Source organism: Phaenicophaeus curvirostris, chromosome 22 (assembly GCF_032191515.1).
Source record: "Phaenicophaeus curvirostris isolate KB17595 chromosome 22, BPBGC_Pcur_1.0, whole genome shotgun sequence".
Taxonomy (NCBI): Eukaryota; Metazoa; Chordata; class Aves; order Cuculiformes; family Cuculidae; genus Phaenicophaeus; species Phaenicophaeus curvirostris.
In genome coordinates this window covers 2,169,931-2,272,046 of record NC_091413.1, presented here as the reverse complement: position 1 = coordinate 2,272,046, position 102,116 = coordinate 2,169,931, and the positions used below count along the sequence as shown (strand labels likewise).

Genomic DNA, 102,116 nt, shown 5'->3' with positions numbered 1-102,116 from the left:
CGGCCCCGCTTTATTCCTCGTTTCCCATCGGAACGGCCGCGGCCCCGGGGCCCGGGAGGAGCAGAGCCATCCCGCAGCCTCCAGCCGGCCCGGGAGGGCGAGGGAGCCGGCGAGGAGCGGAGGAGAGGGAGAGGGAGGAGGAGGAGGAGGAGAAGGAGGAGGAAAACTTTTGCTTCCCATGTGCCGCGGCGCAGGGGGCGGGAGGGGGGCACGGCCGCTCTCGGCTCGTCCCACCGCCCCCTCCCAGCTCCGGCCGGGAGAAAGAGCCCAGAGCCACGAGAAGCGCTGGGTGCCCCCTGCCCGGGGCCGCGCCGGGGGGGAACGGCGGCTCCGGGGAGCGGGGACGGGGATGGAGAGAGGGGATGGGAGAGGGGATGGGGGAGAGGGATGGAGAGAGGGGATGGGGAGAGGGGGTGGGGGAGAGAGGGATGGGGGAGAGAGGGATGGAGAGAGGGATGAGGGGCAGTGGGGATGGGGAGAGAGGGGATGGGGGAGAGGGATGGGGAGAGGGGACAGAGGGGATTGGGAGAGAGGCATGGGAAAAGTGGGGATGGGGACAGTGGGGATGGGACAGAGAGGATGGGGAAAATGGGGATGGGGACAGAAGGGTGAGGAGAGGGGATGGGGGAGAGAGAGGATGGGAGAGAGAGGGGATGGGGACAGAGGGGATAGGGGAGCAGGGGTGGGGACAAAGCGGATGGGGACAGAGGGGACAGAGGGGATGGGGAAAATGGGGATGGGAAAAGTGGGGATGGGGACAGGGGATGGAACAGAGGGGACAGAGGGGACGGGGACAGAGAGGAGGGAGCAGAGGGAATGGGGACAGAGGGGATGGGGGAGCAGGGATGGGGAAAGTGGGGATGGAACAGAGGGGATGGGAGCAGAGGGGATGGGGGAGCAGGGATGGGACAGAGAGGATGGGGACAGAGGGGATGGGGGTCAGGGATGGGGAAAGTGGGGATGGGGGCAGCAGGGATGGGGCAAGTTCTGTATTTCAAGGGAATAAGCAACAATCATCATTAATTCTTCAGCAGCAATTCCCCTCCAAGAATCATGCACGGGTTTATAAGTGTTAATCAAATGGGCTTTACGGCACTGCTGGGAAATAGCTGAATGGCATTCCTCTGTCTCCCTAGTCTGCAGATGGGGAAACTGAGGCACGGCTTTCCTTTAAGGTTATGATTTATCCAATATAACTAAGTATTTTTTTTCTATCCCATACGTATTTTTAAGTGGGTTGGGTGTGCTGTTTGAGGTGTCTGCCAGAACAAGGATGAGACCCAGCCTACTGGAAGCCGGGTGATTTGGCTGACAGTCCTGGCTCTGAGCACGGCTTCCAGAAACCATTATATACTTCCCTTAATGAATTAACTGATTATTCCAGATTTACTGCTTAGCTCTTTCTGAAAACCAAAATGATGTGATGCTGCTTTTGTCTGCCGCGGATCGTGTGTGTGTAGGACCAGGAATAATCATGCTGGTGCACGCATCCTCGGTTGAGGAGACGATGATCCACCTCTGCTGCATAGACAGTGCATCAGGCAGCCTTACTGTCCAACTACTTCTTTATGTTAACGTCCTGGGGGCTGTTGAATGCTTGAGCATCTCATCAGGCTGTTTGTCAGGAGCTGGAATTCCTTTTGTCTGCATCCTGAGGTCTGAGGAGGCAGCTCGTGGGATGAGGAGTCTCAGTTTTGCCTCTGTTCAGCACATTCTTTGTTGTTTTCTCCTGCTCTCATTAATTACTTCCTCATGTGCTGGTTCCTGCCTGGGAAACACTGAGAATTTCGGAGATTTTGGCAGGGAGGACTCTAGAAAAGGTTAAAACCTGACTTACGGAATGTTTATCTGAGAAAGAGTTGATTGACAAAGTTTATGCAATCTAGCACTCTACTCTTCCACCGCTGTAAGAAACTCAGTTACAGATTTAGCTCCCTGTTTCTGCACCAGCTCTAGGGCTGGATGAATAGCACAACCCCAGCAAAGTGCCAGAGGGTTTGCTCCTCGGTTGTGCTCCACCAGTATTTATGTTATGTGGTTTGCTGGTGAAATCCAGTCAACTGAGAGCTGACCCACTTCCCCTGCAGTCAGTGATAAAATCCTCCGCTCCAGACATCTCCTTCCACATCAAAAAAAAAAATAAGAGCGCGTGGCTTTGGCTACTCCAACGTTTTCCAGTTTTCAGGAAAAGCTAAAGAACTGCAGGAGCCCAAAGGGATCAGGGTATCCCGGCAGACCACTCGTAATAAACAGCCAAACTCAGCAAGCTTGAAATATGGGAATAGAACAGCAGTGAGATAGGATTCCTTTTCCTAGGGATCCAGTGGGAGGTGTCCCTGCCCATGGCAGGGGGGAACTGGATGGGCTTGGAGGTCCCTTCCAACCCAAATCGTTCTGTGATGCTATGATTTGTATTTAATATTTTAGCTTATGCCTGGGATAGCCTGGGATAGATGAGAAGTTCTTTTTGGCAAAGATTTCTACGCACCAGACAAAAAAGGGATATCTCGATGATTTTGCAAGGCTATTTGCCCACTATTCGCTTTTGCGCTTTCCTCTTTTAACCCTGTGTTTTTCCTGAAGAGGGGTTGTCACCTCAGCCAGCTCAGCGGGGGCTTCCTTGAGCAGATTCCCACAACATCCCACAGCTGGCAGTCTGCACCCATTGCCAGGAGGATTTTCGATTGAGGGGAGAAGAGGAGCACCCTGAGCGAAACAAATTGACCATAAGTGACAGCTCTCTTCAAATCGAACTCCAAATGCTTTGTGCCTCAGGGATTATCTGATCATCTCCGTTTGCTTCCTCTAATCCAATGGGTGATCACATCTGACCGTGGCTTTAAAATAATAATCTGAGCAAAACAAGCAATTCCCATGGGAAAGCTCAAACTGCATGTGCTTGTAAAGAAAATGCCACTTTTTCCCTCGCAGAGCAAGCTGTGAGTATTAACCATCTGCACCAATATTGCAGTCCTGGAAAGCTCCATCTTTTTAATCAGAGCTTTGGATTTCATAGCAGGCATTTAATCGGCTGTGAGAGTGTTTCGAGCCAGGTTACGTAAATGCTGTCAAGAAACCAAACGTCTGAAAAAGATGCATGTAAGAAACGTGTTCGTAGGAGACAGAGGAGAGGCTTCGTTGTTTAGGGGTTGTGTGTTCACAAGAGGTTTTTAAAAACCTGCTGAGCAAATTGGCATCACCCACAACCCGTTGAAACAGGCTGTGCAGGACACTGTGTCCTACAGCCTCGGTGGGTCCTGCAAGCACCTTCCAGGGAAACCCCCTCTAGGAATCTAGTGCGTAAATGTTGGAGGGTGTAGGCTGAGCAGGAGAGGAGCTCGAGGCAGGAGCCAGGTGTCTGAGAAATGAAGGGCACACATGTTTCAAAAATAAAGTTTCCTCAGGTAAGCGTATGTGCATGAGTTTGCGGCATTAGAGGTGGCTGCGTGTCATGTACCTCCTGGAGGTGCCTGTCCTACCACACACAGAAATTCCCAATTAATTTCTTGCAGGAGTGAAAATGCCCTGAATTGAACAATTCCTAAGGGCAGCTCTCATCTCAGTCTCTCCAAGGTTAAGGGCTGGGAAAGCTGAACTGTTCCTTCCTTCCCATAACGAGAAGTGACAGCCTCTAATTAGGATCCATTAGAGGGTGCCCCAGGGAACTGGTGGGACCATTTTTCAGAGTGCATTGTTGAAATTATTTTTTGTCTCAGAATGGCATGTTGGCTCAGCTGTCCTGGTTGTCTTCCCCAAGCCTACGTGTGTACTTTGAGTCATCTCGCTGCTGTGCCAGGCCTAAAAGTAAATGCATGAGATCTCAAGAAATCTTGGTGCTCCACAGCCCTGTCAGACCTCATCATCTACAGGAGTATTCTATAAAAATTGGAGCTCAAGGAGATCATAGAATCACTGGATGGTTTGGGTGGGAAGGGACCTCAAAGCAGGGACACCTCCCACTGGATCAGGGGCTCCAAGCCCCATCCAACCTGGCCTTGAACCCCTCCAGGGATGGAGCAGCCACCACTGCTCTGGGCAACCTGAGCCAGGGCCTCCCCACCCTCACGACAGCAAATTTCTTTCTAGATCTACGCTTACATCCGCAACCACTAGAAGATGTGTCAAAACCACCAGCAGGCGGACACCAGTAGGAAACCACTATCCCTCTCTGAGGTCTGTTGGTAACTCCCAGACCACAGATCATCTCTTAAGGTACAATCAGGGTACAGAGAAGATAAGCTAGCACCTTGTGGCCCTGGAGAATCATGCCCTACCCCGGTTTGACGTACAGCAGAGTTCCTAGTCCTTCAGTAGGAGCACAGCTGGCCAGTCGAAAGGCCAGAGAAGCATCTTGCACCAAGACCACCAGAAATGCTCCAAAATGCGCTCAGGGACCTCAAATAATTTTGAACCCATCTGACTGAAATCCCTCCTGATGACTTTGAATTTAGTCCAGAATCCAGGCTGGAAGGAATCTGTCCTCCATGCAGCTGGGATCTCAAATTGGTGACTCACATGCAAGATCAACCACTTTGGATTGTGGCAGATACCCCTCAATGATTTCTTGTAAGACAACTCAGATCCAGCTCCTCCAATAGAGAAGCAATGAGAATTGGATTCAAAGGGGATGAAGCAAAACAAGAAGTATCACAGTCCACTTAGAGCCCTGTGACTCCATCACCTGTTTGTTTTCTGCATCTGCAACACACATGAAGCTGTGTAAAAGCGAGCTGGTGCCCTTTAAGTCTGTGCAAAGTCTTTACTGCCTTAGGAAGGTACAGACATTTTTATTAGAGCCAGGGAACATTCCAACTCCCCAAGGTAATAAAGATGCAGTTTGCCAGAAAACAATAGCAGACCAGCAAAAGGGGTTTTGTTTGTTTAGGTGCTGCGAATCTTGTGCTCCTGCCTCTCTCTCTGGGGTCCCAGCATCAGCCCCACGTCTTTCCCCCCATGGGACAAGGACACTTTGTGTTCCTGCTGCATCTGACCCAAGCCTCCAGAGCTTCACATCTTTGGGACTCAGCTGAGGGTGTAAGGAGCCTGTCCCCAAGGGCTTGTGAGCCTCCAGTCCTGCACTGAAGGACCTGGGGATTCCTCCCCCGTGCTCTGCTCAGCCCCAGAGCATCAGGCAGCCAAGGCCGTGGTGGTGCAGGCTCCTCTTCTTCCCCTGTATCCTTTTGTCCTTGTATCAGGTTACAAGGAGAGGTGCCAGAAGTGTTCGCACTGTCAATTCCAAAGGAGCATTAGTGGAAAAAGCTGGTTGAACTGGAGCGAAGCCAGCGAGTGGAGCCCTGCCCGTCCATGAGGCAGGGGGAGAGAAGGGGAGACTTTTGTTGAGCAGTGGGAGAAGAGCTTGACAGGATTAACCACAGCCTGCTGGGCTCAGCCGCAGATAAGAGCCTTCCTCATCTTAAGAGTGAAGGAATTTGTCTCCAAGATTTCAGCGTCCCTCTATTCCTCATGGGCTCTGCTCTAGCTGGACAGAAATAGTGCCAGAGAGAGAGAGAACGCTGGCAGTAGCACAACAATATTTCTTCCTCCATGACCACTGAGTTTGATGAAGTTCAGTGTTAACCATTGATGAATGGCATCTGTAGAGCAGAGTTTCAAGCTCACTGTGTTCATATTCACGAGCTGTAACCGTCTGCTGAAGGGCTCTAGACATGAGTACGACCAAGACAGCGCAGTCTGCAGTTCTTTACAGCACCTCTGTGGCACTGGGGTTTGTTTCTTTCTTTCTGTAAGTAACCCAGTCCTACAAACTACAACAAAAGATTGTTCCCTGGACTTATCTTATAGGATGTATTTCAGAAAGTCTGCATCAGCCACACCATTGTGGATTGTCCTGTCGTCGGGAGGCAGGATTCTGTAGACAGAGTTTCTTTGCTGCGGGACGTGCCATTTCACTGTGCTCTGTGGGAGCATTGCTGGGAAGAATAGAGAGGACTTTTTAATTGTATTTCCCATATGGAAATTGTATAATTTAATTGTATTTCCCATAGCAGTTGGCTTAGCCAAGAGTGGAACCTAATGAGGCAGCCCACTTCTCACAGAAACAGATAACGATGAAGGGAGAAGCCAGCAGCACGGAGCTAACTCAGCAGCAGGTGACCTCCAGATCCTCCTCCAGGATTATCCACAGCATCATGCAGCATCCTGGGATGACAGAGAGATGTGAACTATTCTACTTCATGGCATCACTCCAGGAGAAGCTTCATGACTGCACGAGAATTCTCTTGGAATCACGCAGCCTCATCAGATCGACACAGGGCTTTTCTGGTTCACTTTAGGTTTGGGTTTATGCTATCCAGATGTCCACGATACCTTTTGAGCATCAAGCTAGAAAGATCACTTGTGAGCAACTTAAGCTGGCGTCCCTGCCTGTTGGGTGTCAGCCAGAGAGATTTCAGTCTGGTTTTTAATACCCCTGAAAGCCAAGAGCTTACGTCATCTCTGCTTTGCCATTGTCTCTTAACTATGGCCATCAGCAGATAGGATACGGATTTAAAGTGAGATTTTCTAAATTGCTTAATCAGGGTTAGCTTTAAATAGAACAGACTTTCCTGAATTGTGGATCTGAGAGAAAATGAGAACATCATCCAGAGAGATACCTCCTTGATTCTGAGGTCCACACCTATCTGCAGAACAGTGACAAGAGGATCTCGTCTACAATTCAAACTGTCTATCTGGGCATCCTTCTGAGATGTTTGTCTTCAGCAGCCTCCTTCCACGTACACCTCTCCAGCTGGCGTGCAATGGATATGTTTAATCGTAAGAATTCAACAGGGAGAACAACATGCAGCTATAAAAATGGAAAACAGCTCCTGTTCAATATTAACCTGTCAAAAATTCTCCCCGTGGCCAACAATCAAGTTGACACTAAGCTAATTATGGAAAGACCTCAAAATACAGAAAATTGTTACCTGCCTGTATTTCCAGCTCTGTGTCTGACCAGCCCAGAAGTCTTAAACTGCTGTTGCTCATTTGCCTCCCTGCACACATACCAGAGGCCGCATTTGGGAGATAAAATCTGCAGAAGTGCCTGTTAGTCTCATAGATCTTGTGGCTGTACGCACAAACAGCCAATTTGGCATGCAGGCACTCAGCTCTCGCACAAAAATGCACGAAAATGGATGTTCTAGCCAGCACTGCCTGCAAACCCAACCTCGAGGAGCAATTATAGTCACATAAACTCAGTTCCTTACATAATGCCGGGTAGCGAGCCGCATGGAAAGTGACTCTCCCGGCCCTGTTTATTTGATTTAGACATGAAAGGAGCCCCTTCAGGGCAAACTCATGCAAGCCCCTCTTCTCCACATGACAGCAGTGTTGATGGGTAGAGCAGTGCCTGTTAGAGTCAGCGCTGCTGTGCTGTCACACACCCTGCAGAACACAGCAAGGGGCAGTTATGCTGATACTCAAGCTTTTTATCTCTGAAACCCTGCCAGTTACTCCCTCTCTTTCTTTATTTGCCTGCTCTTCGGTTACCATTGGCACAACATAGAATCATAGAATGGCTTGGGTGGGAAGGGACCATCAAGATCATCCAATCCTAACCCCCTGCCAGGCGCAGGGGCACCTGCCACTGGATCAGGGTGCTCAAAGCCCCATCTAACCTGGCCCTGAACACTTCCAGGGAGGGGGCAGCCAGGACAAGATAAGATTCTTGACTCCTGCGTTGGATAGAATTCCTTGACCTTAGTTCCTAGTCAGCACTGGCATCTGCAGCCCCTTTACAGGGTGCTTTGGCCTCAAGTCTCCAGATGTGATTCCAAAGCCCTGGCTGCTCAGGAAAACACTTAAAAGTAAATGGTTGCTAATATTTTCCTGATCCAACAGCTATTTGAGTCACACAGGGCAGTAAAGTACTTATTCAAATGCTGCCTGCACAGTCACTGCATTACAATGAGCGTGTCTGTAATAGCTGAAAAGGAAATAACTGGACAACATTGAAGGGGAAAAGAAGGGGAAAAGGCAAGAATCTGTATGTGTGATAACCCCCTCAAACAAGAGGCCTTCAGTTATTAAGACTGTTGCGTGGTTTCTCCCTGCGCAGAAATAGGAAAGGAGACTGGATCCCAGCTTTGGGATGTAAACCAGCTGGTGCAAGACATTCCAGATCAGCTGGCTCCCTTCTCTGAAGCAGCGACGCTGATGGGAGGTCAAGCCTGCTGCCCTGTGCTCAGGATGAGATGCACAGAACCTCCACACACACCCCTCTCCCACCAGGATTTCTGTAGCACCGAGAGATCCCGCTCTCTGGAGACAGATTTATGAGTCAAGAAGATCCTAGACCTAGAAATGCAGACTGTACTTGGACTGGCGCGGGTTGGGAAGGTTTCAGTTTGCAGCTATCCACCTGTAGTAATGGTATGAATCCATGAGTAGCCAAACAAGCAGCTGAAATAGGCTGCAAACTAACTTGGAACCCAAAGCAGATTAAACCAAAGCAGTGAAGCAGGCTGAGGAACTTCCAAGAAAGCAAGCAGCAGCAGGATCTCTGCTTCATAAAGAAGCCACAGCCTCAAACGAGCAGGAACTAGGAACGGGATTATAGTTTGAATTCATCTTGAACTATATTTCTGTTTCTTCTGACCATGGGTATCTGAGCAGCCTCTTGTTCCCATGTGCCTTCAGTGCTAGAGCACAGGGCAGCAGACTTGATCTTCTGTTAGTGTCACTCCTTCAGAGAAGTAAGCCAGCTGATCTGGAATGTCCTTTAGGGAAAAGACGGAGGTGACCTGGGTAAAAATGACTTTACTGTGCCTAAGACAGCTCCTTCAGGCAGCAAGGCTGGGTTTGTCCAAGTTAACCTCACCAATTGTCTCTAGACTGCTACCTGCAGCACTGAGCTCAGTTTTCCTTGCACGTATTTGTGATTAACCTGATCCCTGCTCTTTCTCTGTTGGTCATTAACACTGCACTTGGGACAAAAATGCAGGAAGTCTGCAGTCTGGCACAGCTCAGTGCTGCTGTTCTCTGCAGATCTGAGGACAGCGGGCTTTCTCATCGCTGCCACGCACTCCTTTTAGCAACCCATTCAGTAACAGGTCTCAGGATTACCTGCCAAAAATGGGGAGAATTTACCTGACCGTGTCTACAGCAAGTTACACGTGTCTATCCAGCATTTCTGGAGGGCTACCCAGCGTTCTGCCTTGTTTACTGACATTGCTGCTGTTTCTGATGGGAGCGCCCGGTGCTTCTAGCACTGTCGCTCCCAGCAGGGCAGTGGGATTGGATCCTTTTGCAAAGTTGATGCAGTCAAGTGTGAAGGATAAGAAGGTGGACCCCCCTCTCATCTCATTTTACACACAGAACCGAGACAGGGGCTGTTTCTCATAGGACTCCGGGGAACTGGATGAAATTCAGAAGCAGAGAACAGTGCTTTTCTGGACACCACGATCACACAGCTGCAGCCCCCAGGCTGAATACGTAACGTCATTATATTTATTTGCCATTTGCCTTATTGATGGCAGGCTCCACTCAGCGTATGCTTTGCAGAAATTTGTTAGCGAGTGTTTTAAAGTTCCCTCCTGAGATTTCAGATTGATGTATGAAGATCCAGGCTGTCTCTAGTCCTTTTTATCACGCTGCCTGGGCTGCAGAAAAAAAAAAAAGCAAGATGGCAAAGGATTGTCAGCTAAGTGAGTCAGCAGGCTGTGCAAACACACGAAGATGGCTCAGAGGAAAAACTCCACTGAAGTCAGGATTTATCAGATTTACCCACTGTAGGTCACACAAAGCTGGACCCACGCCTTGCCTGTTGTTTATCAGTTACCTTATTGGTTGCAGATGGTATCTAAAAGATAAACACAGGCATTTTAACAGATATATCAGTTATAAAGTTGTCATAGCAGCCTTGCCACCACTCCTGGCTCATTTTAAATCTCCTGTTGTTTAGACCAGCCAGTGGCTCAAGACATCAGGAACCAGTACATTTGTTAGAAACTGAAGGCTTCATGGAATCACAGAGGTTGGAAAAGGCCTCTAAATTCATCCAGTCCCAGCACCGCCCCAGCACCACTGTGCCTGCTAAACCATGCCCCAAAGTGCCACATCTACAGGGTTTTTTAACACCTCCAGGGATGGAGACTCCACCACTGCCCTGGGCAGCCTCTGCCAGGGCTTCACCACTCTTTGGGTAAAGAATTTTTTTCTAATATCCAATCAAAACTTCCCCTGAGGGTTTGCAATAATTTGCATTAACATGGAACCGTATTTTTTTCCAGTAAGAAATGTGGATTAAAAAAATCAGGGTCATTGTTCTCCAGTGCTAAAAATATGTCAGAGAGGAATAGAAAGGAATTCCCCTTGGGTGTGGATTCCATTAGGCTGCAGCTCCATTTGTTTCAGAGAAGAGACCTAGATGTGGAACTGAACTTCCTCCAAGTTAATTTCCAAAGCTGGGTACTGGATGTAGGTCACTTTCTGTCTTGTTCTGAGACTCAGTTGAGCTTGAATTACCGTTCAGTTTTCACGGAAGAGTGGAAGACATGCTTATCCTTTCTGTTCTGTCCAGATCTTGCTCTGAAAGCAATGCCAGAAGGTGTAATCGTAACATCTGTGCACGCTGGCACCCGGTGAGCTCGGGAAGCTGCCACTGCCAGCCCTTCCTTTTAAAAAGACACTTCTCTGAACCAGTCTTCCCACATACAAATTCCTGTATTCAGTATGCAAAATGGGCACTGCAGGACACAGCTGCTGAGGAAAGTCTCTCTCTGCGTATGGCACGAAGACACATTTTGGACTACCTGTTTCCCCCCATGAGCCAATATTTCTTCCTACTTTCTGTTCCATCACTTTCAAAGAACACCTCTTGACTTCTGGTGCTGGTGGTGCCGTCACGTAGGCATCTACTTTCATTTACGTGGCCATGTCAGTAAGCTATAAATGGTTAAGGTGAGTTCCTTTGCTAAAAAAGGCTGGTTTAAAGGGCTAAATCCATATAGCCTGGCTGCCCCTGGAGAGGTCTTGTCTGCTGGAGAAGGTGCCCAGAGCAGAAGCCTAAGAAATGGGCTACGCCTAATTATGGGTAACAGCGGCATCCAGTGGGCAGAGAAAGATTCCCATTAAAATATTTGGACAGGGACATGTTAGAGCAGCCGTTTCTCCCCCATATCCAGAGCTGACCTTCCCTGCTCCAGCCCGCTGCAGTCCTACCCTCTTGTTTTAGGGCTCTAAATAACATTCCTGATGGGCTAGCAGCAAAAAGAATGGCACATATGATTCCTTTTATGAGCTTGCTGCCACATTCTTGTTGGGAATGCAGGGTCTTCCGCTGACAAGTTCTACCCTGTGGTCTTATCACACTGCAGGCTTCCTGGGTTTGGCACATAGTGCTCGGTTTTACTGCTGTGAACATTGTTTTTCACTATCAATGCAGGCCAGTCTTTTAACCCTTGGTCCACTCTGCCAGTCTGCATTAATGAAGATTAAATGTAGCCCAAAGTTCTAATTTGTTAGAGCTGTGTTTGACGTGCCAGTGATGAACAGAACGTTGAGTGTTTCCAAGGTGTCCCTGGCCTCGGTAGGGGTGAAGTCGGCCGGGTGTGTCCTACCCAGACACAAGAGATCCACATCAACAGCGAGACAACACAAACTCCTAGAGTTGCCTGTTTGAAGAGAAAGTAGATTTATATCTTTAGATTCATGCGTTCTGGTCTACACATGGTGGCATTTCAGCCACTGATGACCCTATGCAGGCAATATCCTGGCTTGTTCTCCTGGAATAAAGACACCCCTGGCAGAAGAAGGCTGTTGGGCAGCCGGCAGCGGCTTTTGGAGCCCTCCTGGCCACCTGCCCAGCAGAGCACAGCATCTCACAAGGACCAGTTCAGTTGTGTCCAGTTCTGGAATCCTTGTGTCCAGTTCTGGAATCCTCAACAGAAGATGGAACTGCTGGAACAGGTCCAGAGGAGGCTGCAAGGATGATCCAAGAGCAGGAGCACCTCCCGTACGAGGACAGGCTGAGAGAGTTGGGCTTGTTCTGCCTAGAGGAGACTCTTGAGATCTTATAGGGACCTTCCAGTACCTGAAGGGGCTACAAGAAAGCTGGAGATGGAGCCCCATCCCTGGAGCGGTTCAAGGCCAGGCTGGATAAGGCTTGGAGCCCCTGATCCAGTGGGAGGATGGCAGGGGGTGGAACTGGATGAGCTTTGAGGGCCCTTCCAACCCAAACTACTCAGTGATTCTATGAAAATGCAGCTCTCAAGTTAACATAAGTTATCTAACTAAGTTATCCAAGTCCTAAGTTACCTAACCAAGATATCCTAGGTTATCTAACAAAGTTAACTGAAAAACACCCCAGAAAATCGAACACCCAGAGGCTTCAAAAGAAGCAAAACCGAGCACGGCGTGTAGAGGCGGGGCAAGTCCTTTCTGAGGCAGCACCGGGGCAGGAGGGGGACGGGGACCGACCCCTCCGGCCTCGCCCCGCAGCCCCCTCTGGGGACACCGCCCCCCCCCGCCATGCCCCGCGCAGGCCCCGCGGGCCGCGCCGCGCAGCACCCTGGGAGTTGTAGTCCACGGCCCCGCCGCGGGGCAGCGGGCGTGTCCGGCGCGGGAACTACAACTCCCAGCGTGCCCCGCGGCTCCACCACGGCGCCGGGCGCGGCGGCCCCGGGGCGGCGCTGCAGAAGCCGCGGGGCGCCCGGCCCGGCTCCTCGGCCGCTGCCCCGGCGGTGAGAGGGGCGGTGAGAGGGGCGGCTCGGGGGGCGCGGGGAGCGGGCAGGGGGCTGCGGGGGGCTGGGCACCGCTTACTGGAAGCCTAGAGGACAGGAGGCGGCTCCGGGCGGCGGGGGGTTTGAGGGGGGGGGGGGCTCCATCCCGCCGGGGTGCGGGCCTCGTGCCCTGTAAGGCGGAGGTGAGGGGTGGGAGAGGGACTGCTGCCCCGTAGGGCTGAGATGTGGGGTGGAAGAGGGGCTGCTGTCCCGTAGGGCTGAGATGTGGGGCGGGAGAGGGGCTGCTGTCCCGTAGGGCTGAGATGTGGGTCGGGAGAGGGGCTGCTGCCCCGTAGGGCTGAGATGTGGGGTGGGAGAGGGGCTGCTGCCCCGCAGGGCTGAGATGTGGGGTGGGAGAGGGGCTGCTGCCCCGTAGAACGGAGATGTGGGGTGGAAGAGGGGCTGCTGTCCCGTAGGGCTGAGATGTGGGGCAGGAGAGGGGCTGCTGTCCCGTAGGGCTGAGATGTGGGGCAGGAGAGGGGCTGCTGCCCTGTAGGGCTGAGATGTGGGGCAGGAGAGGGGCTGCTGCCCCGTAGGGCTGAGATGTGGGGCAGGAGAGGGGCTGCTGTCCCGTAGAACGGAGATGAGGGGTGGGAGAGGGGCCAGTGTCCCACACAGTGAAGGTCTGGGGTGGGAGAGGGGCCACTGTCCCGCAGTGCTGAGATCTGGGGCAGGAGAAGGGCCAGTGTCTCATACGGTGAGGGTTTGGGTCAGGAGAGGGGCTGCTGTTCCATAGGGTGGAGTTCTGGGGTGGCAGAGAGGCTGCTGTTCCATATGGCAAATGTCTGGGGTGGGAGAGGGACCTTATATCCTGCAGGGTGAAAGTCTGGGGTGGGAGAGGGGCTGCTGTTGTGTATGGTGAAGATCTGGAGTTAGAGAGGGGCCAGACTCCCATATGGTGAAGGTCTGGGGAAGGAGAGGGGCCGCTGTTCTGTAGGGCAGAAGTCTGGAGCAGGAGAATGGTCCACAGTCCTGTACAGTGGAGGTTTGGAGTGGGAGAGGAGCTGCCAGCTGCAGGCGTGGTGGATGACCAAGTGGCTTCTTGTCTTTTCTCTGTTCTCCCTTAGGCCGCTGTGGTAGCTCTGCTGCTCCAGCTTCTCCTCCCAGAATGAGCAAGGGAAGGAGACAAACGTGGCCTTTGGCTAACGACAGCGACTTTCTGGAGGTCTGGCTGAGCCTTGCTCTCTCCCAGCATTGACAGGTACGTGCCTGGTTCTTTCCCTTTTTCTTCCTTGGGGTACACTGGGAATAGGTCTGCTCTTCGTGGCTGCGTTTAGCCAGAGCTGAGTCCATGGTAGAGTACGTCTGCTTGTTCCTCCATTTTTATTTCTTTTCCTCTGCACAGCAAGTGCAGGCTGCCCTGGAGGGTGTGAATGTACAGCTGCTTTCCCGTTCGGAAACAGGTACTGCTGGTAAGTCCTTCTTTGTTGAGGTGATAGGTGAGAGCTGAAACATGGGCAGTGGTTCCTAGTGGCATTTTGTATCACTTGAGCAGGTACCGTGTGCTGAATGTGACTCAGGGCTGAAGCACATGTGGCTGTTTCTCTCCTGTGTTTCTGTGATATTTGCAGTCTTCCTGAACTGAGAGTCATGAAATCAAGGGCCAAGCATTAACCTAGAGAAGGTGGTACAGCTGCATTGAAAGTGCTGCACGTGTTTGTTCTGATTTCTCTGCAGACGTTTAACTTCAGAACTGAATTTCTGAATGTAACAAAGTCTAATTTCTTAGAGGTAGCTCTGTCTCACCTTCATGGAGGTCACTTGAGCCCAGCTTTACTACTCAACCTTCTCTCTTTTTGGCTGAGAGCCTCATTACGTCCTCTGCACTCCTCTGTTGCTGTAGGAGGCGTTTATTTGGCTCATATGGGATGTCATTGTTATTTCTCCTCTGTTTAACAGCTCCTTGGTTCCCTAAAACTATTTCCTATGAAGAAAAATGCAGTTGTTCATCCTTCTCTGTACTTCCTCTGTACTTGATTACCTGTTGAATTTTTCATCTGTGGTTTCAGGATGAGTGAATTGTCAAGGGATGCAGTTACTGTAATTTACCCACATTGTTAAGATTGGAATGATGTTGTGTGTCATGTTGCTAACAGAAATCAGGAAGAGAAATCTTCAGTAACCTTGGCAGACTAGGGAATTCTTGCCCTGTTTTGAACTCTGCTTTCTGCTCTGAGTTATAGCTGTATAGGTTTGTGTCTGGGGCAGCTAACTTCCATTGGGTGGACAGTGGTTCTCTGCGAACTCTCTCTGCAAAGAATTGTTCTTCCTTAAGGCAGCCAGTTAACAAGGTGGTAGATTGGTGTCTCACTGTAGTCCTGGCTCTGTCGCTTTTCTGTCTTCAGGACTTCTTGCCTGTTTTCCATACTGATCCTGTCTGTTTCTGTGGTGGAAGGACAAGAGTTAATTTAGGACTGACAAGCATGTCTGCACCGTAACAGTTACTTTGCTGTCATTTAATAGTGACACCACTGGTTCTGTTTTCTTGAATGATTATTTTCTTTTTAGGCTTCAAAGGTAAATTTGTTTCCCATCCCTTTCTCTTTGCACAGCGAACCCCTCTGAGTCACTGATAGGAGAAGAATCGTCACAGTTGTCTGCTATTTTGCTGTTTGGGTTGGCTTAATTATCTCCTTATTAGTATATTGCTGTATAGCTTCATGCGTTTTGACATTTATTTTAAATGCATGTTTGAAGCTCTGTGACTGTGAAGATCCTGTGCCAAATTAGTGTTATTTTCTTGCTTTGGTCTGCAGTGGCTGCTAATCCACTGCTGTTTGGAAGAATTTGGAGTCCATGCAAAACCTCTTCCCACTTTGACAAATGTCTTGGAAGTTGCCAGAACTGTGGAAATACTGCAAGTGTAGTCGTTGCAATTGTCTACATCCATTTTTATTTGGGAAAGGGAATGTTCATGGCATTCTAAGCTACCTTGATCAACAAGCGCGTGGCTGCAGGACCACCATGGGCTCTCCAGGGCTGTGACAGTTGTCTCGGAAATGAGCTTGCCTTGAATCCATGTGTGTTAGTATTGATTGCTTGCAAAGATCAATCTTGGTTGCCTATGGCTTCACTGAAGTTCAAGGCTTTCTCCAACTTGAGAATTGAGCTCTCCTGGGTCACATTATCCGTGCCTGCCTGTTCCCATCGAATCTGTTTGCCTTGCTCACCATCTCTGATACAGAACTGCTCCTGGGCTCTGGGTCACGCTGAATGTGACCACACCACTTGCGACAGTACCGATCATGCCCTTTGATTTTGAGTTGCTGTTTTCCAGGGATCCAGGAATAGAATGCGAAGTCCTATGAGCGGGCCATTTGTCCTTGTTATTTTTCAAGGATTCTGATTCATGGCTCATCAAGGGCATTTATGGAGGGGCCAGGGTGTTGTGTGCTCAGAAGCAGACCAGTGCAACTTCCAGTACACTTTCGCTAGGAGCTCTGACTGGAGAGACATCATTTGGTATGATCTTCACCTACAGGAAAGCAGGGGAGGAATAGGATGAGGGGAAGTGGTTTTAAACTGAAAGAGGGGAGATTTAGATGAGATCTCAGGAAGAAATGCTTTGCTGTAAGGGTGGGGAGAGAAGCCTTGGCTGCCCCGTCTCTGGAGGTGTTCAAAGCCAAGTTGGATGGGGCTTGGAGCCCCCTCATGCAGTGCGAGCTGTCCCTGCCCATGGCAGGAGGGTTGAAACTGGATGACCTTTAAAGTCCCTTCTGACCCAAACCATGATGCTATAATTATTCTTTTCTTAGGCAAAGACTGAGAAAGTGAAGTCTCTTGTTTCTTGAGAGACTTACAGAATTTAAATATTTCTGTTCCCTCTGTAACGAGAGCTGTAGTGATGTTTGAAATTTCTGAGAATACGGAACAAGTCCTGTGGCATTTAGACAAGCTGTGTGTGGAAAGTGGCATCAGTGAAGTTGTGCTTGGTGGCAGGACAGTAAGTGTCTTGATCTTGGACCTTGATCCGCATTCCTTGACGTGACCCCAAGGAATGTGAGGATGCATGCTGGATCATGGGTTGATAGGGTTTTGTTCTCCCTTGTGGAGCAGGCTGTGGAGAACAGAACTTGGTGCTAGGATATGTGAGCTTTGTTCCTGGCTCTGCCACCAGTTCCATACGTAACTATGGCTCCATTTCCCCTCTGTAAAGTGTTCTTGCATTCTTTAAAGTACTTGGCTGTCCAGAGCTGAAAGATAACGTCTGTACTTCTAAACTGTACAAACTCATAGGTGAATTGATGTACGCGCTGACCCTCAAACCTTTGTTAAGTACCAGGGAGGAAAGCAACCGCTAACTCAATTCATTCTGCTCCTACACAGCTGATGTCTCTCTAGCCAAAGGCACGTCAGGATAGATTAGACTTAAACCTTTTGATCTGCTTTCAGAGCACAGATGGGGGAAGTTCCAGGCTGAAAACTGACAGGAGTGCCGTGCTGACCGTTCTGAAAGCCCAAGGGGGGATCTGAAAGTCAGTGGGATGAGCTATCAAGGCTTATCAGAGATTCAGCAGGTTTTATGCTCTATGCCAGCATTTGAGGTAGCTACTTCTCATTTTGAAAAGTTGGAGGGAATTCTGTTCCTAACTGGGATGATTTGTAATCCTATTGTATCACAGCTGCTGAGGGTACCAGAGGCTGAACACCTATGAACAGTCGTATCACAGAACCACAGTGCTGTGTTTTCTCCAACCACGTGTCTGCCAGCAGGACTTCAGTGTTTATTCCTCTTGATTTTTTTACTTCTGCAGTAATGTTAGTCTTCTGATTTTGAATGACTTGTGGGGAAACTTACTGCCTTTCTGGGCAGACAAGAATCTGTGTTTGTTTTCCTTATGCCACAGAGCTCTTCCATGGAGGGTATGGGAAGTTAAAATATCATTCTCCCATTTTTCCTCTGTAAGGTGAAAAAGATCTTAATTTGAACTTGGAAAAATTTGCCTTTTTGGAACAACATCACCTGGTTGTTGTGTGTGTTTGTTTTTACTGTAATGCAATGCAAATTTAACTCTGAAATCTGCTGTTGAGGAAAAAGTGGATTCTCATTGGCCCCAGCTACTGAGCTTTCCAAGGCTTGGGGCAGCAATCTGCAAACTGTCAGGTCCAATTAAAGCAAGCGGCTGGAGCTGTTTTTCTCCCTCCTGGGAAGAAAATAGTTCATCAAAAGCCAGAAGGAAATTTCATCGGGTTCATGAGCAATTATCTTGTGGGATGTAATAAGAGAGAGATCCACTAGATGCCCAATGTGAACTTTCATTTCTAATCACTCTTAATTCTCCAGTGGGCAGATGAGCGTCGATCTCACCTGTTTAAAGCCTGAAGTTTTTGTGTTCAGTAGAAGCCGGTAGAGGGAACTTGTTCTTTTGTAGAGTTTGACTGATGTTGACTTATAAATCTGAATTTTGAACATCCCTGACCTGGCAAAAAAAGTATTCCCCCTTTCTGTGTGATGTGGGTTAACCTTAGTAGGCAACAAAGCACCACACAGCTGCTTGGTCACTTCCACCCCAGTGGGGTAGGGAGGAGAACTGGGAAGGTAAAGTTGAGAAAGCAGTTCTTCATCGGGTCTAACTGCTAAATGGGAGGGCAAACACCATTACTCCAATCAGCCCTTTTTCCTCTTCCTTACCCCCAGCTTTTATTGCTGAGCACGATGTCGTATCGGATATCCCTTTGGTCAGCTGCGGTCAGCTGTCCTGGCTGTGTTCCCTCCCAAATTCTTGTTTCCCCTCAGCCTACTTGCTAGCAGGGCAGCATGAGAAACAGAAGAGGCTTTGGCACTGTGTAGGCACTGATCGGAGATCACTAAAACGTCATTGTTATCAACACTCGTTTGGTCACCAACTGGAAACAGAGCACCATACCTGCTACTCTGAAGAAAATAAACCGAAACCAGTACGCTGTGGTATACCAGCCTGTTTATTTTTCACTTTACTGGTGGTGTTTCCCAAAGGTTATGTTTGCATTTGTATGGTTTAAAGCAAATATTGACCTGCTGTGCAATCCAGTTTATTTCGTGGGTCAGGTCCATTAGTTACCACAGAGCTGATTCGTTGAAAATACTTTGCTCTATCTTTTTCCCTGGTAGATCATGTGACTGATAGTGTCAGTTCCCATTTAACGTATTTTATTACTTGTCACTGACAAAAATCCCTTTTCAGTCCCTAGAACTTGGTTTGGCCAGTTTTCTCTGCTGTGGGGATCTTGTTTTTTGTCCAGTGATCTCTTATGCTCTTCCATTGTTAAGCAGAGCCCACCTGTGATTGTTTCATGTGGCTCTGTTGGTTTTTGCATCCACTGAAGCTATTAGGTTTTGCCATTCTCGCACATAATGAGCCCGAAAATATCAGATGTGTAACTTCTTTATGAATTCTTCCATCATTATGATCTGTTCTGAGATTGTTTGCCATTTTTTTAGGAAACCAGAACACTCGGGACAAGCTTCTCGGAAGCGCTTGCACAAAACTTGTGTTATTGACTATTAATAAATCTGCTGACGCTTCTTTTAGGCTTGTGTCCTTTAAGAAGGTGACAGAATAGATATTCAACCAGCATCATAACCACTGAGAGTATCACTCCTGCAGCTTGAAAGGGAAGGCAGCGTTCTGCTCTTACCATAACGGCTCAGTGCTAGAATACAGTCAGTGCTAGAACACAGTCAGTGTAAACCGAATGTAAAATTCAGGTCAGGCAAAACAGATCAATGGGCTGGCATTTGTAAAGGACAAGTGTTGATTGCAGGGATAAAATACACTCAATGGAACCATCTCTAAGCCGAGTGCCTGGCTAGTTATTTTTAGCATTTCCTCGCGCTGTGTCCCAGGATGCGTGCCTGCTCTTACACAGCGAAGCTGAAATGACAAGATATTAGTCCCTGAGCAAAGGCACATTAATCACCTGCTTTGTTCTGTTTATGTAAGACAGTTACATATACTTTGAGAGCAGGTGAGGCATGGGCCGTGGAAATGGTTTAATCTCATGCAGGCTTATTCTTATTGATTGTTTTTAATGGAGGCAGCTACCCCATTTCTATCTATTTTTTTCTGCTGAGAGTAGTTTGTCAGTAAGAATGGCTTCCGCTCTCTGCTATTGATATTTAACCCACAGAATCATCATCTGCCCTTCTCTGCCCTCTGTGCCAGAAAGGTTTGGGTGGGAAGGGACCTCAAAGCCCATCCAATTCCACCCCCTGCCATGGGCAGGGACACCTCCCATGGGATCAGGGGCTCTGAGCCCCATCCAACCTGGCCTTGAACCCCTCCAGGGATGGGGCAGCCACCCCTGCTCTGGGCAACCTGGGCCAGGGCCTCCCCACCCTCACAGCAAAATATTCCTTTCTAAGATCTCATCTCGATCTCCCCTCTTTCAGCCTCACTCTCAGAGGCCTGATCTGACAGTGCTTTCTTTGTATGAGCAAGGGCTGTGGAATGAGATCTGGGTAACAATAAACAACTGAATGGGCCTGACCTTTCCACATCAAGAAGTAAGACTCGTATTTATGCTGTTCTATGGTGTAGTATTAAAGCCCAGTGTTTGTGAATTAATAATTTATTGAAACTACCATTGTGACAGGAAAAAAATAAAAAAAGCTTCATCATGCATTAAAATTCATTTTTAGTCCTCATAGTAGAGGTATTTTTCTGTTTTAGTAGGGTTTTACATACAGGTAATAGAAGGAACTTTTACCAGGGAGCTTCTCAGAAGAGACCTGTTGGGAAGGCAATGTTTTTGCTTGAGTAGCAGGGAAGCTGGATGAAACTACCTGAGTCCAGGAGTAGATGATAAACCTGTTGTGAAGAAACAGGGGAAAATTAGAATGGGTATCTTCGTGGGAGGACTTATGGGCCTAATACAAGTGGACTGCATGGGAAGCCAAAGGTCAGAGTAGACAAGTAGAGGGATTTGCAAGCAGTAGAGCTGGGTATTGAACTGGTGTGAATTGGAGTTGAGATAGTAAGATGCTGTGAGATGGGCAAATGTTTCCAGACAGGGCCCCTCCTAGTAACTGGAGATTGAGTGTATGGAGTTCAGGTGTGTGGAGAGCCAGGGAGGCTGCTTTGGGGTCTGGAATTGCCATTCTGTTGGTGAGAGCATGTTCAGGTGTTTGCTGCGGTGCTCTCCTGGGGGCTTACTGTCTGCTGAGGAGAAAGAAAAGTAAAGGTAAGTCTAAATTTGAGCTTATTGTCGTGAAAAGTAGCTTTGATAATTAACTGAACAGCTTTAAACCTTGATTAGAGGTATTTGGTCCTAGTTGTTGTCTGTTATTGAAGAACACAGAAGTATTTGTATCTCTTTTGCAGGTGGGGAAAGTGGAGCTGAGAACAATATTGAATTGTGTAGATAAGTATCGGCCAGGCATTGAGCTATTCAGCTCGTGTTGGGTTCAGAAAAACACTGCTGTGTCAGGAGGGGGGTAAAACCCAGCTGAGCCTTATTTCTCTAAGGGGTAGGGCAGAAGCAGCTGGGTTTTAGCAGGTTATATAAAAATAAATCTTGACACTTTACAGTAGTGGAAGTTGATCAGTCGTGTTTATTTGTGTGATTTGACATTTGACTTCTTTTAATAGCACTGTTTCTCCTTTCTTCCAGTTAAGTATTACTGGGATTTGCTAACTCATGGATTACACCTGGGATGGTCTTCCCTGTGTCCCAGCAGATGAGGCTAGGACTCAGGAATATGCCTGTGTCTTATGATGGATTCTTTGTTCATAGTTACTTAAAACTCCCATGGGAAACTGATGTTTTCTCTGTGAATTACTGCTGGCAGCTATACCTACCCTTCCGTGGAATAATTATGACCCAGCCAGCATCGAGGGAGGAGTATTTGCTTCAGTGAGTGAAACATTTCTACTTAGGAAGTAAATAATACTGATCCCTGGCCAGATTCAGACTGCGTGAGTGTTGTAATTCATCATAAGGATTCTGAATGGTTCTTTACTCTTGTTATGCATCACCCCTGTAGATTAGATAGGAATACAGAATGCATTTGGTGCCTTCTTGTGTGGAAAATGAAGTATCCACATTAAGAAGATGGCAGTCAGTGGTGAGCAGAGGATTGCACAAAGGTCCTTGCAGCACAGGCAGCTCCATTAATGGGTATTTGGTGTCGCAAGGGTGCAGTTGAACCGCAGTGTCTTCCTCACACTGTAAGAGAGTCCATGTGCAGCTCCTTTGTGAGTCATAGTGAAGGGAAGCTTGATGCCTGTGGCAGCACTAAAAGTCTGCGCCCATCTGGATCCAGCTTATTATGGGCTACTGATGAGATGGATTTTTGTCCTTGCATCTCAGTACCTGTCACACTGTCAGAGATTGCTGCCTGTTGGCGGTTCTGCGACAAGACATCTGATGTTGGCGTGCCCTATTGCATCTGTACGCAAACTCACAGTGCGGTGAAACGATGCGTTTCTACAAAGTGTCTTCATGTAGCTTGTGTAGCCGGCAGTTTGAAGAAGGGTTCTCTGTAGCATCCCTGCCAGAAAAGTAGTGGAATGGCACACAGAGAAAGCATGGGTTTGCCCGTGTGTAGGTCATGCATTTGCAGGCCCAAGGCAGTTCTGACCTTAGGTTGGTGCTCTGTGGTTTGACTGCTCTCTTGAGCACGTGTCACCACATATTATAATATGCTTGCCTGTGTTCCTCTTTTCAGGTGGGAAGGGATCATCCTCTTTATACTGCAGTGACTTAAATTTTGTGGGTTTGTGGCACAGCCTGAAATATACTTGCATGGTGAATAATTTTGGAACTGGCACTGCCTTCCTTGAAATACCGAGAGTTCTGAAGCCTGCCGTGCTTCATTCATGGGGAGAGGGAAAAGGCCTACTGAAATAGCATGAAACTCTTAAGGCTAGGGAGTGGTACCCCATCCTAATCTAAAAAAACCTTTGATGTTTGCTGTTTCCATCTGTAAAGCATTCAATTCCTTTCCCCACTTTTATTACTTCCCTCCACACTGCACCAGTTTACTTGCATGAAACAGGACAGGTTGTTGGTCCTTTTAAGCAATAATTGAACTGTGCTTCTCTTGTACCTTCGTGTTGTTGGATGTTTCTGTGTGCTTTCTCTGCCATGGGTTTGACCATCTTGACTGGTTGTCAGCAGCCTTTTAGAAAAGCAGTTCTAACTCTTTGTTAAAGCAATAAAGTGTCCATTTCATTCATTTCTTATCTGGAGGAGGAGAAGAGCATACAAACCTCATTAGGCTCTGCTTTCTAAAAAGGATACTCTATCTTTTTGTTGATTTCTGTTGTCATAAAGATGATAAACACTGTTGTGCCTTAAACTCAGCAATGTTACATCCACCTCCACAAAGGAAATCTAAATGGAAGTGTTGCCTGAGGCATCTTTTAGCAATGATTGGAGCGAAAGATGACACGAAGCTCACAAGGACGTTTGGTTTTGCTGTTGCTGACAGGCATTTGCATGTCATAGTGATGCATAGCAGGAAGAGTCTGAAATGAGAGAGATGCTTAAGTTGAACAGAAATCAGGCTTTTTCTGTGTGCTGGAAACTTGATTTTGCATCAAACTACTCCTCTGTACATTTAAAAAGATTTTTGGCTGTAGGAAGAGTGTATTTTTAGGCCTTGGTGGTTTCAATTGCTTTATTGGTGGGTGGCAGTGTTAACAAAACGTCATGGGGCACAAAGCTGCTCCTATTGCCGTGTCTGAGTAACATCACATTAGCTTGTCAGCTGGTTGTCAGCCTGGTTTGAACTGGCTCTGTGTCACGGCAGTTAGAGCAGATCCCAAAAGCACAGCAAATCTTGCCATTTGGCCCCTGGCGTTCTGTTGGGGTGGGTTTCCAGATTTTGAAGAAAATTTTGGATGTTATGGATAGCTTGAGATAATAAAGAGGGGGACCCAGTGATGTCCAAAGATGGAACTGGATGATCTTTAAAGTCCTTTCCAACCCAAACCATTCCACGATTCTATGATCTACACAGCAGGTCAGGCTTCTTTTGTAGCTAGGTCATTCTGGGGAAGATGTGATGCGTTGAGAGGCATCACATAACTGTGTGTTGTCTTATTAGGTGCGCTGAACATGCTGCTGATGATGCTGAGCGTGTTGCTGCTGATACTGCCTGTCTCCAAGACCCCTCACGTGGAAGAGTTGTAGGAGTTGCTGTGCAGATCGATGGACGCGGATCCCTATGCCAGCATGCAGGTTGGGATGCGGGTAGTTCGTGGAGTGGACTGGAAGTGGGGCAACCAGGACAGCGGTGAAGGGAACGTTGGGACTGTGGTTGAGATTGGTCGGACAGGCAGCCCAACCACTCCAGATAAGACTGTGGTCGTGCAGTGGGATCAAGGCAACAGAACCAATTATCGGACTGGATTCCAAGGGGCTTACGACCTTCTTCTGTACGATAACGCACAAATAGGTAAGTGTAACCTGGACAAGAAGCACAAACTCTAGTGCTGTACGTCCATCTCCTTTAGCGTACCTAACACCTGCCTCACGTGCCAACTGGAAAGGTAAGCCTTTTGCAGCTGCTTGAGAAATTCATGGCAATGAAATTCCTGTTTGCCTCTTTGCAAAGGCTTTTCTTTCTTCTTTCTATTTTACTGTGAGTCTTAACAGATTTGCTGATTTTGTTGTTCTGTGAGATTCTGGCCTGACTTTTAGGATGAGGTTCCCCTAAGTCAGGAAATGGATACTTCATGTTACACATATCACTTCTTATTATATTATGGCATCATCTTCAATACACACAGTTCATGATTATTATTTTTTTGCTTTAAAACATACACTGATGTGCTTTCAAGAGCCTAGTCAACCTGTTTTCTCTGGATTTTGTGTGGATCCTCTGGAGCAGCTCCAGCAAATCCATGTCTTTCCTGTGCTGATGCTTCCCTGATAAATTACTCAGGTACCTTAAAGCTTAGGAATGCTCTCAGTGATCCTGCTTTCCTTCTTTATAAGCTCTGAACAGGATGGAAGAAGATTTGCATGACAGTATTGTGCTAATATCCTCTCCACTTTGGGTCAGATTTCCTGCACAGCTCTCTCTTTTTCCTTTGCTTTTGTTCTCCTAGGTGTCCGTCACCCTAACATCATCTGTGACTGTTGCAAGAAGCGTGGTATACGAGGAATGCGGTGGAAATGCAAAATGTGTTTTGACTATGACTTGTGCACGCAGTGTTACATGAACAACAAGCACGATCTGTCTCACTCCTTCGAGCGCTATGAAACAGCACACTCGCAACCGTAAGTGATGCTGTAGGGGAAGGCTGGTTAACCATGCTGAGATTTATAGGTCATTATAATTCTATATTCTGTCCTTCTGTAACAGTGGTCTCCAAAATGGGGTGTGGGGCATTCAAATTGGTCTGTTGAGGTGCAGGAATAGCATAACAGAACTGCATTTGTATATATCTGTATAGTTTATAAAGAAATAAATGTGCATATATTGGGCAGTGCTCAAATTCTTCTAGTGATAGGGTTTCATGATCAAAAAAAGTTTTATTCTAAAGAAAAGTGTGGGGCTGGGTCTGGCACTTGTATGGATTTGTGCGGATTTGGGTTTTCCTGGGGTTTTGTTACTACTCACTGTTGTTTGAATGGTTGTGAAATGCTGAGTAAGCCTCCTTTAGCAATAAAGGTTCTCTCACCACTGTTCTCTGACAGGGAATATGTCTCTTCTGGTTCTTCATGATGAGCCTCAAGCACAACAGTTTGTTGCTTTCATGACCCAGGTGAAGTGCTGTGCAGAGCCTGCTGGAGTGGGAATTAGTCAGAAAGCTTATGAGGGCGTGGATGGAGTGACAGCCTACTAAATTTGACAGCATCCCATAATTTCAGTTTTGCATGATGAAGTGGGGGATACTTATATATCATGATTGCAGTCCTTGGCTTGCCATCCATGGGATCAAATGCAGAACCATGGAATGGAGCTGCGTTGTGGAGCTGTCACATCAACTCTTTGACCAAAGACCAAGAGCTGGGAGTTGCCAGTCCCGCCCTGGTCTCCTTTCCTATAAGAGCATTGTCATGCATCAAGTCCTGCAACTGCTCCCGCTGCTGATCCTTTGGCAGAGGGAGCAAAGGCCTCTAGTGGGACAGTTTTGGAGATGGCAGTTGCGATGGCCTCGCACAGCAAATTGCCTGCACTGCCATTGCCAAACCCACCACGTGGCTCCATGCAGCTGAACCTGGGCAAGGTCAGCACAGAGCTGTGAGTAGCAGGTCGCTAATCCTAGGATTTAAGAGGCCTTAAGCCCAGACAGACGCTGCTGAGGGTTCCCGATCAATTTTCTAAAGAGGCTTTGGAAAGACCTTTACCTGAAGGCTATTTCAGGTCTTATGACCAGAATTTGAACTTCTGGTGGCAGGACCTGCTTTTTTTTTTTCACTTTGCTCTTTGAAATAGTGTCTTCGTGACCTCTGCCAGCTGCTTTCATCCTTGGTTTAGAAGGATGGACAGCTAGGTTTCACCAAAGGCCTTTTTTTTTTTCGCAATCTTGTATCTGTTTGATGAATATGTACTTGGTAACTGGGGGATAAATCAATGTGTAAGCAAGATAGCAAAGCAAAACTTGTTGGGTTTATGTTAGGGCTGGAATAGCCGGATGCACTCAGAGTTCTGCAAATAATCAAGTCTGGGATAATCATACAAAGTATCAGTAGCAGATATTCAAGTGCAAAGGCAGGAATAGTATTTTGCATGCATTGCCTTCTCAGGGATGAGGCTGAATTGAATTTCAGTGGTGCATTTCATCCAGGCTATTTTCTAGACTTCACTTGCCAATAAATCACAACCTTAACAATTTTTCAGCAGTCCTATTTTTTTTACTGGGAAACAATGGAATTGGAGCAGCCAGTAAAGTACACTGGAAAATGTTTTGTGTAATCAAGCATAAGAAATACAAATATTTTCTCACGTTGTGTTTTATATTGTAGTCAAACCTGAGTCTGTGATTATTTTCAGGCATAATTCTTAACCCAGCTCTCTCTACTCGAGTTACCAGTTGGATTCCTAAATCAGGTTACACAAACAAGTGCAGGCTATCATTTAGGTTTGCATGTGTGGTGCAGACCCATTCAAGGCAGCTCTAATAATCCAGCCTTCCATCTGTGACTGCTTATATTGTAATCCTGAACTAATATAGCAGCTGAGTGACAACTGCTGGGCGTCTGATTACCAGGCAATAAAGGAGATGCAGGTTTATTTACTGTAGTGACCTCCTGAACGTGTGTTATTTACCCAATGTCAGTTTAAGCTGCTAGACTAAGAAATTTTGGTGAGTAATGTTTTGAATCAAATCTGACTTGTGATGATGTTTGTCTCCTAACTCTTTTTTAAATGCTTGTTAAGTAGTAATGAATTTATTGATATGAATTTATTTATGAATATGCTACTAAAGAATTATTATAATTTAAATACCACCATGATTTACAGGATAAAAGACCTAACTATGCCTCCTTAAAAACCCACGTACGCTGCAGAACAGTAGGGTGTATCCCCACACTAGGGCTTCCCTTATGTAGTTTGGAATATTCCAACCGATTTGTGGAATAAAGATTAAATTTGAGTGATGTGTTTTAACTTTTATCTCTTCTGAAGTTACATGATCAAAACTGTAAGCAAGCAGAATCTTCACTAACGCATCCTTAGCCTGTGTTTTGAACTCCTGGTCATGCTTAAAGGATGATAACAAGACATTTCACTTTGCAGGCTCACCAGTGCTGGTGTCGTTCTGCCATTAAGGGCTGCATACACACATCTCCAAGAGCACAGCTGAGATAACCTTCTCTCTGCATTGTAGTGCTGAGTCTTAGGTGCACATACACATTTCAGTTCACGTTGAGTAGCCTCAGTTTGAAATCTTGCCTGTTGTGGCTTTCCAAACCCCAGTCTGATATGAGGTAGGTTTGCAGGTCGGCAAAACAGGTAGGAAACGTTTAACGTTGCGGTCTGGGATACAAACACACAGCTGGTTTTGTGCAGAACTGTGCTGTGGCAAGGAAGGATAGGATTCACAGTGGAAACTCTTGGTCAGGACAGTTCCTGAAATAGGTTTCTGTGATCCTGATCCCTCTCTTACTTGTGTCCCTGTCTTAGTCTGGTTCATGCTTGAGCAATCAGCATCCACCTGCCATCTGTCAGAATTTCTTCCCTTTATCCTTTGCTGGAAGTGCTTCAGGAAAAGCTTTGCTGGGGAGGATTAGAGAATCCAGAATTTCTTGTATCATTGAAGCCAGTTTTATCTGTAGATTCTGTAATATCTTGGTGTTGGCTTTTCTTGAGGCAGCCTGTGTAGATCTTTATACATCCTAGAAGGAGGGTGGGTTTGTACCCGCAGTGAGCTGAGATTCTCGTTTACAGCTGTCCCTTTCTAAAGAGATTAACACAATATTGATGGCCTGCTGCCTTGCAGGTTACCATCCTTTCTGCTTTCCAGTCCTGTGAATTGTGCTTGTTTCTCCAGATAAGAATTCTCTGCGGTGGAGAAGTCTGTCTTGCAAAATGCGTTAACTCTGCCAGGTACGAAGGGGCTCTGCCTTCTGCCAGGCATCAGATCACTACTGAAATTAAAACACTCTGTGTTCACATTTCTCCAGATCAATTGTTTTGGGTCTCAAATCTCTGTCTGTAAAGCACGGATGATGCTATTTTTCTGGCTGTTTGGAGCGTAGCTGTCAAGGATGTGAAAGGCTGCGTAGGCACCTTAGCACAATTTGAGCACAGGCAGAATATCCACAGGGCATGCTGGAGAGAGGCATTGCTTCCCTCTGTACAGTACGTGATCCCAAGTGTTTTCTGGATGCTGTAGTAATCTAATATAATTGGAATTTGTAGGGCAGCAATGGCTGCAGACTTTGGCTCTCATAATTAAAATTGCTATTAAAGGCAATATTGCAGTGATTAAATTTATCCCTAAGGTATTTTTGGCACACACTAATTACTTTGATTGTTATCCTGCATTTGGAGTGAAACATGTTGAATTAGATTAAAACCAATTATGTTTAGACTTAGGACATCTGGTTCTTACATCGTTCTTCAGCATTGCTGGTCAGTAGTATGGTTCAAGACAAGGTCAAAATTATTGTGAGGCCAGGGAAAGAAGATAGTTGTAGTGTGTTGCCTTGAGGTTTTTGGTACAGTGGAAGATGGATTTTCTTACACTTCCTTCTTCAAGGAAGCTCAGCTTTCTGTATGCGTCAGCTTTGCTTTCCTGGTCTCTGGCCACAAATTTCACTGAAAGCGAGAGGTTAATGCGAGAGCTGTTAAGATGGGAAGTGACTGCTGTTATGTGATTGCACAGAAAGGGGAATTATGCTAGGAATATAATGAAGGGGGGTATTTTGCTGTTTAAACATCTTGCTTAAGCTTAGCTGGGTGCTTTATTTTACTGTCACTGAGAATATGTGCATTGAGACTCCTCCCTTGAGAGAGGAGGGTTTGCGGGAGAGAAATGTGCTTTTAAGACTTTGTCTCAGGCCTCGAGTAAGATGTCTTTGATAAATCATTAGTAAAGCATTTGGCAAAATGCAGTGAAAATAGCGTGTCGTAACTAGGCTGTTTGAGATGTTTCCATGCTGTTTCTTGAAGCCAGTTTATAGTGCAATAAAATAAATACTGATTGGGGTTTCTTTTCAGCTGAGCCTTTTCTAAGCCCCCTTCCATGATCTTCACTTCTGTAACAACTACCAGCCTCGATGGTGTGGAAAACAGACAAAATCTCAGCTGTTCTAAACAGTCCTTGTGTCCGTCATGTTGAGCTACAATCAGGATAATGAACATTCAGTGATTATAAGAACATGTCTAAATAATCTCTCCCTCTTTTTAAACACATTACGTTGTAAAGCACCAATGGGAGATCTCTTAACAAGTTAAGAAAGGTAAAAGACTTAGGCTTTTGATGGTTAAGTAAACAGTAAGTTCAAGCATAAGCTTTTTATCCTTCGGAGTCTCCACCTTCTCTCTGTAGGTAGTAGATGGAAAATAAACACAGCATTCTGAGGTCAGCCCTCCCCTCCGTATTGCTTCCCCTCCCTTTCCCCTGTGCAACAGCTGCTGAACTTGGGTTTGCGCTGTCTGCTCAGGTCGCTGCCAAGAGCCTGTCAGGAGGAGGTGCGCCGTCACGGGCATGGATTGTGGCACTTCCGCAGTCACCTAGAAAACTGGATTGTACCCTGGGCGAGCAACACAAACGGGTCCATAAGGATTTTGGTGGCTTGGTGTCTGATGAGAAAGCTTTCTGCTAGGGAGCACAGACTAGGAACAACACGCACAAACCCAGCAGAGGCTGCTGTAAGATTATGGGAATTGGAAGCTGCTTTAACAGGACAGCAGACCCCCTGTTCACTATCACGTAGGTACTTTTCTCTTTTTCTCTTAAGATGGGTCGGAGCTTGTGCCCTCAATGCGGATTGAAGGGCAAGTAGAAAGGTCTGTGGTAGCCTGGAAACTGAGTAGCCACAACCCTGCTGGTCTAATCTGCTCTGCCTTTCAGCAAGGGAAGCAGGCTGTGTGGTCTGCAGCTTAGGGTATGAAAGGTGCTGAACTCCATGTGACTGTGAGCTAGGAGACTGCCTGAGCCATTAACACTTTCATGCAGTGTTCTCCCTAGTAATGCCCATAAACATCGTCTTGAACTGGGATAGGAGGGCAGCTGAAAGTCTGTTTCAGTCACGCTGAAATCGGAGTTGACCCTCAGTGTGCTGCCTTGCCCTGGTATAGTTTGTGATTTGTGTATCTCGTCAATCCTGTGGGGAATTTTTACCTCTTTGGAGCTACTAGGCTTTATTTTTGCCCGCACAGCCCCCTCAAGGCTCTTGAAGTTATGAAGGAAAGACCATCTCTTTTCCTTCATGGCCAAACGTGCTGTGTGTGAGTGAGTGAATGTAATTGTTCTGAATCTTTGTGTTTGTGTGTGTTCGGTTTCCTGAGTCAGTGAGATGACATTCTGGTGTCTCCAACAGGAGAGAGAGACCCCACGACAGGCTGGCTGCTTGTGTGTAGATGTGTGTTCGTCTCCACAGACTGGCACTAAAGCCTGCCTGCTCTTCGTGTGCCCATAACGGCCTCTATTCCTCATCCCACAATTGTGAGAAACACAGAACTCTTCTTAGAGCTCGCCATGGATCTCACAGTTTTTGATAAGACCTAGGTTTCAAACTTTCTTTTAGTGCAGTGAATTATCCACCAGTTGTCTTTCTGCCCTCAGTGGAGCAGTGCTTAAGTGTTCTGACCTTCCTGCGGAGACCAGCTTTTAGGATCAAAGACCCTGTTCAACTATTTTATTCTTCTCTCTCACTCCTTACACGCTCTGAAGAACTCAAGCTGTGTTTTTCTGTATGTAATGTGCTACACTGAGTACTCATATGACTGACCTCGGTTGGAACAAAGGGCTATAAAGCATCGAGAGTAGCAATAAATGAATTGCTTTTCTAAAATTTTGTTTTTCCAGAGTCCTAATGAGTCCTCGACAGAATTTGACTCGCATTACCTTAAAAGGGACTTTCCAGGGGGCTAAAGTGGTCCGTGGGCCCGACTGGGAGTGGGGTAACCAGGACGGTAAGCTGCTTTGGAGATACCCTTTAAAACATCCTTCTAGATTTTATTTTGTTGCCAAATTGCTGTGCTGTGCAGTAGCTTCCAGGGGAGCTGTTCGGATGATGCAGGTTGCTGTTCTTCAGACTATTAAATAGTGTCTAATTCACTGATACCAGTTTCTGTGTAGTGCTGCAGGATTAAGGGAACTTTACTGTCCCTTTCTATTCCAGAGCCTTGTACACACTGTGATATTTGTAGCTTCTTTTACCCCTTAAAAATCAATTTCTAAGTCCAAAGGTTTCCAGTGTTGCAGCTCTGGGTTCAGGGGAGGGCACAGATACTTGCAGGATCTGAGAGCAAAAGAAGCTTACGCTCAGTGCAGCTTATCCATCCTTTTGAGATCAGATGAACATTTACATGTCTGAGACTTGTGTTGCTTGCAATGATTGTGACCTGAAAGCAATTATGTGTGTAAGACAAGGGAGAAGAAAAAGAAGGCCAGGCACTTGGCTGCTCTCTGCTGAGCACTGCCTTGTCCTTGATGGAGCTGCCCAATCCGTAGCCATTTGCTCTTCTGAGCTCTGCTTTCTGGTAGCACTAACACACCAGTGTTATTTCCATTTAAGGAGGTAGCTGGTAAGTAGTGGTAATAAATAACCTCGCAAACATTATAATAGTGTCCTGGTAAGTTTGTGTTCATCATGTGGCCTTGTGTGTCTAGTAAGGGCAGGAACAACTAGCTCAGAAATCGAATTGCATAGTCTTGCTGTTACTGCCCTGTGTCTTTTAGGGTTCCTGCTGCCTCAAGCCCTTTGCAGAAATTAGCATTGGTCAACTTCGCAGATTTTGCAGTCAAAGTTTGTTGGGGAGAGGTTAAAGACCTTGAGCTTTTAACAGTGCTGTGTTTTTATCTTGCCACAGTGTGGTGCCGTGACACCGTATCTCTGAACTGGGCAACCTTGCTGTGCACCACCAGCAGTGGCTGCTTCTGCACAGAATTCAGCTTTTCTGTGTTTGTATTCCAAAGTAAATGGCTGGGTGGCTTTCAGCAAGATTAATATAGGGATTCTCACCTAGTTGGTCAAACCAAGTCATCTTTAATTTCCCTAATTAAAAAGGTGACCGAGATCTCTTGTCCCTTCAGGTGAATCATGCCAGCTCTAAGGAGGTTGTGTGAGCTGCTGGATGTTTGTGCATCTCTTGTGTTTTCCTTCTTTCTTGTGCATGAAGAGTGCTTGACTAGAGGGCATTGCTGAGGCAGCAGTGTGCTCTCAGGGAAGCCGAGCTGTGTGCTTCAGTCCAACATGTAAAGCTGGCCCCACAGAAATCCTTCCAGGCGGCAACCTCTCTACCACAATTTCATCTGCCCCAGTTACTGACATCTGTGCCTGCTACTTTCTGGTAAAGAGTTTGAGGACTGACAAGTTTCTTCCTTGTTTTTCACTCAATTAAGATTAAAATGTCATTAAATTGTAAATCAGTGAACATCCCGGTGTCAGCTGAGCTTCTTTGTGTTGGTCTCACTGAAAATGCAAGCTGGACACCTTTTTCCCCTCTTTTTCCATCAGGTGGTGAGGGTAAAACGGGCCGTGTGGTTGATATCCGTGGCTGGGATGTAGAGACAGGACGCAGTGTCGCCAGCGTCATGTGGTCTGATGGTACCACAAATGTCTACAGAGTGGGACACAAGGGAAAAGTGGACCTGAAATGTACTGTGGAGGCGTCTGGTGGCTTTTACTACAAAGAGCATCTCCCAAAATTAGGTACGTAGAGACATCTTCTCAGGAAGGCTAGGGCTGAAGCATTCCACAAAGCTGCCTATAGAAGAGAACTTATTTTAAGTGCTGTGTGGGTATGTCTGCTGAACAACAGTTGTGGGGGCCTGAATTGCTAAGAACAGCTGCTGATGTCTGACATGACATGAGAGGCGATGTTCAAAGGCGATCTCCTCCCTGCAGAGGGACAAGATTGTGTCTTTTTAGAACTGCCTCATGTTTATCTCCTATTGGTATCCAGTTAGGGCTAAATTCTCTCAATCTCTTCGTAGTGCTGCCCTGTGGAGTGTGTAGGACATACTCTGCAACAGGGAAAGGGTTTTATGCAATTGCCTATGTTAATTTGCAACCCTTCTTACAAAGCAAAATGAGGCTCAAAGCACGTTATTGCATCCTGCATGTATGTGGCTCCTGTCATCCTTCTCTTTAGGAAAACCAGCTGAACTGCAGAGGAAAGAAAGCACGGACAGGCATCCATTCCAGCACGGGGACAAAGTGAAATGCCTGCTGGACATCGACATCTTGCGGGAGATGCAGGAGGGCCATGGTGGCTGGAATCCGAAAATGGCTGAGGTATGCTTCTGCTTCTCTGTTCTCTCGGTAACGTACCGGTCACTCTCTTGGACTACACAAGCAGGTAGTGGCTAGGAAGTTACCAGAATAGCTTACCTTCTATATTTATATTGTGTTGACTGAATCACAAATACAAGCTCTTTAGTGATGAAACGCTGGAGTAGGACTTTTTTTGAGGCTCAGATCAATCTGTGTTATTTAAGAATTGCCTTGTGGAGCCCTGCATAATTTATAAGAACCTGTGATGGGTCAAAAGAGTTCCTCAAAAGTCTTGGAATCCAGTGCAAAAACCTAATGGCTAGTTTGTTTGTTTTTAAATGAGCCATGGCTCTTTTCCTTGGAGTTTTGGATCCATTCCCTATTTGGCTTCTTTTTTATGGCGCATTACTGCTATTGAAAGTTACGTGTTTTGTCAACAATGGGCTCCATCCATGGCCAGAGCTAAAATTTCTTGGCCTATGTGATGTTCTTGGAGCTTGGCCTGTTGTCTTTAGTTTGAAGAGCTATCAGCCTGTTGTCACCTGTTCTCTAATAAACCTCAGAGAGCAGAGGAAATAAAGATAGAAATGGCACCTGTTACTGTAGCGTAGCATCTCGGGGGGTATCATGGAGGTAAGGCTTCAGGGGCTTGGGAACATCTGGCATGGGCTTACATTCACACAAGATGATAGCAGCCAAATGGATGTTTAGATTAAAAGGTCCTATCTCAGTCTGTCCTGAAGGTGAGTGGTCTTTTTGACATCGAACTTTAGCCAAGACAAATGATGTCATTTCAGTTTCAACATTGTTTTTGAATGTGGCCGTGTGGCTAACATGATCTGCTAGGTTGTTAAACCTCTGCACTTCTGCATTCCTGTTGCTGGTAAGTGCAGGTGTAGAGAGGCACATTAAACAGAAACAGTAACTTCCCATCATCTCAGAAATTGGTGCTTTTTGTCCCCCTCAAAACTATCAGCTGCTCAGGACCTGCCTGAATGAACAGATATAGAAAGCTGCCCTACACAACTGTACTGTGTTTTCTGTAGCTGCTTCAGAGCGTGCCCTGCTGGTGTTATACAGCAGAACAGTGCTGTAATCTCTGCCCACCTTTGTCATTTGGAAAGAGGATGGTGACTTGTGCTGCATTTCCAAGGATTTTCATGCTTGTTATTCCTATCACCCTCCTCTTCCAATGTGCTGCTACTTTAGGGGAGCTTTAAACAGCCTTTCCCCTCTTTCGCAATAAAACAATGACTGTGTCTCGCTGAAAGGAGGTTTGGGAGCACTGTTAGTCCGTGAATTGGAAATGCTGTGTAATTCAGCCATCTATGCCTTGGATGCCTGCTTTCCCCACTATTAAGCAATGTGATTTATTTAGGGGGTTTCCCCTACTTTTTTTTTTCCCCCATCAAAAGTTCATTGGCCAGACAGGGACTGTGCACAGAATCACGGACAGAGGGGACGTGAGGGTCCAGTTCAACAGTGAAACCCGCTGGACTTTCCATCCTGGAGCTCTGACTAAGGTAGGTGCTGATAGGTGAGCTTGGCCAGAACTAGAAATGCTGCAGGAACAGCTGTCAATTTAGCTGCTCTTTTAGGACACAGTGTGTTTCAAGCAGGTGCTGAAGAAACACGCTGCTGTTCTAAAAGCTGTAGTTGGAGGCAGAATTTCGTGCAAGCCATCAGAGCTAAGACAAATGGTTGCAGGCAGCGGGAGCTGGGCTACTAGGCTGTCCAGTTTTATGAACCTTTGCATTTCAAGTGTTATATGTTCTCAAGGTAAATTCCATTTCTTAATTTCAGCTTCTTTTGATAAGAGTGGTAGCAGCAGAGCTACCATAGCATTTCCTTCTGCAGCTACCTTTCATCTGTGATCAACCTTCTTCCACACCATTTCCATTTGATTTTGTTTTCTTCCTTGTTCTTGTGTCTTTATGTTATTCTCCTTTTTGCATCTTGCTTTGTCTCGCTTCTCTCTGATTCTTCAGCATGACCTGAGTCTTTGATCTGGCTTTTCTAATTTTGTGTCTGCATTTCTAAAGTTTCTATCTCTGGCCTTCCCCAGAGATTTGAGAACTTGCAATGTGGATGATGAAGCAGGGCTAATAGGGAAGGAGCTGCTGAAAGCCTACAGAATTTTTAAAGAGCTGAACGAGGTCACAATGCTAAAATCTCCAATACCAATGTAAAAAGCAGTGTCAAACTGTTTTAATCTCCAATTCCAATGGAAAAAGCAGTGTCAAACTGTTTTGCACAGAATTAGTCTGCTTTGAAAACTGTGTTTTGACAGTGCTCTCTTCTTAGCTCAGTGAGCAGAGGGAGCATCTGGCAGATTACCAGGAGAGAGAGACTCTGGTTTCCCTTCTCTGTTTTAAATAACAAACAGATTTAACTTCTTAAAGTGAATTAAAATCTGCACTGCCCAGCTGGGTATAGTGAAGAGATGGACCAAGGGGTGTATGTACCATATGTACTTTATACTGATATTAATTATAAATGCATTGAAGAAAGAAAAGAAAAATGTTCTGTCCCAAATTATTTCCCTACTTGAATGTGCACTTGGCTTAAAACAGAAACGCCCCAGCCCTTGGACTACGTTTATTTTGCAGCCCAGTGATTACAGATTTCTTGGTCATCGTACTTAAGTTTTGTTATGCCTTGGGTTTGGGTTGATGGGGTTCTTGTTCGGACGGGGTTTCTGAGGGCGGGGGGTGGGATGGAGGGGCTAACCACTATTTATTTTTTTTCTGGCTTCGTCCCCCAAAAGCTTATGACTTTCTTTTTCTTGTAGCTCAACACCTTTTGGGTTGGTGATGTTGTCCGGGTGATAGATGATATGGAAACAGTGAAGCGATTCCAAGCTGGTCATGGGGAGTGGACAGATGAAATGGCACCTGTGAGTGCGCGCCAAATCCAGGACAGTCCAGTAATTTCCTGAGGTTTCCCAGGCAATCAGTAATAGTGACTGGGCTTGCATTGCCCTCCAGTGGTCCTGCTGGTCAGTGAGTGCCACAGACCTTTCCGGGACTGATGAGGCCTTGCAGAATAAACATTGCTCTGTGCTATTGGCTATCGGTGATACAATCCTATTGCAGCACCCAGAGTGGGTAGATGGAGAAAATCTGACAAAGGATTTGGCTAAGTCAGAAAAGAGATTTCTCTAACCAATGTAAACGAGTCCTCTTACACCCTCCTTAATTCTCTAGAAGGAGGCAGGAAAGTGTCCAAGTGGAAGGATGGTCTGATCAGACCTGTATGGCTAAAAAGCAGAATACAGGTGTCCTCCAGGAGCATTTAAGTGCACAGAGGAGACCTTTCCTGCTCCCAGTTTTATCAGTTCTCTCAGGGTTCCTTAGACCATATTTGGTTGTTGCACCACCAGACATTTGTAATGTGCCTGGGGAATCCTTCTGATGTAAAACCAGTAATAAAGGAACTACACAGAACCCTCTGGTGTCCTTGAAGCAAGAGCTGTCTGCAAATGTGTCACTGTTTGGTGCTTCTTTTCACACAGCAGGAGTGCCACCTGCGAAACTGCTCTTAGAAGCATTGCACTGGTTCTGAGATGCAAAGCATCCTGTCTCTTACCTTTTAATAATCGTTTCTCTCTTTCCCTTGCAGACCCTGGGGCACATCGGCAAAGTGATCAAGGTCTATGGGGATGGAGATTTGCGAGTGTCGGTTGGAGGGCAATCCTGGACGTTCAACCCAGCTTGCCTGACAGCCTATCAGAGAGATGAGGAAGCAAACCTCATGACAACGGAGAATGCAAAGGAATCAAAAAGTGAGTTAGCAAGATCTTGAGATGTCTGAGCTGTCAGAGTTGGGAAATGGTTGCTCTGGTGTAACAGCAGCAATGCTTTTTAGACAGTATTAAACTCCAGCTGCCTGTTCTTCCCCTGACAGAGCTCTAAAACCAAGCTGTGCCTTAGTGGGGAAGCAAAGCTGGCCTTAGCAAGCAAATACTGAGTTTAGAACTCAGTAATGCTAGCTGTAGCGCTGCCTTGGGTTAAGTGCTTCTGCCTTGATCTGTCTCAATATCCTGTTCTGTCCTGCTGTGTCTCCTGTAGGAGGATACTAATTCTTGAATGCTTGTGAAGTAGGTTGGATGGGGCTTTGAGTAACCTGATCCCATGGGAGGTGTCCCTGCCCATGGCAGGGGGGTTGGAACTGGATGAGCCTTGAGGTCCCTTCCAATCCAAACCATTTCATTATTCTGTATTCCCAGATCCTTGTGTGGAAGTGTTGTCAAATCAACAGTAATTTTGCCCAGTCCATGATGAAATTGGATTTAGGATCCCATGATGTGTAGAGGGGGTTTTATCTGTTTTGCACATCTGCTCATAAATTTTTTTTATAGGCTCCCCATGCTCATTTCCTTTAGATGTCAGGATCATGCAGGAGAGAGGGCAGACCTGCCACGACTTTTGTTTTCCTCTGTAGACGGGTGTTAAACTGTTGCCTTAAGTTAGATTTCAGGGAGAACTTGCATACGAGCCCAAGCTTTTTAACTTTGCTCTGTCTGGAGAGCTGTAATATCTCTGTCCTCCCTAGCACTTGAAAGTCTAAGACCATCTGAAAGAACTTGTGTTTCTTCCCTACAGTGTCCTTTCCAAATCCACGCGTTCCTCTTCAGATTATTTGCCTGTTAGTAGTGATTTTTCTGCTTTGGTCTTCTGTAGCATGGTCTTGTCTCTTTTAGGTTCTCAAAACATCAGACCTGTGAAGCAGAAGTTCTACATAAGCCACAAATTTGTAAAGCTCTTTGTATGAGCTCAGTATTAGAGCTACAGCAGGCCCAAATGGTGGTTTTACAGCTGTACTGTGCCAACTGAACACACACATCCACACATTTCTTGGCCCTCTTAACCTATGGCTGTTTCTCATTCCTACCAGGTACTTTGGTTACTGTATTGGAGAAACTGCTGTCCCAGAAGACAGAGTCAGAGCACGCAGGCTGCCTGGTCATTTGTGCAGCGCTCAACAACGCGGCTAAAGTTCGGGAGATCCTTCAAAAGTACCCAGATAAGGCAAGTTTTGAAGGCATCCTGAATGGTTCCTTTTTGCTGCTCTTCAAAATACTGTCAAAATTTTTGTAGTCAAGAAAAGGATGGGAGATAAGTAATAGGTATTTTTTTTTTTCAAACATAGTATTAGTTCCTAACAGCTGGAAGATTATTTTGCTACAATTTAGGGTGGAATTTATATGTTAAATGTGCATATTTTATGGCTGTATGTTGTGACATTAAGTCTGAACTAGAGTTAAGTCCTTTCAGCACATTTCCAAAGCTGGCTTTTCCTGAATTTCCCCTGTGGACGCCACACCTGTAGAATTAGGAGGAGAGGTACGTATCTATGTGAAGACCGTAGATGAAGTCTGTGTATCTATCCTCTGTTTAAAAAGAAGATCACGGGTTGTGTCTGGCTGAATGTGTCTGTCCTTAGGTGACCTTACAAAATGGTTTTGTTGGAGTCGGGAAGGAGGAAAGCTGCCCAGATCCTGATACTGTGCATGTCTGTGCAGTGTCTTATCTCATGTCTGACTGGAGCAAGGAACCGGGCTTGACTTGTTGCTGAACATTTTATGTGCTTGCAGAGTTCCAAACTGTTAAGAATACATCTACTCAGATCGCTGCTCTTTCCAGCTGTTTGAAGGTTCAGGCTCCTTCAGTGATAGGTTACAGGGTTTATAAACAGGTTAAAAAAAGGAGAACGAGAGAACAAAGTATTTCAGCAGTGGCCTTGGAAACTGTTGGTAACAAAAGATAAGTTTTCTTGAGGCTGTTTGCATGGCTGGCAGGAGTAGTTGGGTACATGGACCAGGAAAACTAGGATCAGTTCTGAAGGAACCCCTGTGAAGCTGATTTAATGGTTAGTTGTCTGGTATTTGTTATAGTTCTTTATTTACAATGTTAACGGGGCCTCTGAAGGTGGGAGGAATAGACAGACGCCTGCAATTGTCAAATTTTTCTCAGATAAGAAGGTGCCAAGAATCAGGAATCCATTACGTTCTTAGTTATTTTTATTAATTTCTATTTTATATTCTATTTCTGTTCTAATATTTATAATAATAAATTAGTTCTTTCTGTTGGAGTGTTCTGTACAGCAAGGGGAGGCTGGATTTGAGGCTCACTCAGTAGTGCAAGTTGAAATTGCTTGCCAAGACCTTTCCAGCTTATCAGCATTCTTTCTGTGTAAATGGAAGAATAACACAGTGGTCTCTAATGCCTCCTTGCCTAAATGACTCACTTTTTATTCTGAGTGGAGGGGAGTCTTGCCTGTCCTGCTCTCCTGGCTGCTGCGCAGAACCAGCTGCAGGGAAAAAAGCCTTTGTTCTCCTAGCCGGTCTGCTGAGGTTTTATGAGCTCCTTCATCTCTTCTCCTCAGCCTCCCGTTGATTTCAGTGGCTTCTTTTCCTTTTTGTCCGTGCCTTTCCTACAACCTCGTTTTGTTCTTCTGACCTTTTAATTGTCAAAACATCTCAACGCTGTGATATGCCCTCTAGCCATTGTACCCAGTGAAGTACCTGGAGTAACATAGAACAACGGGAACTTGGCGTCTTGGAAGACTTATGAAAAACTGATTTGATCTCCTCACACATTTTCCTATTGGGAAAGGAATTGTTGGCAGAGATGTCAAGAAAGATTCCGCTTGCAGGCATAGAGGGATTTGGCATCAGAGCTGTAATTAGAGACCTGGCTTCCAGCTCTGTTCGCTCTCTTCTCCCTTCTTGAATAAATTGTGCTGTCCTCTTCCCCTTCAGAAATATTCTGGGACAAGGTCGGCCTTGTAGTTGACGCACATAAAGTAGAGCCAGTGGGGCACGGATTCTGATTGGCATTTCTGAGCCTGCAGCTGTTCTGCAGCCCAGCAACTTCACCCTGCTGGGCCCTCTCTAGAGCGAAGTGAAGGCCTGAACATGAGGCAAGTCTTTCCTAATCAAGCTGTTTGCCGTGTTTCTGCCCTTTCTGTAGGTCGACGCAAAGAACCAGGGCAGAACGGCCCTGCAGATCGCCTCTTATCAGGGGCACCTGGATGTTGTGAAGATTTTGCTGCAGGCACACGCCAATGTCAACCTGAGGGATGAAGAGGGGGATACAGCACTGCACTACGCAGCTTTTGGGTAGGATATCTATCCATCTTCTAATACAAGACCTAAAGGGCTGCAAAAGGATGTATTTAGATATAAATGGGCGGTGAAGGATGTGTGGCTGATGGATGTGGCTTTTCTCTGATTTTTACCATGTTAGGAATCAGCCTTTGAGCTTCACGGCCATGGGTGCATTTCTTAGCCCACTAATTTAACCTCCACAGCTGGGTCCATTTTCATGCAAGAAGTATTTTGAGGGGATTTTAAACAAGGGATAAGAAAGCTTTTCTGATGAGATTTTTTTCAGGGGAGTGTTGGGTAGTTTGGTTGGTTGGGATTAGTTTGGTTGGTTGGTTTCTGTAAGTGCATATGATTTCCAGAGCAAGACAAAAGGTTGAATTGTGTTGTCAGTTACTAGGGAAGAATTCATCATTAAGAGTGGGAATTTTCTGTTGACATAGAGCAAAGAGAGAGCAGGTGCTACGTTACAATTTTTTGGTTTTGTTCCTCTGTTTTTAAATACTAAAAGGAGGTGGGATGAGGTCAAGAGGATACAAAACTCGAGAAGTTCTGTTGCCTTGCAAGGAAGAAGAATTTACCGTCTGTACAGGGTTGAATTTAATCTGTCTTACTCTTTGCTTTTAAATTAGAAACCAAGCTGAGGTTGCCCGTGTGCTTATTGCTAAAGGAGCCAGTGCAGACCTGTTAAATAATGCGAAGTGCACAGCGTTGTACGTTGCCGTCAGCCAAGGATTCACAGAGGTGGTGCGGACCCTCTGCGAGCTGAACTGTGATGTCAACCTCCCAGTAAGTTTGGAGTTTCTGGGATTTGGGTGGCTTTTGTGGGTTTGTTTTTTTTGAGGTGGAGAGGTGCTGCTTTGTTTTACAGCATTTGTTGCTTTGTAGAATTCGAAGGTTGTTCTCTTAAATTGCACTACTGTGCTTGCACAGAGGGAGCGTTCCTCTAACTTCAGTGGTCTGGAACATCAGGTTTGGGTCTGCCCTGTCATCATCTGTCCAGTAGCGCGCTCTCTGCTGCACTGGACTCGCTCTCCAGTGAGAGCTGGCCTGATGGATGGTGGTGAAACATTCCTGTTGCCAGCAATAAGGAGTGATGAGACTTTTTTAAGGGCTGGTATTTAGGAACTTAAAGGGCAGCAATAGTGAAAGGGACCCAGCCCATTTTTAGGCTGTGCTTGTATGGTGGTGGGACTGGCCTTTGCTGGGTCAGTCTCTCAAACCTGGTTAGGAGTGTTAGCGCCTCTCAGCTCAGCAGCTGGTTTCAAGCGCTGGTTTCACAAAGGCTGTGGAACTGCTATGGATGCCAGTGATGTCTGGATGCTTGGCCTGGAGTTGGTGTGACCTGTTGACCCTATATATCTTCTTGTCTTGAACTGTCCCTCAGGGTGAGCCGTTTCATGTGACACTCTGAGGTAGTTAACCTATATTCTGTTTTGGTGCCCTTGACAGGATTCCCAGGGAGACACCCCCCTGCATTATGCTATCACTGAAGATTACAAAGTTGTTATTGAGATTCTTACTGATGTACCCAACATAGACTTCACTGTCCAGAATTGCCAAGGCTTCAACCTGCTCCACTTTTCTGCTCTAAAAGGCAACAAATTGTAAGTGACTTTACTGCTTTTAAAGGTGATAACTGATGCTTGCTGTCTTAATAATAAGAAGGCATCAGATGTAGTTCTAGACAGCTTAGGAAGGAAGTGGTTGGTTATGCATTTCTTGGGTTTAGATATGGCTAGGTCTAGCTGTTGCCCTCCTTCTCACCTTCATGAATTCACAGGAAACTGCTGCCTGCTTTCCCCATCCCATCTTTCTCATACCTCCTTACCTTGACTACAAAATCTGTCTGCTCCTGGCTAGCCTCTGTAAGTGTTTGGGTTCACACATGGAAGGACAGGAGGAAGGTCTGCAGTAAACACTACTTTCAAAAGACTGTGTCTAACTGAAAGCCTCTGGAATTCTTCCAAGAATAAATCTACTTATTATTTTCATAGCAATGTGAGTTTACCCTGCTTTAGTACATGATAACTGTAGGGGTTTGTTTTATTCTTGTAACTCAATCTGAGAGACAGAGGGACTGCTCTGCATCCTGAGTGCAGCTTGTGGTGCTGCTTGTGAAATCATAAACATTCATAACTACCGAGCAGGAGAGGCAGCCCTGTCTCTCCTGCGTTGTTTTCATTCGTGAAAAGTAACTCTTCCATCTCTGTTAACCTCTGACACTCTAGAGCCATACAAAAGATTCTAGCAAGAGCTCGGCAGCTGGTTGACTCCAAAAAGGAAGATGGCTTCACCGCCCTGCACCTTGCTGCTCTCAATAATCACAAAGAAGTGGCAGAAATTCTCATCAAAGAGGTAAGGAATGAAACAAAACCAGCAACAACAAAAATTCCCGTCTGTTCCACTCCCAAACCCCTGCATTTCCTAAACACTGTGATAGAACCATAAAACGGTTTGAGTTGGAAGGGACCTTAAAGCCCATCCAGTTCCAACCCTCCTGCCATGGGCAGGGACGACTTCTGTGGGATCAGGTTGCTCATAGACTCATCCAACCTGGCCTTGAATGCTTACAGAGGTGGAGTTTCCCCAGCCAGAGGGGAGATTTAGGTGAGATATTAGGAAGAAATGTTTTCCAGTGAGGGTGCTGAAGCGCTGGTGCAGCTTGCCCAGAGAAGTCATGGATGCCCCATCCCTGGAGATGCTCAAGGTGTTTTTGTCAGTGCTCCTGGGTTTTGTTTCTTGGTTTTGGTCACTTGCTGCCTGGGTTTTCCCAGCTTTACAAAGGGGATCCAAACAGCTAGAACAAGACTTTAGAGGATTTACAAATGAGTGCCATAGAGGAGTGTGTCTGTGATTGCTGTATTTCTGGTCTGGTGTAACCACTGTGTTAGCAGAGCCTTATCTTTAGAGGCTCCCTGTCTGTAACCCTTGCTGCTGCCTTTCCCTCCAGCTGCAGAGGGCAGATTGATTCAGATTCAAACAGGTTTTTCTCCTCCTTGCTTTGAAGAGGAGAAATCAAAGCACAACAGGTGGCAGGGAATCAATATTGCTTTAGAGGAGCTCATCCATGACTGTTTGCTTGGAGCAGTTCCAGGGTTTGGTTATGTCAAGGAAGTGATGAGTTGTCATATCCAAGTCGTCACCAGGAAAACGTTATCTGTGTCTTGGTTGGGAACTTGGCTTCCAGTCCTCCCATTCTTGATATTTGAGGTGTGTGGGCCATGTGGCCAAGATACAGAGGGCTGGATCATGTAGTTCTGTTTCGTCTCTCTGTCCTGTTGTCCTGATGAAGATGGCTTGAGACTTGGGGCACTGCAGCTGCAGCATTCTTCTTCAGCCAAACTTGGCAGCAACTCACTCTGGATGCAATTCTTCTCTTCAAGGGTCGCTGTGATGTCAACCTCAAGAACAACCGTAACCAGACACCGCTGCACCTTGCTGTCATCCAGGGACACGTAGAGATGGTGCAGCTGCTGGTCAGTGAAGGGAGCGATGTCAATGCTGAAGATGAAGATGGGGATACAGCCATGCACATCGCCTTGGAACGGCAGCAGCTCATGTCTGTCATGATGGAGAAGCGTGAAGGGGAGATGGGGCTGTCCCTCCTTTCCAAGGTGAGCTGGGAGTAGGAGGAATTCCAGCACCAAGGGAAGGAAAACGTTCGATGTTAGAATGATAGGAGATAGTGGGATCTAAGGGTACAAAGGAAGGCAGGGAAATTGTGTAAAGCCGGTCCAGTTGAGGAGTGTGGAAACAAGTCTTGCTTGTGGGAAAGCAAGAATACATCCTCTGAGGCCTCTGAGGATGCGTTTGAATTTATAGCTTGAAATTTCACATAGTCAGACAGCAATTCATACTGTCTCCCCTGATACTTTTATTAGCTTTGCATGCTTCTTTCTTGACATGGGAAAGGTCATGAATCCAGTTGCAGAGCCAAGAGTCTTGAGTTTAATTCGTGCCCAAGAACCACAGCAATTCATTTCTGTCTGATGGCATGAAAAATATGAGGATAGCTAACCACAAACACCCAGTTATCTGCAGATGTAGAGCAGAATGCAAGAGGTGAGAGGTATCAGGTTGAAAGATAAAGGCTATGATGTTAGAAAGCTGAACTGGATTTCACTCTGTTAGTCTGTATTCACGGGTATATAAGGAACAGAGATATTGAACTAGTCCCTCAAAGTGTTCTGCCATCCAGATAAATACCAGATTTGCAGGGCAAACCGAGAGTGCAGGCAGTGGTTATGCTTCATGGTTGGCATGACAAGGATTCTATTGTAGGGACAATTTAGTACAGTGGAAAATCTGGCGTGTGTTTGTTTTATTGTGATTTGAAATCAAAGAGTCATAGAATGGTTTGAATTGGAAGGGACCATGAAGGTCATCTAGTCCAGCCCGCTGCATTGAGCAGGAAGGATCAGAATAAATTGTATCTAGATGCCACAGACTCCTTCATGTCTAGTTTTACTTGCCCTGATCTACCTGCCCTGGACTTTTGAGGCAGTGGAAAATTTGTGTTGATTTCAGATTAGCTTGGATAATTTGCACAAAAACTTTGCTTTTTGAATAGCTGCCACTTAGCGCTCTATACACCATCTGTACAGGTATGGTGTGGGGCCTGCAGTGTCCCTCCTTGTCACTATCTGAAGACATGAATGCCTGTTACTATGATTAGAAATTATTAGCACCAGTTAGGACCAGTCTTATGCACTCTTGTTCCCGGAATGCAGGATTTTCATCTGCTGTTTACAAGCTGGAGGATCTTTTTATGTTTTCATTGCACTTTCAAATATGAAGTATAAGGATTAAGACTTTGTTTAGAACTTGGTACAGATCAAAGCCACGTAACAGGAACTTTTTCTGTTAACAGAGTGTTTTTCAACATCTTTTAGCTGCAGGCTTCTGGATTTCTTGGAAACGTAGAGCTGAATGTTGGAACCGCAATTGCATGTTACTTAGCGCAAGAAGGAGCGGATATTAATTATGCAAACCATCGGGGAAAGTCTCCTTTAGACCTCATTACAGATGGAAGGATTGTCCAGATCATCAAGGACTTCTCACAGAAATTCAGGTAAACCACATCCTCTGTAAAGGAGCTATAACGTACTTCCTCACAAAATCAGTGCACTGTGGTGTCACTGCAGGCAGCTGCTGTTCCAGGGGGGATGAAGCACCTTTGAAACGCTTTGGATGTCAGTCTGAGCACCTCCAGTTTCATCTGGAGTTGGTGGATGACCCCATGTTTCTGGAGGGGTTTGTTAGGGGTGCATACGGCCATTTGAAAGAGTTGGGAAACGCAGATTCGTACTGCTTGGTGCAAACTCACCCTCTTGACTTAGGGCAGGCCCTGAGGCAGCCTGAGAGGACTGGCCACTGAAGCCAAGAGCAATTCTGGGTTCTCTTTTACTTTCTTTGGATTCTGGAGTTACAGATATTTCAAGTCTAAACACAAGTCTAAGCCACAACAAAAGAGTGGGCAGCAGAATCTGCAGGATTTAATTTACTCCAGAGCTAGATAAATGCTTGGTTTTCAACTGATAAGAGAAATAGCTGAGAAAATGCCAAAGGGAGAGCGGCAGGTCAAAGATGGCTTTATCTCGGGCTCAGAGAAACATTTGTTTAGATTTTGACTCTGCAAACATGAAAGACAAATTCTGTTTGATCTGAGGGCACAGATCCTGTTACCAGGGAGGTGGAACCATGCAGCAGCCACCATAACTGGCTAATGTGACTGAAATCAAGAACTCTAGAAGAGGAAGAGTATCTGGGGTTTATATACCTTTATTATGAAGCTACTGCCACTTTGGTAGGAGGCTGGATAGCAGCTTCCTCCAAGAAACTTACTGACTATATATGAAAAGACCAAAAAGCACCCCTTCTCAATACTCTGAGTGGGCCAGGGAGTTTTTGGCAGCACTGAAAACATTTGCTGGGAAATGACCATCCTTGCCCCTTCGGTTCAGTCATTAATCGTCCTGGCAAGTTAGATCCAGTTAGAATCCTGGCTCCTAGGGGCTAAGTTGGTCCCATCAGAGCAATCAAGGTTCACAAGTTTAGGCTACCTGAGCATCTGCTGCCCACTCTGTGGAGTGTTTGCCAGGGGTCGGTACAATTTTATCTGGTTGCTGAAGGACGACCTGGAGTATGGGACTCAAGTTCTATTATGTATTCGTCATTGCAGGGAACAACAGGTTTCTTCTGATAGCTCAACTATCACCTGCAGCCTTCGCCGTGTGCACACCACCCCCAACACAATGACCAACCTTAGTGTCTCCAGTGTGGCTGTCCCCACAGAGTGCCTGGTCTGCTCAGAGCTGGCCTTGCTCATCCATTTCTTCCCGTGCCAGCACAGCATTGTGTGTGAAGGTAACTCCATTCTGGTGGGTTTTTTTCACCTTTTTAAAACACTTTTTCTTTCCTGTTCCACCAGCTTCTGTAGCTGGACTCACATAAGTCAAGCTCTGTTTAGACACAAACCTATGGTACTATTTGTGTCCTGAGACAACCCTGGGATGATTTCAGCACCACCATCTTAGATAAGATGTCCAAAGCTCTTTATGAAAAGCACGGAATGTTCCGACCACCTGCTGGTTAGGACCCCAGGCAGTTTTGCTTGAGCTTATAGATGTCCTGGGTAATTCAGAAGGAAAGCCAGATGTTTCAGTTCTAGCTGGCAGTGATTTATCCATCAAAATCCTCCTGGGAAGGATTTCCCTCTTCTCTGGCATTTGTAACTGGCTTGCATTTCATTTGTTCTAAGGGCAGCCTGTTCAAACATGTCAGCAAGTTTGTTATCTCGCGAGGAACTCAGAATCTGACCGCAGGGAACTTGCTAAGGACTGTGTGCCACAGCTGCATGTTTTTCCCTCAGAGAAAAGGGCTGTTTTGATTTGCAGTGCAGCAGTTACAGTAACACAGATAACTGAGGACTTAAAGATGTTCTATTTGCTAGTAGCATAGCAAAGACTAAACCAAGAGACTAGGACACAGCTCAAAAAGAAGGTTATTTCCTCATTTCTGTGCAGAAACCACTTCTTAACCATCTAGGAAGATCTCAGCTTGTTCAAAGCTGTTGTTCTTGACTCTGTGTTCTTACTAAATATTCTGGCATCAGTCGGCTTAATCGTAATCTCCTCTTGTATCATTCATGGCAGAATGCTCCAGGAGAATGAAGAAGTGCATCAAATGTCAAGTGACGATAACCAAAAAACTAAAACAAGGTATGTTTGCTGTTGCTGCCACTAAGAGCTGTGGTCAGCATTAGTCTGAGCAGTGCCAGTGATCTTTAGTAGAATATGCAAAAGGAAAGGAGCTGATTTTTTTTGTTTTTTGGGGGGAATTTGGAGGGGTTATATGTGTGTGCCTGCTGCATTGTCTGCCTTTAGATAGGAACAGGTAGGTGCTCTAAGGTGTCACGCGCCATGCTCAAGGTGCGTAGACAGGACATTTGAAGACGCTTGTCTTGTGCCTATTTTATGTATTGAAAGCTAATATCAGGTTATCTGTGTGTCAGTTCTAACTATTTTCACAGGCAGTGATTTAACAGTGAAAACTTGTGAGAAAGGAGAAATTACATCTTGTGAAAGCCTTGCTTTTCCTTTGGCTGAAATTACAGTGTCTATGCAGGGCTGGCATTAGCCAGCTATCCAGGAATCCTTGAGATTCATGTCTTTGAAAAAGCTCTTTAGCCTGATTCCAAACAGATTGTCTTCTGTTCGCGTTCTCTGTGTCTGAAATGGGCTACATTATGCAAGTCAGCAAGCTAGGGCAGGTTTGCACTTGCTTTGGAATTACTGCAGGTTGCCCTTTGAAGCTTTTTCCATAGCGATTGTGAGGGCTGATGTCTTTCTAGCTGCGATCACTCTTACGGCATGTGCACGTGAAAATGAATTGCACGTGCTGCTGCTCATGGCTTAGCATTGTGAGCACCTTCGTCGGAGTCAGGCTATAGTCTTGTGACTTGAGGCCAGGACAGAAGAACCAAGAATCTGTCCCGAGGCATTGGACACAAACAGCTGGCAAAGGCATGAATCCTCTTTGGAACTCCATAATGCAAAGGATAGCAAGTTTACCTGACAGCAGGCAGGAACATTTGTCTTTGCTACAGACTGGCAACAAAATAGTGATGAGAATTCCAAATGAGACATTTGCATGCAGCTTTCCACTGGAGGAGGAACGTCAAGGGCTCTTGAGAATACCAGCAGTGCTTCCTCATCAGTGATGTCTTCAGTGTTTACCTTTAGCAAGTTCCCCATCCCCAGACTTGCTTCACCTTTATGAATTTGAAATCACTTCTTGCGCCACTTAAGTGCAACTATTTCCAGAGTAGATGGGGAAAGGGACATCTAGAGTGAAGTGTAAAGCTGCCCAATCAGAGATTGAGGAGCAGAAGATGAACAGTGTCTGTATTAAGCTGAAACCAGGAATAGTCTATTTACCTAAGCTGGTAGTCGCCCAGGATTTGGGATCCTCTCATTTCATAGAGTGGCTTAATTACTCTATTTTATTTAGCTTCATCTATGCAAAAGTCAACCTAAGTGATGTCAAAAAGGTTTCTTCTTGTTTTAGCATTTGTGTCCTGAAAGACTTAACCAGAAATTTGAATCCTGCATGTGAACAGGAGATTGAGAGGATGCAGGATGGATAGCGCTGTGCGGACTGCCAGGCTAGTGTGGCAGAGCTTCCTAACCAGCATTGAATGTTTTTACTTGAAGGTAGCAGCAGCGTATTTCAGAACACCAAGGCAGGACATCTCAGGCAACATTTTGAGACCAAATTCAAACAAAACCACACACAGCCCCAAACCAGCTGAGCTAAATCGAGGAAAGCAACACTGGCTAGTCTGCAAAAAGCATCACCTCAGGCTTTTCGTTTGAGGAATCCCTGGATAAGGCTCAGTGAAGAGAGTTTAGTCTGAATTAATTGCTACTCTTGAGGAGCAGAGTCTGACTAAAGAGGCACTACATGAGGCAGAGCACAGTAGTGACTTAACTCTCTTCCTGCTCTCCACCCCTGCAGACAGCACCGAGGTGGAGTGCAGCCCAAGCTCTGAATCCACTGATCAGAAGAAGCTCATGGAGGAGCTGCAGAACCGCTACCGGCAGATGGAAGAGCGCATCACCTGCCCCATTTGCATCGATAACCAAATCAAACTGATCTTCCAGTGTGGACATGGCTCCTGCCCAGACTGCAGCACAGCCCTTACCGTCTGCCCCATCTGCCGGCAGGCTATCCGGGAGAGGATTCCGATCTTTGTCTAAGGATGCGCTTGCTTCCTTTCCCATTCCCACCTCCCCCCTTCACTTCCTTTTTGTTTGCATTTTAGGTGAGAAGCGCTAGTCAGGCTGGTGTGTTTGGCTACCTGCAAAGCCATCCTGAGAGAGAGGGGAGCAAATCACTGATGTGACTTGGGTGGAGGTGGAGGGAGTCCCCTCCCTGCGCAGTGTCCTAAGGGCAAGGAGCGGTTCGTGAGGGCCGTGCTGCTGATCCAGTAGAGAACACTGACCCGTCTACTGAAGGCAAAGAGACTTTCAGACCCAGAGACAAATAGATTTCCATGTGCGGATGTTTTCAACAGCATCCAGCTCCAGTGACTGCATCGTGTCTAGTGCCCTGCGGTGTCAGGTTTGCAGCCTTGCGTTGCTCCAAGAGGAGATGCTGCAGGAGGATGTACCTTATACTGCAGCGGGCAACGGCAAAGCATATGCTTCCACTTCATGTGAGGAGATACTGGAGGAGATCAGCCATGGCATCAGCTCTCCCAGACGCCCATCAGTGGCAGGGAAGGGGTGTCCTAAGACAGCATGCTCTCCAAACTAGTGTTGACGGGCTCCACTTGGACAGACAGAGACAAATCTGGATGTAATGAGATCCTAAAGACAGAGCGTGTGCCTTAGAGATAAAGTAGTGAACACTGATTGGAGAAAATATGTTGTTACAAGTATTTCTAACCTCTAAGTGACACTCTTCGTCCATATATATTTTTTTTTGGCACAACCGTGTGTTCAGAGACTCCTGAGCTTTCTATCCATAATGCCAAAGGCAGGTGTTAAATACTCCAATCAAAGTGTAAAGAAAATAAATAGTAATAATTAAGATGTGAGAGAAAGGGATTTCATTTTTGGTTTTGTTTTGCAGCAAAACTTAATAAAATAAAATATATATTTTCCTGAGCATTAAAATGAATGTACAAAGAGTAGCTGAAATATGGATCAGCTGTATTGTGTTTTCCAACTGTCTGACTGAAGAAATGTTATCCACTGAGTCCATCCTGTAATGTAACTGTCAATGGAAGTGGCAACCGTAGGGCTAGCATGCCACGCGTGGCTCTTCGTAGACAGACGTGTTTGCGTGTGTGTTGTAATATTTAACGACACGATTATACACGAGCATAATACTGTTTGTTACATGTTGCAAGCAATATTTAAAGCGAACAAAAAGACTGTGTTCCTCTGCTATCTTTGTTTGTTAGCAAAGAGGTGGCAAATCTTTTAAATGATTTTTTTAGCTGTGTGGAGTCGTGGAGTATGTGGTAATTAGAGGAGTGTTTATTACTTCATGATCCCTTGGTGTTGTGAGGAAGGCTTCTGTCACAGCCCCCAGCTGCCACAGAGAATCTTTGTCAAGGTATTCACTCAAGGCTGTTACAGTTTCAGTGGACTTCTTTTGAGCCATGAAAATGTATCGGATTTAACCCCTGAATTATGTGGTTGGGTTGATTTAACACCCAAATAACCTACAGATGAATCTCTGAATAGACTCCAGTAAAAATCTGAGATGCAAATACTCATTTACTTATTTCCTACGAGTTCATAGCAGTGTAAATTCCTTTGGAATAAACGAGGCATTGCCCCAAAACGTTTGCTGTATTGTGGTAGGGCAGCAGGAGAAAAGCACTGGACAAAGGCTGTTTACAAATTACAAGACTGAGCCATCTTCAGAGGGAGAGAGCTGCTTTACCTGCTCTTTGGTGCAAGAGAATAACCTTCCCCTCTATACCCCACCTCTGTGCCGAGTGCTTTTTGAAATACAGTTCTTTAAAAAGGCTCTACATCAAATCCAACACCATCTACTAAAGGTGGAACTGGTTGATGCCTTATCGTGTTGGCCAGGTTGGACGGGGCCTTGAGCAGCTGGATCCAGTGGGAGGTGTCCAGCACCAGGGGGGTGGGACTGGATGGACTTTAAGGTCCCTTCCAACCCAAACTGTTCTCTGATTCTGTGTGTTAACTGCTGGCACCTGGGAAGAGGGGACAGAAGTGGCAAACTGCTCGATGGCTCTCATGTTATTTCTTATGCCTAAGGTGTCGAGTTGTTCAGGAGAAAATCAACAGGGAGAATCTGCTTCATTTGTGTTACAATTTCTTTGGATACAAAACGAAGAGAGGCTTCCAAGTGAGTATTCTCCCTAAAGGAAAAAAATCGTCGGAAGACTGCAGCCTTCAATTTCCAAGCTGCGCAGCTGTTACAGAAAATGGAGCTCCTTTGGGGTTTTTTCCTGAGTAATGAAAAGAGAAAAGGTCCCTTCAATTTTATGTTTAAATTTTATAAAATGCATTTCCATTTTGAGATTTCCTGATCTTGTTTTTATCTCTGAAATTCATTGTGTGGCCAAGTTAGAGATGGAATTTTACATTATAATATTCCTGCTTAAGAGCTACAGAAACAGTTTGTAAACAGAGCTTTCAGACTGGGAGTATAGTACTTCATTTCCCTGTTCTCACTGTGATTGCTTATGAGGAGCAAGAGTTGAGCTGTTAAGCACCATTTTGACCGTTTTATTTTCCTAGTGAGAAGAGGGAATTGCTGCACCACAAGAGAAGAACCAAGATGGTCAGTGGAGCCTCTGGAACGAGAGATAATGGAAGGGAAGCGGATGCCCATATGTGCCAGGTACATGTTTGGCGAGCTCAGCTCCGTGGGATTCTGAGGCTTCGAAGAAGAGAGGAAGGTTCTCCTGGTTTATCTTTCCTGGTGAGCTTGCTTGCACGGAGGGCCAGGATCGGAGAGTGACGCGTGGCCGATGGAGTGCCATGCTGGGTGGGATGGGAAGCTTTGTGTACTTGCTAATTCATCTAGTTTGTGTCTAATCTGGCCTGTACTCTCAGATAGGTTCTCTGCTGCAATCTAGGCTTGAATCTGAAGTATGAGAAGAAAAAAGTATTAGCAGGAGAAGAGCCGAGAGCCTAGACTAAGATGAGGAGCCACATTAAATTTAGCTAAATTATGAGAGAGGGAACGTGGGGGAAGATGTTCCTCTCCTTTCCCCTTTTCCTACCAGTTGGTGTTCCTGGTTCTAGGAACAGCAGGGGGCTGAAGAGAGGCGTGGAGATGTCAGAGCAGTACGCAAATGCTCTTTTAAAGACGGAAGGTAAATATTGTCATTGTTTAATTGGTGTGGGCAGCGTGTAACATTCTGTTTGATGTTTATTACCAGTTGCTCTCCCACGAATGAGACCAATGGGCCTTCTACAAATGAACCAGGGAGCTCCTGGTTTTCACTGGGGCTTCTGCCATCTCCTGAAATGCGGTTCTGTACCTCACAGCCGTGTTCAGCAGTGTTTTTGAAAGGAAACAATCTTGCTGAGTCTTTCTGGTGTAAAAATTAAAGTATAATAGGGCAGCACAGCGTATCTCATACACAGAAGCAGGGTCTCTAAATCACTTCCTTTTGGAAATGTGGCCAAAAGTCCATGATTTACAGACAGCATGAGACTGAGGGAGTAGAGAGAGGGAGGTTGCTTGTTGGAGAGGAGAGTCAGGAAAAGAACCTGTCTCTTTGATTATGATCCCAATAGTCCTCCCAGGATTTCAGGAGGATTGTTCCATCCACAGAGATTACAGATTATTAGTACAGCCTACCAAAGAGCAACAACAAAATATCCCCACCCAGGGAAGTAATTCTTACTCCTTTATGGACACACTTTATTTAATCTGTGTGCTGAGAAAAAGTCCTCACTCATTTCATTCCTGAAATTCTCCTCCCTGCGTGGCCATGACTGGACTACAGACCTTCTGACTAGGGTCAAGACCCTGCCTCCAGTAACACAAGGTCAGGCCAGTGCAGGCACTTCTGTGAGCTGCAGCTCCAAAAATTGACAGTTAAGCAAAATATTCCATTTTCTTTGCCAGCTGGAGCAAGCCCTTGTTTTCAGCTCATTTGCTATTCAGCGGACCATGGATTTTTCTAGGAACATCAGCAGATGCTGATCACGAGGGGCTGCATGATAGAAAGTGGGAAAATGCTTGGGGACTAAAGAACAGTCTTATTCTCCCCCTCCCTGGGGAATGTTGCTCCCTGCTGTGGCAGATACGATTCTTTTTAGTCCGTGACCCACTGTAAAGTACAAGTTTTAACTGCTGTGTTCCCACAGGAACCATGCAAGAATGTTGGGTTGGCCCTTGCCAAAGTTGAGATGAAGGGATAAATGTGTAAGTGATTTTTAAAATCAGAGCTATATGAAGATTTGCTAATTCTTTTCACATGGGCCACCGAGAAGCCAACAAGTGGTAAATCACATTCAGATGTGTGCTCTCCCCTCCCCTGCCTGTGGCCTGGAGTTGGTCTGGTGCCCTAGAGATGAAATGTTGATGCTTTGAGCCATCAGATCTGATCAGATGCCTTTTTTTACCTCCTTCCCTCCTTCCTTTCTTCTTTCTTTCCCTCCTTCCTTCCTCCTTTCCCCACCTCCGGGTAGTACTTCCATCTCACAACAGGGGAAGCTAAAGAGAGCAGTTTGTTCCGAGACTGAATAATATGCACTTAATCCATGAATAAGAGGTTTCATGAGAGAGGAGATTAATTTTGGATAGTCAGACAGCTGCAGTTCTAGCCCTAATGGGTGTTCTCCATGTAGCAGCTCTTAGTGTGAGTTTAGCTATGTTGTAATAGATGGTTCTTGTGTCAAACGAGGCGGTGCCAACACGCTTCCCGCTGCACCAGGGCTAACTTTCCTTTGAAATGAGGCAAATGTAGCAGAGAGAGCAATTAAGAAATAGTGCTTAAAGCGCCATTTAATGTTAACCATGCTGAATAATCAGGAGGAGAGAAATGCTAAGAATAATCCATGGAAATGAGAGAGTATTTGTCTTTGAGCTAAACTTGCCCTTGGGAATGGCACCATATGTCGTGCATTGTGTGGCAGCCCTGCAATTAAGACTGAAAAGAGCAAAGCAAGACCGAGGTGATCTAACAAGGAAAATTGATTGTGTTGTGCAAAGGATCCAATCCTTTATGTTCTCCATAGTCTCTAGTTGACCATTGTGAGGTTTATGCAACATTCATTCCTCTCTGACAGCTGCTTTCTCATGTGACAGTTACTGCACGCAGAGGTCTCGGCATATGCTTGCTTACAAAATCCCAGCTCCCTGCAAATGAGCAGCAGCGAGCAGGACCTGGATAACAGCGTGAAGGCAAAGCAGAGTCAGTTCTGTCCCCTGCCGTCCGCTCCGATTCCCCATGACACCATATGGATTCCCTCAAAGTGTAATGTGTTCCGTTGCTTTTAGACACTGTGCAGAAACTGCAGCCAGGAATGTTTCTCTCTCCAAATATAGTCAGGATGACAGTTCTCGCCTGTAGTCCAAACCAAATATCCGCACTTGAGAACCCGAGACCTCTCGAATTCAGCAGAACTCTGAAGTCACAGCAGCAGCAGCTCTCTGCGCCTGTATAAAAGCTGTCCTTTCAGGGGCTCGGGCTGTGCCATAAAGCATGGGGAATATTGGAAAAGACAGAGAGAAAGCTTCAGAGTTCTGGCTGACTCCTTGCTCTGGGCACAGAGCAGAACTGGCTCCCAGAGGGAGTCTGAGGAGTCGTCTGAAGCATTCGAAAGAGGCTTAAGTTGTGACAAGTGCTGCAGTTATGAGGCCACTGATGGCTGCGTCTGAGAGTCCTTTAAACACAAGTATCTCTTGGGAAAGCCATGATGTTCTTAACCCAGGGCAGGGAAGAGGGATGAAAAGTCAACAGATGTGCACTCTGGTTCTAATAATCCTTAAAATATCTACAGAAGAGAGCTGTGCTTGAAATTTAACAACCTAAGTATAAAGCTGAAATTTCGCTCTTTACCAGCAGCAGCACTGAGGATCTTGCCCCACCAAGGGCACAGTGACTTTATCAGAAGCATTGTTAGTCTGCACAGCATTAAATTCCTGTGTCTCCCTTAGCTCCGCAAGTCACATCTGTAAGTTCTGAAAACCTCAGCATAAGAGCTTTCCTCATCTGATTCTCATTGCCCCAGTAACTGAGATTTGTCTTGGCCTTACTGCTGAGCTGGTTTCTGAGCAAATACTTGGCTTCAATTTTGAAAGCTCTGAAAGCGTCCTGCAGCCAGTGGTGTGGTAAAGCTGGAGGCACAGGCACTGCATTTCGATGTGGATGAGCTCTGTGTTTCCAGCTTACGGGGGGAAAGCAAACTACGTGCTCTCCAACAAACCCAGCGCTGTCACTTCTCATCCATCAAGGCATAACCTGCTCGCTACCTTGACAGGGAAGCAGGATTCAAAATGTCACAGAGGTCACAAATCATTTCTGCAGCTAAAGATTCCTGTTCACCCACCGCATGTGGTGCAAAAGTAAATATACAGAATAGGCTCTGTTTGCATTCAGACACTGCAGTAACTGGTGGACAAGGGCTTGCCTGCGTTAACCTTAAGTGGCTGCATGAATAATTATGAAAACAATAAGATCCTCAAGCGTGCACTTTTGCTAAAGCTCTAGGTGCTGGCATGGGAGAGGTCTGAGCCAGATGTAGTTTACAGAAAGGCTAATAATCTTTACCTTGTGACAAAGAAAATTCTTCATGCTCTCAGGCTATGTGATTGTGTGAGTTCTCAAGCTGTGCTTTAAAACTCAGGTTCGTACAGCCATCTTCAGAAAGAGAAAGGCACTGACTGAGTGCCAGGAAGCTTTTCATGCTCCTGCTCTGCCAGACTCTGTACTTGACCTCAGGCAAGTGTTTTCTTCTGCACAGCAGGGTCTTAACCTGCGAGGTGCAGATAACTGCACCACTTCCCTACCTTCCAGGCTGATGGGAGAATAAATGCTCTGAGTGACTGAGATGCTCGGATGCTCTGGCAAGTGGAAATGACCTACGTAACCATGTATAGGTTAAAATCTTTTTCAAACACTGCTGACTGCCCAGCCACACGAAAGATGGATGCTCTCAATGCTGTTATGCAGTTCTGTGACTGAAACTCAGTGTTCTTCCAGCACTGTGTTTGCGAGCAGTGTTTTTCTTTGGAGCCAGTACTGCTTTACTGGAGAAGAGTCCTTGGCTGAAGTTTTTCAGTCCCATTCCAAGGCAGGTTTTGACTTCAAGGCTTCCCTTCTCAATCAGTCTTTCTGCAGATGTGTTCTCATCTACAGACTCTGACAGAAACTTCTTCAGGGCACTTCAGACGCTGATAAGTTTAGGAGTGTGGTGTTACCAGTTCCTCACTTCATACCGCGGTCTACGGCTGAAACCACAAATGGAGGTGCCTTTGACCACTCTTTGGAGCTCCAAACAAAGCACTTTTTCTGAGTGCTCATGCACGGGCGTGTTTCACTCTGCCAGCCTTGCTACCGAGGTAGAGGGGTAACTGTCCCTAGAAAGCAGCTACCGGCTGAGAGGAGCCAGTGTCTCAGACCGCTGCAGTCGGCTGCTCTGGCCCACAGGAGTTCGGTCCCTGTACCCTTGCTTTCTGCTCTTTCTCTTCCTCCTGCTTCCAGCTTTCCTTTTGTAATCCTTTCCATAACTTCCTTCCATGCTGCTCCTTATTCTGTCCCTCTCCTGGTATCTGTTGGACTCAATGATCCAGTGGGTCTCATCCAACCTGGTGATTCTATGATTCTGTGATCTTCACAACTGCTGCACTTCAGCGACTCTCTACAGAAAGCATCTTTTTTCTCCAGGGGGAAGCTTGGTGAAAATTGAGAAAGAAAATTTTCGTGATCTTCTGAGTTCTTTAGAAGCTCATGGCCAGCTTTAGTCTGAAAATACATGACACTTATAAAATGCCACAGGCTTGAGTATGAGCTATGGAAAAAAGGATTCAAATGAAACCATTCTGCATTATTTAAAAGTGCGAGAAGTTTCTGAAACCTTTCAAATGCTTTGGATATCCCCTAGGATTGTTTTATACTGGCTGGCCGCAAAACTACCCCCTCCCTGCCTTTTGCTTGTGAAACTGGGAGATTGCAGAGTTCCTTTGCCTCTGTCTGGTCAGAACTGTTTAGCCAAGGAGCCAGCCCTTTGTGACCAGGCAGCAAAGTGCAGCTCTTTATTAAAACCTGAGGATTTCTGAGTAAGCTTCTTAGGAAGTCCTAAAGTGACTTCATGTCTGCAGCCTGGAGATGTCTTAAAGGACTCAACAGCTTTAGGCAAAGTGACCACTTCTCCACGTCAGCCTTTCTGATGTGCCGAAGGTCCCCAGAGCAGCGCGATTCTGAAAATACTTGTCCTCGCATCGCAGAATCACTAGGTTAGAAAAGACCTTCGAGATCACCTAGCGCAACCGTATCTGTCCACTACTGATACCCCTTAGTGGGCAGCTCCCAAGGACAAGAGACATTGCAGGTCCCTGGCTTGGTGTCATGGAAGAGGGAGTTGATGTTTACTTTTATCTGAGTTTGTAAACTCCCTGAGCAGCATTTCCAAAGCAGAGGAGCCCTGCCTGCTGCCTCCCAGCATCTCATTTTTCATCCTGCTCCTGAAGGCAGCCCCTGATGAATGACAGCTCTTCCAGCATTAAGCATCCCCGATGAAACATTCCAAGGGCATGATGCTGCCTTCTGCATTCCATGTTTCTGCCCCCTCCCCCTATTTTTTCACTACATAAAGCTGACAACTGCAGAGCTGTCCTCTGAGGATACAGTCAGTTAAAGAATAGAGTTCATGTCTGTCCCAGCTTGTTTCACTTTGCTGCTTTTCCCCCGCCAGCCCAATTTTCAGCTGTGGTAATATGAGACCGCTTGGCAGAGGCTGAGAGAATCTTTGGCACATTGGAAAGAGGCTTAATGTAAAGTCTACATTTTTATTTTTTTTTATTATTTTTTTAGGGCCTTTTTGAAGCCCTAGCGGTTCTGCACAGCTTTGGCAGTAACTGCAGAGCTGCTCACAAATGCTCCGAGTGGAACTGTGAGCACTAGGATTACCCATGCTGTAAGAGAATGTCTTAGCATCTATTGCATCTCTCTCTAAAAAAGCATTGAAGACCGACATGGATCAAGTAGAACAACCCTCTGCAGATGGAAGGAAGAGCTTCCTCCCAGTGGACAAGAGAAGGAGCGGTGGCTGTGGGACTGTTGTGGGATTTTTATGCGTATTCCCCGTGGTGGCTTTGCTGGCAGCTGTGGGGGATCCAGCTGGAGTGGCCGTTCAGAAGAGTCAGGTAGGAGAAAGGGTTTGAGTCTCAAATGCTTGAAAGGGGAGTGGGGGCATCAAATCTATGTGCATGCGAGTTCTTTTTAGGAGATGGATAAATTCAAGAAGCAATCTAAATCATATATAAATAACTGTTAAGGCAGCGAGATCTGTTTATGGCTGTTTGAGTCCCTTTTTGCAGAGGATCCTGAAGGTGATTATGCAGCTGAGTAAAATCAGATTATTAGAGACACGTATGCAGCTTGCAGACAACCAGACAGTGAATGCACAGATGATTTGGGTTGTTTCCCTTCAGAGCTCTGGCTTTTCTTCCAGGCAGCTCTGCTGTCCCAGCCTAGTGTGATGTGGCATGCATATATTCGGATTTCCCTAGCAGAAGCTTTCCGAGGAGCTCCAGAGGCTCGTGGTGTGCGAGATCTACGCCGGGAGTTAACTGGCCCTGCAGGAACTTTAGCCGATACTCGCTTTGTCAAGGTCTGTCCATTAGCAAGAGTTCCTGGGACAGGCTGGTTGGGGACAACTGTAGTGAGGCTCTAGGGCTCTCAAAAACTGTAGCTTTTAGCTTAGTTATTAATTTTATAAAACACAGTCTTCTCTAAGTGCTCGTGTCCTCTCCTGCTGTTTGTGTTTATGAAAACCCTTGTTTGCCTCGCATGCTCAGGGATCTTACTAACAGGTACTGAATCAGAGTTGAGATACGGTTTGGTTTATGGAAGGGGAGCTGCGTGCCAGGAGAGAAAGAGAGGAATGAATTACATTCATTGCTTATTGCAACTCTGTGAAGTAAATTAACAGAGATCTGACTCCACAGGATGAATAAAGCAGAGCTGGGTTGTTGACCAGTGTTTGTTGCAGTTGTTGACGGGGAGAATCGAAGCACGTGTCCTTCCTGTACCTCCCAAGCTGTTTGAGACCTTTACTCCCAGTCGAATGGGTTTCCTCCTGGGAGCAGCTGACCTCTTCTCCAGTTCTGGGTATTCCTGTGGTCCTGGTTCTTTGGCATAATCAGACAGATCCTTGGATCCAGATTATACTGGGAAATTTTTAACTAGGTCATCCCATTTCTGTTGGAATCCTCTATCTGAGCTGCAGCGTATGTGTGGTACCCCACCCTTTCTCATTCATTTTGCAGCACATTCTTAATTAAAAGCCTCCTGGTGCAAGGAGGTCAAGGGCTGAGCAGAACACCTGAGCAAGAGAACTCAGCCCTCAGCCCCTTCTAGATGTCATGACTGAGTCGGATGCAGGTTTCAGTGATTGCTGTTGGGCATCAGTCACCTTTTACTTTGTGGTGTATTTTGAGGAGAAGCTTCCTAGGGAATCCTACATTGTGTAGAACGTGCTGGGAGAGGCTGCACAAGCTCCTGCTGCTGCAGCTTCTGTAGCATCGAGGTGCTGAGGGGCAGCGTTTAGTGATTGATATGAATGGTTGGACTCGATGATCCAGTGGGTCCTTTCCAACCTGGTGATTCTATGATTCTCTGATTGCTGCTGTGCGCACCGCTTAGCAAGTGTCTTGGTGCCTCCCGAGCAAAGACTTCAGTGCCTTAGCCCTGAAAAGGGGAGGTAGAGCAGGGAGACTTCCAGAGAGCCATGGCGAGTCCCATCCTTTTACCTCCACTCCTCAGGACTAAAAGGCTTTTATAGTTTACGTCAGACCTGTCATCACATTCGATGTCTACTGTGTGATGGCTGAGATGCACTCCAGGGTTTCCAGGGCTTTTATTTACTTTGAAGGCATTTCAGATCCACAGTGCAGCTTTATAGAGAGCTCTGCACAAAGGGCTGCCTGTTTTACTCATTTGTTCAGTATTTAATTTCTTCTGTGGTGACGCTGGAGAGCAATAGCAAAGTGAAAAGGAAATGAGAACTTTCCAGGAAGAGCTGCAGAGTCGCTGTGGCCAGAGTCTACCGAGGCCTCGTTCCTGCTGCTCTCCAAGAGGCGAGCAGAGTGGCTGCGCTTCTGGAATTCTGCAGCAGCTCCAGGGAGCCTGCAGTGCTGCTCCCTTTCGCTGCGTTCTGATCCAAGATATGCCCCGAGAGCTCACAGTGCAGCCCCTGCCCTGCTCTGCTCTGAACTGCTGCCCTGCTCCTGGCAGCTGGACACCCAGACGGGAGCAGCAGTTGTGTCTCCAACCTCCAAACGTCCCATGTCTGAGAGTTTTTCTTATACACTCTTCAATCCTGCTCTCCCTCGTGTCCCTTTCAACCTCTTGTTTTATCTTTTAAGGAAGATGCCACATCACCTGCTCTCCGTGGAGCGAGTGCCTCTGCTTTGCACAGTCCAGCCTTCCCACCTCGGCCGCCGGCACGGAGGAAACGCTACACGATCACCCCCGGGCACCTGAAATGGGATCACTTCAACCTGACGTACAAGTATGGACTCGCACTGGCCCTGAGAGTTCGCATTTTCAAAGCGACACTGGGGTCTGAGTTTTTCCTGCCACGGGTGTAGATGTTGACCACATGGACATTGCTAAATCCATTGGCTAGTGAACAGGTAGCTGCTAAAGCTGCTCCAAAGTAGGAGGATTTCTACAAACACTCCACCTCTCCTTAGCTGGGCATCGTGTAGCACACACGGCTGCTTGCTGAGGCTTCTTAGAGTTAAACAAACTGTTCGGGGGCTTCCCAGAACTAGGGGCTTCCCTCAGAAGGCAGTGAATTCAATATTAATTCTGTCACGAACCTAAGCCATCACAGAGGAAAATCCCTGTTGAAAGGCTCTGTGATTTCAGGATGACAGAGCTCTGTTAGTGCTTTCGGGAATCTCTTTCTGTTGCCTTTAGGAAAGGATCCAGACTCGTAGGTTGTTAACAAATAAGCAATGAAGTGCGCTTGGCAATTCTAGGGTGAGGGAGTGTTAACCCAAACATTTTCAGACATTTCTGCCAAGGAAAGTGCTGTCCAGATCCCTGATTCCCAGCTGGGTTTTACCCCTTCTCAGCCCCAGCAGTGCCACGGAGGCCCAGGTTTGATAGGACGGAGCTATGTAAACGGGCAGTGCTGGTGCTGCTTTCAACAAGCAGCCTGTCCAGACATAAGCTGATGGAGTCCTTTGGATTTTCACCCTGAACTGCTTCTCGTTGCTGTCTGGCTCTACTGCTGCTGCTGGCACGAGGCAGTGTCAGTCACGTTGGTGTTTAACCACGGAGCTGCTCTCTTCCTTACGCTGGCAGGGACTGAGCAGCCCCCGAAGCTGCAAGCGACTCCTGTTCTGAACCCATTAGAATGAATGGAAAGACTCCGTTCTCTGATGTAGCACTGAGAGCCTTCAGCCGATGTTTGAGAAGGGAAGAGTGTTTTCCTGAAGTTGTTCTGTGTTCCTACAGAATCCTGTCCTTCCCAAGGAACCTCATAAATGCCAGGGACACGCGCAAGGGTCTGGCGGCTGCGTTCCGAATGTGGAGTGAAGTTTCGCCGTTCAGCTTCAGAGAAGTGCCACGTCACGTAGAGAGCGACTTGAAAATAGGTAAGAGAGCACGGGCTCCTGTGCTGACAGACACTGCTGTGCATGTCCTTCCATTGTAAACTGGGAGCTCGGAGGCAGAAGATACTTCTGCTTTCTGTGTGCTCTCGGTAGGGCTTCTCGGACAAGGATTGGGGCATCATTTCCTTTTAATCACTTCGAGAAACTACTTTTAGTTGCTCTAAGAAGACATTAGTATCATGATTAACACGTTCTGTGGATCTTGCAGTCAAGAAAGCTTTAGGTGTTTGGTGATAATTAACCCTCAGAGTGTGCCAGCCTGTGTATGGTTTCAGTCTCCCTCCTGTTGATGCTGTCAAGCACCATCTTTTCTCTGTCCTCCCTCTCCTTCCCTTCCTTCTGCCCCTCTGTCCCTGCACCGTAGTTGCTTCCCAAGTTTCTCCGGCCTAGAAGAACATCAGTGCTGAGGCGTTATCTGCTGGATCTCAACTCCAGCTGTAAATTCTTCCTGGGATTTATGGTTTGTGTGAAGTAACAACTTCCTGTGCAGATGGCAACAACACTGAGATAACCAGCACATTTACCATTGTTTCGCAACGTGCTCTTCACTCATGTGTTGCATGACGCCGCTCGCAAGCACATGATTTGCTTTCCCCGTGTCTGGCTGTCACGTGTGAGCTCCAGGTGGCCCGATTCCAGCAGACACGGGACAGGGCGATGCTACCGTGCCGCTAGCAAAAAGACGGCAAGGATCTATGACTAAAGGCTCTCTGATTATTTACATTTAGAATGGAACGATTCCATCCTGGGGTTATCATCCCACTGTCCAGTTGCTCCCCCACCACAAAGTTTCCATGTGATGTTGCAAAAAGAGCTCGTCATTCCTTGTGGAAAAGTAGACTCATTCGTGTCCATCGGAAACAGCTCTGAACCCAGGGTCTGAGTATATTTTGTACCACGCAGCCATCATTCCTGACAGCCGCTTTGCATTTATTTTCCCTTTTGTGGTTCTGTAGGTTGGAAAATGTGCGGGATACCGTTCAGACCCGTAGCAATCCCGAGTTTAGAGCTGTGTGTGTCCTGGAGGGGCTGCGACGTGATACACTAAATCTGCTGCTGCTCCTCCACAGGCTTCTACTCTATCAACCACACGGACTGCCTGGAGTCTCTCATCCACCACTGCTTCGATGGAACCACAGGGGAACTCGCCCACGCCTTCTTCCCACCCAACGGGGAGATCCATTTTGATGACCATGAATACTGGATATTGGGAAACACGCGGTTCAGCTGGAAGAAAGGTAAGACGTCTCGGGGAGCACTGAATGAAAGCCTGTAGGATTTGGATTTCAGTCCTTGTTCGGGGCTTTACCCAAGCACCTACAGAGAAGGTGAGACCACACCCTCCCGCTGATAAAGTGTTTCCTCTGGATTTACACCAGGATTATCAAAAGGGCTTCAGGCCGCAATGCCGACTGGTTTTCCATTTCTCTTCCAGGCGTTTGGCTCACGGATCTGGTACACGTAGCTGCCCATGAGATCGGCCACGCCTTAGGACTCATGCACTCGCTGAACCCCAACGCTCTCATGCACATCAACGCCACTTTGACTGGGAAAAAGACCATCTCGCAAGACGAAGTGTGGGGGATTCACCGGCTTTACGGTAGGGCAGCCAGGGTCGTGCTCTGGGCTCTTCTCTTTGAAGAACGTTTGCCTAAAGCGAAGCTCTCGGCTGTCAGACAGGGCAGTTGTAGCCGTAGAGAGCCCCAGGTTTTGCGTTTATACACAAGGGAAGGGAAAAGCTCAGATGCAAAGGAAGGAGGAAGGCAAACAGCTGTTAATGACTCATTTGGCTGGACTTGGGTCTATCAATACAAGATGACAAAACCCTCCACAAACCAAACAGGCTGGGGCAAAATCCTCAAGCCCCAGCACCTTTGTCTGCTACTCTTCAAACCGTACCTAGACTGAGAAATAGCGACTTCCTTGCATCACTGCTGCTGCTGCTTGGAGGCAGCTCAGTACCTGCCCCACTGCTCATACAATAACACCTCCTGCTTCTGGTTTCAGGTCTTTCCTGCCCCAGTTCTACCATTTATATCAAAAAATCTAATTGAGGTGAAATGTCAATTTGGTTTTTTGGAAGGAACGTTCCACCCTGGTCCTTCTAATGCCTGGTCTCCTTCCGTTTCAGGCTGCAAAGATAGATTATTCATGTGCCCATCATGGGCACGAAAAGGTTTCTGCGAGAAACGGAGGAGGCTGATGAAAAAGCACTGTCCATCTACCTGCGACTTCTGCTACGGTAGCCAGCGGCTTCTGCGATTCTTGGGGGGGGGTTGCAGAGGGAGGAGGTAGAAGTGAAGTGGTGTTTGCTGCAGGGATAGGCAGGATCTGAATTCCGCACCAGGGATCGGTGGATGCATAGACACGAAACAGGAAAGTTGGTTTTTGTCCGTCTCTGACCATTTCCGTGCCACAAAACTGTTACCAATCTATCCAAGAACTGCTCAGAGGAGCCATTTCTAAATTGATTCTTTCAAGGTTTGCATAATTCTGTGAGCATGTTTTGGAGTGACTAAAGCTTGAGAATGAGATAAGCTAACTTGCACCTTTTCTCTCTCTCTCACCTCTGCTGGAAAGAATTCCCGTTTCCAACGGTGCCCCCTACTCTGCCCCCACCCAGGACCAAAACCAAAACTGTTTCTGAAGGCAGGAACGTCACCTTCCGCTGCGGACAGAAGATCATTCATAAAAAAGGCAAAGTTTAGTAAGTGTTCTGTCATTTCTTCCACTCCTTCAGGGGGCTTCGCAGCTCACAGACCAAAAAGGATGAGGAAGGATGATAAAACAGCGTAAATAAGAATGCAGTCTGGGTTCTGGAGCATGTCAGTGTCTCGTTTGGCACCCAGAGCAGGAAAAAGGGGGGCTGATGGCGAGAGGGAGTGTGCAAATCCTGTTCATAGCAGTGCAGAGCTTTTAGTTTGAAAGCGGAGCGCTCAGAAAGGAGCAAGCCAAGGTGAAAATGGATAAAATCCAATTTGAATATATAGTACAGAGAATTCTCACCCCTGCAACAAATTCCCTGGCCCACTTACTGCAGGTTTTTACAGAGTGATGTTTACCCTTTGACCTAACAGCATATTAGCTCTTACTGCTGTACAACCGTGTGAGTTCTGGGAGTACCTAAAACCGAGATGCACACACTGCATGGAGTTTAATTCTCTTGTTTTTCTCGTGACAGCTGGTATAAAGATAAGGAGCTGCTGGAGTACTCCTACCCGGGTTACTTATCCTTAAATGAAGATCACATGAGCATCATTGCAAATGCAATTAATGAAGGAACTTACACTTGTATAGTAAAGAAAAAAGGAAGAATCTTGACTACTTATTCCTGGAGAATCAGGCTGAAGCACTAACAAGGCCCTGGAACGAGCACTTCAGTTACTGCTGGTTCTGTTTCCAATTCAAAACGTTTCTTTGGCATTTGATATTTAATCTCCAGTTGTGCAATTGAACTTTGAAATCAGCTGCTTGCAGACCTTGGGCAAAAGAGACTCTGAGACTTGGTTACTGGAATGTAAAACTTCTCCAAATCAGTTTTAATGATAAAGAATTGAACCCGTAGGTGCTGTACAGAGAATTAAAGACTTTTTTTAAATAGTAAAGTGTCAGATGTTGCAGTTAAGCCGTGCAGATCACTGCAGGCTGCTGAAAAACACAAACACAGCTCATCAAACAGGGATGAACAGAGTGCTGGCTCGGCTCCGTGGCACTGGAGGCAGAGGTGCTGTGGAAGGACAAGGACCCGCTCCCTGCTGTAAGTGCTTTGCTGTCGCTCTGTTCGATCTGGTGCATGGCACAAGAAGAACTTTTTAATAAGTACAAGACCCGATATTGCTTTATTTGTCAGGAGGAAAAGGTAGGGTCACAACAAACCCTTTCCACAGTGCGACATGTTCAGTTTGAGCATCCATAGAACAACTTTTTACCCGCAACCGCTTTCCCATGTCTGTGTTTATTACGTGTGTGTAATCGTATCCCAAGAGAGCATTTACCTCCACCAGGAGCTCCTCAGAACTTGTCCCTCAGGTGTCTGGTCAGGAAGCCACCGGATTCCTTCAGTACCAATGAGGTAATTTCCATCACTGTCCTCGAAGTCACCAAGCCCCATCCACCAGGAAACCAGCGTGAGTATCGGGGGGCACGGGCTGGTGCACTCGCGCTCTGGAGCGCTCGCTTGCTCTGTTAGGAATCCCTGACAGTCGTTACGCTTAGCACGATCCTTACCCAGTGTTAAAGCTGCCCCCCTTCCTCTTTGCTGAGGTTCGTCCTGTTCCAATTGTCCTCTTAACCTCTTGAAACAAGTTTGTTCCTACCTAAAAGCACAAAACTGCGAGGCATCTCCCACGCGGCGGCAGAGGTCGGCAGGCTGGGCTGATTTCTGAATTGGAGCCGAGTTCTTCTCTGGGCGAGGGCAGCACAAGCACAAGGGCAAAGAAAGGAACTGAGAGTGGCTGGTGCAGCTGCAGCGACTGTAATTGTGCTCGCAGACTTTTAGCACAAGCTCTGCACAGATTTCCTGCGCCGCTGTGTTCTTAGAACAGGTCACAGAAAAACGGCTTCTCCATGGGCTGTAGCAAAAAAACCTGCTTTACGCTGGGTTATTGGGCTCCACCTCAGAGTCTTGCTAAAATCATTGCTACATCAGTGACGACGAGCAACAGAGCTGCTTCTCCCTCAGTACGAGGCAGAGAACAGCTCTGCATTCCTCCACAGAAAACAAACCCAACCCAACCGTGCTGTTCTCAAAACGTACCACGTTAGGACATCGCAATTCCAGCTCCACGGCCTTTACCCAGAAAACCCTTAAAATGCACTGAAACTGATGGAATGTTTATAATTTGAGTTAAGCCTTTTACTGGACTGGTGCCCGGTTCTGGCTGCATGAATACCCCACGATTTTCCAAATCCTCCCGTTCCCAGAAAAGAACGATCACATTCCATACACCGGAGCCTCAGAAGGCTGCGCTATTCCAACACGACTCCTCTGGTCTTTCATCTTATCAGAAAAGGATTGGAATATGGCGTTACACAATCAGTAAGGAGAGAAGAAGGGCATATTTAAAAGAACTTTCTATAGAAAATAAAGTTTCCAGTCTCCATATTAAATCTGTTTGATTTATAAAACAATAGAGCACTTCTTTTGCACAAATGCCATCATAAATACACACACCTAGCACATCAAACGGCAAGTACGGCAGCTCGGAGTGCACCCAAAAACATTATGAATATTGAGCCAACACAGCCTTGCAAAGGCAAGTGAGAGGAAAGGAACCCAGAACTGCCATAGTTTTGTGCCCTAACGGTGTTCAGATGCATACAATTTACTTACAATAAAAAAAGGAGGTTACTGGCCCAGGCTGACAATTTGCAGTAACGGCGTCAGCACAGATCTGGGGGGAAAAAATTTTCCACTTTCGAAGTCTTAATGCGACCAACATCCAGGTATGCTGCATGTGAAGAAATGAATCCTTCATGCTGGTAAGCAATTAAAAATGTATTTTTTAATTCTACAAATTTACAAGGAAAAAAGAAAAAAAAAAACCCAAATCAAAACAACCCCCCCCAAAAAAATCCTAGAAGTAAACCAGAAACTGTTCCAGGATTTTACTTCAAGTGAAATTTTGCAATGATCCCTGGTTTTTCAGGTAAACTCCAGTCCTCTAATGGAATGCTGCAGTTTTACCCCACGCCCAGCAAAAGCTTTGACTCTGTGACAAGATTTGAGTTTTGCCCTGTGAAAAACATCAAGTCTGATGTAAAGAACAGAACTGGGGCACTCAGAAACCCACTCACATGAACGGTTCTCTCTTCCTTTTGTGCCCTCCTTTCACGTTGTGTTTAGAACTTGAGGCTGAAGCCGGGTCCTGCAGCAGACGCTCCTTGATTTGTGGTGGTCAGATGAAAACCTGTGTCCTTCAGATCATCGTCACCCTGGGAAGACCAACCACAGGTCACTGATCAGCGTCTGTGCAGAGCATTTCTCTCTCCAACACAACAAGCTGAACAGCAACAAATATCAAAAGTATCTCTAAGAGATGAGAAACAGGTTCAATTTAGTGACCATAGCTAAGGTCGATGCAGTATTATTTCAGATAGTGGGTTATTTGTGATCTTTAAACACTGCTATTTCAAGTCACCTTTCCTAAAGGCATCTCGAGCGCGTTGCTCGCTGCACACCCACTTCTGACTGGCGCACATGACGCGAAAAACATTTGTGAACGTGCTGTATAAATAAGTGTAAACTACATTCATTCAGCATCTGACAAAACACACGCTGCATGCCCTCCGTGTCAATCTTCATGCCCAGAAAAATCGAGGCTAAATAAACTTGTAAGGCTACTTCATCTGTGCTGTGCTTACAGGCCCATCTTTTTCACCCAACTCATTTTCAGAATGGGCAGCACATCCCCCACAGATAAAGATAAAGCCTTGCCTCTCCTGGATTCTCCTCCAAAGACGGGGAAAAGCAGAGTTTTTCTATCCACAAGACCTGCAGAATTTACCAGGCTTGGGATTTATTTTTCAAAAATCAATTTACAGCTCTGAAAGCTCAGTTAACATAAAAAAAAACCAGCGAAACACTGTGCATGTTCAAAAGAAAAATTGCTCTGTGCTGGGATAAAAGCAGGCGCCGCATCTTCCTCCTTTGAGAAGGAAGAGAGGGAAACCTGGGCTTCTATAGGGTCTTTTTCAGGCAAGGACAAGCGACTCTGAGCACCCCAAGCCCCACAAGGCAAATAAAATGTGTCTTGCTCTGCTCTGCCTACCAGCTGACTGTATCCCAGGCCTCCCTCGGGCGGTCGGGGGCTGGTGCCGCGTTTCACCCTCTGCTGTTCGCTTTTTGCTGGCCAGGTAGGAAACATGGAGGGGTCAATAGGAAGGGGAGTCTCTCGGAAATACTCGTGCTTCAAACCATCTTCGGCAGTGATTCTTCTGGCTGGGTAGTATGTCAAAAAGCTGAGAAGAATTTGGGAAGACAATGAAATAGGAAAGAAGTGAGACAGAGGGACAGAAAGAAAAACTTTAGCTCCAAAGGTATGAATTCTTCAGAAATGTGATTTAGAATGTTCTGATTTTTAACAATCATGTAGAAAATCTATGGAAAAAACAAGATCTCCGTTTCCCTTATTCTTTAACCTGATCTCTAGAATGTTCTGCTCTCTTCCCCTTAAATATTGTAATTTAATTAACAAGATCTTGTGGCAGCCTGCATGACAGCTGACTCGCCACATAATTAAAATGACAGAAATTAACTAGACCTACTACTGAAATTTTTTTTTTGTTCTTCTAGGATACAGATGTGCAAGAATAATCCTGGATGGAGGTTTAACAGCAGGTGTTCCGAGCATGGAACACTGCAGAAAGCTGTTGTGAGAGCAAGGAATATCACAGCCAAACTTCAAATGCATCAGCAGGTTCTGACAAGGTTAATGCACTGAAAGCCCACATTGCACCACAAATCATTTCTCCCTCACTTTCATAGCACATGAACACGTTTTCCCAAGGATCCTTAGGAGCTGGCACTTACTTATTCATCAAATCAAAGCCCTGGTCAGAGAGGAGGGCTCCAAATCGCTTGCGTAGATTGTTATAGGGATACTCTGTGAATGTCATCTTCTTCACTGCTGGCAGCTCGTTGTAACCAGGCCAGATTTTTTCACTTGGAGTACCCAGATCCTGTAAATTAAAATATCTCCTTAATAAACTCATTGCAGAGTGCAACCCTTCTGCTTCTTCATTATGTGGCTAGAGGAGCTGATGAGTGTTGAGAGCAAACCGACAAAACGCACATCCTGGCTTTAGCCAACAAGAAGTACAGAGTAAAGAGTCTGAATTGAGGCTGAATCTCTGCCAAAGAACAACGAGCACTTCTAATTGCTTACTGCTCTCATGTACCCATCCCTAAACCCAGCCAGTTCGAATCCAAAGGTGTGAAAAACATTACCTTAAAAACTTTGTTAATCTGGTCGATTTCTGATTTCCCCGGAAAGAGCGGTTTCTGTGTTAGCAGCTCTCCAAATATGCATCCCACTGACCACATGTCTATCGCCGTTGAGTATTCCTGAAAGAGGGAATATACGACGCCTTTAAAATTAGTACAATACTTGCCCCACGTTGTTGTTGTTGGGAGGGGTCGTTGCTGTTTTGGTTTGGGGCTTTGGTGGTTGTTTTAAGGATTCTACCCCTCTGGACAGAACTCGGAGAGTCCTTCCAGTGCCCAAGGCACCACTTTTTGACAGTTAAAATTACTGTGAATTACAGGATGAGTAATACCCATCTACACAAATACCACAGGATAAAACATGAGTCTCCACAATGCTGCTGCTCTTTTTCCCTCACAAACAGAGCACAACGAGCATCCTAACGTGCACTCTTTCACTGAAGCCCTGCAGAACCCTGATTTAATCCAGATTTCAATTATCAACAGGTAGGGAACGCTGCTAGAATGTTGCCAGCTCTGGAGTGTCACGAAGTTTAGACTATGCTTAAAAAATAACACTAAAAAATCCAGCTGCTCTTCTGCCTGTGGAAGGTGGGACCTTTTTAGCTGTGTTATTCGGAAAAATAATACTGAAGATTCAGGATTTCCACCCCAAAATCAATATAAAAAATCAAGCATGCTCGAACCGTGTTCCTAAATCATAAAATAAAGTCAGTCTGAAGAGTCATTCCTTGCCATTTGTTTTAGCACCCAGAGGAACGAGGAGAAACTCACCTTAGCTCCGAGCAAGAGCTCTGGAGCCCGGTACCAAAGTGTCACAACCACCGGCGTGTACGGCTTCAGGGGAGAGCCGTATTCTCGGGCGAGTCCAAAATCTCCAACCTAAAGGAAAACTGGTAGTTAGCAGGATTTCCAGCACAGACCATGCCCTTTGCTAACAGTGCCAGTGTGTGTTGGCCATGCTGGCTATTGCACGGCTTTCAGCCTCCAAAAACAGCCACAGACACACTGTTTCTCTTGGGCCTTTCTTGTCTTTTTCCAGCGATGGGGAAATGCATTTTCCCCTCCCTAAGGCCAAGTCACAGTTCCTGTTATTGATCACCTTGACAGAAAGCTTATATGGCAAGGGAAACAAAACCAAAAAACAAGAGATGTTGACTTCAACTTTGCAAGCAAGAAAAGAATTCAAAGTGCAGTTTTCCTGAGAAAGGGAAAGGCTCAACAACAGCAAAGGCTGCAAGATGTCAGTTGTGGCACCAGCCAACTGGCAGCTGAAATTCAGAAGTAAAAACTGAAATGTCCTGATCTTATCGGTACTGCTTTTCTCTTAGATTTTTGTAAGTGACACTGTCGTGCACGTGGTAGGGCATCACCAGGAACTTAATGCTGTTCAGACTTCAAATCACGCTACAGAGAACTCAGTATTCCCTAGACCGTGCCCGATGGTCACATCCTCACACAAACCTTACAGTTGTGGCAAGTCAGCCTCTTTGCTTTACTATTAAAATCCATTATTTCACAACTGTTTGATGAGCCACACCTCATACCTCTTATAAATCAACACAAAACATCCCACCCTGCTTTTGTCACAGATGAATCAAACCAATTCCACATTATGAGCTTTTTCCCAAGTGCAGCGTATTTCATGTAATTCTTACTTTTAAAATGCCCGAATGACTGAGCAACAGGTTGGAGGTTTTCAGGTCTCGGTGAAGTATCCAGTTGTCGTGAAGATGCTTGACTCCTCGCAGTAACTGGATCATCAAGGTTTTCACCTCACCTGAAATAATAAAGAGAAGCCAAATGTGTTTGGGAGAATAAATCTATAATTTTTGTTGTCTAGAGAAGAGGGAGGACTGCGGTGGGGAGGAGAAGAGGTCAAATTAAAAGCACAGCAATGATTGCACCACAAAAATATCCCAGAACAAGAACACGTAAACTCATAGAGCTGCCAATAAAGCAAAATTAATTTGGAAAGCTGGGCTGCATCAGAAATTAATGCCTCTCAGAAACATGGGAAGTGGCCAAAATTAAAACCCAGTGTTCTTTTCCTGTTTAGCTCAGGGGAAACTCCCTCAATTTCCCATCTGAGCCTCCCCTTCACCCTAAGGATGCATCACTTAACTATCACTATGAATATCAGCACTCCCAGCCTACGATCTTATCTGAACTTGTATCGGTGAAATCAGACCAACTAGAAAGAAGCAAAACCATCTCTGTCCCAAAGAACACGCGTAGGACGTTGCACCCGCACAGGTCACCGGGCAAAGCTGCTTCTCTCGTGTCAGCACAGCCCAGAGACACCAAGGTTTGTGTCAGTTTTGAGAATGATGGGAGAACACTGGCAAACAGTACCTGGTAGAAACGGTTGCTTCATTGTTTCCATCAGACTCTTGAGGTCATGTTCGACGTAGTTCATCACAATATAGATTTTGTCCATATTACTGCCCACAACAATTTCCTAAAACACAGAAACAAGGGATCAAAACAAGCACACAGTATTTAAAAAGAACACAAAAACGAATTTTAGAGATTCACTGGCAAGAGGATATGTAGTTTTATGGGTAATATATAACTACCTACAGAAGCCAGCTCTGCTATGAATGCTAATGTTTTTATAAGGGCATTTTAAAAGCCAAGAGGCAATATTTCAAAAACAAAAATACAGCAGATTCTTGTCTTACTCTGACAGTGACTATATTTAGGTGTTGTGCTTTCAGAATAGTATTTATTTCTCTCAGAGAAGTAATAGGAAAGCCTTCTTTTTCCTTTTCCATTTTCAGTCGCTTCAGAGCCACAATTTCATCTGCAAAGAAAACAAAATTATTAACTGCAGATTTCCGATCAAATCACTAATAAAATACACGTTAAGAGACCCCCAGTGTTGTCACTAATTCAATTTATTGGAATGAAATGGTTACACAAGACATTATGTCGAACCAAGAAGCAAAGTCAGTCTCACATTAGCAAAGGAAAAACAGAAACCACCACCACCACAAGATTGCCAAGTTTGAAGAATAAAACCCAAACCAGGAATCCAAAAGCTGCATCGTGCATTTTAGTGCATTCCAATATAACTCATGTGGAAAGAAACTAAAGAAAAAGTGTATTTAGCTCTAAACTCCCTGCCAGAGTGAGGAAGACAAGACAGCAGACAGAAAGGCCACCAATGCAGTTCACCTCTGTGGAAATCAAGGTGCTACACAAAACATTACTGAAGTAAATTAATGAATACACCCAGTTTTTACATATTATGGAGAGTAACAGTTATGTCAGTTTGGGAGCAGCCCTCAAGGCAGAGAAGGAAAAGGAAAACAAGCTCATGGAGTTGTCCAGTAAACAAGAACTCAGAGAAACCGCGATGCCAGCTGTGTCCTTACACTCCCCAAAGGAGACCAATGGTCATTTTATTCTAAAATCAACAGAGGAACCAAGGCATCCAGCATTTAAACACATCACCAGAATCACAGCTCGTCGGTTGGAACCTGAGAATAAGCCTGATTTCTGCCTAAGTCTGCTCTGGAACACAGTTTTTTTTCTACAACAATCTACGGCAGAAAATAGTCACTGTCGCACCGAGCGCTGCTTTGTGAATCCTCTAAGAGGCAGCTGTGCTCACAGGACATTCTGAAACCTCCCAACCCGGCACCTATCCACAGATCTCAGGCCAGAAAGAACCATCTTTTGAGCCAGAAACAGAAGCCACGCTGCTCTACACCATCGAAGCCAAGAGAGAGGTCACTTCTGAACTCCAAGTACTCCATGTAAAGCCCTTCACACACACACAGAATCACACAGAATAACCAGGTTGGAAGAGACCCACCGGATCATCGAGTCCAACCGTTCCCATCAAACACTAAACCATGTCCCTCAGCACCTCATCCACCCGTGCCTTAAACACCTCCAGGGAAGGTGACTCAATCACCTCCCTGGGCAGCCTGTTCCAGTGCCCAATGACCCTTTCTGTGAAGAATTTTTTCCTAACGTCTAGCCTAAACCTCCCCTGGCGGAGCTTGAGGCCATTCCCTCTTGTCCTGTCCCCTGTCACTTGGAAGAAGAGGCCAGCACCCTCCTCTCTACAACGTCCTTTCAGGTAGTTGTAGAGAGCAATGAGGTCTCCCCTCAGCCTCCTCTTCTCCAGGCTAAACACCCCCAGCTCTCTCAGCCGCTCCTCATAAGGCCTGTTCTCCAGCCCCCTCACCAGCTTTGTTGCTCTTCTCTGGACTCGCTCCAGGGCCTCAACATCCTTCTTGTGGTGAGGGGCCCAGAACTGAACACAGTATTCGAGGAGCGGTCTCACCAGTGCCGAGTACAGAGGGAGGATAACCTCCCTGGACCTGCTGGTCACGCCGTTTCTGATCCAAGCCAAGATGCCATTGGCCTTCTTGGCCACCTGGGCACACTGCTGGCTCATATTCAGTCGGCTGTCAACCAACACCCCCAGGTCCCTCTCCTCCAGGCAGCTTTCTAGACAGACTTCTCCTAGTCTGTACCACTGCATAGGGTTGTTGTGCCCCAAGTGCAGGATTATATCAAGTCCTCAGCCGGTTAAAAATCACAGATTATTCTTGGTAAGGAAGAAAGTATTTCAGACAGATGTTGTTCATCAATGAGAAATGCAGAACCATAATTTGCCCTAAACACCATAATAACTGGAGGCCACTTTTACTAACCAGTCTTCTTGTCCTTTGCTCTGTACACGACCCCGTACGTTCCTTCTTCAATCCTGTTCAAACACTGAAACTCCTCCACGCTACGACATCCCTGAAAAAACAGACAGACGGACATTTACTCCTCCAGCTTCTGGGGGAGGGGTTTGCTTAGTTTTCTTTAATAAGACACAAGGTAAACTTCAGCAACTTTGCAGGAAGTTAAAATTTACCACATGATTACTTCATATGAAAAAGGCACCTCTGGGGTTTATTTTCACTCAGATCTCTAAAGGAATTCTGGACAGTTTGTGTTTTAGTTGATTAATAAAATTATTTCGTTAACTTTTTACTCATTCCCTTTGGTTCAGAATAAATTGAAATTTCTGTCACAATGGCAAAGACAGCAACTCGGCACCTTAGACTGATACCTTTCACTTACCTCAATCAACAAAAATATGCTTGCTCTTCCTATTTCTACACTTTGCTGTTGGCTACAAGAATAACCACCTGTCAGTTTCTATTCACAGCGACAGAACTTGGTTTTAGATAGCAATACCAAGATATCCGAGTATCAAAAGTATTATTACATTCTTATTTAATGAGTAATCTCATTTTTGCTTCATGCACATTTGAGTCAATTTATAGGCAGAACATGCCTCGCTATCTCACACACAAATACGCCTTTACGATGGTAACAAAGCAGCTGGGGAAATCCATCTGCCGTATTCTCAAGCATTCTAGAGGTGATCCCCTACCTGAAGCGCAGGAAGATACTTCGGAAGCTCTTGCTTCAGTTCAATGGGGGAGGAAGCTGGTGAGTCAGGAACATAGTCTCCTTCTGACATTGCGTTGGAATGAGGGGTGTCTTCCCCTACTTCCTCCTCTTCTACTTCGCTTCCCGCTGAATCTCGGTCAAACCTCGACTCTGTAACTTCAAAAGTCAGAATCAGTCGGGGAAAGAGGAAGCCATTTGGAACAATTACATTCAGCTTTAGAGAAATAAGGGCAGTGAAACACTGATCACTATATCTGATAGGTGAGCAGCTTAGTTACTGTAACAAAGATAAGAAAAAGCCCAATTTCTCCTCTTTGCAGTTCTTTTCAAGAACTCGATTACAGGCAGGGACACATCATTTCCAGTGTTAAATACAGTATGGCAGAAAAATAAGTTTTTACACAAACAGAATGAGGGAGAAAATTGCCACAGTGTATCTCATTCTGATTGCAAAGCTTTTTTGATGACAAGACAGTACAAGAGAGCCAAAATGAAAGAGAAGGGCACATTATCTCATTAGACTGAGCTCTGATATCCTCTAAACATCCATCTTGGAACAGATTTCAAGGAATTTCCAATTCTGACATGAGAATGGCCCCAAAATGCCAAACACACGATGCTTTAGAAGGAAGCCAAAATGGCAGTGTGAAATACATTTAAATTATTTTTAAATATTTGCAGAAATAGACTTATTTGGCTACAAAAATTCAGCCAAACGCTTCTTTAAATATTCAGTATTTGCATTGTACCAACTGGGATGTGGTTTCCATTCTCCCGTTCCTCCTCTTCACTCATCTCTTCCTCGCTCACCTCTTCTGCAAAACAGAATCAAGTTCAAGTGAATAAATCAACGCTTCCATAGTTCCTCGTAAGACAGCGCACTGTGAAACACTTCTCTAACTCGCCAGACCTTCACTACCTGGTTAGTGACCTCATATTTCTGTGTCACTTGGAAAGCAAATGCTTCCCCTAACTCAGCAGAACTGCACCTTTCAGCTTCCAACAAGGAAGATAATTCTTAACAGTTATCTGGGAAATCAGAGACTAGGGCAGCTGAATAAATTAAATCAGGAAACTTATGAATATTTGCTTATTAACTGTAATTAATTTTTAAAGAAAAATACCCAGCCATCGGAGCACACATTTGTGCCTTTTCTGTACTAATTAATTACAAGAAAGGCTGTAAGTAGACTTCTTAACTGAAATTTTATGCTCATTTACTTTTATCAGCATGAAAAAAATTATGATATTTGCAATTGAAAAGAATTCAAAATGACAGAGACATTTGTATTTCACCCCCTCCCCCCAGGTAAGTGCAGAATTGTTCTCTACAGAGTGTTTGTTATGTACAGAACTACGTCAGCAGTTCACCTTACACCATGTAGGAAGACAAAAATGACCCTCTTTCTAATCCGGCTTCTTAGATGAATAATCAGCATTACCTCTATATAAAAGGATAGAATATGACTTGTACTTGTTTTTTTTCTTTTTAGTTATCTTGACCTGTGAGGTCTCAGCCTATCCTAGACTAAAAGAAAAGGAAAATGTTCAAATAAAACACTACAGAACGAGAAACAAAGAACATAACAGGCCATTCTCGGGCCTGCTTTACGTTACTCACCAGCCGACTGCTCAGACACTTCCTCAGAATTGCTTCCCGTCTCCTCTTCCTCCTCCTCTTCCTCCCCCTCTTCCTCAGAACCTTCACTACTAGACTCTTCCTCCTCCTCTTCCGAGCCTGATCCAGATTCTATCCAGGAATAATCAAACACATAACTGAGTAGGCACATGCTCTAAAAACAGCGTTTCCTCCACAGACAACCACACAATTAATGGCATGTACTAAATTGCATTTAATTACCTGACGAAGACTCTGCCGAGCTGGTTTTTCTCTCACTGTCACTGATGTCTTGCAAGTCCGAAAGAGGATCTCTCTCTTCTGGTTTCTCTTCTTTTACTGCTGAGACCATAAAAAATAAAAACAGGGTGCTGACTGAATATCACTTATTAGAAGTGTAAAACTCTGAATACCCAGATAACGGTGATGCTTGCTCTGGCCATTAAACTGGTGCTGAACGCCGTATACTGAAAATACAGAGCACTCAAAAAATTCAGACTCTGCTCAGAAGGCAAACAGCTTTTCTGAACTGCAGTGGTGCAAGATAAACAACCCCAAACCCAAAAACCCGACCTTTTGGTTTTTAAGCATGATACACATGCCTAAGCCCCTCTAAGTGTAATTACTAAATAAATAAAGAAATAAATTAAAAGCAACATGGTAATGAGTGTCACCACAGCAGGGTCTCACTAGGGGTGTGCTCCCAGCACTCAGTATTCTAACACAATTCACCTGGAGCACCAGGAAATCACAGGTGTGAGTAACTGTGATGGATCAGACAGCAGCTTCCAAAGACACTGCCCGCCTCCACCTGGGGTTCCAGCTGACTGTACTTGGCAATCAGTTTACTTGAAATTGTTACGCTTCTTTTTACAGCTACACTCCCTAACAAGGCAGACGCAGAGCTTTCTTCTTTAACCAAAGACCCTTCCATGTCAGCTAGGCAAGCTCTCTACCCACACTCATTTTCTGACTTAGAAAACAAAATTCACTATCTGACCAAAATACTACCTTAAGCATTTATTTTCTTCTACAAGATGAGAAGACGCTTAAAGTATATTGATCTCTGGAAGGTATTAGCTTAGTTCCTAACAAGAAATCCAGCTGGATCTAGTGTAAACAATCCCTTTTTAACCTGCAAGGGAATTAAACTATTAAATGTTAAAAATTCAGCCAGTTGCTTCTTTTGTCACTGAATGAAGTTGCTTACTTTGAAACTTTTAAAGTTACTACTCCTATTAAAAAGGAAAGACTTCTTTATTTGTCACTTGCACAATTACCTGCAAAACCAGCACTGCTTTAGAAACCAGTACATATTCACGAGTATTGCAGGGCGATGCCACCACGGCTGCAGCAGACAACGCTTTCGTAGGGTACCAGGGATATACGTTTACTACTATAAATTAAACACAACCCCAGAACAGCTCCTCCTGGCCCCCAGGCAAAGACATCACAAAGTGGCAAATGCTACCTGGTTTCCTGCTATCTGCTTGCTCAACCTTGTCTCTTTGCTGTCGTAATGGGCTGCGACTCCAGGGTCTCATTTTTACTTTGTCTCCATATTCTTCCCTCACTGTTCTATGGTGTGCAGAAACTAGTGAAAACAAAACCGGAAGAAATAGTTACATCTCCCTGCCCTAGTCGGAACACTCCTGTCTGCCACAGCCACCGGCTTCGCGAACTTCTCATTCTTCCCTATAGACTGAAGGGTAACAGGGAGGAGTGGAAATGGAACCCAGCTACACCTAGGAGATAAAGGATTTACCTCATGCACAATAAAATATGGGTTTGTATGACCTGGAGAAAGGTGCTGCCGTACTTGGGAAACGGAAGCAAGATGCCCTGTATACCACACAGTAAACACCCTGAAACTAAGGCGTCCAAGCCAGAGAAAGAAGTGGACAGATCAGCAAGACATGTAAAGGAATAAAACCAGCTAAGGCTTAGAAGGAGCTCATAGAACATTTAGAGCAATAAAAATACCTAAAATGGAAGGCTAGAAAGACTGAGCAATGTCAGCATAAATATCAAGCACAAAAAGGAGCTGTTAGGTATGAGCTGAGCTAGAAAGAGTAAATAAATACAGCTGCCTCTGCTACTCTTTGTTACTTGATCACAGGAATGGGCCCCGATTTTTATCCCTGAAACAGTGATCCTCTAACCAAGAACCATCTGAACTTAGACTGCAGGCACCTGATATGCTACGCAAAGTGGGTTCGTGGGTAGAAGTTAACTTAAATTTCTCGGTTATCAGATCTTCCCCACTTGACTCCCACTACAGCTTTTCGTGTGGCTGGAGCGCTCACATAGTCTCGCTCCCTCCCTTTGCAATCTATTTCTTTAAATCCTTACAATATTTAATATAGAGATTTGCAAAATCTCTGTCAAATCTCTATCAACTTGGGTTAGACTCAGACAAAGAGTTCAGAAGTGACTGGGATCATGACAGAGACAAACACAGAACAGTGCCAAAACATAAATCTTACTTCTATAGGAAGCCAATGGAGGGAAAGAAAGACTTCCTGATTAATCAATATACCGTGATATTAAGGCATATGACACTGGTTTATTTCCCCACATAGAACCTCACTGATATTTTTTCCCCCCTCCCATGCAGAAGCGTCCTCCGCTTTAATTTTTCTCAATTCTAGCACCAACCTAAGTAAAAAATACTTTCTACACCTCTATTCCTCCACTGTGTCAGCAGACAGCAAGCCCAAACATCATCTATACCGAGACAGTTACCTTCTCTTCTGGCTTCTCGTTCCTTACGTCTCTCTTCAGCTCGCCTTTCTCGTTCCTTTTGCTCCCTTTGTTCTTTTTGCTGCTCTCTGATTTTTCTCTCCCGTTCTCGCTCAAGTTGCTCCAGACGATCTCTGGAAGAGAATTATTTCTTGTTATGTTGCAGTTCACTACAAATCCAGCTTATGAAATAAAGGAAACCCGTTTTGCTGTAACAGCCTACAGGGCCATTCAGCTTCATTAGCAACAATATCACTCTGTATATCAATGAAAAACAGAGAGCTTTTCAGATGATCCGTTAAAAAGAGCGTTTCAAAGAAAAAGAACACGAGTTCTAAAACACAGGGCCACCTTATCTGCACCCTCAGCAGGATTTAAGCAGAAATTAAGCAAGTTCAGTCAATAAATTCCCTGATACTATGCCAATCTGGTTTGAGGGGGTTTTCTTTATAGTACAACACCGGCAATGAATTCACCTAAAAATATCCATTCTAATGAAGCCACTTACAAAGGTAATTAAAGCCAAGAATACATTTTCATCAGACAACACATTCACATGAAGATGGCACTGGCATAAGACCTTACAAGCTTTTGCTCTTAAGTTTTTTGTCACATCAGAACAATGAAAGGTTAGAGATAGATTCAGAGGAGGAAGCTGTTCATCTCTGTTGGTTTGTCACAGGGGAGGGAGGGATGGATGTACCTCTCCCTCCTGGAATGCTCCCTTGCCATTTCTCTCCGTTTCTGTCTTTCCCACTCACGACGGGCTTTATCCTGCTCTTCTCTATGTCTCTTCCTACGCTCATGTTCCCGTTCTTTCTCTTTCACTCTGGCATGTTTCCCTAAACAAACAAAAACGAATTTTGGAGTGTTACTCTTCAAAATATGTAGCGCCTCTATTTTTAAATAGCAAAACTAGAAAGGACAATACTAATGGTAACCTATTTTCATGTTCTCTGCTATTTTCTTAATGGAAAAATCCTGATCTAAAAGAGTGTTGGAAAATAAAATGATTATAAAATCTTGCATTAAAAAAAGAAAAAGGCCGTTAGTAACAGGAAAATAATGTGAATGTTACTAGAGAGGTTATTTCCTTTACAGTCAGGTACAAAGGGCTCAGAGACACTCACTTAGTGAAACCAGAAAGAAACTTAACAGACTTCAAAGAGTAGAAGCAGACTCTGTCTCTGTCCCAAAGTGGTTACTGCCCTCTCAAACACAGATGCAGCCTCATCACTCCCATTAGGGCATCAAACACAATCAAAGAAATAACATAGATCTCAATTCCTTTGTCTCATCCACCTGTCTCTCTTTAGGTTGTTGTTAACTACTCCCTACACAGTGCCTGCCCAGCTTCAGTTGGGAAGCTACCAGAAACCTCATCCCAGCGTAGTCATAACAACCTTCTGCCGAATGACTGCGATGTCTACGTTTCTCTTTCCTCTTCTCATCTTTTCTATGATGGGCTTTTTCCTTCCGTGACATTTGCTGGGGTGGTTTTATAGCTAAGGAATCATCTTCTTCGCCTCTGAAACACACAAAAAATTATTGAACCCAGGATGGTTAAATGTGCTGTCAAAAAGAAGTCAGTACTTCATAAAGATACCTTGGCACATTCTACGAACAGGAGATGGCACATCTGCAGGCTACAGAAGTTAAACTTTTCCCCTTCAGATCTTTTTGAACCCCTGCCTCATACTTTTATATGTTACTTAACTCTTCTAAAGTAGCAAAGTCATTCTCTCATTCTTACCTATCTTCCATGGAGTCTTCCCTTCTGTAAGGTGAGTTTCTGATGGTTATTTCCATGCGATGATCTCTCAACTCCCCCTCTTCAAGAGAATCCCGCTTTGAATCTCTATCATCTGACTGTGACAAATGCAAGAGGACAAAACCAAGAAGCAATTAATTTTTATGCAGCAAAATGAAAAAAATAATCTATATAGTATCCAACTCTTCCATTCACAGCTCAAAAGGCACCGTCAGATGGTCACACCAGTAAAGTGCACTGACTTATGCAACAGAGATTTCATAGTTGTATGCAGCCAAATGCAGTTTGATTGCAATACCTCAGCTTCTACAAATTCAATGTAGTTAGACAAAATTAAACAATAATTAAAGAAGACCGCATTAACTACTGTGGTTTTGTTTCAAAAAAGAATGTTATTCTGTACATAGCTGCATAAAAAAATACCAATATCCAAGTTATTAAAAAACAATTATTTAAACACATTCTCTTTAAAATCCTTGAAAGATTTTTACTCAAACTGCAACTTACAGTTTACCACATGATTTTTGCTACCTTTTCTAACCAACAACTACAAAAAAACCACAGCGTTCTACGTAGGGCTGATGAAATCCTACCAAAGCATCGATTTGATCAAACTTTATAACTGGAGATCACAGACAAAACATGCATAAGTACATAGAAGAGTTCCACTGACAGGGCAAGAAGCCTGGTTTTCATCAGAAAGAAGGATATAGACACTGAATCTACTCGGGTTTTGTTAGAAGTGCTTCTGTGCCAAAGGATGACTTACATTTTTCATACGTTTTATTTCTGCCTTCTCTTCTTGCTCCTTCCTTCTTTTTTTTTCCTGAAGAATCTCATCTAAAGTCTTCACTTTCCAAGAATCCTTTTCATCACCCATTTGAGTTAAAAAAACCCACTCTGAAAAAGAAGAGGGTTTTAACAAAACCTACACAAACCACACAGACGTGTCTATTTTACACTGATTATTTTTACATGCAAACACTCCAAGACACCACCCTCAGGTAAAGCCAAGTGGGATATCACAGAATGGCGTGAACTGGAATGGATCTCAAAGCCCATCCAGTCCCACCCCTGCCATGGGCAGGGACACCTCCCACTGGATCAGGGGCTCCAAGCCCCATCCAACCTGGCCTTGAACCCCTCCAGGGATGGAGCAGCCACCACTGCACTGGGCAACCTTGGCCAGGGCCTCTCCACTCTCATAATTAAGAAGTTCCTCCTTATGTCCAGTCTAAACGTGCCCCCTCCAGTTCACACCCATCGACCCCAGTCCTATCACTACAAGCCTTTGTAAACAGTCCCTCTCCAACTTCCCTGGAGCCCCTTCAGGAACTGGAAGGTAGCTATAAGGTCTCCCTGGAGCCTCTTCTTCTCCAGGCTGAACAACCCAAACTCTCTCAGCCTGTCAATCCCCCCTCTTTCAGCTTAAAACCATTTCCCCATTCCTGTGTCTCCACTCCCTGATCAAGAGCCCCTCCCCCGCGTTCCTGGACCCCTTTCAGTACTGGAAGCTGCTCTAAGGCCTCCCCGGAGCCCCAGCTCTCCCAGCCCGGCCTGACAGCAGAGCCGCTCCGGCCCTCGGATCCCGCCCGCGGCCTCCTCCGGGCGCGCCCCAACAGCCGCAGCTCCTTCCTTCGTTGGGGACTCCAGAACCAGACCCAAGGCAGCCTGGCGGCCCGTTTTTCCCTCAGAGAAGGGCCCCCCCGGCCTCCCTCCCCGCCTGTTCCCCCGCAGCCCCCTCACCGCTCCCGGGCCTGGGACGGGCAGCGCGGGGCTAACGCGCCACTTCCGCCCGCGCGCCCATGACGTCACGCGGGACGCGCCGGAAGTGGGCGCCGTGGCGGGAAGGGCGGGGCCGCCGTGCTGGGAAGAGAGGGGAGGAGGGAGGGGACACTTCAGGGCCTCATGCCTCTTATAGTGGAGAATTTCTTCCTTATGTCCAGTCTAAACGCGCCCGTCTCCAGTTTATCCCCATTGCCCCCAGTCCTGTCACTCCAAGCCTTGTGAACAGTCCCTCCCCAGCTTTCCTGGAGCCCCTTCAGGTACTGGAAGGTCACTATAAGGTCTCCTCAGACCCTTCTCTGCTCCAGGCTGAGCAACCCCAACTCTTAAAACAACAACCTATTAAATATTTCAATATTATGTATAGTTTTTGTGATTTTAGATCTCTGAGTCCCTACCCAGCCCCACCTGGCCTCCCGCTTTCGTGAGGAGTGCAAGAGCACAATGGGGTTTGGAAGCTCCGCACTTTGAAGCTCAGGGAAGAAATTTTTCCTGCTGTTTAATGTGAACCTGCCAAGGTGCAGTCCTTCTTTAAACAAAACGAACTCACCAGAACCTCCAAAAGGAGAAACTGCCTCCTTTCTTTAGGACAATGCTGATAGTTTCATCCAAAAAGTCACATTTTATTGTCATTTGTGTGAATAAAGCACGATCTGGCCATTTAACCAATTTACACAATGAGAACAAAGGAGAATTCCCAGGAGTTCACTGTGAGAAGGTCAATTCCACAAAGAGGAGGTCCATCGGCGCAGTCCCAACTGAACACCGTTGACATTAAAAGGGGTAAGGACGTCATGAGGGGAAGAATGGGAAGTGACACCCCCGGCTTTCCCCAGGGAGAAGCAACAAAAAACAATAAGAAAGCATCAAATGATCTGTTTGCACCCTGCACACAGGTGGAAGGTGGTTAATAAACAGCCAACCTGCACCCGTTCAACAATAAATAAAGAAAACTGCCACAAACACCTCCAAAAGAAGAAACTGCTTCCATTCTTTAGGACCATCCTAAATTACATAATAATTACATAGAAAAAGTCACATCTTATCGTCATTCACATGAATAAAAGTTCAATTCTAATGGCCACTTAAACAAGTCACATAACAGCAACAGAACAAATCCAGAAAAAAGAGAGAATTCACAGGAATTCAGTTCCACAAAAGGAAAATCAGTTCCAGCTGCGTAGTCCCAACTGAAGACTCTTGTCTTTAAAGGAGTGAGGGCGCTCGACTGTGACTTTTGGTTGCAACATACTACATGACAGGAAAAATCATTATACCCAGCTGCTTTATTGTCCAATGCTCATTTTCTCTGGGAAATGATGTCATTTCAGAAACACATTCACTGTAACACAGTGCAAGTCTGTGTTCTTCAGCAAGTACATGTTATTTCAGGAATTCACATTTTAAGGAAGACTGTGCTGTTCTGTACGAAGACATACTTGTCAAACAAATAATCTGCCGGGCTTTCACTCGCAGAGCTTGTCTTGATCGGTGCCCAAGGATCAGGGCTGTGGGAAACACAAGTGAGAGAAACCCTGGAGTGGTTCGAGGACTTCCCAGAAGAAATTGGGCAGTGGTGCTGCCATCAGACAAAGTAATTGGGAGGCAAATAGCTGGGGAGTAAGCGAAGACTCCCAACACTGAAAAAAATGATCCTTGTTTACACAACAGGAACAACAGCAAAGGAGAATTACTGGTAAGACTAGAGGAAGAAAAGTAAAGAAGTTGGTTTGTTTAAGCTAACAAAAGCCAAGACAACTCCATAGAAAAGTGCATAAGATCAACACTGTGAAAACAAACCCAGTGAAACAGGATTGTCATGCTGCCACAGAACAGGTCAGGTAAAACCAGCCATGAACAGGCTTAGACATGTGTTAGAAATAACAAATTTCAAAATCCTCCCAGCAGTTTAGGTCACAGAAAGGTTTCCAGCAACAGGAAAGGCAAAAGCCTGCTAGCTTTTAAAATGAAGTTCTGTCAGTTGGTGAAGGGGTTTACATGAGAATGGAGCAAGGCAATTAGAAAGCCAGTTACATTTCTGTCTTCCATCAAGAGTAGAAATATGACACAAACCAGGCTGCTTTCTGCTAAATACATTGACATTTTTGAAAGCAAACCTACCAAAAATAAAGAACCACAGAACTCCACATAGTCCACAGTTTTTGTAAAAGGGATAAGATGACAAAGAAACAGAAAAAGCACATATCACATATGCACTGATGAAAAAACTGACATTTCCCTTGCCAAATCTTCGGGGAATGTGCCCCAGGCAACTGGTCACATACAGGAATGTAACCTGAAGTAAGACAAAAGAAGCACACGCTATTTAAACAGAAGGCAGGCTTCTTCGGAGAAACTCTCCTGGAACGCATCTTTGCACTCTGCAGAAACAGTTCACTAGAGCTAATGGAATGCCTCACCTGGAAAGGTGAGCAAGAGCTGACATTTCACTGGAACTCCACTGGCAACTTCCTATTAGGAATTATTTTTATCATCAAGACCACTTTATCCATGTTCCTAATGCCACGCTACCCTCTTCCAGAGGAGTGGTAGTTATAAAAATCAGCTCATTTCAATTTTTAGTTTAATTTTGTTACCAAAAAGTCCATTTAAATGTGTTTGTTGCTACTGTGCTTTTTTGCCAAAACTGATTATCAATACTTAAGAAAATTTTTAAAGGAAAGTTAACTTTTAATCATTGATCTACCACGAAACAGAAATTTCCTTCAGAAAAGAAAACTTCCTAAGAGCAGCAGAAATAAAGATTAGCCTCAGTCTATGGTTAGTATTCCTCCCTTTAGTGACCTGTCTTCCACGTCACATATAGACCCGAGATTCTTTACGTAATGGTAGAAACACTTAGCACATCGGTCAGAATTATAACCCTGAGTTTCTAAAAGGCAGCATTTTGCTGCACTCTTAGAAATAATACCAAAAAAAATCGATTTATTTCTTTGTAACAGAAATACAAAATAAAATGCAAGAAATGAAAATACTAAAAAGGTTTCTTATAGAAATATGAGACCCTGCTTGCTTCATCACCAAAACTGATCAGTGTTTTTTTACCCCTAGGCAACTGATAATACTTAATTCATTACTCTATTTCTACAGCATATGGATATGCGTGTGTGCTTCCATTTCATTATTGTCAATGCACAACCAGGATGCAATATTTCCAGGTTAAATTTTAGTCAAAAAAGTCACTTTTCATTCCTAGCTTTGTAATAAGAAGTTGCCACTATGGGGCATGGACCCATTTCCATAGTTTGCTTCAACTAAATGTACACCAGAAGCCATTGGTGGGAGAGGAGAGGGCTCCTTCTTCCAGCTCTGCAACGCATGCAGATGATGGGGGATGCAGGTCATAGAGCAACAAACTAGGAGTTCCAGTGATGCACCAATTTTATCCCACTGCAAGCAAGTGGCATACAGTGAGGGGTCCATATTTTCACATTCTTTTGATGGGGAGGGAGAAAGGAATCGTATTCCCACAGGACACTGAACTTCTGTTTCTAATATAGGCTTGTGTGTTACTTGCAGTCGAGTTAAAACAACAAAGTCATGTTTACCACGTTATATGACACAGGGTCCTCTTTTTCGTAATCCAGTTTCTCTGTAAATCAAGGCTCACTGGATTCTTCCCATTGTTTTCTCTCTGCTTCAAGTCCCAGGCTTGACCTGCCAAGAACTCAAAGGAACCAAATCAGCATCAACAGTTGAAGAAATAACCACTTTCAGGAGTTCCTTTGAGGAAAAATGGCCATTTTAACCATAGGGTTCCAAATCCTTGGCTATGAGCGGCTCGGTATCCTCAGCCGTGGCTTGTGCGGACTGCGGGGCTGCAGCTGCCAGGCTGTGGATGGTCTCTTGCTGATGCTGCTTTGCCTTGTTGTACAGCAGAACTCCAATCGTCACTAGAACAGTCCCGATGGCCGAGAGGCTTGTGATTTTGTTACCAAACACAATAATACTTAGCCAGATTGACAGCGCGTGCTTCACAGTACTAGCAACACTGGAAAGGAATAGAAAAATTAAGGCCAAAGAAAGCTTCCTCATATCCTACGCATAACCATGCTTTAACGTTGCCCAGAGCAGTGGTGGCTGCTCCATCCCTGGAGGGGTTCAAGGCCAGGTTGGATGGGGCTTGGAGCCCCTGATCCAGTGGGAGGTGTCCCTGCCCATTGAAAGGGTGGGACTGAATAGACTTTGAGGTCCCTTCCAGCCCAAATCATTCCACGATTCTATGACTTCTCTTTATTCTGCTTGCTTTTCAAACATCAACTCAGATTCCACTTTTCCTCCCACACCAGATTATTGGCACTAGTATCTTTACACTCATCTTAATTTTAGAGCTAGTATGAATAATTCACCTCAGGTTTTTGTTCTCATTCCTTTTAAGTAAGCAGTGCAGTATTAGCAATTCACTTCTGGCTAACACAGACCCCCAGAAGACTAGCATACTAGCAACCTGTCATTTGTGACCGTGCTGCTGATCTCAAGCAGAAATACTGAACAAGAGAATGAAACAGCATTCCTGGTGTGAAAATGCAGTTTTACCTGAAAGTTACAGGGGAAATCTTTCCCATCAAGGCATAGGCTGTAACACTTTGTAGGTGGAACAAGACTCCATCTATTAAGAGAAGAATGACAATATCTTGGTTGTAGCTGAAGCTTCTCCCACTTTTCCCAATCACAGGCACATCCTAAACAAAAAAAGAGGATTTGAAGAGTTCAGGTTATAATCAAATCTACCTCTTGCAAACATAAGATTAAATGCATTTCAGGGTGATTTTAGGAAGAATGAAAAGTAAAAATTAAGATTAACCTTAACCTTAATTGCACATTCTGCTTACAGGTCAAAAAGTAAACATAAATCCACATTAGTGTACTCGAATTACCATGAAAAATATCCAAGCTGGAATGAGCATAACCACTGCAGCAGCACTTGTATAGAACTGGAGCTCTGGGGCTCTGCAGAGCAAAAACAATGATTAAAAGCTGAAGAAAGCTGCATCATTACCACATTTACAGGTATCAAAAAGTAATAAAAACCATCTACCAAGCTTCAGGGACTACAAACCCAGCAGTCTCTTGCAAAGAGAGTGTTTTGCTTTGTGTGTTGCCCGAGACAGGCCAAAGATAAAAGGCCCACATTCTCAGGTTCCAAACTGGCATTTTGTCTCATGGTAAGATACCCAGACAGCTACATGTATATTCTATCACAAGATTTTATTCCTAGCAAGTGAGTTCTGAAGTTGGTTCCTGCAGGCCTATTCATATTAAGGGATGTTTTATGATTGCAGAAGAAGGACTAAGGGCTTATTTCTGTGAAAAGATGACTCATTTTGGGTATGCTGAGGGTTTTACCCAATTATGAGACTCCAGACTATCACCATGGGATGTGATCATGGTGGAGTTTTCTTTCCCTGATAAAATGATTTAGGTTAAAGCTGTCTGTAAATAGTCTGAGAAAAAAAAATCTTGGTACAACATAGTCATAAACAAGTGGTTTTCTTACGCAGATCAGATTTCATCGATAATCAAACATGAAATATTTTTAATACTTACGAAAATCTGTACTTATCTCCACTGAGCAGTTTTTTGGAAAAGACATTTTGCAAACTAGAAAAAAGAAAAACAACACCATTTATCTGTATTTTAGCTGGGACAAATAAATCAATCCACAGCCAGCTCTTTCCCTTCAATGGGTAGATGTTTTCTACGCATGATGCAAGGACAGACAGGAGTTTGTTCTCACTCCTTTAGACTAATGGAGTGGTACTATCTTTTAATCTCATTAATGCTAGCAGACGTGATAGAAAAACTGTATCTTGTGTTAAAAATAAATGTTAAATACCAGCATTTAAGTGCAGTGTACAAACTCAACTACAAGCAACAATTCTCTTCAATCTACCACCAAACAGAATTCCTTTATTCCACACATGGAATTATGGCAACGCCTTACCAGTCCATGATGTTAGTGGATAGAGCTGCTGAGAAACCGAGGATGTTGAAGCTGATTTCAGTAGCTGTACACAGAGCTAGCCCACCCATGACAGGGATTAGGGAGAGATTAACCAGCAGTCCTGCAGATTAAGAGAAGTGAAATCTGAGTTTAATTCCTGTACTTCCAACTACATGTGTCACACACTAGAGCTTCTGGAAGTTTGAATTCCACCTTCACTTCTTCAGTTGAAAGAAAGAGCAACTCGTTTGGCTGGATTTGAAAGGACGGAGATTCTAAAGTGAGAGCTCTGACAGTAGTGAGAGCTCTGGCAGTGAAGTACTCACCAGTGTATTCCCCCAATATCATCCGAGACATGATAACAGTAAAAATAGGAGCAGAGCTTTTAACAGTTTCTGCAAATGAAACTGCCACGTTTTTCAAGCTGACAAGCCCCAAGACCACTGTTGCGAATCTGTAATAGAAGAATACATTAAATTAAGCAGAAAATCAAATAATGCTTTAAGAGCAACACTTAGACCTCTTGCATTAAAAAAAAAACCAAACTGCATTATAATTTCTCTAGATATATGAATTTGGGCTGCAGTACCTAAGAACTAATTTGAATCCTGTTATACTTTATCACTGTTGCTGCGTACAGGAAACCAAATCACATATTCTTATCCTTCCCTAGACCACAAACTGAAACTATCGCAGTAAAATTTATTTCTTTTTAATACGGAAATATTTACTTTTAGAAAGATAAATGTTAATAGCCTGTATCACTTTTGAGGCAAATTGCTGGAAAAGGTGAGGGAACAAAGCAACATTGTAATAAATATTAGTGGCTAAACATCAGCCTCAAAAACAGAACAGGAATAAAGTAAATGGAAAGAGAAGTGTGTTCTAAAAGAAGCTAAATGTCATGGGAAGCCAAGCTAAAAAATTGACATGTTGAAAAAGGAAGGCAGCATTTAGCAATAAGAACTGAAAATAAAATTTTCCTGTGATTTCGGGGGAGGAAATGCAAATACTCCAACACTTTCCAATCAAGAATGAAGAGAGCCATGAAAATACAGTTTCCATTCATAACAGCGCCAAGAAGCAACCAGACAGGTCACTGAAAATATTTAACCATTTACCTCATTAATCCAACAAACAGCATTATCATGATGAAATTGGGTGGGTAGGAGATGCGTGTTTTGTGTTGGTACAAGCAGCATGGAACAAACATTTTTATACAGCCAATGAAGGTGGTTGAAAGCATCTGAACAGCACCTAGAGAGAGATGAGAGGGGGAAAAATCAAAATCAGGAGATGATGGGAATATGACAAATCAAGCAATGTAAGAAAATTTCTTAGACAAACTTATGCGTTGCACATTTTGCAGCTGAGCAGCATGGCAACGACTGTCTATATTTTATAAATGCTCACAAAAGCCCTTGACCTCTGTGCCTACCAGCACAGCAGCAGAAAAATCCCAGGTAGCGTACACCTATAAAATCTGGGTCACAGATAAAGTGCCCTTTTTACCTCCTTAAAAAAAAAAACAGGAATAAGCAGTTTATTGGATAACAGAGACCACCCAAAGGCAGCTTTTGAACTTCTACATACAACCAAAATCAAGCTTTTAGTTTTTAAAAACCCACACTACCATCCAACACAGAAAACAAAAAAATTACATTTTTCTTCCCAGCTCTTAGTCCTGAGACACCATCTTATGCTCCTCTAAGAGCAAAGTTCCATCCTGCCTTTCAGCAAGAGGAGGAAAGCACAAAGTCAGAAGCAGAGATGACAGCTTTTGAGTTCCCAGCCCCAAGATCTGCCCCCACAACTCCTAACAAGGAGTTTTTCTCTTCAGTTGAGCCATTTTGTCCCCCAGTTTTAGACAGGAAGATCTGGCATCACCAAATATCTCACTGGAATTGAAATGCCAAAGGAAGGCAGGGTTACCTAACATGCTGGGCTCTCCTTCCAGTAACGACAGAATGTATTTGTTAAGAAAAAGAGTGCAAAAGCTGAAGAAAAACCACAAAGTGAGGTAGATGAGAGCATGAGAATTCCAGATGCCCAAGTCTGATTCGATGACTGTGGTCTCCGTGATCGTTATTTTCAGGACGTTCTCCTCTGGTACGCTGTCACTCCTAGCAATTACAAACTTTTCACTCCTGTTAGCAAAGAGCGACCCCAAATCAAACAGTGATTTTCCCTTTGGCTTTTCTTCAAGGAGGGGAGGATTAGGTTCCTCTGGTGCCTGAGCACTTGCCACAGCTGACATGCTGACAATAAGAAGCTAATATTTGGCCTTAATAAAATCAACATTGACTCAGAACAGCACTTGGACGAAACAGAACTATCATGTGATTAGTCTTTCATCTCCCATGGCCTGAAGAGGCGGACTTGGTCCTCCAAATAGCATCTTGCATAAAAACAAACTTCACGTGCTTCTTCACGGGGTCTGCTCCATTCTTTCTGCCTAAGAATGAAAAAAAGAGAAGGAAAAAAATCATGTAGCTCTGAACGTAACATTTTAAATACCTAACACAGTAACGACACCACGTGTCACCCGCAGCTTATGAAAGATAAAAAGGCCACTGTAGCTTGTCTTTCAGACTGGATTTTGCACTCCCACTATCATGGTATCGAGATTAAGCACTAGGAACTTACCCGAGACAGATTTTTTTTATTCTAAAAATGGCACACACACAAAAGATTTCACATTTTTAAGTTCTTTCTCCTCTAAAGCATATCATTGCAGTCTTTTCAATTCTAATTAGCTCCTCTTCAAGATTCTACAGTTTCTTTGATCTCGGTCTTCTTTCATCTACTCAACAGAAAAATACCACCCAGGAGCCCATATCCGTGGTACTAATTAACCTGATATCAACTCGAGTCAAAGCAAGCAATCAATGATCAAGGTCTCTAGCTTCCACTAATCACAAACACAGTTATCCCAGTACATATGAGATCTAGGCAAGCAAAGTAGGAAAACACATTCCAAATAGACTTGTTCTCTATTTAATTAATTGTGAATAATGCAACATCACCTATTTTGCCACGCAGTACAGTTAAAGTTTGTAAATCAATTAGTACTTGCAATAATTCAAGCCTATTTAAAAGATCTGACAGAAAAAGGCATTAAATCTGTGACAGTAAAACAGTTTCAAGTTTATTGCTGTCTATTTTGCAGTCTGTGTTCTCTGAGGAAAAGAAAACAGGATGAATCAATGAGAACAAGACCTCTTCTACCCCTCAGTGAATGCACATGAGGGGAAATGACATTTGAAATACTTTTATCCAGAAGCACGTCTGCTGGATAGAAAAGAAGGTGGACTTACACAGTTGAAAAGTAACTCCTATATCTTGGCAAAGCTGTCTGAAATGAGATCAGAACCCTATAGCACATCAAACAACAGCAGCACAAGAAATCCTCAATGGCAAGAGCTGTACCGAGAGCTACTGCACCTGCCCTGGTCAGCGTATGAAAAGGTGAACAGGACACAATATTTTCTTCATGCATTTAATGCCCAATGCGGCATCTCAAAATAAAACAAAGAGAGGTGCTAAGGAATTAAATACAATATATCCTGTTTCGATATCCTACAGCAGCTCCTCTACACTGAAAATTTCCATTCCTCATGCCCCCTGTTTCTGTTACTCAGCCACACACAGATGGTCGCCATCCCTTTTCCCATTTCACCAGGAACTCATTCCAGCAGCACACCAGGACGCAAGCCCCTCTGACAACACCGTTAAACCCTGCACTCATGTTAACCCAGTTTAGGCAAAACTATCCATGCTAAAGAGAGAGAATTTGTTACCAAAAAAACAGATTCTTGACTCCTCCTCCTTTTTCAGGTCTTAAAAAATACCCCTCTACATTCAAAACAGTCAGTAATCACAACTTGGTCAATACCTCTGTTTATACTACTCAATTAAAAATAAAACCAATCCAGCACAGCAGAGCTCGCACCCTCAGCAGCACCACAATATCACATTTGATATCAGTGATTCCCGATGGCAGGAAGCCGAATAGCAAATAAGAACAAAATTACTCCCCTAATTACTGACCTGCTGTCTTAAATCAACTGGAAAGTCTTAAATGGACTGAAAGAGTTCTCCATCTGGAACTAATTCCTCCCTTAAGACCAACCCGCAGCTGATGTTTACCAATAGATGAGAACGTGGCAGTGGTTGGCAGAGCCTCTCTCTTGGACTGCACACAAACATTCAATCTTCCAGCTCACAGAAGCAAGCAGCATGCACTACATTTCACGCTCTTCCTTGTATCTTCTCCAGCTTTTAAGTACATTAGCTAAAGAATCTTGTATTAAAGGTGGGAGAGTTACAGAGTACAGACTTTGAGAGTCTAAGACAAATTCTGACTTGGAAGAAGCAGCTGATCATCAATTCAACAACTCCTCAGCTTCTTAGCCTTCGGGACATCCTACTCACCATGCTGCCTGCACTCAAATCCTTCTCCCCTTATGCTCAGAATAGTTCAAAATGTAATTAAAAACAAAAGTAAAAGACAAGAGATAAAACCCAACTTTGATATTAAATTGTTTTGATGGGATTGTCACAAACACATGTCAAAAATCCTCATTAATTGTATTCCCTTAAACTTCCTTTCATGACAAACTGCATTTTTAATCCTATTTTTTAAGAAATTGTCAAAAATAAAAAAGCCAAAAATACAGCTAGAGTTCCGCATAACCAGAGTCCTTCCTTAGGACTGAAAGAACAGAATTCTTTAAAGAATACGTACAGCAACAAGAGACAAAGCAGCCACCTGTAAGAGGAAAACCAGTGTATTCTAAACATTCAATATACTGTACCAAGACAAGATGTATCGTGAAAACAAAGCGAGCAGCACTTCCAGCGCTACAGAATCTGTGTTTTTAACTACACACTGCAGCCCTGAAAACACACAGTTTTCCACAGAGTGTTCTAAATATTTTTTATGATTGAAATACATGCATGGGCAAGAGTCGAACAAGTACTACAACAAATGATACCTTTCACTCAAAAGTTCTATTTCTTAGCAGTGCAGCAAGCTCTGACAGTCCCCGCTGCACGCCCCACAGCAGCAGTCCCGCACCACACCTGCTGCCCCAGGCTGGGAGTGCCGTGGCTTTGGAACCAACACCATCAAACAGCCAAGATAACAAACCGCTACAACTACGTTTCTGACTATCTGTATATAAAACCAGTTAGTTCCATAGAATTGCAGAATGGTTTGGGTTACAAGAGACCTCAAAGCCCACCCAGTGCCACCCCTGCCATGGGCAGGGACACCTCCCACTGGATCAGGGGCTCCAAGCCCCATCCAGCCTGGCCTTGAGCCCCTCCAGGGATGGGGCAGCCACAACTTCTCTGGGCAACCTGGGCCAGGGCCTCCCCACCCTCACAGGGAAACGTTTCTTCCTAAGATCTCATCTCAGTCTCTCCTCTTTCAGCTTAAACCCCTTTCCCCTCGTCCTGTCGCTGCCCTCCCTGACCCAGAGCCCCTCCCCAGCTTTCCTGGAGCTGCTTTCAGGTCTCCCCAGAGCCTTCTCTCCTCCAGGCTGAACAGCCCCAGCTCTCCCCGCCTGTCCTTGCTCAGGAGATGCTCCAGCCCCTCCACCGCCTCCGTGGCCTCCTCTAGACCGGCTCCATCTCCTTTCTGTGCCGCGTTTCTTCCCGCATCGCGCACAAAGCACCCTACAAGGTCAGCTTTTCGCTTCGCACAAACACACAAAGGCTCCAACCCGCTGGAGGCGCTGAGGCACGGGCCGGGCTGCCGGGCTGCACCTCCCTCAGCCCCGGAGGCGATCCCACCCCCGCCCCGGGGGGCTGCCGGGCGCTCTCAGCACCCCCTTTCCCCACCCGGCCCCCCACCCCTTCCCGGGGGGCACAGACCCTCCCTCCTCGGGGGCGGCGGCTCCGGGGAGCGCCTCCCGACCAGCCCCTCCATCGCGCCGGGCGGGCCCGGGGACGGCGCGAGCGCGGGGGAGGGGAGAGGGGGGCGGAGAAGCGACACTTGGGGTATCCCGGGCCCGCAGGCGCCGTTACCGGAGGCCACGGAGGGCGGCGAGCAGGGTCAGCGCCGCGGCGACCGCGCGAGGCCCCGCCCCCCACACTGGGGGCGTGGCCAGATCAGACCACGCCCCCTCCCGCCGCACACCCCCCCCCCCCTTATATACGGGCTGGTGCCTTTATGGTCACGCCCCCTTGTGGGCGTGGACTGTGTCTCACTGGTGTGGGCGTGGTTTAAGTTGGCCCCGCCCCCTTGAGCACTGACTCCGCCCCTCCCCGCAGCGGCACCTGCTGCCCTGTCTGCCTCTTCCCGCAGGGTTTCCCCCTTCCTAGAATGGTTTGGGTTAGAAGGGACCTCAAAGCCCATCAAGTCCCATCCAGTCCCATTCAACCCGGCCTTGGACCCCTCCAGGGATGGGGCAGCCACCACCGCTCTGAGCCAGGGCCTCCCCACCCGCACAGGAAAACATTTCTTCCTGCGATCTCACCTCAATCTCCCCTCTCTCAGCTCAAAACCGTCATCCTCATCCTCTCCCTGTGCTCCCTGACAAAGCCCTTTCCTATTCCCTGCCTCCTGCAGGTTGGTCCCCTCCTTCCAGTTTATGGGTATAAAGTGGAGAGGGGCAGCTTTAGACTAGGCATAAGGAAGAAATTCTTCACTACAAGAGCAGTGAGGCACTGGAACAGGTTACCCAGAGCAGTGGTGGCTGCCCCATCCCTGGAGACGTTCAAGGCCAGGTTGGATGGCCCTTGGACAGCCTGGTCCAGTGAGAGGCATCCCTGCCCATTGCAGGGGTTTGGAACTCGATGGGCTTTAAGGTCCCTTCGAACCAAAACTATTCTATGATTCCTGCAGTTTTCTTCCCTCCTTTCTGCAGGTTTTACCCTCTCCTGCAACCTCTTCACCTTCTATCACTACAGGGCAGCAAAGCGATTTTTGCCAGTGTGGTGCAGTTTCTGGCTTTCTAATTTAGGCTGCCTGGGATGAATGGAAAAATCATATCCCACTCCCATCTTTTGCACATTACTGCAAAGTGTGAACTTGTCTTTACAGTTCTCCCAAACTCACCTGGATACAGGGTACCAGGATAAAGGTTTCATCAGAAGATGAAAATGTAGCACCATGGCCCCAGTGAGGCATCGAGAAAAGCAAAATGCAAGCTGGGGGTATAAACCAGAAAAATCTAGACTGAGATTTATCATGAAATAAAGTCAGAGTCCTCCCTTCCTCCACGATTTCAGAGTTCAATTCAATTACAGGGAGTTTCTTTTGATTGTTCCAAGGAAAACCCTGCACTTGCGTCACTGAGCCAGCTTGATTTGATGTGTTTCTTAGGAACAGCAACTAGTTTATACCAAGTTATGTGTTTAAAATTTCTCTTCCTTTATAGATAAAGCCCTTTTCAGGGCTGCTGTTCCCTGTGAAGATCTAATTCTGTGTCACTCTTCTGTCTCAGGTGTGGCAGGTGTGGCAGCGATTTTGCTTTGGGGCAGCTAATCCCTTTACATAAGATGCACTGAAGGAGCTTACCGGTTCCCATTTTCATGTCTGTGCCGTAACACACTGAGGAGTTCAAGGGTGTCCACACTCCAAAGCCTGTCCTAGAACGTGCATCTCTGACAGGAGCCGTACTTAGACTTGAGTTGTGTAAGAGCTGGTTTCAAGGCACTTTCTTACATGGCAAGAAACCCAGTGTGATCTGAAACAAGAAAACGCGAATTTATCTCTCTGTGTTAAGTTCCTGCAAGGATGTTGCTTCATCTGAAGAGTTTTAATAAAAGAAAATAACAATCTATTATTTTTAAAGCTTTTTTTGTCTAACAACTTTTTGTCCTGCTGGAAGCAAAATCCAAACTTCCTTGGATATTTCCAACTCGAGCTCCAGAAGAAACTTTCGTTCATATTTCTGATTGTATCAAATAGAAATGCAACTTAACCTGAAAAGCAATATAGCTGCAAGTATAAGATAGATATAGATATCTATATGCATAATATATTTCTATATAGCTGAAGTAAGGAAGTCCTCTTCAGTGGCTCAAGCAGGTTTTGGCTGCTAAAACAGTGTAGAAGACAATAGACTGCGGGTGTAGCACCTTGTGTATGAGAAGGACATTCTAATCACAAGCAATCATTTCTGGCCAGCTTTCACGCTTTCCCCCAGAGGGAACAAAGACAATAGATTTGTTCCAGATTCTATAATTAGACACACACACAATACTTTTATTCCCAAACTCTGGTTTGATTAGCAGCTTTTCATACAAGGCTCAGCACACCCACAAAAACTGCAGCGTTAGATCGGTGCCACCAATCTGTCACACTGTTAGCAACCGCTGTTCTGCGCTTCGGAGAAAAATGAAGAACCTTCATAATAAACCCAATGAATCACATGGTGTTATACCGGGGGAAGTTGAAAGCACGCTTGCTGATCTATTTTTCCCCCACTCCTACCTTCTGTTGATCCTAGTTAGCATTCTGTGCTGCCACACACACATGGGAAGAAGCACCTGCCTCTCAGCACTGGTTTAGATCAGGAAAACGAGAGTATTAGTAACACATTCTTCCAGATTGCTAAGTTTTAATGTAAACAGAAGTTGTTGTTTCAAAATATCAATCAGTAAAGATAACATCATTCAAGGAACATGTTAAACCCATGACTGTCTGACCTGGAGGTTTCAAGATGTGTAAGCTGACCTCCATGAACATGCCAAAACCAGGTGTTTTCCATAGGGCAGACAGAGATTGGTAAAAATAATAATCATTCATCAAAGAAAATTGATGCTCTGTCTATAAAAACCTCTTGGATTTACCACTTTACTTTAAAGAGGGTTTGGGATTTAATTTGTTGAAAAACATTCACCTGCCAAAAACAAAGGGATGTCCTTTATTTCAGAAATGTGCATATGCTACCCCTGCAAAAAACCTTAACACTCAAAAAAAAAGTTTATTTTCAAGTTATTTTACGGACTTGTTCCGATTTGGCCACTGAATGTGAAAAACAAGGAAATACCGTCTTAAGTCGTCTAGGTTTTCCCAAGGTCATAAGCAGGCCAAAAATTCTCATGATTCCCTTTGTAATTTGCCAATCGTTTTCTGTTAATAGCAGTGCAAAAGGAAGTTCAGGCACTAGAAGGTTTTTTATAGACGGAAGTTATTACATTGTTTTGAAAACTCCTGCCACACTTTGTCCAGCAAAGCCAGATTATTGGATGCACGGAATCCAGGAAGCAGAGCTCTGTAAAAATAAATCTGTTGCTACTCTGCCTAAGAATTAACTGGTGTTTGCAGGAGCGTCCCTTGTAAGAACAAAGCACCAACCCTTGCTTTTATGAAAGCCTTTTCCTTATTTAAGCTTCATCAAAACAAACGTGTAGAGTTCAACCACGACAGCCAAATGTGGTGCGGTTTGATGTATTTTATAAAAACCTAACTCAGAACTCTCCCAAACTGGTTATTTTCTGGGCTATAGTCTCTGGGATAGTTTGTTTCAAAATTCCAACAACAAAAATAAGCTGTTAGGAATTCAGTCTAAGTGCAGCTCAATACAGGAGCCATTTGCAGTGGTCAGAACAACACAAAACAAAACTGTAGAGGATGTGTAAGAGTAGGAAATTCCTTCTTAGTCACTTGAATTACTCTCACTTGGAAGATTATATCATTTCAGCTCTTCAATAAAAACAGGGTTGCTTCATTTAATGCAAGCACTGTTCAATGCAGTGTTCAATACAGTTGCCAGTTAATTTGGATAACTAATAGGGTTCCATTTCCAAAGTGTTATTTCACAAGTAATTTTAAAAAAATCTAACAAATTATTTCATTTCTTGTATACAAATCACAGGGGAGAGAACTCATTCTAAATGTCTGAGCCAGGCTCCTTGGTAAGAATAAAGATACACTCTTGACTGAGGAGCCAAAGTTACATGGTCTTGATTCATTCCATTTTGTCACCAGGATCAAGCACAGAGCAATTGCATCTTGCATGGTCTGTGTTCACCTCGTAATGGCCCTTTCCTTCTCCTTCCTTGTGTTTTGTGTGTATGACTCGAGGAACCCTGCAGGAGAATCGCCAGAAGCTAATGGTCTTTGTTCTTTCCATCTTGCTAGTGACATTGATTCCATTGTCAACTTCACACTTCTCCCTGGAGAGTAAAAGCCAAAACTCCTGGTTAGTCTCCTGTGTTTAACTAACTTTGCTTTTCTCCACATCCTGGGCGTGAAAATCTCAGGAAGGCAAGGCATCCATGGTAAGGGCACTGGGGAGGCTGAATTATTGCTACCACTGAATAACAAAACGTGCACCTCTGGAATTGCAAACCTATCTCTCTGAGCTATTCCAGAGGTTCTTTATGAGAGTACCTGAATTAAACACAAATATCAAAGAATTTTACTCCCACACCATTACTACAGAAGATATCCTTCTCTTCATCTATGCTGTTTCAGATTTCTATCTATAAAGCAACTGGCTAAGTCACATAAATCTGACCCACGAACAGAACTGGAATCCCAAGGCTATACACAAGGACATGGCCATGAGCCATACTGCTCCATAAAGGCAGCGTAGGGTTTTTAGGAGCATTGTGGTAACCTGCTGCAAGGAACAAAGATATAATGTGTTGGGGGAGGTACTGCCATTCCAGATTGTCTCGTTTGCATTTCGTAACTATAAAATGTAACACAAGGACTGTATTCGATGCATTACTAAGATTTGCCATTAAAGATTTGCAGTTAAATTTCCCCTTGCCATGCTTCTCAGAAGTCCTTCCCTTTTGTGGTCACATGCTTATCACAAAGGTGAAGTCATACAAAAACTATCCTTCGATAGGAGAGATGACAACCAAGCCAGGAGGATGCAGTAAAGCAGAATTTGCCTGTTTGATCTGCATGCCAGTTGTCCATTCTGTTAAACACAGTTCTCTACAGCACACTCTGTTGTTAGGCTCACTAAGGAACAGGCAAAGAGATGCAAATTACTTTAAACCAGCCATCAGTTTATGTATTAAACAAGAACCTCAAAGTGAAAGCCTGGTGTAGAAGATGTACAATTAAGGACTTTTTTTTTTTTTTCTACTATAAAGGTAACTTGGGTTACTTTAACTCCTGCTTTCTGAGCAAAAGCTCTGAGCCAGAATAGGACATACTAGTATAAATATTCTCCTATCAATGTGATTAAGGAGGATGTTTTGCAACTTCAGCAGTCATAAGGATTTGCAAATTTGAAATGTAGTTTCTCCTGACTGCTGAGGAGGATTGCAGGATCAGGGACAAAGTACATTAGATATGTAAATCTTTTATTACTGGGAAAGAGTTTAGGGGATTTTGGGTTTGTTGGTTTTTTTAGGCTCCTCGAGTGTTTCCTTCAGACATTCAGAGAAATTCCTGAAATACAGCTTTTCCTTGCTAAAAATGGAGCTAGCACCAAGCACTGTGCTTTCACAGTACTTCAGGTGAATACTTGCATAGAATTCAGTAACTAGCAGCATTGCAGTGCAACAGCAATGTGGAAAAGGTAGATACTCTTCATTGGAGTTTGGGAGCTTTGCATCCAAGGTAAAAATGACTCAGTTTTAGGCTGGGGCGTGTAGGCAGTTTGACAGAGGGGTCACAGTAGAAACTCTTTTTCTTTACCCCGTTCAGCCAAGTGTTTCACAATCGGCTTCTGGCAGATGCTGCAGCAGCAGAAAAACACGTGTCATGGTTTAGTGCTCTCAGAAACTGCTCCTGCCATGAGATTGTTACCCAAGAAAGGTATGGAGACACATAACCCACCAGAAAGTACAAGCATAACAGGAGAGAAAACTTGCATTTGCCTCATCCACAGCCCTTTCTGGCAATCGCAGTACCTAAAAGCACAGCTGAACCTCATGCTCCCTCAGTTCTGGGTCGATGCACATACCATTTCACAAGGGGATTATTATTTTTCTTCTATTTATATACATGCCCTCATGTTAACTTAGTGGATTTCTTTTTCTGATCCCCTTATTTTCTCTCTTTTCTCCTATTAATTACTAATTCTCTTCCCCTTCTTTTGTTTCTCAGGCTTTGTTTTCCTTTCCCTTTCAGCCTTAACCTAAGAAGAGCACTATACAGAAAAGAGAGACAAGAGATAAACTCCCTTAGCAGAGTTTCATGGTTTTGTAGAGGTTCACAAACTGACCATTGCAGAGGGATCACTACTGGTTTGGGGGGATAGTTGTGGGTGATCAGATATGTCAAATTTTACCTTAGCATTGGTGCAGTCACTGCTTTCATTCCCAGTGACTCAGCTATTTTTCTTTCGTTTGCTCAGTCCTGCCCTTCCAGTTCAGGACTGCTGAAAGTTGCTGCCTGCTGGAAAGCTGTCTATCATTT

At 45.3% G+C, this 102,116-nt stretch overlaps 3 protein-coding genes across 16 annotated transcripts; 2 read left to right on the top strand and 1 right to left on the bottom strand.

The window, feature by feature from the left end:
• Window positions 1-12,601: 12,601 nt before the first annotated feature.
• Window positions 12,602-51,519, top strand: MIB2 (MIB E3 ubiquitin protein ligase 2). Of its 4 annotated transcripts, XM_069874759.1 has the most exons (20): window positions 12,602-12,683; window positions 13,790-13,923; window positions 23,755-24,105; window positions 24,761-24,932; window positions 31,139-31,245; window positions 32,793-32,987; window positions 33,430-33,572; window positions 34,967-35,074; window positions 36,343-36,447; window positions 37,173-37,335; window positions 38,448-38,581; window positions 40,526-40,674; window positions 41,292-41,448; window positions 42,112-42,266; window positions 42,891-43,017; window positions 44,046-44,276; window positions 45,555-45,733; window positions 46,844-47,028; window positions 47,817-47,882; window positions 49,681-51,519. In XM_069874759.1, exons 3-20 carry the CDS (start codon window positions 23,859-23,861, stop codon window positions 49,920-49,922), a joined length of 2,865 nt encoding a protein of 954 aa, XP_069730860.1. In that variant the 5' UTR covers window positions 12,602-12,683; window positions 13,790-13,923; window positions 23,755-23,858; the 3' UTR covers window positions 49,923-51,519. The 4 variants fall into 4 exon arrangements, with proteins under 4 accessions (XP_069730860.1, XP_069730861.1, XP_069730862.1 ...); XM_069874760.1 differs by lacking the exon at window positions 36,343-36,447; XM_069874761.1 differs by lacking the exons at window positions 34,967-35,074; window positions 36,343-36,447.
• A 6,998-nt stretch (window positions 51,520-58,517) lies between these two features.
• Window positions 58,518-66,111, top strand: MMP23B (matrix metallopeptidase 23B). Its single transcript, XM_069874803.1, has 8 exons — window positions 58,518-59,037; window positions 61,261-61,406; window positions 62,363-62,502; window positions 63,591-63,758; window positions 63,956-64,120; window positions 64,652-64,762; window positions 65,101-65,227; window positions 65,702-66,111. The coding sequence occupies exons 1-8, from the start codon at window positions 58,867-58,869 to the stop codon at window positions 65,874-65,876; spliced, it is 1,203 nt and encodes a 400-aa protein (XP_069730904.1). The 5' UTR covers window positions 58,518-58,866; the 3' UTR covers window positions 65,877-66,111.
• On the bottom strand, window positions 66,028-101,494 carry LOC138730047 (cyclin-dependent kinase 11B). 11 transcript variants are annotated; one of them, XM_069874773.1, is made up of 28 exons: window positions 97,302-97,522; window positions 91,706-92,228; window positions 90,895-91,030; window positions 90,100-90,227; window positions 89,774-89,894; window positions 89,377-89,430; window positions 88,707-88,779; window positions 88,366-88,511; window positions 84,127-84,133; window positions 82,793-82,921; window positions 82,006-82,121; window positions 81,656-81,780; window positions 80,956-81,094; window positions 80,256-80,386; window positions 78,982-79,104; window positions 77,754-77,849; window positions 77,514-77,642; window positions 76,642-76,707; window positions 75,873-76,048; window positions 75,139-75,229; window positions 73,150-73,271; window positions 72,821-72,926; window positions 72,124-72,245; window positions 71,240-71,347; window positions 70,469-70,585; window positions 70,052-70,200; window positions 69,291-69,480; window positions 66,028-68,454 (listed from the first exon to the last, which is right to left on the bottom strand). In XM_069874773.1, the coding sequence occupies exons 2-28, from the start codon at window positions 92,028-92,030 to the stop codon at window positions 68,362-68,364; spliced, it is 3,318 nt and encodes a 1,105-aa protein (XP_069730874.1). In that variant the 5' UTR covers window positions 92,031-92,228; window positions 97,302-97,522; the 3' UTR covers window positions 66,028-68,361. The 11 variants fall into 11 exon arrangements, 8 of the variants coding, with proteins under 8 accessions (XP_069730874.1, XP_069730867.1, XP_069730866.1 ...); XR_011338992.1 differs by lacking the exons at window positions 84,127-84,133; window positions 88,366-88,511; window positions 88,707-88,779; ... (4 more) ...; window positions 91,706-92,228; window positions 97,302-97,522 and adding an exon at window positions 83,770-83,849 and having other exon boundaries at window positions 66,028-66,306; window positions 66,516-68,454; window positions 77,754-77,852; XR_011338993.1 differs by lacking the exons at window positions 84,127-84,133; window positions 88,366-88,511; window positions 88,707-88,779; ... (4 more) ...; window positions 91,706-92,228; window positions 97,302-97,522 and adding an exon at window positions 83,770-83,849 and having other exon boundaries at window positions 66,028-66,715; window positions 66,837-68,454; window positions 77,754-77,852.
• Between the last annotated feature and the right edge of the window lie 622 nt (window positions 101,495-102,116).

Bases quoted from the DNA above. Each gene is read 5' to 3' on its own strand.
- LOC138730047 (XM_069874773.1), bottom strand. From the start codon at position 92,030: ATGTCAGCTGTGGCAAGTGCTCAGGCACCAGAGGAACCTAATCCTCCC. The intron at 80,387-80,955 runs GTACATCCATCC...ATTCTCTTCCAG, and splicing joins GAGCATTCCAGGAGGGAGAG to AGATCGTCTGGAGCAACTTG. The intron at 75,230-75,872 runs GTAGGGGATCAC...CTGTTTTTTCAG, and splicing joins AGTATCTTCCTGCGCTTCAG to GGATGTCGTAGCGTGGAGGA.
- MIB2 (XM_069874759.1), top strand. From the start codon at position 23,859: ATGGACGCGGATCCCTATGCCAGCATGCAGGTTGGGATGCGGGTAGTT. The intron at 31,246-32,792 runs GTAAGCTGCTTT...TTTTTCCATCAG, and splicing joins GGAGTGGGGTAACCAGGACG to GTGGTGAGGGTAAAACGGGC. The intron at 37,336-38,447 runs GTGAGTTAGCAA...CATTCCTACCAG, and splicing joins GAATGCAAAGGAATCAAAAA to GTACTTTGGTTACTGTATTG.
- MMP23B (XM_069874803.1), top strand. From the start codon at position 58,867: ATGGATCAAGTAGAACAACCCTCTGCAGATGGAAGGAAGAGCTTCCTC. The intron at 61,407-62,362 runs GTATGGACTCGC...GTGTTCCTACAG, and splicing joins CACTTCAACCTGACGTACAA to AATCCTGTCCTTCCCAAGGA. The intron at 64,121-64,651 runs GTAGGGCAGCCA...CTTCCGTTTCAG, and splicing joins GGGGATTCACCGGCTTTACG to GCTGCAAAGATAGATTATTC.